The 144179-nt window shown below is 41.7% G+C and overlaps 4 protein-coding genes across 6 annotated transcripts in view; 1 reads left to right on the top strand and 3 right to left on the bottom strand.

Annotated features, from left to right (window-relative positions):
• Nucleotides 1-41110: 41110 nt before the first annotated feature.
• Nucleotides 41111-60273, bottom strand: asb1 (ankyrin repeat and SOCS box containing 1). 2 transcript variants are annotated; one of them, XM_084084447.1, is made up of 6 exons: nucleotides 60026-60273; nucleotides 53138-53276; nucleotides 51967-52269; nucleotides 50379-50764; nucleotides 48146-48280; nucleotides 41111-41239 (listed from the first exon to the last, which is right to left on the bottom strand). In XM_084084447.1, exons 1-5 carry the CDS (start codon nucleotides 60123-60125, stop codon nucleotides 48150-48152), a joined length of 1059 nt encoding a protein of 352 aa, XP_083940573.1. In that variant the 5' UTR covers nucleotides 60126-60273; the 3' UTR covers nucleotides 41111-41239; nucleotides 48146-48149. The 2 variants fall into 2 exon arrangements, with proteins under 2 accessions (XP_083940573.1, XP_083940572.1); XM_084084446.1 differs by lacking the exon at nucleotides 41111-41239 and having other exon boundaries at nucleotides 46404-48280.
• A 7952-nt stretch (nucleotides 60274-68225) lies between these two features.
• On the bottom strand, nucleotides 68226-102605 carry traf3ip1 (TNF receptor-associated factor 3 interacting protein 1). Its single transcript, XM_084085071.1, has 15 exons — nucleotides 102329-102605; nucleotides 98591-98659; nucleotides 92087-92248; nucleotides 90573-90701; nucleotides 88190-88657; nucleotides 87563-87637; nucleotides 85707-85782; nucleotides 85512-85532; nucleotides 84821-84908; nucleotides 83411-83497; nucleotides 82446-82581; nucleotides 82313-82349; nucleotides 82136-82212; nucleotides 69594-69811; nucleotides 68226-68912 (listed from the first exon to the last, which is right to left on the bottom strand). Exons 1-15 carry the CDS (start codon nucleotides 102449-102451, stop codon nucleotides 68747-68749), a joined length of 1932 nt encoding a protein of 643 aa, XP_083941197.1. The 5' UTR covers nucleotides 102452-102605; the 3' UTR covers nucleotides 68226-68746.
• Nucleotides 102606-105367: 2762 nt separating this feature from the next.
• On the top strand, nucleotides 105368-115221 carry agr1 (anterior gradient 1). Its single transcript, XM_084085072.1, has 8 exons — nucleotides 105368-105437; nucleotides 105999-106097; nucleotides 106264-106327; nucleotides 107115-107167; nucleotides 110888-110964; nucleotides 111487-111550; nucleotides 112962-113045; nucleotides 115068-115221. Exons 2-8 carry the CDS (start codon nucleotides 106010-106012, stop codon nucleotides 115115-115117), a joined length of 480 nt encoding a protein of 159 aa, XP_083941198.1. The 5' UTR covers nucleotides 105368-105437; nucleotides 105999-106009; the 3' UTR covers nucleotides 115118-115221.
• Nucleotides 115222-130339: 15118 nt separating this feature from the next.
• Nucleotides 130340-144179, bottom strand: part of adarb1b (adenosine deaminase RNA specific B1b) — a 218940-nt gene continuing 205100 nt past the window's right edge. For both annotated transcript variants that reach the window (XM_084085070.1, XM_084085069.1), the window contains exons 11-13: nucleotides 140823-141004; nucleotides 136016-136194; nucleotides 130340-134090 (exon numbers count right to left, since the gene is read on the bottom strand). In XM_084085070.1, the coding sequence (XP_083941196.1) occupies nucleotides 133914-134090; nucleotides 136016-136194; nucleotides 140823-141004 (538 nt within the window). In that variant the 3' untranslated portion in view covers nucleotides 130340-133913. The remainder of the gene's footprint in view (nucleotides 134091-136015; nucleotides 136195-140822; nucleotides 141005-144179) is intronic.

Here is a 144179-nt window from a genome sequence, read left to right on the forward strand (position 1 = left end):
ATGTACAAATAAGTAAACCCCAGAGTAAAAACAGACCTGACATGATGAAAGATGGCACTTAGTCATAGAGATGTTTGCATCAAAGACGCCAGGAACCCAGAGGTTTGCGTCAGGGAATTATACCAGTCACTGTGGTGGAGGATTTTCTGCTCTCTTGTGGTCAGTTTCTGGGGTGTATTTTGGTCGACGCTGCCAGTCCACCCTTCTATTGGCCTTTGGCTTCTTGCCAGAGAAGATGCATCTTGGCTCGCGCTGTGTGTGTGTGTGTGTGTGTGTGTGTGTGTGTGTGTGTGTGTGTGTGTGTGTGTGTGTGTGTGTGTGTGTGTGTGTGTGTGTGTGTGTGTGTGTGTGTGTGTGTGTGTGTGTGTGTGTGTGTGTGTGTGTGTGTGTGTGTGTGTGTGTGTGTGTGTACACACAAGACGCCTGCACATCACCATTGAACGTATGGTTTCCTGTGTGTGCACTATATCATTATATGGTTGTAATTACCCGTATGAGTAAGAGTGTGCTTGTGTGTGCGTGTGTCCAACCGTGTGCACTGCGCATGCAAGCTTGCATGTGTATGAATGAGTGTGTTTCAATAACAGTGTGTGGCGAAGCATTCGTGAATTTGGACTTTTTATGTGTTAGTGCGCGTGTCTTCATGCAGTGGCGCGCGCGTGTGTGTGTGTGTGTGTGTGTGTGTGTGTGTGTGTGTGTGTGTGTGTGTGTGTGTGTGTGTGTGTGTGTGTGTGTGTGTGTGTGTTGGTGTGTGTGTGTGTGTGTGTGTGTGTGTGTGTGTGTGTGTGTGTGTGTATCAGTGATGGAAGTAGCAGGCAGCTCAAACAGATTTGTATCAATACTGCAATGTAGAAATATACTGAAAGTACCAAAAGTAAAAGGTACTCATTATGCAAAAGTTTTCAAATGTATAGAATGATAGAAACTCTTTTGAAATTAGCTGATCTACGAGCTCACAACATGAGCTTATAGATCGCGTGTGTGTGTGTGTGTGTGTGTGTGTGTGTGTGTGTGTGTGTGTGTGTGTGTGTGTGTGTGTGTGTGTGTGTGTGTGTGTGTGTGTGTGTGTGTGTGTGTGTGTGTGTGTGTGTGTGTGTGTGTGTGTGTGTGTGTGTGTGTGTGTGTAGGAGTCAAAGTATTGAACATTTGAAATACTCCAGTAAAGTAAAAAAAAAATCATGCTCGTGCCTATTGGTGGTCTAAGTCCACATACCAAATGTGGACTTGGTGGCATGCTGCAAACTGGAGTTATAGCGCCGTGCTCATCCCGTGCTGAAACGGACGACGGACAGAACATACGCTGGGGGTCCCTGGACCCCTCTTTGATAGCCAGTGGCACGTGTGGCCAATGAGAGGAGAGTTGGCGTAGGCAATCTCCAAGTCCGTGTGTGTGTGTGTGTGTGTGTGTGTGTGTGCGTGTGCGTGTGCGTGTGTGTGTTTGTATGTGTTTCTTCTTTGCCGTCAGGCTCATACGGACGGACATACGGACAAAGTCAAGTGTAGAGCGGTTGGCACCGCTAAAAACAACAACAACAAAAAAAACCCTCAAAATTATACTTCAGTACAGCACTTGAGTAAATGTACTTAGTTACTTTCCACCAAGGGTGTTTATGCACTGGTGTGCGTGTTTGTGTGCAGAGTGGGTGCCCTGGATGTTTATTTGTCTCTGTGTGTTTATCGCGTGTATTTCACTATGTGCTTGTAATTACCTGTGTGGGTCCGAACAGGAACAGAGGAGATAACAAATCAAGGAAAACCTTTGTAAAAGGAAGACCTTACTGAAAACAGAGAAGCACATTTAGACAGGACAGGACAAATATTTCAGAATGAGAGAGATAGAGCATTGGTTCTCAAAGTGGGGTCCAGGGACCCCCAGGGGTCCTTGGGGGGGATACCAGGGGGTCCCCAGCAAAATCCGTTAATAAAGCGTCATTTTAACCCCTTTATCCATATTTTATACCCGTCTTTGGCTATTCAAAAATATTGCTATTTTTGAAAAATATTGAAAATGTGTGCAAATCTTTAAATCTTTTTTTAAAATTTTTTAACACAAATCTTTGCTTCTGGGGGTCCCTGGCACAACATAGTTTCAGGTGGGGGTCCGCGGCCACATACATATCAATTTGAGGGTCCTTGGCACGAAAACGTTTGAGAGCCACTGAGATAGAGGACAGAACGAGAGATGTTATATATACACCATGAAAGCAAATTTAATTACATATGGTTCTTAACCACTGAAGCCCTATATATGTTGTTGATGAAGTGTGAAAATAGCTGAGCTTTTTTTTTATGTTGACATTTAAAAAACAGTATTTTGTCTTTAATATACTCAAAATAGAGAGGTCAGGTGGAAAGTGGTTAACTTCCAACATATTCCAATTAAAGGGTACATTTGCGAATGTTTAACATGAATCCTATCATTCTATTGTGAGGAGTATAGGCTACATGAGAGCTCACGCTGAAACATCACTGTCAGCCTTCGGAAAACTCATCAAAATGTGTAGTTTTACGTAGGCTGTCGGCCCTTTGACTGGAATCTTGGTGTAAATCAAGAAGGATTTGATTACATTTATTTGTATGTTTTTATATAACGGTACATCTTCAGCTCTCTTTTCTTCATAATACTGTACATCTTGGTAGAATACCCACTTTAATATTTAAGAGTTTGACGTTGGTTGTGTTTCATGTGTGTCATCGGGCCATTTCCTTCTCATAGTGTATCATAGTGGATCAAAACAAGGGAAACATGGATGGGAAACAAATGTCAGTGGGGAAAATATTTAACGGTTTGTGGCATAACTCCTTTCAAACCCACCTGCTGTGCTGTCGGGCTTTCATGAGCCTGTGCTTTAATGCGATGCCATGGCAACCATTACAACCACTGTTTGTCTCCACGTCCGGGCCAAAAGAGAATGATCTAGCTGGAATTTATTATAGGTACTCTACCTGACCAACTCTGAGGATAAATCGTTGTGATATGTGACCATGGGTTAGTAGAGGAATGGATGTGATCTTTGTTGAATTCAATTCAACCTTATTATGTTTGTATTACGCATGTGCACCATGGCCCCCTCACATAGTTAGTACACCCAGGTGATAGTAATGTATATCTTAGCATTTCAGAATGTAAGCTAGATCAATGATTCTCAGCTTTGAGAATCAGCATACATCCAGAATTGACCCGCTGCAACTATAATGCAACTATTTACATTCTTTTATGTAAATAGCTGCCTCGTTTCTTTACAGCCATTATTTTACTGACTTTTTGGCTCATTTATATGTCCCATTTCACAAAGCATGTGACTGGGGATTAGTTCTCGAAGTACGTTGTCATTATTAACCACATGAACTCTAGCGTCCCCGTTCTGGACATGACACAGCAGGCAGAAATATGGTGAGAACGGCAGATCCACAAGCTCAGAGCTTGTAGAGAGAGAGATCCGGTGCAGGGAAAACGGGAGCGGAGCCAATAAAGAAAGATAGAGCCCTCGGGGATGCCGGTCGACTAAGTACATATGGATTTAAATGGTTACGTGGTTAAAGCAAATAAATGTTGACCACAGCATGTTGCAAACAGGTTGCAAAGCATGGAAAGCGTCCCAGAGAACAAGCCTTGAAGCTTTAGTTCTCAGCGGCGTGGTTGACAAAGTAGAACCATGCAGGAAGTCCTGTGATGCCACCTTATTAACACACCTAATACACCTGTAGCTCTCAGGGGAATGTAGACGCATACTCTAGCCAGTGGTGTAAAGTAACTAAGTACATTTACTCAAGTACTGTACTTAATACCATTTTGAGGTATTTTTTACTTTACTGGAGTATTTCAAAAAATGGTTTTAGTTTTACTTCTACTCCACTACATCTCAGAGGGAAATGTTATACTTTTACTCCACTACAATTATTTGAAAACGTCTACTAATTACTTTGTAGATTTGGATTATTATTTCAAAAGATACATTAACCACCATTAACCTATATGGATTTCGGCCATTTGAAAACAGCCGATCTACAAGCTCACAATGCGTCGCATTGGGAGCTTCAAAAGACATTCTGCACAATGAGTACTTTTGGTACTATAAGTACTTTTTTTTTTTTAGTAAAACATTTTAGTACTTTTCCCACCACTGACTCTAGCCTGCATACTGCACAGCAAAATCCTTGATGGATTGCTAATTCCCCTGGACAAGGGAAGGTAGCTGAGACGTAGCTTTAATGTCCTTGTTGTTATACATACTGCATATATGTTTGTTATTATCGCTGCTAATTCATCATATCCATGCACAAGATTGAGTCCACTGTGGCCATCAGAAAACATAGTGCCGTTTCCTACAAACATCACCAATCATAAAACCACTTCTGACTGTTATGTGTCAGCCGTCAATCACAGAAAATCATGTTCATATACTGTACCCTTGTTGTGATTGTCTGTCAATCTACAGTACATGTACAGATGCTGTTTGGCCTGAGGGGGGAGAGGGGAGTACGTGTGCATGAACTGACATGTGGGACACATTTGACAGAACACACACGCACGCACGCACACACACACAAGTTGCACTTGCACTTGCTATAACTCCCATTTTATCAAACACTAGCAGGAGAGAAACAGTGGACCACTCACATGTGAACCCACCCCCCCACACACACACACAGCCACAAACACTGTGAATAATTTGGCGTACACACACTCTCACGTACATGTGCGTAATCTCAAACATTTCCCCACAAAACTGTATCCATTTTTGTGTATGTGGGTGTGTGCGCACACACACACACACACACACACACACACACACACACACACACACACACACACACACACACACACACACACACACACACACACACACACACACACAAATGCAAATAATTCTTCTCTGCATACACATGAACATGCACACACACCACACACACTGCATGCACAGCCCCTATGATCAACTTGCTGGCGTGTGTGCGTGGCACTGCACGCATGTGGCACACTGGCACGCGCGCACACACACGCACACGCACACACCCTTTTATCCCAGAAATGTGGTGACCATTTACAGAAGGATGTGGATGTGTGCTGCGATAAATAAAAAGGCATCAGAAGTTGAAATGTTTATGTGGCGCGTTATAAAAGAGGGATTGGAGCAGGCCTGTTTCCTACCTCCCCGTTCCAACACAGACCAAACAAAATACACAGAGAATCAGCAGCAAACCAGGCCGCACTGCAGTGGGTCCACCGCACGCACACACACATGCTAATTTACATACATGAACAAACAAACACAAGAGCACCTGCACCGGGGACCGGATGGGATGTTGCACCGACCGAGGCTGTATGACTCAGTGTTGATTTTTGACAGCAATTTTTTATTTAGTTTTAGTCATAGTCCTTTGAATAACATTTCATTTAGTTTTAGTCATATTTTAGTCATCTGAAATGTTTTAGTTTTTGTCTAGTTTTAGTCGAATAAATATCATAAGATTTTAGTCGACTAAATCTACAGTTGATTTAGTCGACTAAAATATATTTAGGCGGTGCCTTGATGGCGTCTTAAAGGCTGATTTTACACTTGGTTGCATGCTGAAAATAGCCTGCATCTACAATCTACTTGTACTGTAGATCGGCTATTTTCAGAGCGCACCCGAGCGCACCCGAGCGCATTTTCAGAGCACACCCGAGCGCAACAAGTCTTTTAGTTCTACTGGATCTCTTCTCCACTAGTCCTTCACTAACATTTTTGTCTTTTATTTTATTTTAGTCTTAGTTTTTATTTGTTGACGAAATTGTCAATATGTTTTCATCAGTGAAAAAAGGTAGTCGACAAAAAGCTTCCATCATAGTTTTAGTCGACGAAATCAACACTGGTATGACATGAGTAATTTACTCTCTAATTCTGAATAACGACATTAAAGTAAAACTTTTGTCAAAGATTATATTCAGAAACTTTAGAGCTATCGTCACCAGCATTTTTCGTCATTTTTCGTCACCAGCATTTTTTCGTCACCAGCATTTTTCGTCATTTTTCGTCACCAGCATTTTTTTCGTCACCAGCATTTTTCGTCACCAGCATTTTTTCGTCACCAGCATTTTTGGTCATTTTTCGTCACCAGCATTTTTTCGTCACCAGCATTTTTGGTCATTTTTCGTCACCAGCATTTTTTCGTCACCAGCATTTTTCGTCATTTTTCGTCACCAGCATTTTTCGTCATTTTTCGTCACCAGCATTTTTTCGTCACCAGCATTTTTCGTAATTTTTCGTCACCAGCATTTTTTCGTCACCAGCATTTTTGGTCATTTTTTGTCACCAGCATTTTTTCGTCACCAGCATTTTTCGTCACCAGCATTTTTTCGTCACCAGCATTTTTCGTCATTTTTCATCACCAGCATTTTTCGTCATTTTTCGTCACCAGCATTTTTTCGTCACCAGCATTTTTCGTCATTTTTCGTCACCAGCATTTTTTCGTCACCAGCATTTTTCGTCATTTTTCGTCACCAGCATTTTTTCGTCACCAGCATTTTTCGTCATTTTTCGTCACCAGCATTTTTTCGTCACCAGCATTTTTTGTCATTTTTCGTCACCAGCATTTTTTCGTCACCAGCATTTTTCGTCATTTTTTGTCACCAGCATTTTTGGTCATTTTTCGTCACCAGCATTTTTCGTAATTTTTCGTCACCAGCATCTTTTCGTCACCAGCATTTTTCGTCATTTTTCGTCACCAACATTTTTTCGTCACCAGCATTTTTCGTCATTTTTCGTCACCAGCATTTTTTCGTCACCAGCATTTTTCGTCATTTTTCGTTACCAGCATTTTTTCGTCACCAGCATTTTTTGGTCATTTTTCGTCACCAGCATTTTTTTCGTCACCAGCATTTTTCGTCATTTTTTGTCACCAGCATTTTTTCGTCACCAGCATCTTTTCGTCACCAGCATTTTTCGTCATTTTTCGTCACCAGCATCTTTTCGTCACCAGCATTTTTCGTCATTTTTCGTCACCAACATTTTTCCGTCACCAGCATTTTTCGTCATTTTTCGTCACCAGCATTTTTTCGTCACCATTATTTTTCGTCATTTTTCGTCACCAGTATTTTTCGTCACCAGCATTTTTCGTCATTTTTCGTCATTTTTCGTCACCAGCATTTTTTCGTCACCAGCATTTTTCGTCATTTTTCGTCACCAGCATTTTTCGTCATTTTTCGTCACCAGCATTTTTTCGTCACCAGCATTTTTTGTCATTTTTCGTCACCAGCATTTTTTCGTCACCAGCATTTTTCGTCATTTTTCGTCACCAGCATTTTTTCGTCACCAGCATTTTTCGTCATTTTTCGTCACCAGCATTTTTTCGTCACCAGCATTTTTCGTCATTTTTCGTCACCAGCATTTTTTCGTCACCAGCATTTTTTGTCATTTTTCGTCACCAGCATTTTTCGTCATTTTTCGTCACCAGCATTTTTTCGTCACCAGCATTTTTCGTCATTTTTCGTCACCAGCATTTTTCGTCATTTTTCGTCACCAGCATTTTTCGTCATTTTTCGTCACCAGCATTTTTTCGTCACCAGCATTTTTTGTCATTTTTCGTCACCAGCATTTTTTGTCATTTTTCGTCACCAGCATTTTTTCGTCACCAGCATTTTTCGTCATTTTTCGTCACCAGCATTTTTTCGTCACCAGCATTTTTCGTCATTTTTCGTCACCAGCATTTTTCGTCATTTTTCGTCACCAGCATTTTTTCGTCACCAGCATTTTTTGTCATTTTTCGTCACCAGCATTTTTTCGTCACCAGCATTTTTCGTCATTTTTCGTCACCAGCATTTTTCGTCATTTTTCGTCACCAGCATTTTTTCGTCACCAGCATTTTTCGTCATTTTTCGTCACCAGCATTTTTTCGTCACCAGCATTTTTTGTCATTTTTCGTCACCAGCATTTTTTCGTCACCAGCATTTTTCGTCATTTTTCGTCACCAGCATTTTTTCGTCACCAGCATTTTTTGTCATTTTTCGTCACCAGCATTTTTCGTCATTTTTCGTCACCAGCATTTTTTCGTCACCAGCATTTTTCGTCATTTTTTGTCACCAGCATTTTTTCGTCACCAGCATTTTTGGTCATTTTTCGTCACCAGCATTTTTCGTAATTTTTCGTCACCAGCATTTTTTCGTCACCAGCATTTTTCGTCATTTTTCGCCACCAGCATTTTTTCGTCACCAGCATTTTTCGTCATTTTTCGTCACCAGCATTTTTTTCGTCACCAGCATTTTTCGTCATTTTTCGTCACCAGCATTTTTCGTCATTTTTCGTCACCAGCATTTTTTTGTCACCAGCATTTTTTGTCATTTTTCGTCACCAGCATTTTTCGTCATTTTTCGTCACCAGCATTTTTTGTCATTTTTCGTCACCAGCATTTTTCGTCATTTTTCGTCACCAGCATTTTTTCGTCACCAGCATTTTTTGTCATTTTTCGTCACCAGCATTTTTCGTCATTTTTCGTCACCAGCATTTTTTCGTCACCAGCATTTTTTGTCATTTTTCGTCACCAGCATTTTTCGTCATTTTTCGTCACCAGCATTTTTTTGTCATTTTTCGTCACCAGCATTTTTTCGTCATTTTTCGTCACCAGCATTCACCAGCATTTTTCGTCATTTTTCGTCACCAGCATTTTTTCGTCACCAGCATTTTTCGTCATTATTCGTCACCAGCATTTTTCGTCATTTTTCGTCACCAGCATTTTTTCGTCACCAGCATTTTTCGTCATTATTCGTCACCAGCATTTTTTGTCGTTTTTCGTCATTTTTCGCCACCAGAATTTTTCGTCATTTTTCGTCACCAGCATTTTTTCGTCACCAGCATTTTTTGTCATTTTTCGTCACCAGCATTTTTCGTCACCAGCATTTTTTCGTCACCAGCATTTTTCGTCATTTTTTGTCACCAGCATTTTTTCGTCACCAGCATTTTTTGTCATTTTTCGTCACCAGCATTTTTCGTAATTTTTCGTCACCAGCATCTTTTCGTCACCAGCATTTTTCGTCATTTTTCGTCACCAACATTTTTTCGTCACCAGCATTTTTCGTCATTTTTCGTCACCAGCATTTTTTCGTCACCAGCATTTTTCGTCATTTTTCGTCACCAGCATTTTTTCGTCACCAGCATTTTTGGTCATTTTTCGTCACCAGCATTTTTTTCGTCACCAGCATTTTTCGAAATTTTTCGTCACCAGCATTTTTCGTCATTTTTCGTCACCAGCATTTTTTCGTCACCAGCATTTTTTGTCATTTTTCGTCACCAGCATTTTTCGTCATTTTTCGTCACCAGCATTTTTTCGTCACCAGCATTTTTCGTCATTTTTTGTCACCAGCATTTTTTCGTCACCAGCATTTTTTGTCATTTTTCGTCACCAGCATTTTTCGTAATTTTTCGTCACCAGCATCTTTTCGTCACCAGCATTTTTCGTCATTTTTCGTCACCAACATTTTTTCGTCACCAGCATTTTTCGTCATTTTACGTCACCAGCATTTTTTCGTCACCAGCATTTTTTGTCATTTTTCGTCACCAGCATTTTTTCGTCACCAGCATTTTTCGTCATTTTTCGTCACCAGCATTTTTCGTCATTTTTCGTCACCAGCATTTTTTCGTCACCAGCATTTTTCGTCATTTTTCGTCACCAGCATTTTTTCGTCACCAGCATTTTTTGTCATTTTTCGTCACCAGCATTTTTTCGTCACCAGCATTTTTCGTCATTTTTCGTCACCAGCATTTTTCCGTCACCAGCATTTTTTGTCATTTTTCGTCACCAGCATTTTTTCGTCACCAGCATTTTTCGTCACCAGCATTTTTCGTCATTTTTCGTCACCAACATTTTTTCGTCACCAGCATTTTTCGTCATTTTTCGTCACCAGCATTTTTTCGTCACCAGCATTTTTCGTCATTTTTCGTCACCAGCATTTTTTCGTCACCAGCATTTTTGGTCATTTTTCGTCACCAGCATTTTTTTCGTCACCAGCATTTTTCGACATTTTTCGTCACCAGCATTTTTCGTCATTTTTCGTCACCAGCATTTTTTCGTCACCAGCATTTTTTCGTCACCAGCATTTTTTGTCATTTTTCGTCACCAGCATTTTTCGTCATTTTTCGTCACCAGCATTTTTTCGTCACCAGCATTTTTCGTCATTTTTCGTCACCAGCATTTTTCGTCATTTTTCGTCACCAGCATTTTTTCGTCACCAGCATTTTTTGTCATTTTTCGTCACCAGCATTTTTCGTCATTTTTCGTCACCAGCATTTTTTCGTCACCAGCATTTTTCGTCATTTTTCGTCACCAGCATTTTTCGTCATTTTTCGTCACCAGCATTTTTTCGTCACCAGCATTTTTCGTCATTTTTCGTCACCAGCATTTTTTGTCATTTTTCGTCACCAGCATTTTTTCGCCACCAGCATTTTTTTCGTCACCAGCATTTTTCGACATTTTTCGTCACCAGCATTTTTTGTCATTTTTCGTCACCAGCATTTTTTCGTCACCAGCATTTTTTTCGTCACCAGCATTTTTCGACATTTTTCGTCACCAGCATTTTTCGTCATTTTTCGTCACCAGCATTTTTTCGTCACCAGCATTTTTTGTCATTTTTCGTCACCAGCATTTTTCGTCATTTTTCGTCACCAGCATTTTTTCGTCACCAGCATTTTTCGTCATTTTTCGTCACCAGCATTTTTCGTCATTTTTCGTCACCAGCATTTTTTCGTCACCAGCATTTTTTGTCATTTTTCGTCACCAGCATTTTTTCGTCACCAGCATTTTTCGTCATTTTTCGTCACCAGCATTTTTCGTCATTTTTCGTCACCAGCATTTTTTCGTCACCAGCATTTTTTGTTATTTTTCGTCACCAGCATTTTTTCGTCACCAGCATTTTTTGTCATTTTTCGTCACCAGCATTTTTCGTCATTTTTCGTCACCAGCATTTTTTGGTCATTTTTCGTCACCAGCATTTTTTCGTCATTTTTCGTCACCAGCATTTTTTGGTCACCAGCATTTTTTTCGTCACCAGCATTTTTCGTCATTTTTCGTCACCAGCATTTTTTCGTCACCAGCATTTTTCGTCATTATTCGTCACCAGCATTTTTCGTCATTTTTCGTCACCAGCATTTTTTCGTCACCAGCATTTTTCGTCATTATTCGTCACCAGCATTTTTTGTCGTTTTTCGTCATTTTTCGCCACCAGAATTTTTCGTCATTTTTCGTCACCAGCATTTTTCGTCACCAGCATTTTTTCGTCACCAGCATTTTTCGTCATTTTTTGTCACCAGCATTTTTTCGTCACCAGCATTTTTCGTCATTTTTCGTCACCAGCATTTTTCGTAATTTTTCGTCACCAGCATCTTTTCGTCACCAGCATTTTTCGTCATTTTTCGTCACCAACATTTTTTCGTCACCAGCATTTTTCGTCATTTTTCGTCACCAGCATTTTTTCGTCACCAGCATTTTTCGTCATTTTTCGTCACCAGCATTTTTTCGTCACCAGCATTTTTGGTCATTTTTCGTCACCATCATTTTTTTCGTCACCAGCATTTTTCGACATTTTTCGTCACCAGCATTTTTCGTCATTTTTCGTCACCAGCATTTTTTCGTCACCAGCATTTTTTGTCATTTTTCGTCACCAGCATTTTTCGTCATTTTTCGTCACCAGCATTTTTTCGTCACCAGCATTTTTCGTCATTTTTCGTCACCAGCATTTTTCGTCATTTTTCGTCACCAGCATTTTTTCGTCACCAGCATTTTTTGTCATTTTTCGTCACCAGCATTTTTTCGTCACCAGCATTTTTCGTCATTTTTCGTCACCAGCATTTTTCGTCATTTTTCGTCACCAGCATTTTTTCGTCACCAGCATTTTTTGTCACCAGCATTTTTTCGTCACCAGCATTTTTTGTCATTTTTCGTCACCAGCATTTTTTCGTCACCAGCATTTTTCGTCATTTTTCGTCACCAGAATTTTTCGTCATTTTTCGTCACCAGCATTTTTTCGTCACCAGCATTTTTTGTCATTTTTCGTCACCAGCATTTTTCGTCATTTTTCGTCACCAGCATTTTTTCGTCACCAGCATTTTTCGTCATTTTTTGTCACCAGCATTTTTTCGTCACCAGCATTTTTGGTCATTTTTCGTCACCAGCATTTTTCGTAATTTTTCGTCACCAGCATCTTTTCGTCACCAGCATTTTTCGTCATTTTTCGTCACCAACATTTTTTCGTCACCAGCATTTTTCGTCATTTTTCGTCACCAGCATTTTTTCGTCACCAGCATTTTTCGTCATTTTTCGTCACCAGCATTTTTTCGTCACCAGCATTTTTGGTCATTTTTCGTCACCAGCATTTTTTTCGTCACCAGCATTTTTCGACATTTTTCGTCACCAGCATTTTTCGTCATTTTTCGTCACCAGCATTTTTTCGTCACCAGCATTTTTTGTCATTTTTCGTCACCAGCATTTTTCGTCATTTTTCGTCACCAGCATTTTTCGTCATTTTTCGTCACCAGCATTTTTTCGTCACCAGCATTTTTCGTCATTTTTCGTCACCAGCATTTTTCAGCATTTTTCGTCATTTTTCGTCACCAGCATTTTTCGTCATTTTTCGTCACCAGCATTTTTTCGTCACCAGCATTTTTTGTCATTTTTTGTCACCAGCATTTTTTCGTCACCAGCATTTTTCGTCATTTTTCGTCACCAGCATTTTTCGTCACCAGCATTTTTTCGTCACCAGCATTTTTCGTCATTTTTCGTCACCAGCATTTTTTTGTCATTTTTCGTCACCAGCATTTTTTCGTCATTTTTCGTCACCAGCATTTTTTGGTCACCAGCATTTTTCGTCATTTTTCGTCACCAGCATTTTTTCGTCACCAGCATTTTTCGTCATTATTCGTCACCAGCATTTTTCGTCATTTTTCGTCACCAGCATTTTTCGTCATTTTTCGTCACCAGCATTTTTTGTCATTTTTCGTCACCAGCATTTTTTCGTCACCAGCATTTTTGGTCATTTTTCGTCACCAGCATTTTTTTCGTCACCAGCATTTTTCGACATTTTTCGTCACCAGCATTTTTCGTCATTTTTCGTCACCAGCATTTTTTCGTCACCAGCATTTTTCGTCATTTTTCGTCACCAGCATTTTTCGTCATTTTTCGTCACCAGCATTTTTTCGTCACCAGCATTTTTTGTCATTTTTCGTCACCAGCATTTTTTCGTCACCAGCATTTTTCGTCATTTTTCGTCACCAGCATTTTTCGTCATTTTTCGTCACCAGCATTTTTTCGTCACCAGCATTTTTTGTCATTTTTCGTCACCAGCATTTTTTCGTCACCAGCATTTTTTGTCATTTTTCGTCACCAGCATTTTTTCGTCACCAGCATTTTTCGTCATTTTTCGTCACCAGAATTTTTCGTCATTTTTCGTCACCAGCATTTTTTCGTCACCAGCATTTTTTGTCATTTTTCGTCACCAGCATTTTTCGTCATTTTTCGTCACCAGCATTTTTTCGTCACCAGCATTTTTCGTCATTTTTTGTCACCAGCATTTTTTCGTCACCAGCATTTTTGGTCATTTTTCGTCACCAGCATTTTTCGTAATTTTTCGTCACCAGCATCTTTTCGTCACCAGCATTTTTCGTCATTTTTCGTCACCAACATTTTTTCGTCACCAGCATTTTTCGTCATTTTTCGTCACCAGCATTTTTTCGTCACCAGCATTTTTCGTCATTTTTCGTCACCAGCATTTTTTCGTCACCGGCATTTTTGGTCATTTTTCGTCACCAGCATTTTTTTCGTCACCAGCATTTTTCGACATTTTTCGTCACCAGCATTTTTCGTCATTTTTCGTCACCAGCATTTTTTCGTCACCAGCATTTTTTGTCATTTTTCGTCACCAGCATTTTTCGTCATTTTTCGTCACCAGCATTTTTTCGTCACCAGCATTTTTCGTCATTTTTCGTCACCAGCATTTTTCGTCATTTTTCGTCACCAGCATTTTTTCGTCACCAGCATTTTTTGTCATTTTTTGTCACCAGCATTTTTTCGTCACCAGCATTTTTCGTCATTTTTCGTCACCAGCATTTTTCGTCACCAGCATTTTTTCGTCACCAGCATTTTTTGTTATTTTTCGTCACCAGCATTTTTTCGTCACCAGCATTTTTTGTCATTTTTCGTCACCAGCATTTTTCGTCATTTTTCGTCACCAGCATTTTTTTGTCATTTTTCGTCACCAGCATTTTTTCGTCATTTTTCGTCACCAGCATTTTTTGGTCACCAGCATTTTTCGTCATTTTTCGTCACCAGCATTTTTTCGTCACCAGCATTTTTCGTCATTATTCGTCACCAGCATTTTTCGTCATTTTTCGTCACCAGCATTTTTTCGTCACCAGCATTTTTCGTCATTATTCGTCACCAGCATGTTTTGTCATTTTTCGTCATTTTTCGTCACCAGAATTTTTCGTCATTTTTCGTCACCAGCATTTTTTCGTCACCAGCATTTTTTGTCATTTTTCGTCACCAGCATTTTTCGTCATTTTTCGTCACCAGCATTTTTTCGTCACCAGCATTTTTCGTCATTTTTTGTCACCAGCATTTTTTCGTCACCAGCATTTTTGGTCATTTTTCGTCACCAGCATTTTTGGTCATTTTTCGTCACCAGCATTTTTCGTAATTTTTCGTCACCAGCATCTTTTCGTCACCAGCATTTTTCGTCATTTTTCGTCACCAACATTTTTTCGTCACCAGCATTTTTCGTCATTTTTCGTCACCAGCATTTTTTCGTCACCAGCATTTTTCGTCATTTTTCGTCACCAGCATTTTTTCGTCACCAGCATTTTTGGTCATTTTTCGTCACCAGCATTTTTTTCGTCACCAGCATTTTTCGACATTTTTCGTCACCAGCATTTTTCGTCATTTTTCGTCACCAGCATTTTTTGTCATTTTTCGTCACCAGCATTTTTCGTCATTTTTCGTCACCAGCATTTTTTCGTCACCAGCATTTTTCGTCATTTTTCGTCACCAGCATTTTTCGTCATTTTTCGTCACCAGCATTTTTTCGTCACCAGCATTTTTTGTCATTTTTCGTCACCAGCATTTTTTCGTCACCAGCATTTTTCGTCATTTTTCGTCACCAGCATTTTTCGTCATTTTTCGTCACCAGCATGTTTTCGTCACCAGCATTTTTGGTCATTTTTCGTCACCAGCATTTTTTTCGTCACCAGCATTTTTCGACATTTTTCGTCACCAGCATTTTTCGTCATTTTTCGTCACCAGCATTTTTCGTTATTTTTCGTCACCAGCATTTTTTCGTCACCAGCATTTTTCGTCATTTTTCGTCACCAGCATTTTTCGTCATTTTTCGTCACCAGCATTTTTCGTCATTTTTCGTCACCAGCATTTTTTCGTCACCAGCATTTTTCGTCATTTTTCGTCACCAGCATTTTTTGTCATTTTTCGTCACCAGCATTTTTTCGTCACCAGCATTTTTCGTCATTTTTCGTCACCAGCATTTTTTGTCATTTTTCGTCACCAGCATTTTTTCGTCACCAGCATTTTTCGTCATTATTCGTCACCAGCATTTTTTGTCATTTTTCGTCACCAGCATTTTTCGTCATTTTTCGTCACCAGCATTTTTTCCAGAAATGTTCAAGGACATCCTCCCAATCCTCGTACCTTTCCACCAGCTGATGTCCTACATATATGCCATCTACAAGCGATTCAAGGGCTCTGGAATGGCAGACACTCTGGTTACAGCAGAGGTAGTAGTGGAGGGGTTGGTAGACCAAGCATTACAGACGTGCGGCAGTGCATCCTGCTCTGGAGAGAAATTCTTATCCAAAATCTACTGTACAAGATTCTTGAGCACAAAGAACAAGGACTAACTACCTGACATGACAAAGGTCTACAGACCAACAAAAACTCAGTGCAAACACAGGGCTTAAATAGACAGCGATTAACGGGACACAGGTGAACTCAACAGACAATCAACACTGGGATAGGCTGGGGGGCTAAGAGGACACAGGTGGAAACACTGACACAATCACAAGACTGGTTAGACAAGGCAGGTAAAAGTAAGTAGGCAGACAGGAAACACTGGGAGCAATACTACAAACTACGGGTGACAAATGAGTTGACCTTTAAATTCACCTTAAGCAACTAACCTTTCTAGCTTTGCATACAGAATACTCTTTTATGTCAGGCTATAGTGCTAATTTAATTTTGGTTCATCATGAAAATGTGATGGGATGAACATATTCTCAGTAGGCTACTGAGACCCTATTTAATGGGAAACCGCAAATCAGTAACTGTTGTTTACACACAAACATTGACTTTATTGACCTCAGAGATTACTTCTGTGTACTTATACGGTATATTATTCAACTCATCATGAGCAGAGCTTTCATTAGAGCCTAATAAGAAGGCTCTGTGACGATTTTTAAAAAAAAAGCCTTTTGGAGCTCATAATTGGCAGCCATCTTGTATTTGAAGGTCAACAATAGGTCAAATCATTATGTAAACACCAAATATGTATTCCTTGACCAAAATAAGGTCTGGAACCATGTATTGTGCATCATTGTAGGTCAAACCATTAAAAAGTTCATTTTCACGGCAGCCATTTTGGATTTTGGTCTCTCACAAAGTTTCCCCGCCCCTTTTAAAAATACACCCCGGCCAAATTTGTTTAATAACCCTCCTAGATGACAAATCCATTGAGAAACGGACCTTTGCTCTCCGCGGTCACGGAAGTGCCAAAAATGACCCTACTAGTAGGCTACATATGCTGTAAAATCCTGATTGTTGTCTCAGAGTATAGAACTTACACTTTTTGAGATACAAATTGATAATTTAACTGGATCTTACTTACAATTTGATTGAAAAGTCGGGTGAGCTTGAGTTGGCTCCCAAGCCAAGTAAGTTAGTTGGCGTTAAGGTCACTGTGTTCCCCCTTTTTTTTTGTAGTCGCCTACAGAATGTGGCCTGTGGTACCGTATAGTGAGTGCAGGTGGAGATTTGGTCAATCAGGATTGGTGAGCCACTCTGATGATGCCGACCAATCATGATCTGGGCCTGCTTTTAAAAGCAGGAAGTTTGCAAGTAGGAAACAGATTTTGTAATGGGTGAGTAGAGTGTGCTCCGGTGTCACCAATGTTTTTAATGCTTATCGTAATTCTGAAGTGAAATAAGGCTACCTGATTTGAGTGTCACTGCGTAATGATGGCGCACATATATGTGCACTGCACACAGGAGTGAGGCAGGTTTTTGCATTAAGGTGCACTTCACTCTGCTCACCCGGGTAAGAATGTTTATTTTATTACGTGCACGTAATGTAGTAATTATTGAATTATTTTATTGTTGTTACCCACAGTATTAATGTATTGGTCCTTTGAACTGCTCACCTTGAATGTCATGTCGGGGCATTAATTAGGATGGGTGAAATGCATTTAACCCATCCTAAATAACAGGAGCAGTGGGTACTACGAGGACAGCATCTCGGGGAGGATTTAGGGGTAAGTGTCTTGAGACATTGCTGAGGCATAATACTGCAGCATAATAGCCTAATAGGCTATTATGCTGCAGTGGTCACAGCACTAGCAGCAGCAGCATACAGGTAAAAGTGCCTTTTATTTTCCACATAAACGCCACTAAAACACTTTTTTTTTTGTAGGTCAGTTTATAACATGGTAAAGCAAAAGATTTAATGCTCAAATAACCTGGTGAGTTGGTGAATACAGTGGATTCGTTTTTAATTTGACCTGGGATTTTATAATTGTGTAGCCTACTGGGCTGTGTATATATATATATATGAGCTTGGGCTTAAAGCTAACAACAGTCCATGTTAGACAAATGTAATGATTCATAAATATACTCACTGATCACTATCATGCTCCTTAGAATGTTTAGCTTAGTTTAAGGGTCTGATTTGTTGAAAATAGCTGATCAACAAGCTTGTAGATCAGTTATTTTCAAATAGCTGGTGTTGATGCTATCTAAAAAATAAAGTCTGGGGACCCTGGGGGTTTCCGGACCCCAGTCTGAGAATCACTGTGCTATTGTATAGTGTGATTACAGGTCCATCACTAAACACAGAAGGAGAGCTGTGTTGGTAAAGCCAGGTTATTCATATATTTTCATACATTTTCATGCAAGTATGGACATATGGTGTCAACATGGCAAAAAAAGCACTGGTAGTCGGTACCCCTGGTTTCTGCTGGGAACAGGGTTCGATTCCCTGCAGCGCTGTGCTTACTGTTTCACCTTTGTCCTGTTGTCATGTTTACATTACATGTTAACACTCAATTAATTTATTCATAATACCTGAATGCACTTTTTATTATAATAGATCAAGCAGATAGCCCTGTGATTACCTGTGATTACATATTTAGTATATACTCCTATGTCATGGTGTATTAGTCGGCACAGTGGATTAATATTTCGATCGATCTGGGATGTTAAAGTTGTGCAAAACTGTGGTCAATGAATTGCCTCTTCAGCCAGATTAAACAGTAGTCACTTATAACTGTTGAGACTCCTAGGGCTTAAAGACGTGTTGACATGGATAGCTTAGTGTCTATTAACATCTCTGTGTTATAATGAATGGAGTATGAGAATTATGTTATACAGCCTCCACACCTAGTGATTTTTTCGGATTTAACTTTCGTTTCGGTAAAATAAATTTTACCGAAACGAAAATTACCAATCGACTCTAAATTGCCTGAAACGTACTCCTAACAGTTTTTTGGGGGGAGTATTTTGGCCTCCACACTTAGTGATTTTTTCGGATTTAACTTTCGTTTCGGTAGTGACAAACTTTCGTTTCGGTATCACTACCGAAACGAAAGTTTGTCACTACCGAAACGAAAGTTAAATTATGGTGAAAAAATAAATTTACTAAGTCCAGAGCTCGATGTTAGGGACCAAAAAAAGTCACTACAAAGTACTACCAATCAACTCTAAATTGCCTGAAACGTACTCCTAACAGGTTTTTGGGGGGACGATTTTGGCCTCCACACTTAATGATTTTTTCGGATTTAACTTTCGTTTCGGTAGTGACACAATGGTGAAAAAATAAATGTACTAAGTCCAGAGCTCGATGAATGTTAGGGACCAAAAAAAGTCACTACAAAGTACTACCAATCAACTCTAAATTGCCTGAAACGTACTCCTAACAGGTTTTTGGGGGGACGATTTTAGCCTCCACACTTAGTGATTTTTTCGGTTTTAACTTTTGTTTCGGTAAAATAAATTTTACCGAAACGAAAATTACCAATCAACTCTAAATTGCCTGAAACGTACTCCTAACAGGTTTTTGGGGGGACGATTTTGGCCTCCAGACTTAGTGATTTTTTCTGATTTAACTTTCGTTTCGGTAAAATAAATTTTACCGAAACGAAAATTACCAATCGACTCTAAATTGCCTGAAACGTACTCCTAACAGGTTTTTTGGGGGACGATTTTGGCCTCCACACTTAGTGATTTTTTCGGATTTAACTTTCGTTTCGGTGGTGACCAACTTTTGTTTCGGTAGTTTGATTACAAATTGTAAGTTGTGTAAAAAAAAGTCTGACTATACTAAGTTGTTATTTGTTTGTTTAAGTCAGGCTATACTCTACTCAGAGTCATAAGTTTACAAAATGTACTAAAGTACAGTGAACGTCTGTGCGGTTTGTCTTCATCACTGAAAATAACGTACATGTAAACAGATATAAAACTGCTGTCATGTGCAGTTGGGGTGAAGAAACACAACCATTTCACTCCTAATAGTACCTATTTGATTTGACATCCTGACTTGCTGCTCTGGCTGAGGCTTGAACCTGTTACCTGCGGCTCACTAGTCAGTGACTCTATCCATTCACCTACAGCTGTTTCCTTAGAATCTGTGGTTCTAACCCCTCAAATTGACATGTATTTGGGCAGTGGACCCCAATGTGAAAAGATGTAGTGTCAGGGCCCCCCATGAAAAAGATTTATATTTATGCTGTAACACATTTTTTTAAAGTTATTTGTCTTGTTTGTTGTTCAAGTCAAAGCACCAGGAAGGCTGTACTTGTCAGCCATCTGTTAGCTCAATGGGTTGAGACGCAGTATTCAGGATCCAGAGGCCATGAGTTCAAATCCCATTGATGTCTTTCCTATGAGTCTTTCCTTTGCAGACTGGCTTCCAGAAGATCAACTGAAAACCACCAGGAAGGCTGTATTTGTCATCCAACTGTTAGCTCAATGGGTTGAGACGCAGTATACATGATCCAGAGGCCATGAGTTCAAATCCCACTGGTGTCTTTACTGTGATGCTTTCCTTTGCAGACTAACTTCTAGAAAAACAAGTTAAAACCACCAGGAGACCTGTAACTCTCAGCCAACAGCATAGCTCAACTGGTAGAGCATCTGTCCAATAACATGACTTGACATGACTTGACTGGGTTGGATTCCTACTCGAGTCAAGTGTCCCCGGTAACTTGGGGCAACGGATAAATTGACTGATATCCTTAGTGATGCTTCCCTTTGCAGACTAACTTCTAGAACAACAACTTAATTCTAAAAAAACCCAAAACAAGTTATAACCACCAGGAAACCTGTAACTCTCAGCCAACAGCATAGCTCAACTGGTAGAGCGTCTGTCCAATAACATGACTTGACTTGACTTGACTGGGTTCGATTCCCAGTCGAGTCAAGTGTCCCCGGTAACTTGGGGCAACGGATAAATTGACAGATATCCTTAGTGATGCTTCCCTTTGCAGACTAACTTCTAGAAAAACAACTTAATTCTAAAAAAAACAAAAACAAGTTATAACCACCAGGAAACCTGTAACTCTCAGCCAACAGCATAGCTCAACTGGTAGAGCGTCTGTCCAATAACATGACTTGACTTGACTTGACTGGGTTCGATTCCCAGTCGAGTCAAGTGTCCCCGGTAACTTGGGGCAACGGATAAATTGACTGATATCCTTAGTGATGCTTCCCTTTGCAGACTAACTTCTAGAAAAACAACTTAATTCTAAAAAAAACAAAAACAAGTTATAACCACCAGGAAACCTGTAACTCTCAGCCAACAGCATAGCTCAACTGGTAGAGCGTCTGTCCAATAACATGACTTGACTTGACTTGACTGGGTTCGATTCCCAGTCGAGTCAAGTGTCCCCGGTAACTTGGGGCAACGGATAAATTGACTGATATCCTTAGTGATGCTTCCCTTTGCAGACTAACTTCTAGAAAAACAACTTAATTCTAAAAAAAACAAAAACAAGTTATAACCACCAGGAAACCTGTAACTCTCAGCCAACAGCATAGCTCAACTGGTAGAGCGTCTGTCCAATAACATGACTTGACTTGACTTGACTGGGTTGGATTCCCAGTCGAGTCAAGTGTCCCCGGTAACTTGGGGCAACGGATAAATTGACTGATATCCTTAGTGATGCTTCCCTTTGCAGACTAACTTCTAGAAAAACAACTTAATTCTAAAAAGTTACCGGGGACACTTGACTCGACTGGGAATCGAACCCAGTCAAGTCAAGTCAAGTCATGTTATTGGACAGACGCTCTACCAGTTGAGCTATGCTGTTGGCTGAGAGTTACAGGTTTCCTGGTGGTTATAACTTGTTTTGGGTTTTTTTAGAATTAAGTTGTTGTTCTAGAAGTTAGTCTGCAAAGGGAAGCATCACTAAGGATATCAGTCAATTTATCCGTTGCCCCAAGTTACCGGGGACACTTGACTCGACTGGGAATCGAACCCAGTCAAGTCAAGTCAAGTCATGTTATTGGACAGACGCTCTACCAGTTGAGCTATGCTGTTGGCTGAGAGTTACAGGTTTCCTGGTGGTTATAACTTGTTTTTGTTTTTTTTAGAATTAAGTTGTTTTTCTAGAAGTTAGTCTGCAAAGGGAAGCATCACTAAGGATATCAGTCAATTTATCCGTTGCCCCAAGTTACCGGGGACACTTGACTCGAGTAGGAATCCAACCCAGTCAAGTCATGTCAAGTCATGTTATTGGACAGATGCTCTACCAGTTGAGCTATGCTGTTGGCTGAGAGTTACAGGTCTCCTGGTGGTTTTAACTTGTTTTTCTAGAAGTTAGTCTTCAAAGGAAAGCATCACAGTAAAGACACCAGTGGGATTTGAACTCATGGCCTCTGGATCATGTATACTGCGTCTCAACCCATTGAGCTAACAGTTGGATGACAAACACAGCCTTCCTGGTGGTTTTCAGTTGATCTTCTGGAAGCCAGTCTGCAAAGGAAAGACTCATAGGAAAGACATCAATGGGATTTGAACTCATGGCCTCTGGATCCTGAATACTGCGTCTCAACCCATTGAGCTAACAGATGGCTGACAAGTACAGCCTTCCTGGTGCTTTGACTTGAACAACAAACAAGACAAATAACTTTAAAAAAATGTGTTACAGCATAAATATAAATCTTTTTCATGGGGGGCCCTGACACTACATCTTTTCACATTGGGGTCCACTGCCCAAATACATGTCAATTTGGGGGGTTAGAACCACAGATTCTAAGGAAACAGCTGTAGGTGAATGGATAGAGTCACTGACTAGTGAGCCGCAGGTAACAGGTTCAAGCCTCAGCCAGAGCAGCAAGTCAGGATGTCAAATCAAATAGGTACTATTAGGAGTGAAATGGTTGTGTTTCTTCACCCCAACTGCACATGACAGCAGTTTTATATCTGTTTACATGTACGTTATTTTCAGTGATGAAGACAAACCGCACAGACGTTCACTGTACTTTAGTACATTTTGTAAACTTATGACTCTGAGTAGAGTATAGCCTGACTTAAACAAACAAATAACAACTTAGTATAGTCAGACTTTTTTTTACACAACTTACAATTTGTAATCAAACTACCGAAACAAAAGTTGGTCACCACCGAAACGAAAGTTAAATCCGAAAAAATCACTAAGTGTGGAGGCCAAAATCGTCCCCCAAAAAACCTGTTAGGAGTACGTTTCAGGCAATTTAGAGTCGATTGGTAATTTTCGTTTCGGTAAAATTTATTTTACCGAAACGAAAGTTAAATCAGAAAAAATCACTAAGTCTGGAGGCCAAAATCGTCCCCCCAAAAACCTGTTAGGAGTACGTTTCAGGCAATTTAGAGTTGATTGGTAATTTTCGTTTCGGTAAAATTTATTTTACCGAAACAAAAGTTAAAACCGAAAAAATCACTAAGTGTGGAGGCTAAAATCGTCCCCCCAAAAACCTGTTAGGAGTACGTTTCAGGCAATTTAGAGTTGATTGGTAGTACTTTGTAGTGACTTTTTTTGGTCCCTAACATTCATCGAGCTCTGGACTTAGTACATTTATTTTTTCACCATTGTGTCACTACCGAAACGAAAGTTAAATCCGAAAAAATCATTAAGTGTGGAGGCCAAAATCGTCCCCCCAAAAACCTGTTAGGAGTACGTTTCAGGCAATTTAGAGTTGATTGGTAGTACTTTGTAGTGACTTTTTTTGGTCCCTAACATCGAGCTCTGGACTTAGTAAATTTATTTTTTCACCATTGTGTCACTACCGAAACGAAAGTTTGTCACTACCGAAACGAAAGTTAAATCCGAAAAAATCACTAAGTGTGGAGGCCAAAATACTCCCCCCAAAAAACTGTTAGGAGTACGTTTCAGGCAATTTAGAGTCGATTGGTAATTTTCGTTTCGGTAAAATTTATTTTACCGAAACGAAAGTTAAATCCGAAAAAATCACTAGGTGTGGAGGCTGTATAACATAATTCTCATACTCCATTCATTATAACACAGAGATGTTAATAGACACTAAGCTATCCATGTCAACACGTCTTTAAGCCCTAGGAGTCTCAACAGTTATAAGTGACTACTGTTTAATCTGGCTGAAGAGGCAATTCATTGACCACAGTTTTGCACAACTTTAACATCCCAGATCGATCGAAATATGAATCCACTGTGCCGACTAATACACCATGACATAGGAGTATATACTAAATATGTAATCACAGGTAATCACAGGGCTATCTGCTTGATATATTATAATAAAAAGTGCATTCAGGTATTATGAATAAATTAATTGAGTGTTAACATGTAATGTAAACATGCACAACAGGACAAAGGTGAAACAGTAAGCACAGCGCTGCAGGGAATCGAACCCTGTTCCCAGCAGAAACCAGGGGTACCGACTACCAGTGCTTTTTTTGCCATGTTGACACCATATGTCCATACTTGCATGAAAATGTATGAAAAGATATGAATAACCTGGCTTTACCAACACAGCTCTCCTTCTGTGTTTAGTGATGGACCTGTAATCACACTATACAATAGCACAGTGATTCTCAGACTGGGGTCCGGAAACCCCCAGGGTCCCCAGACTTTATTTTTTAGATAGCATCAACATCAGCTATATAGCCACAATAAACCCTATACACAAGCTATTTGAAAATAACTGATCTACAAGCTTGTTGATCAGCTATTTTCAACAAATCAGACCCTTAAACTAAGCTAAACATTCTAAGGAGCATGATAGTGATCAGTGAGTATATTTATGAATCATTACATTTGTCTAACATGGACTGTTGTTAGCTTTAAGCCCAGGCTCATATATATACAGCCCAGTAGGCTACACAATTATAAAATCCCAGGTCAAACTAAAAACTAATCCACTGTATTCACCAACTCACCAGGTTATTTGAGCATTAAATCTTTTGCTTTACCATGTTATAAACTGACCTACAAAAAAAAAGTGTTTTAGTGGCGTTTATGTGGAAAATAAAAGGCACTTTTACCTGTATGCTGCTGCTAGTGCTGTGACCACTGCAGCATAATAGCCTATTAGGCTATTATGCTGCAGTATTATGCCTCAGCAATGTCTCAAGACACGTACCCCTAAATCCTCCCCGAGATGCTGTCCTCGTAGCAACCGCTGCTCCTGTTAATTAGGATGGGTTGAATGCATTTCACTGTGTATGCAAATGTAAAGCGACAAAGGCGTGTGGACTATATTATAATTATATAGAGATATTATAATATCTAATATCTATCTCTATCATAACACAATACGATTTTCAGGCCAAGGACCACTTAGCTGACAGAAAGATAAAGCAGGGACCCCATGTACTATATTGTATAGAACAAAGATTTGAATTAGCTGTGTATTCAATGCCAACATTTTAAGTTAGGGTTACCTTTTTTTTTAAACGCCAAATTGTTAGGAAACATTTTTCGAAATTTTACAAATGAAAACGGGGACGTGAAATAAATCGATATTACAGATATCTTCTCTTCAATGCATAATATTGAGTTTTCAATGAATATTCACATTTAGATATTCCGTTTGATTTTCTTTTTTTATTCAATGTCACAGTGAATTTCAACAATCTCCATGTCACCATCTGTAGGTAATGTAAACACCTCCTGCATTTTAACTGACAGTTGTTCAATGTCAATACTGAGGAAAGGGTTTGATACAAAACCAACTACTTGACCCATGTTTATCTCCACAATTCTACTGTCAAATTCTGATGTCAGTCTGGTCATTTGGACACTGAATTGTTCACAGTTTTGTCTGTGAGGATTTGTGATACCCTTTCAAGAAGAGCATAAATTAGGCTTAATAATGCCTCAGTCTTGGTTAAGTTAAGATCGTTGACTTTTGCTGTCAGATCCGTAAGAACATCAAAGTCCAATAACCAAGCATAGTTTGGGGATGGTCCATTTCAGGCTGAACCGGCCGGTCGAGACATAGTCTCGGCTGCGCCTTCGGCCTGGCGGAGACAAAGATACTTACATGTACATGCGTACTGTATACATTCATACAAAAAACTCATTACATACTGTGATGTACATGTAACCACCTGGCCAAAGTAGGCGTTACTAAAATACATAAAAACTCTACTGACTACGCCAGTTGGAATTGCACCAACAACCATTTAAGGCTTTAACTTTAAAAAAGAGGTTCGTTTTTCAGAGCTTTAAAACTGGGTTTGGGAGGCTTAGTGAAGACACCAGATCGACAAAATATAACATTTATTTCACATTAAACATATATACACACAAATTAGGCCACTGCCAATATGAAACTGGTCCTTTAACACTATCACATCATACGGTGCATCATTAAGAGCAGGTAGAACACACCACACCAACTCATCAGGTTAATAGTTTCACTGCAAAATAAACACACAATTAGTAGGCTATACTGCACTCAACAATGCCCCGACATGACATTCAAGGTGAGCAGTTCAAAGGACCAATACATTAATACAGTGGGTAACAACAATAAAATAATTCAATACATACTACATTACGTGCACGTAATAAAATAAACATTCTTACCCGGGTGAGCAGAGTGAAGTGCACCTTAATGCAGAAACCTGCCTCCTGTGTGCAGTGCACATACAGTATATGTGCGCCATCATTACACAGTGACACTCAAATCAGGTAGCCTTATTTCACTTCAGAATTACGATAAGCATTAAAAACATTGGTGACACCGGAGCACACTCTACTCACCCATTACAAAATCTGTTTCCTACTTGCAAACTTCCTGCTTTTAAAAGCAGGCCCAGATCATGATTGGTCGGCATCATCAGAGTGGCTCACCAATCCTGATTCACCAAATCTCCACCTGCACTCAATGACACGATAAACCACAATCAAGAGTCAAAGACATACACTAGAACTCCACCCGGTTACATACATATACTGCACTTATATACTGTACATAGATTATTTTTTTGTCTACATAGATCTACATAGATCAATTATTTTTGATGTTTTAATAGAATTGTTGAAAAAGGGGGAACACAGTGACCTTAACGCCAACTAACTTACTTGGCTTGGGAGCCAACTCAAGCTCACCCGACTGTTCAATCAAATTGTAAGTAAGATCCTGTTAAATTATCCATTTGAATCTCAAAAAGTGTAAGTTCTATACTCTGAGACACTCTAACACTCAGGATTTTACAGCATATGTAGCGTAGCTCTAAAGTTTCTGAATATAATCTTTGACAAAAGTTTTACTTTAAACCGGAGATGGTGTGTCTTTCCTATTTCAGTTACGCAAGTCTTGTTTTTCTTTGTAGATCTGCTACTTTTGCCATTTTAGAATTTTTATGCTGAAAAGTAACAGTTTTGGCCATAATGAGGTTTCTGCCCGACAGACAATATATTTATATTTATATTGCACATGCAAAATCGCTGCTATACGAAAACGTATATTATTATTATAATTATTCATACTGTATCAGTCACTGTATTCCAGTGGGGCAAGGCTAGGCTACTGTAAGTCTTAAACAAAATGTATAAAACATAACCCTAACCCTCAACAGTGGTATAAAATCAATATGGTAACGTCTTATGCAAATGAGGCATGCGGTCGAATGTAAACAAAGAGCTAGTGCAGTCTGGATCTGTCATGACCGTCATGGATGAACTTCAACCTGGTGTTTGCACTTTCTCCATTTTTGACCCGTTCATCTACATAAAGTCAGGGGCTGCCGGACTTGTATTTATAACATTTCTCATGCTTTTAAGTGTCCGTTTCCCTTCCCCAAACATTTCTGAGCCTGTGACACACAAACAAATATTTTTGAGCCTGTAAATTAACACCATTCCAGAAAATCACACCACAATTACATCTAAAGTCTATACCGTAAAATGAAAACAGTGGTTATACAATTGCTTACTCATATCCGCTACAGCATGCCTTGCACAAGCAAGATGGATGTACAGTGAAGTAAATCAATATGGTCTACCATCCTATGTGAACTTGATGCTGCCCTGATACTGAACATTATACTGACTTGATACTGACCACGATACTGAACATTATACTGACATGATACTGACCATGATACTGAAAGCCCTGTCTCCTTCTGCTTTCACTCTCTCTCTCACACACACTCCTGTCTCACTCCTGCCATGAGATTTTAGATATGTCGTTTTCCCTGACTCCATTCTGCTATGACGCACTAATGTTTGGAACAGACTCATTGTTTGGGGTGGAGTCCAGTCTGGACAACAACCAAACTACAATAGGCCCACAGGAGGAAGTGCTGTCCATTTCACGGCTTTTTATATACATTTGGTTGGTCTCTTGACAGATTGTTGATCATTTATCTTGCATCGTGCCATTGGCTGAGAGTCGCGCGAAAATAGCCAATCTACAAGCTCTATCTCTCTCTTCAACAATCAACAATTTGAGCTATTTTTTTTATATTTTGGAAAATGTTGGAAAGTTCTTGGGGGGTACAAATGTGCCTATTATGTCCAAAATAGGGATACCAGGTTGACCCCATCAAGAGTTTGGACAAAGGCCATGAGGCCACTACTGTATACTCCACTGGGTACACCATTTTACAAGTCATGGGGGGTCAAAATGTATCCGAAAGGATTTTACAGTGTACTGAGTGTAGTGTATGTGTTCTCTTGAACTGCCACCTGTCTACCTGCTGCAGACGTTTAGCAAGCCAGGGTATTCACCCCGCAGAGCAGGCGTGCCAGTGGGTGAGAAAATGAGAGAGGAGGTGTATTGTGGTGTATATGGAGATGGTTGATTACAGAGATGGACTGTGTGTTAATGGCCACTCTGCTTCCCTAAGGGCTGGTACACACTGCAAGAACTTAAAGTGGTCGGGGGGTCATCTGATCGTTAAGCATAACACACTGCAGGAGTTTATTTCTTGAAATCGGCTGTCATAAAATCGTTGTGGTCTTCACAACACGATTGATCCCCGACAAGGGCTGACACACTGTAGGATAGTTCACTAGGATGCTATCTCCAGAGTCAGACCCAATACATACATTTGTGTTTATTCCAATTCATTTTAATCGACGTATCCCGTGATATGCCTCTCTCCCTCTCCCTCTCCCCCCGGGCCCTCTCTCTCTCCCCCCTCTCTCGCTCTCTCTCTCGCTCGCTCGTCAAGTGCGCAGAAGCGGTCAGTGCCATGTCTGCTTATTATAAGCGACTTTGGGATTGTTTTTCTGTAAAGTTGCTTGAAAGTGTAGTTGTTTTTTGGCCTTGTTTCCTAATGTTGTTTGAACCAGTTGTTCTCAAACATTTTCATGGCAAGGACCCCCAAATTAATAATAGTAATTAATTGTCAACAGAGGCGCAGAACCTCCCCCTTCTGAAAACTTGTTGTGCCATAGACCCCCATTCAAGATCTGTGTGGATTTTGTTAATATTCCACCCCCCTCCCCCCAAAAAAATGTCTTCTTTAAAAATAGCCTATCTACAACGTGAGCTTGTAGATCGTCTATTTTCAAGTATCCAATGTATTTGTATATAGGCTTAAAGTGCTCATAGTCGCTTTTGTTGGGCTTGTTTTCACAAACCTGGTTGCTTATTTCTCTCGCAAAATCGGGCAACACAGACAACGACACACACACACACACACACACACACACACACACACACACACAGAGAGAGCGCTCTCTCTCTCTCTCTCTGTACAACTCCTCTAAAATAAACAGCCCACCAGGCTCGCTCACTTTCTCATTTTGTTTTATAATGTTAACTTATTAGAGGACTGGACGGTAATATTGCGGTAGGGACTGTTTGTTGTGGTCAGGTCCAGCGACGCTTCCCTATAGCCACGGTGGCTGTAATGTGCTCTCATTGGCTGTAGCGTGCATCTCCTCCCAAGGTGCTCGCAGCCCCCTTCATAGCGTATGATATTGTCTGTTGTCCTGTCCCAGACAGAGATGAATATCTAACAATTTAGATATCTGAAAACGGTCGGAAAGCCGTCGCAGAGCGGAGAATCGCGGCCACATCGGGTCGCAGAGCCTTTCACACACACAGAGCATTATCTCGCCGATCAAAGGCCGATCTGCGTCAGGTCGGGAGGTTTTGTCGGCGAGCGCCAAAAAATGTCGGCGACAGCAATATCGGACCTAATGTCTTGCAGTGTGTACCTGCCCTAACTGCAGCAGAGGGGACAGACCAGACTCAGAGATAACATAGGCCAGAGGAAGGAGCAGTGCCGTTAAACCCAGTCAAACCGGGAACGCATCTGTCTAACCACTTAAACCATTATTTAACACTTTGGCTATTCAAAAATAGCAGATAACACTGAACATTTTTGGAAATCTTTGAATATATATATTTTTTTAAAGAGAACATTTTTAACTCAAGTCTTTGCCTCTGGGGGTCACTGGAACTAAATATTTTGAGATGGGGGTCCGCGGCCACAAACACATCATTTTGGAGGTCCTTGACATGAAAAAGTTTGAGAGCCACTGATATCATAGCAAAATAACTGTTATGTGATAAACATATGCCATTATAAAGTACCACACGTTGCGCTGTTTCAGCTGGAAGTGAGATTTCCCATTCTAGTGAATGAGGCAGCCTAGAGGGCGGAGCCAAAAAAGTACACCGTCCGTATGTCACTGATCACATGACCCAACGATCAATTCTCCAGTTCTAGGCAACACAGAAGGGGGACGACGACGACTTTGTTCTTATTTCCACACAACAGCTCTAAAGTGTAATAATGACATAGTTCAATGTTGAAAATGAGTGGTATTCCCTTTAAAGGAGGAGTTCACCCAAAAAATGACTTATTTTCTATCAATTGCAAACCCCATGAAGCCTTGAATTCATGGATTTATTTTTGTTTTTGTGGCATTCCTAAGCCAATCATTTGATGACTGGGTGTGTATCCGGTAGGAGACACAAATAATCTACTTTGTGTCTCCTACCGGATACATTAGCCGGTAGGAGACGGGAATCAAATTATTGGCTTAGGAATGCCACAAAAACAAAAATAAATCCATGGATTCAAGGCTTCATGGGGTGTGCAATTGATAGAAAATAAGTCATTTTTTGGGTGAACTACTCCTTTAAGTCGAAGAAGAGACCCGGAAGGTCTCTCTTCTCTGGGGCTTTGCCATCTCCTAGTTGAGCAGGGAGTAAATATTTGGGACAATTCACTCAATCAGTGAATTGGCCCAAAGTGAATTGTCAATGAATTTTGGGGATTAGATTTTTTTTAGATTTTTGCTATTTAAAGACTGCATTATTATACTGAGGAAAAACATAAATGAGGACAGGACTGATTCGGGCGGTATAGTGGCTCAGGAGGTAGAGTGGCCGCTTGAGAATCAGAAGGTTCCTGGTTTGTTACCCGGCTACCCATGGGCTAGTATCGAAGTGTCTGAAGCCCTAACTGCTCCCGACACCTAGGCTGGTGCCTGGCATGGCTTACTCCAGTGGTTCTCAAACTTTTTCATGTCAAGGACCCCCAATTGACACGTATTAGCCCGCGGACCCCCATTTGAAAATATATGCCAGGGACCCCCATAAGAGAAGATTTTTACGGCTCTAGCAGTGATTCTCAACCATTTTAATTTCAAGGACCCCCCAGTTTGACATGCATTAGGCTACGGACCCCCATTTAGTGCCATTTCTATCTCTGGGACCCCAATTTATATTGTAAAATCAATGTTAATTTAACTCTGAGTGTACAAATGGAACCAAATGGACCCGTTAGGGTCCATTTGGTTCCATTTGTACACTCAGAGTTACAGACCCATAGGGGTCCATTTGGTTCCTATAGCTATCCATCATTTAGCTGGGGACCCCCTGGAACTCCCTCAAGGACCCCTGGGGGTCCCCGGACCCCACTTTGAGAACCATCTGTGAGTGTGGGAAGGTAATGCGCTTTGGATAAAGATACAAATGCAAAGTTAGCTGCACCATTTTACAAGTAACTACTGCACTTGTAAATGGTGCAATGCACTGCCTTTTTACATCATGCTTTCTCAATGGCCGAGACCCATTTTGGGTCATGGACAAATTGTTATGGGTCATGTGACTCGTGAGTAAACTGTGAGTTAAAGCTGCAGTTTGTAACTTTCCTCATTTTGGGTCTCCTGTGCAAGTGCTGACATGTTTTACCTTTGAGCTAATAGAGCATGCCTGCTTGCTCAGGGGATGAATTGAATCTTGACCTTAAAAGGTCAACATTTAAATCAAACCAGAAACCAGTTCGTGTCAAAGGTCATGTCTCACCTAGACACAGGATCTAAATGTCTCGATAGAAGAGCAGGGAGACAAAATACAACCACCCCACTTGTATAAGTAATATTGTATTAACATACTCTACCATTAAGAATCCATTAAGACCTGGAAGGCATCGGTGTCACTTTAGATTTCTTTGGCTATTTTTTTTAAATCTTGAAAAAAAAATGTTTCGATTTCTTTTTTTTTTTCAAAAAACTTAGGATTTAGAAAACATTTTAAAGAATTGCCTCAGGTCTTAATTGGTTAAAAAAAAGTTGCTTACAGTAGTACCGCTTTAACCTTAATTTTTATATATGGTATAATATCCACTCTAGTACAGTCGAGTTATAAGTTCACACAGCGAGAGTGACTCTGGGATGCCAAAATGTTTTAACATTTTCGAAGATGTCGTGGATCTAAAGTGATGAAACATCTGTGATGGGAGGTGCCCACTTGATAACCCCAATGACTTAACCACTTCCAAACCCCTGCTTCTTCCTTAAACATCCACGCCAAGGTTTTTTTCTGCTGCGTGGGCGAGCGCTCCGGTTCGACAACACAAGGGACCGGTTACATCAGATCCTGTCTATTGGTAAATATTCTAAGCCAGTGTGAAAAGCGGCGTGCTTCTCCCATGTCAAATATCAGCCGTCTCCTCTCATTTCAGTCTCAGCGGAGTGTCACAGTGCGAGAGATGAGATCTGAAAACATAAATCAAGCGCACCCCCCGTCCCCCCCCCCACCCCTCAGCTCTCCTCGCTCCAGAACTTCAGAGAAGCATTGGAAAACCACAACAGCCGCACTCCTCAATGGAATTCACCGAGGACAGGATGTTGGCTCCACAGTCACGCAATGCTGCTGCACAAGTCCCAGCCTCCTGGATCCACACAGTGCTCTCTGCCTTTCCATTATGCTTTATATCAGCGTTTCCCCAAACATAGGGCCTGGACTCATTTTTGTATGGGTCGTGGGTAAACCTACAAAAATAAACGAATAAATAATAAATAAACCGTGAGTTAACATTTCCTACTGAAATAAATAACATAAATACAATTATTAAAATAATTATTAATAATTGAAAAATGAGGATTTCCAGAAAATAGCTTTTTTAAATAGAGCTGGAAATAGAAGTGGTTAATTCGTAATGTATTCAATATGTATAAATGTAAGTTTGGGTCCTGGGCGCTGCTTTATATCACATCTCCTCTGAATACTCCTGAATGTGGATGTTTGCATGTTGTTAGCGTCCGGGACAAGGGGCAAGGCTTGGATATTTACGATGAGGCCAACACGGAAGCTTATGAATGGCCAGAGTGGCGCTGTTTTACCCTGCGCCGACCTGAAGTGTCAGAAAGAATTTATTTTAGCGCAAGTGAATGGGTTTTTGACAAACTTTAGACTAGATTTTCTTACCGTAATAAAAATTGTCATAAATTCTATATGCTTCCAGTCGCTAGTTTAAAGTCTCCTTTCAATCATCATGATATGCGTTTTGCTAAATTATGGTCCCATTAATTCTAAAATTGACGATAAAGTAGGCTATGCTCCAGGAGGGGCGGGATGATTTGATTGACAAGCTACCCAACCAATAGCATTTTTGGGGGTGTTTTCCGGTTCGCTGGTCACGTGTCTGGTCTCAACCAATAGCGTTTGAGTTCCGGACGTGGCCAACTGTATATATTAACGATGGAGGAATGCATGTTCCTGAACTATCGGCTTCATTTTCGTTCTGTAGAAAGCAGGGGAGTGGCTTTGTCCATTCTTTTTTACAGTCTATGGTCCGGGATGAGCTTTGAGATCTACTGCAACTATAAAGTCTGATTTATACTTCGTTGCCCGCTAGTCCCCTGATGTTGCGGTGCCAAAAATAGTTTTAAAATCTGCTATTTTCAGCTTGGGGACACCAAGTATAAATCAGATTCGAGCAATTAGAGGGTGATATGCTGATTCATCTTTCCCTGCGGTGTGTATAGCCCAGGCTGAGTGGATCATCACGGTCACGGACATCCACCACCCCAGCCACAATCTTGTCATGGCAGACCCCTGAACAGTGTTTGTGCCAAGTTTGAGGCGGATAGGCTCTATCTATGCACAACACAAGCAGCCATATTGGAAAGAAATGGGGCCTCTTCTTACTTCCTTCACTCACAGGTGTTACCAATGATACTAATGAAGGCTCTGTCCCATTCTGGTCAAACAGAGTCAGGGTGCTGATATTGTGTATTGTTGGCTCACTGGAAACACTCTGCTACACCAGTGGCTCTCAAAGTGTGGTCCAGGTACTCTCTCATGGTTCCTTGAGGGGGTTCCAAATGGCCCCTTACGGGTGTGAGTGTACAAATGGAACCAAATGGACCCTTGCGGGTCCATTTGGTTCCATTTGTACACTCTCAGAGTTATAGGCGTCCTTGAAATTAAAAAGTTGGGGAACCGTTTTGCTACACTAAATGGAACTGAGCCTTCATTAGTATCATTGGTAACACCTGTGAGGGAAGTAAGGAAGGGGCCCCAATTTCTTTCCAATATGGCTTGCTGTGCATATAGAGCCTATTGGAGCTCTATGGAGCTCGACAACGTGTGGCCCCTGGAGGCCCCTGACACAGTAAGCTGGGTTACTGATGCGACTATATTCTCAGGGAAGAGCCCTGAGCAGTGTTTGTGCCACGCTTGGTGCTGATTGGAGCGACAGTTCCTGTAATGTACATGCAGACAAACCAACGCGTACAACGGGTATTGCATAACTAGGTGCATGTACATACAGTACATGCAAACCTAACTAGCCTTGCATAGGTTGTCTCAAAGAAAAGTCATACTATATATATGTCAGTGGTTCTCAACCAGTGGTCCGGGGACCACCAGTGGTCCTGCATGGGGTTCCAGGTGGTCCCCAGCAAGATGATGGAGTTGGTAACCAAATGGACCCTTCTAGATCTTTAACTCTTAACTCTCAAGAGTTAAATTATTGTTAAACATCTGCATTACTTAATTTACAAGAAGTCTACGCAATTAGAGAATGTAGAAGAATTGTTATTTTGATCAACGTTTGCCTGTTGTCTCTCCCTATGGTACCAACATCAATATCTCATCCAATGGTGGTCTGTGGCTCAAATGGCGAATAAATAATGGACCTTGATATGAAAAGGGTTGAAAACCACTGCTCTATGTGGTCAAAAAGTTGTATATCATTAAAAAAAAAACATTCTATGCGGTCTTCAACAAGAATAGTTATACTGTACTATTATCGTCGAGAACACTCTCCCGTCCCTTGCAGTACATATAAGAGAGCAGGTGCTTGAGCAGGGGGAAAAAAGAATTATGATATGATGAAGGACATAGATCATCCTACTGCTGCACTGCTTGTGATCATGCAAAATGGGACGCACTGGAGATGGCTCACAAGCCCAGTTCTCAAGGCTTAGAAAGTGTGTTTCCCTGCGGCTGTCCTAAATGAGGACTTGGGTCAAAAAACAAAAACATACAACCTAAAAATAACATAAATAACATTTTGCGCAGCTGCTCAAAATGCTACTTGCAGATGTACATAGACAAGTGGAACAGGCAAGTACCTCTTCTTCCTTATGTATACAGTATATATCTGTGCCTTCTGCTTCTTTTCAAATTTGACACTGCTGCTAGATAGAACGCTAAACTATTCTCGGTACCTGCATGGGAGATACTGGTGACAAGTAAATACCTAGAGGAGCACTTCAGCCATTTTCAACCTCCTCTTCATTCGATTGGTCCTTATTACTCATATTATAAAATGGCAAAATGTCTGTCTACTCTTCAGCTCTCTGTTTTTAATGAAAGGGTACAGAGTAAAAATGGAAAGTGAATCTGAACCAAACAAGCTTTACATTGCATATCTGTCTGACTGTCTCTGACATACTGTAAATCCTGTGCCACAGAGCGACAGCAGGTCACAACTAAAGAAACACACTCATGTTCTACATGCAATTACAAATAATTTTGTTGACCCAAGTTTTGGCCATATCCTTCTTCAGCGTCTCACTGACAGAATGCATACAAACTAAAAGGAAATAATTGTGAGGAAAACCATTCAAAAAAGAATATAGGCCTAAGCGCTGAAGGTTTGGTGATTGGGTTGTACTATATGAATATAGCCCCAAAAGAGGGTGTGGGGAATATCATGTAAAACAAAAAAGTAGGAGTAATTATTGTTCTTGAGAATGAAGAGATAGCAGATATGATATGCAACAGACATAAAGCTTTTATAAAAGTACGCTTTTGTTTAGTCTCCTAGATCTTTACCCACTGATAAGCCTGGTGACTATTGTCTACATTCAATGTAGGGGCTAAACCTGGGAGGGAATAATTCAGAGACGTAAAAAAAATAAGCATTACCCAACTCCATCAGAGACAGAGTGAAGAATCCTTGGCGAAGGGAATAAGAAGTGGAGCCAAATATCGCCATTGCCAGAACTCGTCTCCTAAATATCTCTTTCAGTGCTGTTCACTCGTCTCTGCTAGGGGATCTGGGAAGCTGCTTATCAAGGGAGGAAATGACTGATTTGATGTGGCATTCCACTACGGCCTTGGAGCTGATCCTGTAAGGATATAAGGACACGCAACACACACACACACACACACACACACACACAATGCATACATAAACCAGAGTATTGAATCTGCAACTGCTTCCATTCCAACCACAGACAGAAGTATAGATCGATCATGAGCACCGCACTTCTGTGTTCACAGTCACTTACTTTGATGGCTGACCAGATACCCTAACCAAATGCTACACATTTTGTTTTCTTTTCCAGATACTTTGTCTTCTTCATTTTACACAGAAGTACAGCGTTGTTATGAATGGATGTCTGTTCTATACATTTATTTCTAGGATTCCAACAATAACAAATATCCCAATAGCAGTGGTGTAACGCAACTAAGTACATTTACTCCAGTACTGTACTTAAGTACAATTTCGAGGTATTTTTCACTTTACTGGAGTATTTACAATTTGCAGTACTTTCACTTCTATTCCACTACATTAGAGGCAAATATTATACTTTTACTCCGCTACAATTATTTGAAAACTACTAGTTACTTCGTAGATTTTGATTATTATTACAAAACATACATTAACCACTTCAGCCCTATATACATTTCGGCCATTTGAAAATAGCCAATCTACAAGCTCACAGTCACAATGTGTCGCGATGCGACGCATTGTGAGCTTGTAGATCTGCTATTTTCAAAAGATTTTTAAACATTTTATACATTTGACAACTTGTGAAATGGGACATTCTACTTAATGAGTACTTTCTACTTTGGTACTTTAAGTACATTTTGATACCAATACTTTTGTACTTTTACTCAAGTCAATTCAGATTTTCCGGCTTTTACTTCTCTACACACAGAGATCAACTTTACTTTAAGGATTTAATCAGAGGGGACAGCTTATAAGGGAAGATTAATGCCTAAAAAAAGATGACCACAGCCCCTCTCCTCACTGATGTCCTATACCATTGGTTCTCAAAGTGGGGTACAGGGACCCCCAGGGGTACTTGAGGCGGTTCCAGGGGGTCCCCAGCTAAATGATGGATAGGAACCAAATGGACCCTTATAGTTCTGTAACTCTGAGAGTGTACAAATGGAACCAAATGGACCCTAACGGGTCCATTTGGTTCCATTTGTACACTCTCAGAGTTAAATTAACATTGATTTTATAATATAAATGCGGGTCCAAGAGGTATAAATGCCATTAAATGGGGGTCCGTAGCCTAATACAGGTCAAACTGGGGGTCCTTGACATTAAAATGGTTGAGAATCACTGCTAGAAAGCCGTATAAACCTTCTCTTATTGGGGTCCCTGGGTTATCTTTTCAAATGGGGGTCCGCGGGCTAATAAGTGTCAATTTGGGGGTCCTTGACATGAAAAGGTTTGAGACCACTGTCCTATACTACAGCTATGACTAGGCCTGGTCTCGGGTTGGGGTGACAGCACCCCCTTTTCCATCCATGCCTGCAGGTTCCTGTGGGATTCCCAAGGCCTGAGGAAAAGCACAGTTTTACAGCGTTCCGTTCCCACAGTGGTGGCCACCGACCCAATGACTGTCTTCCTCTCTTCTCCCCTCCTGCTTTCCTTTTCCCGGGGTCTCTGCCTGCCCCTGTTGTTGTCGGACAGCGGTTTGGGAAGCTGCCTGATGGTTCCTGGTTCGTTTTGGGAGGAGGTGTGTGTGTGTGTGTATGTGTGTGTGTGGGGGCATATTCCAACCTCCCCCCCCCACCCACACACACCCACCCACCCCTTCCCCTCCACTCCACTCCCACCACGACAGCTCCAGTGCTTTGTTCCCCATCCAAGATCCCTGCAACTCCCTCTGAACCACGGGATCTTCTCAGCTGCGGAAAATCCTTCCCATGAGCGCCCCGGCTCTGCGGAAGTAATTAAGCATGGGTAGTTTGGTGTAATGGACATTGTCATGCTGCCATTAACAACCCCCCCTCCCCCCCCCACCCCACTCCCCTCTACACACACACACACACACACACACACAAGCCCCGTCTTTCCACCACAGATATGGGGCATTGTGTGGTATTGACAAACTCACATGGATGCTGTGTTCATTCCCTCGCAGACGTCTGTTTTGTCTCAGCAGTTGAACTAAACTCAACACAGATATATATATCTATCTATAACTATCTATCTATCTATCTATCTATCTATCTATCTATCTATATATATATATATATATATATATAATACACACACAGTACGGTTATAACCTTTCGTTTTGCCAGTTTTGGTATTAGTAAGGTGATGATATAGAATATTAAAGTGAGGCTACAAACGTCACTGCATAACTAGCTGGGTTTTGAACCAACCAGGGTCACATTACATTGACTGTTCACCAGTCTTACAAACCACCTCTTAGGTCGCAAAGTAATTATGTATGATCCAGTGTGGTATTTTTAATCCCATATAACCTTGTTGAAATTATATTACAACATTACAGCAGCTCAAAACCTTTCCATATACATTCTGCTTAGTGTCTAAAAGCTTATATGATATTATATAATTCAGGACCAGTGCTTTAGGGACCAGTAAGAGTGCAGACACATTAACTATACATCCCGCAAACTAAAGGGAACTAATTAAGTAGGGGAGCCAAGTAAGAGACTGTGACATTAATTACAGAAGCACGAACATCCGTCCAGCCAGCCACATTTGACGGCACCACATCCTTTTGGAAAACTGTCAAATTAAGACTCATTAAGCCCCTAAGAGTTTCTAATTAAAACAGACGTAGTTTTATAGGTAAACAGGTTTCTGTCAATATTTCCGACTATATACGACTTAATGAAGTCAATAAAGCTCAAGGACGTTGGAGCAGTGATTGAGTTGTTTATGGGGCCAGACAAGCCTTAATGGAGGGAAAAATGCTTCCGCACGTGCAGTCGGAATCCACATGTGCTACAGTGTTACAGAGTGTAACACTTGTAACAAAATGAAAAATGATCAATATTTTGGGTAATCACTCCCCCACACCCAAGCTTGTCCGATTAAATCGCCCAGACACAACAACAAACGGAAAAGGCTGCTTTTTTTAAAAGTGTTTCTGGACGATTTCAACTCCAATTTCACATCAGCTGTGTCAGTGGATGCGAGTGAGTATGAGCGGTCTTATGTGTAAAGAGTTATACTGACGATAAAAGGAATGCAAGCTTGATAAAGCTAGAGTCGCATTCAGTCCAAATAATACTGGAACAACGCCAGTACACCATTGTGTCTGTGCAAGTGTGTGTGTGCGAGTGCGAGTGCGAGTGCATGTGTTTGTGTGTGGTAAACACACTAGAGGAAACTAAAAGTTCCGGAACGCCCGAGGAATGAGATCATTCAAATAAAAGCACGTGGTAATTACCAAATGGTAATACGTGCCAGTGCAAGTGCAAGAATAAAAGGCAGCCTGATAAAGAGGCAGACACAAAGTGATTGTGGTGGAACTGCCTATATAACAACTTGCAGGTGAGTTGTGCTCTAAACAAACCTGAATGGTTATCTTTCAGCAGTTCCTTCCCAGATACAGCTACGTGCAATGCATACAGAGATGCGCGCACACCCACAAATACACTACACATGCACTCACACGCACACCCTTCGTACCACGTACGCCAAATCCACGGAAATAACTATAATCCACGTTTCCTAGTTAGCTGAATGTTGTGGTCACAGCATGAAGAGCAGGGCCTCCTAAAGAGCTGCAAAATAATTACTGTAACATCCTTTGCATGTCGGCCCCAAATGGAAGCGGAACACTGTGGTGATATTAGCAGAGCCTGCTGGGTTTTTGATTGCAGTTTGTGGCACAAATAAACTCAGGAATGAACAACAGCGGACGACATTCAATATTTTCCAGACTCTTAAATAATTATCTGAGGAAATAAACAAAATGTTCAGCAATTTCTGTTTCTTTTCTACCACAGAGGCATGACTAAGAAAAAATGTTTTATGGTAAAAAAAAAAAAAAAAGGAAATCTAATTACTTGATTCAGGGAGGATTATTTTCAGCTCATTTCCAAATGCTAGATTTTCATTAAAATAAAGGGTCATTTAATGTGGTCATGGAGTTCCTTGTTCAATGTTATTACTAAACTATAGATGGTCTCCTTTCTAAGTGATGACATTCTGAAGTAACATTTTCATTAAGTATTATAATGTGTCTTCATTTGGGGCCATCAACACTTTCCACAGCAAATATATTGTTTTGGAAGAAAATGCAACAAAGAGTGCTGTGTTTTTGATCAGTGGAACTTCCAATACAAAGCTGTCTTACTATAAAGTGTGTGTGTGTGTGTGTGTGTGTGTGTGTGTGTGTGTGTGTGTGTGTGTGTGTGTGTGTGTGTGTGTGTGTGTGTGTGTGTGTGTGTGTGTGTGTGTGTGTGTGTGTGTGTGTGTGTGTGTGTGTGTGTGTGTGTGTGTGTGTGTGTGTGTGTGTGTGTGTTGATGGGGAGGCTCTACCCTACATAAAGTAGGGGATATAAACTGGACTTGAAAGAGAAACCCCTCGCAGTGGAAACTACCCACAGGAAGATAGTGGTTTACCAACTGTCCAATCGCTGTTTCGCTTTGCGCTGGCGCAGAGGAGCGCATTTTGACTGCGTGTCTGTGTTTGTGCGTGTGTGTTCTGTTAATGAAAGACTTGCCTTAATGAGATCTGAAGGGATGAGGCTATTGAGGGCAGATGCTGAGATCTCCAGCTGAGTTCTCTGCACCAGACTGGGGAGGGGGGGGGGGGGGGTAGACAGACTGGAGAGAGCGAGAGAGTGAGAGAGCGAGAGCAAGAGCGAGAGAGAGAGAGAGAGAGAGAGAGCAACAGACAATATTATTGCAATGCATGAAAGGAAGACAGTGCCATCTAGAGACCTCACAGTGACAGCATTTTTGCAAACACCCATACTGTACACAGGTTCAGTTGAATCAGGGACATCAACAAAGCAATTGCTACCGCCTACAATAGGCTCTATTCACAGAAGCCATATTATGAAGACATTCACAGGTGTTACCAATGATACTAATGAAGGCTCTGTTCCATTCTGGTCAAACAGAGTCAGGGTGCTGATATTGTGCATGTTGGCCCACTGGAAACACTCTGTTACACCAGTGGGTCTACAGTTGGGGTCCAGGGACCCTCATGGGCTTCCAAATGGCCCATTACAGGTGTGTAACTCTGAGAGTGTACAAATGGAACCAAATGGACCCGTAAGGGTCCATTTGGTTCCATTTGTACACTCTCAGAGTTATGGGGGTCGTGGAAATCACTGTGCTACACTAAATGGAACAGAGCCTTCATTAGTATTATTGTTAACACCTGTGAAGGAAGTGATAATATCCACCTCAGTTTTTTTTTGCAGATTTACCTGATATGAGATCGGTGACATGTGACATTTGTTATAGACACCAGTGTTCTTGTCTGCAACATTCACATCCATGAACCACTTTCAACATATTTTTGGTTCTCCTTTATTTTCAAAAATAAAGGAGAAATAGCTGATCTACATGCTCACAATACATACCATTGAGGCGCGTTGTATCATGCCATTTGTATTACTTTTGAAATACGGTCACCCTCTATTTTCTTTATTTTTCTTTCTGAAATTCCACCTAAGTTGCATCCACCCACATGCACGCACACACATTTTGGCACCTCTTGAGAGCGTATGCAATATGCAACATGTTTGTGAAAAAAATCCTCCACTTCCCATGGCTCTTTGAGAAAGACAAGTTCCCCCTTCTTGTCGTTGCCAGAACCATTTGGACACCAGAACCACATTTCTTTCTGGAGTGCTGCTGATCCCTGCTGGTTCCACTGGCAAAGTCCAGTGGTTCCCAGGCCCCTGGTTTTTCCACGGGGTGTTTTGGGGCCAGAGCCTTTCACACCAAGACGCGGTTTCCTCAACTGTCACTACACCCAGGCCCATTCAGCAGTTCCACAATGATAACTCAATCCTCTATCATTCAACTCCATTAATTTCCTACAGGGGCGATCTCTCCGAACAGAGAGCATCAGACACCTCAACCATGGCATCTCTCACCGCACAACCTCGGAATAGCGCAAATAACTCATTGAGACCTGAAGCCGATTCTACATGTCTCCTAAATCCCAACAGTTTCCTTAAAAAAACGTATGTTTCTATATCAGTGGTGCTCAATCTTTTTCATGTCAAGGACCCCCAAAATGATATGTATTTGGCCACGGACCCCCATCAAAATATTTTGTTCCAGGGACCCCCCAGAAGCAAAGATTTGAGTTAAAAATGTTTGCTTTAAAAATATACATATTCAAAGATTTGCACACATTTTCACGAATTTTCAAAAATAGCAGATCTACAAGCTCGTAGCGCGGCACTCGGTGCCGCGCTATGAGCTTGTAGATCTGCTATTTTTGAATAGCCCAAAGTGTAAAATAATGCTTTTTAGCTCAAATCTAAAAATGACACAGTTCCAGGTCTTAATGGGATAAGAGAGAACCGCAGAAAGAAAGAGAAACAGAGGGAGCGATGTAGGAAAGAGTGAGAGACGCGTTCCAAATTCTAACAACAAATCGTGAGAAAACCCCATTTCATATCCACCCCATAGCAGATCATAGGAGCTGTGCTCTCTATCAGTGAGCTTAGCTGGCTGTGTCATCATCCATGATGTGAGCCTCTGGAGGCCCCGTGGAGAGGCTGTAGAGCCTGGAGCCCTCTGCTCCCCTTTGCATCCCTGCTGTTCATCACGATGACTGCAGAAAAACAACATAAATAAGTTGATTTTGAGTATCGAAAATGGACGCCTCCGTTTCAGCATATGCGGCAGGATACCGTAGCCGTCCCTTCGTCATACACGGATCACAATACATTTGCTTATTTAAAAAGTACAGCGATTTGTGCAGTTTTGATTGGTTTGGAGCAAAAGCACATCATGACTCCATCATTTTTATGGAGTCATTTATGTGTTCAGTGAGTTTTATGGATCCATGAAAACCTTGTAAATCTTTGCGTATGTTTAAAACGATACGCGGGTGAAAGAATCTCTCCTTGATCCCTGAAAAACTGCTTTTTTTTTTGGACATACATGGTTTGTGTCTTGCGAGGGGGGACATCCTGCCATTTTGGCACCAGGCCAGAGGGAGACAGGGGAATATACACTTTATCCACAAAGGGTCGGAATATATTTTGAGGTAGACCTATTTGTACTTTACTTCCAATTTCCAATACTTTTACTTCTACTCCACTACATCTCGGATCCAAATATTGCACTTTTACTGCACCACAATTATTTGAAAACTTTTGTTACTAGTTACTTTGCAGATTTTTATTATTATTACAAAACGTGAATTAACCCCTTCAGCCCTATTTAAACTTTGGCTATTTGAAAATAGCCGATCTACAAACTCACAATGCGTCGCATTGTGAGCTTGTAGATCAGCTATTTTCAAAAGATTTTTATATTTGAAAACTTGGGGGTTAATGGGATCTTCTGCATGATCAGTACTTTCTACTTTTGGGACTTTTAAGTCGATTTTGATACGAATACTTTTGTACTTCCACTCAAGTACATTTTGAATTCCGGACTTTCACTTGTAACAAAGTATTTCTACAGTACGTTGCACTATTGATACTTTTACTTACGTAAAACATTTGAGTACTTTTTCCCGCCACTGAACAGGTGACAACTCAGAACCAAAATATATATGAGTGAGTAGAATTACCCTCCAGAACTGATCAGCTACGTAAAGTCTACCGACGCTCGTCCAGATCAAAGGACTGCTGCACCAGCTGTGCGCCGTGTCACCCTGATATTTACGCTGAGGTGATTGTTGTTTTTCTAGATTTAACCAAAGCACACAGCTCCACACAGGCTTTGTCCATGACAGAGGCAAGGACAGTTTGGACGATAAAACAGATCTTGGAAGAGGTTGTGAGGAAAAAGAGAACGAATAATTCTTTCATGTTTACTCAAGGGAGATGGCTAACAGACACAGGAAGCATGAACAATAATCTCATTTTGGGAGAGGACATCTCAACACTTACGTTGTCCACTGGTGGCCAGTGTCCCCATGCATTCATACATTCAACCTGCAACTAAACTGCTCAAAAAAAGTTCGGAAACTTAACTTCGGTCAATTATATCTCCCATTTAATAATACCAATTGGTATTGTGTTTTATATCATTTTTATCGTTGATTAGTCACCTTTACAACGAGGTACAGCTTGTAAGGAACGTGCATTCGTGGAATGAGCAACACAGCTAAACGTGTGGGTAGCGCCTCCAAAAAATGTGCCAAAATCACCCAATATGCTTCTGTTGGTAATCACTCTTGTTTTGAGCAACCTGTCAGCACACACCTGCTGAGTGTGTGCCAGTAGTCACAGGTGTGTGACTGCCTCACAGGTGAGTGACTGGCACCTGAACATGGGTTCTGCAACTTTGTTGAGTTTGTACTCCAAGCAGCAACACTGCCCCCATGGAAAGATGCCACGTTTGTCCCTTCAGGATAAGGCCCGTGCACTAGGGCAAGTGAAGCTGGTGTTCCGTTATGCAGAGTGACAGCATTATTTGGTGTTAGCCCTGGTACCATTTCCAAACTTAGGACCAAGTTCTGTGAGACAGGTAAAGTCAACAAGGAAGACAACAACCCAGACCCCTTGCTTCACTGAGGAACCATAGATTTACAGGCAAGATTTGCACAACGGTACCAAAGACAGATGTCAAAGTTGCAGGGTCCATGCTCAGGTGCCAGTCACACACCTGTGACTGGCACACACCTGCCTGCAAATGGTACCAGGGCTGACATCAAATAATGCGTAATCTGCGTAACGGAACACCAGCTTCACTTGCCCTATTGCACGGGCCTTATCCTGAAGGGACAAACGTGGCAGTCCATGGGGGCAGTGTTGCTGCTTGGAGCATACATAAACTCAACAAAGTTGCAGAACCCATGTTCAGGTGCCAGTCACTCACCTGTGAGGCAGTCACACACCTGTGACTACTGGCACACACCTCTCAGCAGGTGTTTGCTGAGAGGTTGCTCAAAACAAGAGTGATTACCAACAGAAGCATATTGGGTGATTTTGGCACATTTTTTGGAGGCGCTACCCACACGTTTAGCTGTGTTGCTCATTCTACGAATGCACGATCCTTACAAGCTGTACCTCGTTGTAAAGGTGACTAATCAACGATAAAAATGATATAAAACACAATACCAATTGGTATTATTAAATGGGAGATATAATTGACCGAAGTTAAGTTTCCGAACTTTTTTTGAGCAGTTTATTTAGTATTTCAGACACTTGCCTTTAACCGCTTAAACACAAAAACAATCTCTATGCTTAAAATAGCCGATCCACAAGGTCTCAAATACTGGGGGTCCTTGCATACCCCCAGTATGCAAGGACCTTTAATCCCAAGTAGTTTTCTGTTCAGTTTCAGTATATAAGTGTTTGGTGTTGTTAATTCCCCAAGTTTGTAAATCCGTTCTTCGTCATTTTGTACATTTTTGTTGCCCTTGACTCCTTCACCCCGGTTCATTTTTATTGCTTCTCTCCACATGCCCTAGACCAGTGGTTACCAAATGGCGTGCTGTGGGATTTTGTGACAACCACACATTATTGTAATATAACAATAGAATAAGCTTGAATTAACAATTAGTAGGCCTACTCACTATTAGTACTTTGTGTGCACTCATTTCCTAATACAGAGGTTAATTCTATACCCCCCCAAAAAAATGTAAAAACTAAAACTAGCCTCCCTATTTTGTACACGTCATAATGGGTGACATTTTGAAATTGGGGTTCAGAAACAGCATATCTGCAACCTCACGGTGCACCGTGACGCGTTGTGAGCTTGTACTGTAGATCGGCAATTTTCGCCATGAATACAGGTGTGCCTTGAGATTTTGACTTGACCATTTGTGCGCCTTGGGCACAAGCTCTATGCTACTTTGTGGACGTAACAGTACGATCCGAGTCTACTACAATGTCCTTCATCTGTAAATGTACACTATGCAGTTGTACATAGAAAAACGCCCAAGATATAGTAGTGTTTGCAATAGTATTTGCACATTTATGCTCAGTCATATGATCGCGTTTATGATCAGAGATCAGACATACAAAGCCATGTGTGTGGACACTTCAGTACAATACAGTTAAGTATATACAAGGAAATACCAGGAATATTTGCAAAAATAGCAAAACGGCAGCAACCAAAAACAGATTTGGTAAAACAGGCTCACAGCGAAGCCAACCATCTGGGTCAGAGGAATTTCATTTCTCATAGATATCATTCAAATCACGATCGTAAGTAAATTACTTCATTTTCCATACCAGATTGTCATTGTCTCCCAGTATTTAAGTTTATGTTGGTATCGGACTGATATATCTTTGTGGCAGTTTTGTTATACAAAAGGGATTATCCATCAATGAAATCAGCCATTCAATCTCTGACATTTGAAATCCTCAACCACGATGGGTCTTCAATCACAGTCAGACAGTCTGTTTGACATAAGCAGTGTTTGAAATGAATGAAATTAACTTTTAAGGCATTTTAAGGGTGCTAGCATGCTATCCAACCATCTAAACAACCTACATTGTGAGCTAAGTTAATGATTGAGAACAAATGCCTGGGTACTTTGACCCTTGTATCTCTTTTAGCTTTTAATAAGGATGACATAGAAACATAAGCCTCTACTACTGTTGCAGTCAGTGTAGAGCAAGGACAAGTTATCTAGTTGAAGTGCATCACTGAGCCACAGCATAAAATGCTTTCTCTGCTTCAGATTATAGAACTATAAATTAGAGCCAGATTGATATATACAACTTTTTCGATGATCGGTGGTCAGCCAATTTGCAGCCGATGTGTCCTGATTTTTAACCACTTTCACCCTGGGCGTTCCTATTTTGGTCAAGTCATTCATAAATGACTTGACCAAAAAAATAAAACAATCTAAAACAGCAGATCTACAAGCTCACAACATGACGAGCTTGTAGATGGTCTATTTTTCAATTATAATTATTTTTGGAAAACTCAGTTTTTCAAACTGATTACACATTTTTCACTTTTTTTTAATCAGACAAAACATTGGTCTCGGTGGGCTAGGACCCTTCAAGAATTTAGATCGTACTCAATAATCCGGCATAGTTTGGACTCCACTGTAAATACATTTTAGTCAGTGCTTCTCACTGCAGTACGCAGCTAAAAAAAAGTGCTAATGAATTAAATTAAAATAGCTCATTTGGGGAGGAGAAGATCAAAGTGTCATCTATTAAGATAACCAGGTCACATGATTACATGTTATTCTAATGCTTTTTTCTGATGAGATGATTAGAAGGTGAGTGATTAGCATTTTCAGGCTGTAGTCACAAAGCTTTACCCATCAGGAATGGTTAGAAGCTTGACACAAAGGTTTCTGGTTGTGGATCACAGAGTAAGAGCGCATACCACATAAATAAGGCTACAGTCTTGACCCAGGTTTGAATCTGACCCGAGGCACTTTTTAATGCATGTCATCTGCCGCCCTTCCTTCCTGTCCCTCTGTTTACTGTCCTAACTGAATAAAAGCATAGAATGCCCAAAATAAATCTTTAAAAAAAAGAAAGGTTTATGGTTTGAGTCAGACCAGGCAGAATTCTGTTGGCTGACGTCAGACTCTTAAGGAGGAGCAGAGGGACACACCCTGTCAGTTCTGATGGAGCAGGAACCTCTTGATGGGGTCAGGGAGCGGTAGTGACGTCATGTGGTTCAGGCGGCTCTTGCCCATCGCTCTGCGTATCCTGATCCGACACAGGTGGGTCAGTCTATGAGGACATCCTGGGGAAGACAAAAAGGGATTGATTTTTAACTTTGGAACTCTCTATGGAAAAAAAAAAAAAAAAAACTGTCTATGGCAGTGGTTCTCAAACTTTTTCATGTCAAGGACCCCTAAATTGACACTTATTAGCCCGCGGACCCCCATTTGAAAAGATATGCCAGGGACCCCCATAAGAGAAGATTTATACGGCTCTAGCAGTGATTCTCAACCATTTTAATTTCAAGGACCCCCAGTTTGACATGCATTAGTCTATGGACCCCCATTTAATGGCATTTCTATCACTGGGACCCCAATTTATATTGTAAAATCAATGATAATGTAACTCTGAGAGTGTACAAATGGAACCAAATGGACCCGTTAGGGTCCATTTGGTTCCATTTGTACACTCTCAGAGTTACAGACCCATATGGGTCCATTTGGTGCCTAATCTATCATTTAGCTGGGGACCCCCTGGAACTCCCTCAAGGACCCCTAGGGGTCCCCGGACCCCACTTTGACAACCAATGGTCTATGGAAATGTGAACATGAAGCTACCGTCGTGTCTGACTGCCTTGAACGAGGCAGTCGATTAGAGCCAGATCGATATGTTGTCGGCCATTATTTGACTTTTTTGGACGACATCGGTATCAGCAATTATGCAGCCTGTGTCCCAATTAGCCCATTAAGAACGCATACTGTGTCATTTTAGATTTTTAGCTATAACCATTATTTCATACTCCGGGCTATTCAAAAATAGCAGATATACGAGCTCGTAAGTTCCACGCTACGGGCTTGTAGATCTGCTGTTTTTGAAAAATAATTTTGTGCAAATCTTTGAATACATGTATTTGTTTTTAACAACATTTTTAACTCAAATCTTTGCTTCTGGAAGTCCCTGGAACCAAATATTTGACAAATGTTTGCTTTAAAAAATATATATATTGAAAAAGTTTTACGATTTTTCATTGCGCGGCAAAAATAGCCAAAGAAATCTAAAATGGCACAGATACTTTCCCGGTCGAAATGGGTTAAAGGACCATTTCAACCGTATCTTCATAATTGATCCTCACTGATGCTCAAATAAGATGGCACTATTTATGTCTACATTCGCTCTGTGTCTCAGAAGAGGTCTGTGGATAGTTTAGAAACCTGCCTAGCAGAGAAATCATCTGTAGGCAGTTTTGGACAAAAACAAGATTTCAAACTTTCCTTATTTTTATTTCTATGCAAGAACAATGGCTTCTATTTGAGAAGGCTAACTTTCAAGGAAGAGAAAGGCTGTAGTTTCTGTTAGCTTGGAATCCGCATCGATTATGTTATTGGTAGGCAGGTTTCTCTCTATAGCCCACTAATGAGACGCAGAGTGAGTAGACAGAAATGTTGCCATCTTATATTTAGCATTAGTGAAAACTAATGTGCTCTTTTAACCACTTTCAACATGGTATACCTATTTTGAGCACGCCAGATGAAAATGTACAAGCTCACAATTTGTTGTGTTCTTGTAAATCAGTTCTTTTTAAAATGTTTTGAATAGGGCTTAATGTTTTTCATATTATTTATAACATGCATAAGCCAGCAATTTCCAGCATTTAAAATGATTCGTTGCCCCGTGTTTTAACCTAAGGGTTAAGAAATTATCTTGTCCCCACCAGCAAGACTACTGCATCTACAGCAGGGGTCTTCAACGTTTTCAGACCAAGGACCCCCTAGCTGAGAGAGAGATGAAGCAGGGACCCCCTACTCTATATTGTATAAAATTGTGTTTCAGATTTATTTATTTTTTACTTAGTCTGCTATTTTTTCCCTCTACACCTATAGCCTCTTTGCCAAAAATAGCCGATCTACAAGCTCTCAACGCCTCGCAGCGCGAGGCGTTGAGAGCTTGTAGATCTGCTATTTTCGGCTAATGTTCCCCTCAGAAAAGGAATTCTAGGGTTCAAGTGGTTAATGCAAAAAAAACTAAATCCTATCACACAAAGATTTGGCGGACCCCCTATAGTAGCTCTGAGGACCCCCTAGGGGGTCCCCGGACCCCCTGTTGAAGACCTCAGATCTAAAGTATACACACTAGCATCTCAAAGCCCCTCCAACAACAACAACAACAACAAGTGAACTCACTCCTAGCCTCCACGAAGACCCCCAGCGCCTCCGGATCCACCTTCCCCCGGTTGGCTTCGGTCGCCAGGCCCGTCTCGGCCCAGGGCACCAGGGCCGGGTCGGCCCCGTGGTCCAGCAGCAGCTGGACGAAGGCGGCCTCGCAGCCGTGGCGGAGGACGGCGTCCAGCAGACAGGCGGCCAGGCCTCGGGTCAGCGCCTCGTGGCAGACGGGGCCCGTGTAGTTGTAGTCCGGCTGGGCGCCGGCCTGGAGCAGCAGCCTGAAGCAGTGGAGGTGGTGGTAGGCGGCGCTGATGTACAGCGGGCACACCACCAGCGTGTTGAGGGTGCGGGCACTGAAGAGCGGCCGGGGACCCAGCTGGTGGTCCACGTCGACGTCCGCGCGGAACCTGGAGGGCGTCACCTTGTGTTAACCTATTCTACAATCTTCTAAAATCAGCAGTTATCGCACTTTCAAGGTTTTTTCAAAAAATGTTCAAAAATAGCAGATGTACAAGCTCGCAGCGCGGCACGAAGTGTCTTCTTTTTTATCATACAAGCATGGTCCATAAAGATGTCAATTCAGTTCAATTCAATAAAGCAATGACAACCAACAGAGTGATGGGAGGCAGAGGGACTGACATGCGACTGGGATTTGAACCCATGACAACCGCATGTCCCATAGACCAGCGGTTCTCAAACTTTTTCGTGTCAAGGAGCCCCAAAATGACATGTATATGGCCACGGATCCCCATCTCAAAATATTTTGTTCCAGGGACCCCCCAGAAGCAAAGATTTGAGTTACAAATGTTCGCTTTAAAAAGAAAAAAAAATATATATATTCAAAGATGTTCACGTTTTTTCACGATTTTTCTAAAATAGCAGATCTACAAGCTCATAGTGCACTCTGCGCTATGAGCTTGTATAACTGCTATTTTTTAACACATCGGGTGCCAAACACGGTCTGAACCGTGTGTTTACATAGTGGCGGTTCCGCTGCTTCGGTGCCGAACACGGTCTGAACCGTGAGTTTAGTCTTTTTGTTTTTTTCGTTTTTCTCCGCGCGGGCGGGGCTAGAGCAGCTCTGGGAGCACCCATTGTAATCCTGCGAAGGAAGTGCCAGATCGCTCACCGGAAACAATTTTTTTTCCCCATCCGCTTCCTGTCCATTTCCTACTTTGAAACGCCTATATCTCCGAATCTGTTTCCTGTGGGGAAAACCGGTCATGCGCGATGCACGATCCCCCCCCCCCCGTTGTAACTCGGCAGGGAAATGTTATGGTTCCAGCCTGTAGCCAGGCTCACGGCACAACATGAATCGATGCTTTTTTTTGCGTGGATTTGCTTGTAACGCACGCGGAAGCCTTAAACAGCAAAGCGCAGTCAATGGGGAGAATGCTGGCACCCACGGTAAGTTGTTATGAAAAAATGCTGGCACCCAATGTGTTAATAACCAAACTATAAATATGGTTAAAGTGGTTCAAATGATTGTGTGACACTATATTAACTAATTTTGCTGGGGACCGCCTTGGTACCCCTCTCCAAGGAGTACCAGGACCCCACTTTGAGAACCCCGGACCCCACTTTGAGAACCAATGCCGGTCCTCCTCACCTGATGAGTTCCTGCAAGATGTCCAGTCTCCCCACCCGCACGGCGTGGTAGAGCGGGGTGCTGCGGTGGTGCCGGCTGCCGTTGGGGTCCGCCCCGGCCTCCAGGAGGATGCGGACGCAGTCCAGGTGGCCGTTGACGACGGCCACGTAGAGCGCCGTCTGGCCCTTCACGTCCACCAGGTCCACCTTGGCGCCCTGGGCGATCAGGAAGGCCACGCAGGGGGCGTGGCCGGCCGTGGCGGCGATGCGCAGGGGAGTGCAGGGCAAGCAGCCGCAGCACCACACCGACTTCTCATTGATACGCCTGACGACACAAATAAAAAGGGACGATTGGCGTTGTTTAGTAGGACATAAAACAGCAGGTTCTCGGTTGATAAGAATCCAACAAAGACTCATTTTAGCTTAGCACGGGGGTCTTCAACAGGGGGTCCGGGACCCCTAGGGGGTCCTCAGAGCTACTATAGGGGGTCTGCCAAATCTTTGTGTGATAGGATTTAGTTTTTTTTACATTAACCACTTGAACCCTAGAATTCCTTTTCTGAGGGGAACATTAGCCGAAAATAGCAGATCTACGAGCTCTGAACGCCTCGCGCTGCGAGGCGTTCAGAGCTTGTAGATCGGCTATTTTTGGCAAAGAGGCTATAGGTGTAGAGGGAAAAAAGAGCAGACTATGTCAAAAAAAATGTTTTGATCTGAAACCCAATTTTATACAATATAGAGGGGATCCCTGCTTCATCTCTCTCTCTCAGCTAGGGGGTCCTTGGCCTGAAAACGTTGAAGACCCCTGGCTTAGCATATTCTTCAGTCACTAGCACTCATTTCTTACCCATCATTTAGCCATGTTACTTATTCTATGTGAGCAATATTCTGGCAAACACACATCAAACTTAAAGGTTATGAGTATCATTAAAATACCATCTATCTCCCTCCATCTATCTACTTATTTTGTTCCAATTATAAGGTCATTTGGGAGCACTAGAGCAGTGGTTCTCAAAAGTTTAAATTTTAAGGATCCCTATACCTCTGAGAGTGTATAAATGGAACCAAATAGACCCGTAATGGTTGATTTGGAAACCACCCCACAAGGAACCCTGAGGGTCCCTTTGAAAACCACTGCATAAAGAGGCATAAAGACACATGCTCATCTGACATATTATGTTTGTCTCCCTCACTGTCTGAAGCAGTCTTCCTGTAGAAGGTTCCTCAGGGTGTCCAGGTCTCCTACGTAGGCCGCGTTGTGGAGGCGCATGTCTTGTTGCTCTGAGGGCTTGTCGCTGAATTGTTCCAGGAGCCATTCCTTCAGGTTACGGCCTGGTGTGGACAGGAGCGGTTAAGAGACATTAATGGGCCCCGGTTCACTAAGCTGTTTACACTCATATTTTGAGTGTAAAGAGTATGTTTCTATATCAGTGGTGCTCGAACTTTTTCATGTCAAGGACCACCAGAATTATATGTATTTGGCGCAGACCCCCATCTCAAAATATTTTGTTCCGGGACCCCCAGAAGCAAAGAATAGAGTTAAAAATGTTCGCTTTAAAACAATATATATTCAAAGATTTGCACACATTTTCAAGATATTACAAAAATAGCAGATATACAAGCTCATAGCGCGGCACTCGGTGCCGCGCTATGAGCTTGTATATCTGCTATTTTTTAATAGCCAAAGTGTAAAATAATGCTTTTTTAGCTCAAATCAAAAAGTGACACAGATGCGTCCCAGGTCTTAATGGGTTAAATGGGGGCGTGGAGCAATGCAAAGGATCTTTCATATGAACGCGCCTCTGACCTTCAGGCAAAAATGAGGAACAACTGTGATGCGCACATATCAGGGATTTACACACCCCTTTGTGAATTGCACGTCGTTTTTTGATTAGAAAAAATACACCCTCCTTTAGTCACTTTATTTACACGTTATTTAGACCAGTGGTTCTCAAACTTTTTCATGTCAAGGACCCCCAAATTACCATGTATTAGCCCGCGGACCCCCATTTGAAAAGATATGCCAGGGACCCCCATGAGAGAAGATTTTTACGGCTCTAGCAGTTATTCTGAAACATTTTAATTTCAAGGACCCCCCCAGTTTGACATGCATTAGGCTATGGACCCCCATTTAATGGCATTTCTATCTCTGGGACCCTAATTTATATTATAAAATCATTGTTAATGTAACTCTGAGAGTGTACAAATGGAACCAAATGGACCCGTTAGGGTCCATTTGGTTCCATTTGTACACTCTCAGAGTTACAAAGCCATAAGGGTCCATTTGGTTACTAACTATCAGTCATTTAGCTGGGGACCCCCTGGAACTCCCTCAAGGACCCCTGGGGGTCCCCGGACCCCCCTTTGAGAACCAATGATTTACACTGACATTCACTAATTTAGAGCTTAGTGAATCGGGCCCATTGGCTGTAATAATATCCCAAAACATGTTATTTAATCAGATGCCGTTGTGAATGGCCTACAGAAGTTCAAACACTAGGTTCTCGGGGTGGCGCAGTGGTAAAGTCCCTGCCCACCACCACCACGGAGGTTGTGGGTTCGAATCCACTGTGGTATAGCCTACCTCCAGCTTTGTCGAGCGTCTATCTATGAGAACACACCTGGGGCCGGGGCTGGGGCGGCACCTGTCAGCAGGGAGTGTTGGGCGGGAAGAGTAGGAAGGAAGAAGGCCCTGCGTCCTCCCCAGGGGGGGCTCCTCACTGGCATACCCGTGGGAAGTAGGGGTGCTGGGGGGGCTGCAGCACCCCCTGAAAATAATGTATGAAAAAAAATATATATAATAAATAAATAAAATTATTAAAAACATTTTTGTTTGTTGTTGGTCGTTATTTGGGGGGGATTTAGTGCAATATGTGTTCTGGAACCGAAGCAACCGAATTAAAGTAACAAAAAAGGTTTAAAAAAACGGAAAATAACCGCAAGTAACCGAAAATTTTCGCGAGTCACGCACGCGCGTGCATGTGCGCGCACACAGCACCCGTACCATAAAACAACTTCCCGCCACTCCCGCAGCTGTGCTCACTGGCAGGTGAGTCAGTAAGATACAACAGCAGTGAAAACACAGAAATGTGTGGGGAGGAATTAATTGGAATAACAACTAACTTCGGGAGAAAAAAAACGGTGTTAAAACTAATTGGCTACTCTAAATTGACCAAAAAAAAGAATGACAAAAAAAGGTCAAACGCTGTATGAGATCATACAATTGTTAGCATAGTTAAAAAAAACATCCCAGCCCCTCCCCCAGGTTTTCACCTGAATAACATTGAACTCTTATGGCCTATAGCCCCTTAAACATACTTATGTTTTATCCCCCCTTTAATATCCTAAGATTAAATGTTTACAAGCTTTAGCCAGTTTCATATGGCATGATTTCAGCCAATGCACACAGCCTAGGGGCAGAAAACAGAACCAGCACCCCGCCCCGCCCCATGCAGCCATGCCATGCCTCTGCTGCTGTTATTGCAGCTTCATGCCGACTGCCAGCGGTGTAAAGTAATTAAGTACATTTACTCAAGTACTGTACTTAAGTACAATTTTGAGTTTTTTTTTTTACTTTGCTGGAGTATTTCCAATTTGGAGTATTTTTTACTTCTACTTCACTACATCTCGGAGGCAAATATTGTACTTTTACTCCACTATAATTATTTGAACTAGATTTTGATTATTATTACAAAACATACATTAACCACTTCAGCTCTATATACATTTCGGCCATTTGAAAATAGCAGATCTACAAGCTCACAATGCATGCAATTTTCAAAAGATTTGTAGGCTAAACATTTCATACATTTGCAAACTTGTGAAATGGGACATTCTGCATAATGAGTACTTTTACTTTTGCTACTTAAAGTACATTTTGATACCAATATTCAAGTACTTTTACTCAAGTAAAAGGTTTAATCCCTGACTTTTATAACAGAGTATTTCTACATTGCGGCTTTTACTTGTGAGTACTTTTTCCACCACTGCCTGTTACACCGTTTGCACTTGTAGTGGAGCGGCTAAATGCTTTTTTCTGGCAGAATCTTTCAGTTGATGATAAAAGCGTGAAAATTGGCATGAGCAGTCTCCATGGGTCACTTGACAAGAATATTGTCTGAGCCATTTGTAATTTCAAGATGGCGGCCATTTTTCAAGATGGCCGATACCTTAGTGGGCAGTTAAGTGATATGATGGTTTATTTGGTGATACAAGCATGAAAATTGGCATGAGCAGTCTCTGTGGGTCACTTGACAATAAGCCACCCACAGCTACTTGAAATTTCAAGATGGTGGCCATTTTTCAAGATGGCCGACACTTTAGTGGAGCATTTAAGTTATATAATGGTTCATTTGGTGATACAAGTATGAAAATTGGCATGAGCAGTCTCTGTGGGTCATTTGACAATAAGTCACCCACAGCTACTTGAAATTTCAAAATGGCGGCCATTTTTCAAGATGGCCACCACCTTAGTGGAGCAGTAAGCTTCAGAAATCATTTAGTTGGTGATACAAGCATGAAAATTGCCATGAGCCGTCTCAAAAGGTCATTTGACAAGAAACCGCCCACAGCCACTTGAAATTTCAAGATGTCTGCCGTGCGCCATGTGGATCCTTAAATGATACCTTTTCTCATAGAAATGTATTGGGTTCCTCAAAAAGCTCTGTCAAGAGAGGTTGTTTGACTGTGTTTTGTCTGACTCCTCGCCCACAAGCTGTCCAGTTTGGTAAAACCTGTCAGGAGTTGCCTCCCACCGGCATAGCTCTCAGTGTTCACTGAGGTAGGCTTGCACAAGCTCCCTTACCACGACAAGGTAACAGTCACAAGGGAGGATAATATATATCTTTTTTTTTTTAAACTAACAGCCATTACATGTGTCAAATAGATACTAAGGGGTGGGGAAACAAAAAATAAGATGAATAAATTAACACAGTTGTGGTGCTGATAAGCACAGTTGTGGTGCTGAACGGACAGTGCTCCAAAATTATGAGCAATGGCTAACACTGAATGGCAATAGCCACGGAACCATGACAAACTATACTAAGGAACTAAACTGAAAATGTGCTTCACTGTTAGATATGGCAGTGGAAGGTAGTGGAAGCAATGTTACAAAGTAACAACTGAAAATTACACAGTAATAGACTAGATACAAAGTAAAACATGATGCGCCGATGTGGCGAGGGGAAGCCGAGCCATAGGCCTACCCTTGAAAACACAGAGGACAACGGGGAATAACTCTGGCAAAATAAACATGCAAATATAGGTTCTAGCAGGGGCAATTACATAGGCATGTGAAACTGGGTCCATATCTGAAGCACTTACACCTTCCAGTACATGCCTTGGTGCACCCACAATTGGTCAACTCCCAACAACTCTCCGCAATAGGTGGAAGTGGAGTCCAGAAGACTTTCCACTTCTCGTCCTGTTCCACCCATCCCCAGTCAGATGGGCTCGGCATTTGTGGAGGTCGCTTCAATGCCTGTCCCCACACGTATCCAGCCTCATAAGAAGCACGTTTGGCATGCTCTTTGAGTGCTGCTTGAGTTGGCAGGATCAAGTCATATCGTCTTTGCTTTCTGGCAAAGAGATCAAGCCTGGCCTCGTTCACAGTTGTGACATCACTGGACCGGTCATACATTAGATCTTCTTAGTCTCTTGACATGGATATCTTTGGTATCTTCAGTGTATTCAGCAGATGTAGATGCTCTCTTTTGGGCCCTTTCCAGCTCTGTGTTGTTGAACAGCTTGAATGATATGTTGCTCTGTTTCTTGTCAATGTGCTTTCTATGCCATCACCTTCATCTAGTCGGGTTGGACTAAGTAAGATAGGCAGAGCATTGATCTTATGAAATAATGGAACATTTCTTGCAATGGTATCATGACCAGTACGATCGTGCTCTCTGTTGAATAAACTTGGCTGAATGAGTTTTTCCTTGGTGACCTGCTGACAAATGAAACATCTGTCCCAGTTAGTTTTCACAACTGTTATGATGGCTTCTGCCATGTCTGCAGCATAGGCAGAGGCAGAGGGTTTATCCTTTTACCACCTTTTACCAAGCACTTTGATGTATGGGATACAACTAAGTTTGTGCCTTAACCCAACACTTAGTCCGATCGTTCATCCAATGCCATTTAAATCCGATGTGATCTGTACACCATCCGGTTAATTAAAACCCCATTAACCTTGGCTAGGCTCTCCCGCGCTGGCACAACCTGTCAATTCAGGTGCGGCTATCTAACTGTTTTGGGGTAAATTACAACATTTGGGATACTAACTTTCAATTAGCTGACATTGAACCCCACTCTGAGGTTTAACAGCAGTGATATATCACCAGTGTGCCCTGGTAGAGCAGATATTCACTCTTATCTAATCTATCTATGATCAACAAATCAACACAACTGTTTTAGCATAATAATAATAATAATAATCGTCCTTAATGAAAAAAAACCCCGTACATTTCTATGAGAAAATGTCTTTTGAGGATCCAGGGGGTGACCATCTTGAAAATAGAAATTTCAAGTGGCTGGGAGTGTTTTCTTGTCAAGCAACCCTTAGAGACTGCTCATGCCAAATGTAATGCTTGTATCACCAAATAAACCATTATATAACTTAATTGCTCCCCTAAAGTGTTGGCCATCTTGAAAAATGGCCGCCATCTTGAAATTTGAAGTAGCTGTGGGTGGCCTATTGTCAAGTGACCCAGAGAGACTGCTCATGCCAATGTTCATGCTTGTATCACCAAATAAACCATTATATAACTTAATTGCTCCACTAAAGTGTTTGCCATCTTGAAAAATGGCCGCCATCTTGAAATTTCAAATAGCTGTGGGTGGCCTATTGTCAAGTGACCCACAGAGACTGCTCATACCAATTTTCATGCTTGTATCACCAAATAAACCATCATATCACTTAACTGCCCACTAAGGTGTCGGCCATCTTGAAAAATGGCCGCCATCTTGAAATTACAAATGGCTCAGACAATATTCTTGTCAAGTGACCCATGGAGACTGCTCACGCCAATTTTCACGCTTTTATCATAAATTGAAAGATCGTAGCACTTAGCTGCTCCGCTATTGGATTCGTAAGAAAGCAATAAAGCAGTGGTTCTCAACCAGTGGTCCGGGGACCACCAGTGGTCCTTGAGGGGGGTACCAGGGGGTCCCCAGCAAAATTACTTAACATAGCATCACAATCATTTCAACCATTTAGCTTTGGCTATTCGAAAAATCTTGTGAATGTGTGCAAATCTTTGAGTATATGTATTATTTTTTTAAGCACATTTTTAATTCAAATCTTTGCTTCTGGGGGTCTTCCCTGGCACAAAACATTTTCAGATGGGGGTCCGCGGCAAAATATGTATCAATGTAGGGGTCCTTGGCATGAAAAAGGTTGAAACCCACTGCAATAAGGCATGACTCCTTCTCATTCATTCATTCATTCATTCATTCTAGCTGTAGAATACAACTCTCGTAGACGTATTTATGATTCTGACGTTTTCAATCTACGAGAGTTGTAGGGTTCACCCCCCATGGACACAGGGACTTTCAGCACTATACCCCGTAGACACTCCAAACATGTACACATTGAAAATAAAGGTGCTTACCCCCACGCCCCAAATGTTAACTCTCTCTACGGGGTAGTAGTTTAATGTAATAATCCATATATTTCAATAAAGAAGTGTTTTAATGCCGTCTGTGGCCGAACGCCATTTTTTCACCCTCGTTTACTTCCTGTTTACATTGAGTGTAATTCCGGGTTTCACCAGATGGGGCGCGTCACTACCGCCATTGGGAACATCCGACATAATCGGCCACAGACAGCATTAAAACACTTCTTTATTGAAAGATACGGATTATTACATTAAACTACTACCCCGTAGCGAGAGTTAACATTTGGGGCGTGGGGGTAAGCACCTTTATTCTCAATTTGTACATGTTTGGAGTGTCTACGGGGTATAGTGCTGAAAGTCCTTGTGTCCATGGGGGTGAACCCTACAACTCTCGTAGATTGAAAACGTCAGAATCATAAATACGTCTACGAGAGTTTTCTACAGCTACATTCATGCATTAGTGATCATTACCTGCAGCTGTAGCAGTGGGCAGATCAGACACAGTGATCAGAGGAGGTAATAAACTGCTGCTGGGCGGCTCGTCAACATCACTGTCTGACCCGTCGGCCATCGATCAGCGTCTCTAGTTTAGCTATTCTGTGATCAATACCTTTGAATTGGAACTATAGAAACCCTAGAGAGTCGTGATGATGATCAGCGTGTGAAATAGCAACAGAACAGATCAGATCAACCGGCAGGGACAATGTAAACTAACAGGAAGGTTTCAGTGTGAGTGTGGTGCTGTACTTCCTGCCTGGATGCTCCTATTTTGGAAAGATTTAAAGGGGAACGACGCCTCCTTCCCTTTAAACGTTTTCCCAAACGTGGATTTGGGTTTGGGAAGAAAAAAAAAGAAAAACACATCACACCCTTTTTCTAATTTGTGCCAGTGGTGTAACTAAGACATTTACTTTACTAGCCCTGATGACTGTCATGGTATGAAATGGGACATTCTGCATAATGAGTATACTTTCTACTTTTTGGTACTAATACTTTTGTACTTTAATTTTGAATTCCGCACTTTCACTTGTAACAGAGTATTTCTACATTGCAGTATTGATACTTTTACTTACGTAGTTAATGTGAGTACTTTTTCCACCACTGCCAAAAGTTAAGAGACATTGTTGGACTAAATATATAATTGATATTAACACGGCTATGCTGGCATGCCATGGGTTAAACCAGGGGTCTTCAACGTTTTCAGGCCAAGGACCCCCTAGCTGAGAGAGGGATGAAGCAGGGACCCCCACTATAATGTACAAAATTGTGTTTAGATTAAACTTTTTTTGTATTACTTGGTCTGCTCTTTTTTCCCTCTACACCTAAACCTCTTTGCCAGAAATAGCCAATCTACAAGCTCACAACGCCTCGAAGCGTGAGGCGTTGTGAGCTTGTAGATCTGCTATTTTTGGCTAAAGTTCTCCTCAAAAAAGGGATACTAGGGTTCAAGTGGTTAATGTAAAAAAAAAAATCATATCACAAATATTTGGCGGACCCCCTGTAGTAACTCTGAGGACCCCCTAGGGGTCCCGGACCTCCTATTGAAGACCCCTGGGTTAAACAGTAGACTGGAGAGACAATATGAGCAGGCTAAATGACGCGTTATTATGAATCCCACGCCGCGTCCTGGATTTAGACCCGCCTTACGTGTCTGATTGGCTCCCCGGCAGGCATAGTTTTACTGAGGTTAGGGTTAGGGTTAGGGTTAGGTTTAGGCATAGTCTTACTGAGGTTAGGGTTAGGGTTAGGGTTAGGTTTAGGCATGTGACACCTGTAGCCTGTAGGAGAATTGCTTGGGCCATGGCAACATGACAGTGGGGCCCCCATGGATAATACAGAAACCACCGCATTTTTGTCAGTTCAAGGCCCCTAAAGAATCTTATATAACAGTGGTTTTCAACCTTTTTCATGCCAAGGACCCCTAAATTGATATACATTTGGCCGCGGACCCCCATCTGAAAATGTTTTGTGCCAGGACCCCCCCAGAAGCAAAGATTTGAATTAAAAATGTGCTTTAAAAATATATATATACTCAAAGATTTGAACACAATTTCAAGATTAAAAAAAAATAGCAGATCTGCAAGCTCATAGCGCGGCACCTGCTATTTTTGAATAGCCAAAGCTAAGTGGTTAAAATGATTGTGACGCTATGTTAACTCATTTTGCTGGGGACCCCCTGTTACCTCCCCAAGGACCACTGGTGGTCCCTGGACCACTGGTTGAGAACCACTTTTATATAAAAAAATATTCATATTTGGTGCCAATGCCTGTAGCATTGCTTTCCAGAGTCCTTACATGTAGTAAATTTAGTCAGGTGAGCACAACCGAGTGGGACAATAAAGTCAATAACCATATCCCCTTTCTGGTAGAATGAAATCCCCTAATACAAGTTCATGGATCTGAATTGTTGAATTGAATTTGTACTGCTGCTGTCTGATAACTCGAGGAGATATGCTGCTTTGAATGTAGGCCTACTAACCTGTAACACAGTGGTTCTCAAACGTTTTCATACCAAGGACCCCCAAAATGATATGTATTTGGCCCCCATCTCAAATATGTTGTTCCAGGGACCCCCAGAAGCAAAGATTTGAGTTAGAAATGTTTGCTTAAAGATATATATATTGCACAAATCTTCCACGATTTTTCAAAAATAGCAGATATACAAGCAAGCTCATAGCGCGAGCTTGTATATCTGCTATTTTTGAATAGCCAAAGTATAAACGGTTAACATTATTGTGACGCTATATTAACACATTTAGCTGGGGACCCCCTGGAACTCTCTCAGGGGTACTTCTCAATCATTTAATGTAATAATCCATATCTTTCCCCCACCTTGAGAACCAATGCTGTAACATATCAAAGGCTTATAATAATTATAATAAATGAAACCGCTTGGTCAAAGCAGGCTGTAACTCAAAGGAATAGTCATTTCAAAAACATTGTTTTTGCACCAAAGTTGTTCTACTGGTCAAAGAATTGTTCACCGGTCTCGAGAGGGCTCTAAGCTATAATAAAACACAACATACATTTTAATATGTTTAAGTACTTTTTGACTTCTCGACTCCTATAAATCCATCATAAAAATAGGAGTGCCTGCTCAGGGACCTGACTGAGTTCAGGGACAGTTTGATGTATACCTTGTGGCAGTGCACTGGATACGAGCATCACTGTAACTGCACTAACATGTTAATGCAAATGCACCATCTTTTTACAGGTTATCTAACACATTGGTTCTCAAAGTGGGGTCCGGGGACCCCCAGGGGTACGTGAGGGGATACCAGGGGGTCCCCAGCTAAATGATTTATAGGAACCAAATGGACCCTCATGGGTCTGTAACTCTGAGAGTGTACAAATGGAACCAAATGGACCCTAACGCTAACGGGTCCATTTGGTTCCATTTGTACACTCTCAGAGTTAAATTAACATTAAGTTTACAACATGAATTGGGGTCCCAGAGATAGAAATGCCATTAAATGGGGGTCCGTAGCCTAATGCATGTCAAACTGGGGGGTCCTTAAATTATAATGATTGAGAATCACTGCTATCTTCTCTTATGGGGGTCCCTGGCTTATCTTTTCAAATGGGGGTCCCTGGCTTATCTTTTCAAATGGGGGTCCGCGGGCTAATAAGTGTCAATTTGGGGGTCCTTGACATGAAAAAGTTTGAGAACCACTGATCTAACATGATAATGTGAATGCACCATCTTTTTTTTTACACGCCATCTAACCAGGGCCGGATTAACCCTTTGTGGTGCCCTGGGCTACGACCAGGCTTGGTGCCCCCCCCCCCCCCGCCACAACTAGTCTCGCGTAGCCAGACAACTATTTCACAAACTCCGAAAAATTGTGGGTGGCAACAGTCTGGCCATGCGACTTTTGTAAGAAGGTGGGCCATCCGTGAGATGAGCGGTTCTTGCCGACGCATTTATGCATCAATGTAGAGCAGAGGTCTTCAACAGGGGGTCCTCAGAGTTACTACAGGGGGTCCGCCAAATCTTTGTGTGATATGTTTTTTTTTTTTACATTAACCACTTGAACCCTAGCATCCCTTTTCTGAGGAGAACTTTCGCCAAAAATAGCCGATCTACAAGCTCGGCTATTTTTGGCTAAGAGGTATACAGTAGGTGTAGAGGGAAAAAAGAACAGTAAACGTAAACGTTTAAAAAGTTGAATCTAAAACACAATTGTATACAATATAGAGGGGGTCCCTGCTTCAGCTCTCTCTCAGCTAGGGGGTCCTTGGGCTGAAAACGTTGAATACCCCTGATGTAGAGCTATTTCAGCTGCCTCCGGACAGTGTTTTCACGTTACTTGCAATACTCGGGTCTTTCTTCCTTTTTTGGCCAGGCGTTTGGTGCTCCCCCGAGCTTGGTGCCCAGGGCTGTATCTAACATGTTAATGCAGTGGTTCACCCCCCAAAAAATTACATATTTTCTATCAATTACACACCCCATGAAGCCTCGAATTCGTGGAGATTTCTTTGTTTTTGTCGCATTCCTGAGCCAATCATTTGATGACCGTCTCCATTGACTCCGCCGGTCATCATATTATTGGTTTATTAAAAAAACTCCATGAATTCAAGGCTTCATGGGGTGTGTAATTGATAGAAAATATGTTTTTTTTGGGGGTGAACTACTCCTTTAACGCACCATATTTTTACATTCTAACGTGTTAATGTGTGAATGCACCATCTTTTTACAATACAAAACATGTTAATGTGAATGCACCATCTTTTTTTAACAGTCTATCTGTGGCGGGTGGGAGACTGTGGTCGCTGGGAGTCTCTCACGTGGAGCCATGGAGCTGTGGCTTTCACTGCTGCCTGACGACAGTTGAACCGTGGATGTAGCGGCTCTGGCGGCGGTCTAAAAATAAACAGACAGGTCAGCAGTTCCATGTGTCACCCTGGCCCTGGACAGACAGGGCTAAAGAGACCCTCCAGCTCTGTAAACACACTAATACCCCCATATCCATGGTGGAAAAAAAGGAATACATCTGGATAGATACTTCAGTAAAGTATCTACGCCAGTCAAAGGCAATACTCCTTTCTAAAAGGCAATGCTTGATACAATGAATGTCAACCGAGTGACCATAAAAATGTCTTAAGTTCACAATAGCGTAAAAGACTACATTATTGTGACTAGTTTATATTTAAGGTTTTCGCTGTAAATAGTATTATTTCAGTCCTTAAATTATAAAGTGCAATAAAAGAACATGTAAAATGATTAACTGGCAATGGACGTAGTAGTAGTACGTACTTCAGAGCTGCAAGCTATGATTTTGTGAGGTTACAGCCACTCTCAGCGGTCCAAACCATAGCCCTGTGCTTCCAAACAAAGTGGTGTGGTTTGTGTTAAAATTAAGGATTGGCCGGCCCTTTCAACCTGGCCTACTATACGGATTAGTGGGCGACTGCAGGGCCAGAGCAATGAAAAGGGTGATGTGTATCTTAGGAGCCCACTCCAGTTGTCAAATCAAATCGTTCATTAGCGGCACCAACTATTGTTAAGCTCAAAGTCTAAAAGTTTGGAGGCAGCCTTCTCCTAAACCATGTCACTTCTTTCTAGTTTTTTGACAATGTAGTTTTGTTTGCAGAACCCTGCAGTGAAAAAGTAAACGCAGACTGGATAATGGGAGCTGTAACTGGATTGTACTGTGGTCTCTTAATCCAACTGTTGAGGCTAAGGCCAGCGTCTTTACTTAAAGCAGGTGTCCAAGCTCTCTGTGAGGGGGGCCTTTGGCTAAATTGATTTGTATTACAAATGCTCTGTCCAAATCTTTCTTAATGGCCATTTAAGGGCTTCCTAATGCTTTTTGTGTGTCGCAGCTGTTTCATGGCTTGCCGGAGAAAAATCAGTGCCGATGTTCTAACTAAGGGCCTTTAATGAAAATTTGAAGGTTTTGAATATGTCATGTCAGGCTCTGCTTGAAAGAAAATGGGTCTCCTTGCAAGTGTGACTCGGGTGTTCCAAATGTCACAAGGACTTTGGTTGAACTTGTCAAAAACTGAAACTATGGTAATTTTGCATATAATTACCAATCATTAAGTTGCCTTAAAAACACAAAAAATGACATGGAGACAAATGCTTATTGAAATGTAACCATTTAATTCACTCCACTACAAAAATTATATAATTATCTTAACTATGATACAGACTCCAGATATACATAATATACAGTTTAAAGCGCAACTGTGGAAATGGTACAAATTAGTTTACAGTGTAAATGGTCCTTTCATACAAAATATATGGAATATTTTATTTTAAGTATATTTCAGAAATGGGCCCCCACTGTCCAGGATTTACAGTTGGAAAGTATTTAAACCGTACATGTTTTTTTATTTCCAAATACATCTATGTTCACATTTACATTCCATGGGCTATAACTATAATACTGATATGAAAATGAAGTGAAATATACAATACATCTGTGACCACAAAATAGATATTCACTGTAGTAAATAGTGTGATGAAATGTTATGCCTGATTTATACTTGGTTGTGCTCTGCGTGGTGCATCAAATAGCCAATATACAAGTTCACTTGTAGATATGCTATTTTCAGTGCTTGACACTGGTGCACATTTAAGCATAATGCTTTACCGTTGCAAAAAAAGTCGTGACAGGCCACTGCACATTAGAATTCTATGCTCTACTTTGTTTTACACAAAGTACAGGAAGAAATACGTAGATACATTATTGACATTTTCTGGCAAATCGGGACACTGATTTGGTTCATTCATGGTTCCCTTTTCATCTGCAATTATCATGTTGGACAGCGACCAAATATGGCTTCAGTCTTATGTTTATATATATCATTTGTTTGTATGGAATTTTATGAACAAACGGTAGCTGCATACTACACAATACCCAAACCGAAAAAACGTCTTGACAGACAAATTGCATTTCATACTGTCATAGAACAGAACCCGCCCACCACGGCTTGTGCCGTTGGTGGCGAGTGCACTGGCTCGAGCCAAGCAGTGTGTACACATTTCGTCTGTTCTGGTGTGTGTAGTATGCATTGGGCTTAATATAGAAGAAGCCATCGTCCCACTTCTTAATACCTGCAGTACTGAAGCCTGTTTTATACTCACAGCTCACAACGCAACACGTTATTTTCCGTGCACATGCACAACACAGCGAGCAACCAAGTACAGTATAAATGTTGCCTTGCTCCAAAAGAGCAACCAACAAACCCTGGGTTTAGGATGTAGGGGCCTCCACAGTAATGTGAAAAATACATCCACCACAAATAGTTTTTTTTGTGTGCTCCTAATCTTTTTTTTTGTTTTGGTCATTCTGGAAAAAGATTTCCTTAAAAGAAAGAAAGAAAGCATAGCTATTCTAGCTACAGTACCTCCTTTAACCATTTTGAACCTGGCGTCCCAATTTTGGGCATGTCATTCATTATAGGTGGACATTTTTGGAAATTTCCATCTATAATTGACATGCCCAAAATAGGGATGCCAGGGTTACTGACTGTGGTTAAGTGGTTAATGTTGTTTCTCAAAGTGCAGTGGTGCTTCACAAGTGGAACAATGGAAGAGATGCCACTAGACAAACAGGTACTGTACACATTGAGTATATTGCTTTTTTACAAGCTACAAAGAGGTTCCGGTAAACAAAGAAACCAGTGGCTGTCAAAACTGCCAAAGCGCGATTAGTCAGAGTTGTCCTCGGTTGATGTTACAGTGGAATATAAATGAGTTAATAAGTCAGTGCTATCAAATAAGTTGATTTGAACACGTTTCCAGTTTTCAACCAGATGAATGTGCCACTGAAAAGCACTGTAGACTGAGTCCCAGATTACCATGAGAGATGCGCCGATCACATTTAAAACCAGGCAACTTAAAGAACGCATGAATACTACAAGTCCAATGAAACTATAAAGGTTCTGCACATAGCAGTGGGTAAGGGCTAAATACTGTCTGAGTTTATGTTTGTAATTGGTTAATGAAAATTAAAATATATGACATTGGACTGAGAATTGCTTAGTATTTCCATGGACATGTCTGCTCACCTTGAAATGTCCCTTGGTCTTCTCAAGCAGTTACAAACGACACACCTTTTTTTGAGCAAGTGAAGCATTCACTGGCTCGTTAATTTGTGGCAGCTGCAGTGGGCAGAGAGACCGTCGGGGAATTGGAAGGTTGCCGGTTCCAACCCTCATCCCACCCAGTTATACAGTACATGTCAAAAGCGTTCCTAAGCAAGACACCTAGCTGACTCCCAACACCTCTCCCACATGCGCTCAACCATGACCATCTGAGCAGCCATCAGCTCGGGTGGTGAAGCTGAAACTAAATCCGGCCATCCGTAGCTTAGTGGGTAGAGAGGCCGCCTAGTAATCAGAAGGTCACCGGTTCGCTTCTCGGCACGCCCGTGTCGAAGTGTCCCTGAGCAAGACACTTAAACCCATTGAGACCTGGAACGCATCTGTGTCACTTTAGATTTCTTTGGCTATTCAAAAATAGCCGATCTACAAGCTCATAGCGCGGCACCGAGTGCCGCGCTATGAGCTTGTAGATCTGCTATTTTTGAAAAAAAATGAAAAAAAATGTTGTAGATTTTTTTTCAAAAAACTGTTAGGATTTAGATTTTTTTTCAAAGAATCGCCTCAGGTCTTAATGGGTTAACCCCGAACAGCCCCCCCCCCGCCCCCCCTCCGAGCGCTCATGACCATCTGAGCAGCCATCATCATCACCTGGGTGAAGCTGAAATTTCCCCCGCGGGATAAAGGTCTTCGCTTCCACAAAGGCACAAGGAAATAGTTAAGTAACGGGGCAGGGGTGAGTGGGGGGTGTATTGTGTGCGTGGCAGGTCAACGTTTCATTGTGCTCCATCCACAGTGGCTTGCAAATTCACTCGCCACTTTTTTTTACTGTTTGGCCAGGCATCTGTTTTTTAGATGAGAACAGGACCTTCGTAACCGTGATTGGTTACCCCGCCAGAGTGGCTGATAGAGGAGACAACCAGCCCACAGCTACGAGCGACCAGATTTGGCAAGAGGTTCGTGCCACGTTCCTAGAAATGGTAGTGTATGGATATTGGGGGGGGACACTGCTTGAAACCCCTTGAAAGAGCAGCTTTTAATTGTTTACCATTTACTCAATGCAAGAACTGATTTGTCTCGGGAAAAAAAAACGTCAGTGCTTAAAAAATAAAAGTTTATTTCATAGACTTTTGTTTCCCCTCATGTCCTGGAGGAAAAGTTGATGCTAGTCACCATCTTTTGGATCTTCTCTTCGTTCTTCAGGATGTTGGCCTTGACGGCGCAGATCTTGTCCTGCTGGTCCTTGATCAGCTGCTCCAGCTCGACCAGCTCGGTTTTAAGGGGCTCCACCGCACCGTCTGTCGCTCTGTGGCACACACAGTCAACACACACAAAACGTAGAATCACAAAGCATTCGGTCATCTGACAATTGTCTGTGTGTGTGCAGGGTTGCCAGATCTGCTTATTATAATTTTCCCGCAAGATTCTATTTGAAAATAGCCGATCTACAAGCTCACAACGCGTCGCATCGCGACGCGTTGTGTGCTTGTAGATCTGCTATTTTCAAATAGCAGTGAGCTTGTAGATCTGCTATTTTCAAATAGCTGATGTGTGTTAAAGTGCATAGTCGCTTCTTTTGGGCTGGTTTTCCTAGACCTGGTTGCTTGTTTCTCTCACCGAAACTGGCAACACTGTGTATGTGTGTGTGTGTGTGTGTGTCTATGAATGTAAAGTGCTTTATAAATAAAATGCATCACGCCTAAACTGTGATCATGCGAAATGTGCCGTGTGTGTGTGTGTGTGTGTGTGTGTGTGTGTGTGTGTGTGTGTGCGCGCAATATGTTTTATTATGTAATCATTTATATCTGCAAAGTAACTAAAGTTTTCAAATAATTGTAGTGGAGTAAAAGTACAATATTTGCCTCCGAGATGTAGTGGAGTAGAAGTAAAAGTATAGACAATTGGACACAAATACTCCAGTAAAGTAAAAGTACCTCAAAATTCTCCTTTAAGTGTGTGTGTGTGTGTGTGTGTGTTCTCTCCGTACCTCTGCTCCTGCAGGAGGGCCTGGGCGTGCCGCTTGTTCTCCTGGCGCCAGGTGTGCAGCTCGGCCTGCATGGAGTCCATGTCCTCCTGGATGTAGTCCATGATCTTGCCCAGGGGCAGGGCGCTCCGGCACACCGTCTGGATGGACGAGCGCAGGCGCTCGATCTCCCGCGACACCAGGTCGCGCTCCTTCTTCCTCGCCGCCTCGGACACCACGCTCTGGATGTGGATCGGGGGGGACGGGGTGAAAAAAATAGCGAAAATGTGCCGATCTACGAGCTCACAGAGCTTGTATATCTTATAGACAGTGGTGGAAAAAGTACTCAAATTCTTTACTTAAGTAAAAGTACCAATACTGCAATATAAAAATACTCTGTTACAAGTAAAAGTCCAGAATTAAAAATGTACTTGAGTAAAAGTACAAAAGTATTGGCATCAAAATGTACTTAAAGTACCAAAAGTAAAAGTACTAAATATTTGAAAATAGCCGATCTACAAGCTCACAACGCGTCGCGATGCGACGCGTTGTGAGCTTGTAGATCGGCTATTTTCAAATAGCCTAGGTGTAAAATAGGTTTAAAGTGGTTAATGTATGTTTCATTATGTCATAATGTATATCTGAAAAATAACTAGTAACTAAAGTTTACAAGTAAATGTAGTGGAGTAAAAGTACAATATTTGCCTCTGAGATGTAGTGGAGTAGAAGTAAAAGTATTGGAAATTGGAAATACTCAAGTAAAGTACAAATACCTCAAAATTGTACTTAAGTACAGTACTTAAGTAAATGTACTCAGTTACTTTCCACCACTGCTTATAGAGCAGTGGTTTTCAACCTTTTTCATGCCAAGGACCCCTAAAATTGATATACATTTGGCTGCGGACCACCATTTGAAAATGTTTCGTGCCAGGGACCCCCCCAGAAGCAAAGACATCAGTTAATTTTCGCTTTAAAAAAATATAAATGATCAAAGATATGCACGGTTTTTCAAGGTTTTTCAAAAATAGCAGATATACAAGCTCATGGCGCGGCACTCGGTGCCGCGCCATGAGCTTGTATATCTGCTATTTTTGAATAGCCCAAAGCTAAGTGGTTAAAATGATTGTGACGCTATGTTAACTCATTTCGCTGGGGACCCCCTGGTACTCCCGCAAGGACCACTGGTGGTCCCCGGACCACTGGTTGAAAACCACTGTCTTGTAGAGCTTGTAGATCTGCTATTTTTGGAACATTCGTGACGGTTTTCATTTTCATAATAACATGCCCAAAAGTAGGAAGGTTAGCATAGGAGGATAAGGGATTGGGATCAATAGGATTTACTTGATATGCTATGATTAGTAAATAGAAATAGTCTATAGAATAGAACTATACTGGGTTTTGTTTAATAAACACTATATTTATCCATATTTTTCTAAACATAATTATCCAAAGTTAATTATCAATAACAGGAGATAAAGGCATCTCTGCTTATTATTTACATTTTTTAGTCTCATCGTTCTAGTGTTCTAGAGAGAATCACATAAAATGCATCGTTTTACATTGTCTAGCAGCGATTTTCCGGCACAAAGAGCAAGCTCTTGGCACACAGAATGCACTGGAAAGTGTTCATTCAGATTTTCACATGTCCTCCTCACAATATAACGAATGGCAACGTTACATACTACCCTTCAGGAAGCTCCCGGTTTTGTTTTCATTTTGTACTGTTGGGCATTTTGAAATAGAGAGAGATTTTAATATTGTGTAAATGAGATAAACTCTTCACACATCTTGGTGATTTGACCTGTGGTTAAAAACATTTAAAGCATGTCTTAGGTCTACCTGGCAAAAGTGAAATAAAGTCACAAGTGTTAGTTAAGTTAAAAGTAACTTGGAAGATAAACTGTTTGGTTTTAACACTATGAGCTGCAATAAACCAGTTACAAGAATGCACACACAGATGCAAACATGTCACACACGCACACGCACACACACACACACACACACACACACACACACACACACACGTCTCCCTCAACCAAAACATAATAAACCCTCTTCAGGAATTCTACACTTGCTAGCAAAGTATCAAATGCCCATGGCCAGAGCAGGACTGCATTTAGTGGTTTAGGATTTCAAGGCTAAAAATGTTAAGCAGGAATTCTACCAACCTACTTGTATATATAAAGATCAAAAGCGTGGCTGAATTGTGTTGGTTAATGTAGGGGGGGGGACTGGCTGACTGGGCTGGTGAAGGCCTCCAGTGTATGATGGTGGGGTTGAGGGGGTTCTGCTATGTCCCGGTTACCCTCAGCCCCCTTGATGGGGGGGGGGGGGAGAGGTATTAGAGAAGGGCCTCCCCTTGGCACGACCAGACCCAGTGATGTTTGCTCAGCTGGGCTCTGCAAGGCCTCTTCAGTGTGTGCGTGTGTGTGTGTGCGTGTGTGTGTGAGCGCGTCTGTGTGTGAGAGAGTCTGAGTCAGTGAAATGACAGAGCGCTAGGTCTGACTAGCCTAACGCCACACACACACATGCATGCATGCACTCTCTCTCTCTCTCTCTCTCACCCACCCCCCCCCCCCCCCACACACACACACGTAAAGGCATAGCACTACCAACCAGAGGCATAAGCACACGCAGATATAGTGGACACACGGCACCCACCCACACACTCCTGGTCTTAAAAGCCTTGTTTATTTAAGTAACAGGCTGTGGCAGCGAGGTTATTTTACTACAGTATTGAGTAACAACTACTACACTTATGCCCCCTTTCAAGTTCAACGCTCGGCCCAATTTATGTCATTCGCGGGCTCCACAGATGGAAGCACCTGCCTTTGTGCGGCAACAGAAAAATCACCGTTTGCGACAGTGTGTAAACTAACTGACAACTTCCCCTTCAAAAACACGCCGACCCGTCACACAGTCCACCGGGGTAGGAGGCCAAATATCACGTTTTGGCAAAGAGCCGGGTTCCACATTTGTTAGGAGCCCCCTGTCTTATCAAGCCATCTGAGACTGAAGCCGATTCTACATGTCTCCTAAATCTCAACAGTTTTCTGAAAAACGTATGTTTCTATATCAGTGGTGTTCAATCTTTTTCATGTCATGGACCCCCAAAATTATATGTATTTGGCCGCGGACCCCAATCAAAATATTTTGTTCCAGGGACCCCCAAGAAGCAAAGATTTGAGTTAAAAATGTTCGCTTTAAAAATATACATATTCAAAGATTTGCACACATTTTCACGATTTTTCAAAAATAGCAGATCTACAAGCTCGTAGCGCGGCACTCGGTGCCGCGCTACGAGCTTGTAGATTTGCTATTTTTGAATAGCCCAAAGTGTAAAATAATGCTTTTTAGCTCAAATATAAAAATGACACAGTTCCAGGTTTTAAAGGGTTAAAAACAAACCAAACGGCTCGGTAATTACAACGTTGAAAAGCGTCTTAACAAGACAGGACCCGTGCTGGAGAGAAAAAACACATGAAAACCTCAAATGTTTGCCGCTCATTCCCTTCAGGAAGCAAAGCGAAAGAAAATGTAGAAATTGACAAGTTGCCTTCTTTTTTTTTTACCCTTTTTTTTGCGGTGGCCCGGGGGTGTGAGGGTCGAAACGCCCAGGCCCAAGGGTCCCTCCGTCAAGGTGGGTGGCTTTTCCACCGGGGCCCCGCAGAACACAGCAGCTAGACAAACACTCTTATGGCTCATTCGCCTTGCACGGCCGCGGTCCGCCCGCCCGCCCGCCCGCCCGCCTGGTCCAGGCGAGACCCGCGGCTTCACTCTATTTCCCGCCCCCTCTTGCCTCTGTCTCGGAATATATATATATATATATATATTAACCCATTAAGACCTGGAACTGTGTCATTTTTAGACTTGAGCTAAAAAGCATTATTTTACACTTTGGGCTATTCAAAAATAGCAGATCTACAAGCTCGTAGCGCGGCACCGAGTGCCGCGCTACGAGCTTGTAGATCTGCTATTTTTGAAAAATCGTGAAAATGTGTGCAAAACTTTGAATATAAATACTTTTAAAGCGAACATTTCTAACTCAAACCTTTGCTTCTGGGGGGGGTCCCTGGAACAACATATTTTGATGGGGGTCCGCGGCCAAATGCATATCATTTTGGGGGTCCTTGACATGAAAAAAGATTGAGCACCACTGATTTAGAAACATGCGTTTTTTCAGAATGCTGTTGAGATTTAGGAGACGTGTAGAATCGGCTTCAGGTCTCAATGGGTTAAAAAAGAACTGCAGTGAAAACAGGACCCCTGGTTTGTGTGGACTCTGTCCGGGCTGGACATAAATCACTGCTTTATAGAGGCCTCTGTTGGGGCGTAACAACACCAGTGAGCTCCTAGTTTTTCCTCTCTTTCTCACCCCGAATCCCAGAACAATATTTGTTTAGAATGTGGTGGCCCAGTAGGAGAAGCAGGAAGGAGGAGGAGGAGGAGGAGGAGGGTGGCTAGGTTTTGCCATTATCTCAGACAGTGATGGAAGTCCAAAGCAGAAGGGTCTAAAAAAGGGGAGCCACTGCTATACCGAGAGCAGGTGGTCCGTCGTTTAGCTTTCTTATTGTCTCCGCCAGGCCGAAAGGCATGGCGAGAGAGTATGTTTTACCCTCCGTCCGTCCGTGTTTGTGTGTGTGTGTGTGTGTGTGTCCGTGTGTGTGTCCGTGTGTGTGTGTGTGTGTGTGTGTGTGTGTGTGTGTGTGTGTGTGTGTGTGTGTGTGTGTGTGTGTGTGTGTGTGTGTTTCCGTGTGTCCTGTCCGTGTGTTAGCAGCTTATCTCCGGCACCGTTGGCCCGGTCGCTGCGAAACTGTGCACACACACTCCCTGGATGCCAATTCAGAACCTCTGCCTCAAAATGTTCACATGGGTCTGTTATAGCGCCACCTGGAGGCCGTTTTGAACTCCGTTTTGAACAAAATGCCTCAAACCATGAACGCAGCTTGCGATTTCCGTGAAATTTCACTAACACATTCCCACTAGGCCAAGGAAGAAATGCCACCCGTTTTCACATTGGCCTGTTATAGCGCCACCAGCAGGTCTAACTTAGCAAAACACATTTTGGAACAAAATGCCTCAAATCATGAATGCAGTGTCCGATTGCCGTGAACGACCTAGGAATAAATGGCACCCTTTTCACATTGGCCTATTATAGCGCCACCAGTAGGCCACAATAACGCACCTGACCTGGCGGAGACCTGTGCTCCGAGGAGCACTTTTTCTAGCCGTCTGTCAAGAGACGTCCATATTCCTAAGTCCTCTATTAGTTTAGGACAAACCTGCTTGATAACCACTTTCAACCTGGCGGCCCTATTATGGGCATGTCATTATAGGTAAAATATCTCAAAATTAAAATGTATCCAAATCTCCCAAATTCACGTTGTGAGCTTGAAGATAGGACATCTTTTCTCTTGCTCATACAACAAGGTATGCGGGGCTTAAGTGGTTATTAAAAGCACTTTGAATACTTTGTTAACTTTTTAATGCTCCTGAAAAATCAGTCCCCAGGGCTACTCTATTGTCTCAGGTCTACCACTATGGGCAGACCTCACAAACTCGGCATGCAACCCTTCAAGCCACACGGCAATGTGGAATCCATCTTGTCCTTACATGGCTAATTAGTTTAATTAGGAATTGCATGGCAAAAAAAAAAAAGCAGTAATAGGGAGTTGCAGAGAAGGGGCGGGTAGGAGCATTCTTCAAAGTAGCCTCTGACAAGAAAAATGACTAGCACGCATGGATCCCCGTCGGAGGCCTAGAAACCTCTTGGGTATCATTAATTAACCCGTTAAGACCTGGAACTGTGTCATTTTTAGATTTGAACTAAAAAGCATTATTTTACACTTTGGGCTATTCAAAAATAGCAGATATACAAGCTCGTAGCGCGGCACCGAGTGCCGCGCTACGAGCTTGTAGATCTGCTATTTTTGAAAAATCGTGAAAATTTTGCAAATCTTCTGAATGTATATATTTTTAAAGCGAACATTTTTAACTCAAATCTTTGCTTCTGGGGGGTCCCTGGAACAACATATTTTGATGGGGGTCTGCGGCCAAATGCATGTCATTTTGGGGGTCCTTGACATGAAAAAGATTGAGCACCACTGATATAGAAACGTACGTTTTTGAGAAAACTGTTGAGATTCAGGAGACATGTAGAATCGGCTTCAGGTCTCAATGGGTTAAAGACACGTTAATTTAGCCATGAATGGACGAGTTCAGCACGAGGGAAGAGCTTCCCTCGTGATGTAACAACCAACTTCATTCATCAGCTTGACGTTGGTCAGGACAAGAGGACTAATGACAAAGGTAAAAACCTGTCATGACTGAGCCATGTTGAGCACCTATCACTATAGGTATACACCGTTGCACTTTCAAGAGAAGCTCTAGTCTTGCGTGGGCCAGACGATCAGTGATTTCCACCTACCAATATATGTCTGGTGACATCTAAATTCCATGTAGGGGCTAGAATAGAAAGAGTGCTATTCTAGCCTCCACGTTGACCACGAACTATATGCCCACTTCTTTGAAAACCAATCATGACACTGTCCCGTTAAAGGAGGAGTTCACCCATAAAACTACTTATTTTCTATCAATTGCACACCCTATGAAGCCTTGAATCCATGGATTATTTTTTGGTTTTGTCGCATTCCTAAGCTAATAATTTGATTCCCGTCTCCTACCGGCTAATGTATCCGGTAGGAGACACAAAGTAGATTATTTGTGTCTCCTACCGGAAATACACACGGTCATCAAATTATTGTCTTAGGAATGCCACAAAAACAAAAATAAATCCATGAAATCAAGGCTTCATGGGGTGTGTAATTGATAGAAAATAAGTCATTTTTTGGGTGAACTCCTCCTTTAAAAAGGAATACCCTTACGTCTTTGCATTGGTTCTGCAATGCAGTTATTTAACTTATTTATTTAAATGTCTGAAATATTTCCATCCAGTTTTAGTCCCTACACTGAATTTAGATCACTAGAGTGGTAGGCGGAGATCAGCGATCATCTGGCTACGCAAGACTAGGCTAATATCTATATTTGCATTTTTATTAAACCTTTAATTTAGCCAAGTAAACATCACAGATATGGAATCTCCTTTGCGAGAGGGACCTGGGACTATAGTTTGTCGTCGTGCTTCTCAACAAAGATGACACATTTTCAATCGCTTAATTGTTCAGGAACTTTAGTGATCAACACATTTAACCCTTTAAGACCTGGAACGCATCTGTGTCACTTCTTGATTTGAGCTAAAAAGCATTATTTTACACTTTGGCTATTCAAAAATAGCAGATATACAAGCTCGTAGCGCGGCACCGAGTGCCGCGCTACGAGCTTGTAGATCTGCTTTTTTTTTTTTTTAATCGTGAAGATGTGCAAATCTTTGAATATATATATTTTCAAAGCGAACCTTTTTAACTCCAATCTTTGCTTCTGGGGGGTCCCTGGAACAAAATATTTTGAGATGGGGGTCGGCGGCCAAATACATATCATTTTGGGGGTCCTTGGCATGAAAAGGTTTGAGCACCACTGATATAGAAACGTATGTTTTTCAGAAAACTGTTGGGATTTAGAAGACATTTGTAGAATCGGCGTCAGGTCTTAATGGGTTAAAAAGAGAGACTCTATACCGTAGTTGATTAATGGACGCATTACATCATCGAAGACCACAGACACTCGAAGTGGAAACAAGTTGAAACCTCTGGGACTGCGCGCCTCGTTCCTGGCTACCGGTGTCCATTTAGAGACACTGATGGACATCCAGCTCAATTTCTCTTTTTACTGCGTGTTCCCAGAGAAAGTCTCAGAGGTGGGCCAACGGAGCAACAACACATTACAGGATGAGAATCGGGTCCTTGGAAGTTGTTCATGGCCCTTCCTCCTTCCATTTTTCATAGAAAGCCCATCCAAAAGTCCAGTCAGATCATAAAAATAGCTGGGAGTCAGTGAGGTGAGGAGGGAAGACGAGGGCCGCGAGGCCCGAGGAGGTCACAGGATGTTGTTATAAGGTCACTGTACCCCCCTAGGGGTCAGAGCTGAGATCACCACCTTGGGCCCCCCGAGCTGAACCAGAGGGGGGGAAATCTCCAATGGGGGGGGGGGGGGGACAACTAAAGGCTTCCATTGTACAGGACCCCGACAAATGGGAACTCATATTATCCCATTAAGACCTGGCACGCATCTGTGTCACTTTAGATTTCTTTGACTATTCAAAAATAGCAGATCTACAAGCTCGTAGCGCGGCACCGAGTGCCGCGCTACGAGCTTGTAGATCTGCTATTTTTGAAAAATCGTGAAAAAACATTTTTTATATTTTTTTCAAAAAACTGCTAGGATTTAGAAAACATTTTAAGAATCGGACTCGGGCCTTAATGGGTTAATGAAACACAGCGGGGTGGTACGTTATTCAAAAAGTATCTCAAGAGAGGCTCCGGGGACTCCGGGACTTTAAGATGATCGCCTCTGAATGCTCCCCCTCGCAAATTCGTGCCTCGTAATCATAAATCCAGAAACGCGTTGCCAGGGCCGAGGTCTGGCCTGAAATCAGATCATGCCAATTTCAGTTATTTCTCTGCAGAAACCTCACCCCCCCCAATACCTCCGATATGTCAACATGGCCTCTGCGAAAGCAATACGGCTAATGGAATGCTGCAGGGTCATTTCCCCTTACGTTTCCACAAAAAAAGGAAAAAGATGAAGAAAAAAAAAAAAGAAATGTCTGGATGTTTATGAAGACACGGGGGCCTGCAGGGAGGAGTATTTATTTTCCTGACGATTCTGCAGAGAGTATTCTGGCCTTTCTCCTCCGTGACTCTCACTCAACAGCCATCCATTTGTGTGCCACGGGGTTTATTTATACGTTACGAACCTTCATCAAGCCTAATTTGATGGGGGGTAAAGAAAAGGGGGGGGGGGGGGGGGGGGAAAGGGGTGCGCAAAAAAAAGTCTTATGAAAACGCAGCTGCTTGCAAAAGGGGGCAGGATTCTGTCTAAATAAAAAAAGAAACCCTCCGAGAAGTATCTTGGAATAATATACAAATGCGCCGAGGGGTCACGAGGAAGGTCGTCCCCATAAATATACAGCAAATTCTTCAGTCGCACACACTGTGGTTGGGGATATGGCAAAATACAATTGCTTCGACTGTTCGAGAGCTCCCTTTTATTTACGTCGGCTCGGCGATGCGGTGGGCGGGCGTTGGCATTAACCCATTGATACCTGGAACGCATCCGTGTCACTTTAGATGTCTTTGGCTATTCAAAAATAGCAGATATACAAGCTCGTAGCGCGGCACCGAGTGCCGCGCTACGAGCTTGTAGATCTGCTATTTTTGAAAAATCGTGAAAATATTTTTTTTATATTTTTCCGAAAAATTGTTAGGATTTTTTATTTTTTTAGACGCTGCCTCAGGTCTTAATGGGTTAACAATAGCGAAACGGATTCGGAGGGGAGGCGTAGAAGACGAAGTGCAGAACTTATTACGACGGGTGCATAAGCCGCAGACTGGATTTCCTTAACCCAGGAAGACCGGGAAAGCATCCGTGTCATTTTTAAGATTTATTTGGCTATTCAAAAATGCCAGATATACAAGCTCATAGCGCGACACAGAGTGCCACGCTATGAGCTTGTAGATCTGCATTTTTTTTTTATTGTGAAAATGTGTACAAATCTTTGAATATATATTTTTCAAAGCGAACATTTGTAAAATATTTTGTACCAGGGAACCCCAGAAACAAATGTTCGCTTTCAAAAATATATATTGAAAGATTTGCACATATGTTCACGATTTTTCAAAAATAGCAGATCTACTAGCTCATAGCACGGCGCTTTTTGAATAGCTAGACCCTCCAGAAAAGCGGACAAAAATCCTTGATTATGCAGGCTAAAACTCTTGATTATGCAGGCTAAAACTCTTGATTATGCAGGCTAAAACTCTTGATTATGCAGGCTAAAATCCTTGATTTTGCGATGAAATATGCGTTTTTTGCAATTTTATGCAGTGAAATTGTGGGAAGTTGCGAAATATGCGGAAAGTTGTGAAATATGCAGTAATATGCGAAAAGTTGCGAAAAACTCGAAATATGTGAAAAGTTGTGAAATATGCGGAAATATGTGATGCGAAGCGCGTATTATGCGATGCACATATTATGCGATGCGATGCGGCCTTTTTGAAAAAACTTTACCCCCGCATAATTATGCGCCATTTTGCTGATTATGCGGTAAATTCTGCGATCGCGTAATCGCATTTTTCTGGAGGGTCTAAATAGCCAAATAAATCTAAAAAATGACACGGATGCGTTCCCGGTCTTAATGGGTTAAAATGGCATGAAACGGTAAAGTGAAAGCTTTTTCGTGTCGAACTGCATGTGCAGTCATAAATCAAAAGGGATCAAAACTAACTGAAAGATGGTGTATTTTGATAAAACGTCAGCGATATAAAAAAAAAAAAGAAAAGAAAAAGAAAACCAACGCTCGCTGAAATTTCAAACCTGTCACGCCACATGGGGATGGGGAAGCTCAATATTTACATTTTTTAACCCTCCATGTTCCGCCGTGATTACAAGAAAAGAAAGACGACTCCATTACGGTGACCCCCCTCCACCCTTTCATGTCAGGAAGGAAGTCATTATAGTCCTTTATACAGCTGACGAGGCAAGGCCAGTAATGGAGGGGGGGGGGGGGGGGGGGGGGGGTTCTGAATAGTTCCTATGAGTAGATCTACCTCCCTATTCAGACTGTAGGGTACCTCACAAAGCAGACCACATACAGGATATACCCTGAAATGAGGGGCTTGGAATCCCTGAAAACTGATGAGGCTGTATTAACCCATTAAAACCGGGAACTCATCTGTGTCATTTTTTAGATTTCTTTGGGCTATTCAAAAATAGCAGATATACAAGCTCACTGACACATGGATGCGTTCCCGGTCTTAAAGGGTTAAGTCAATTAGGATCAATCCTACACGCTGTGGTCCGGTTGCACCAAGGAATCCCTGCACTATTTTAGATAGTGCAGCTCGTTTATAAAGGGGAAAAATATCTCTTAACCGAGGGATCAATCGGAGGTAGAAATTATGAGTTGCACAGGCATAAGAAGAAGCTAGATTAAACACTAAACCAAATTGAACAATGAAAATAGCAGATCTACAAGCTCACAACACGCCCCGCGTGATGCGTTTTTTTGGTGTTCCAAAAGGTTCATCTATTTCCACCGGATGTTTGTCTATTCTCGACTACTATGACCATCCCAGAACAGGGACGCTAGGGGTTCAAGTGGTTAACGTGCGGCTAGACGATGACTCGGGTCCAACACATAAAACTGTGGAGTCCAAGCAAGTCTTCTGTCCAGTTCATCGCTGAAGATGAGACAACCTCACTGGAGTGAGTGATGAGGGACTGGGGGGGGGTTGAGGTCGGGGGGGGGGGGGGGGGGGGGGGAAGAAGGAGGCAGTAGACCAGAGGCCTTTTTTCTGCATGAACGGCAGTCCAAAACAGTGCATCCATCAGAGTCAGGGTGGTCAGCTGGGCAGGGAGGCACAGAGCGTACGCTTCGGCGGAGAGGACCACCCAAAACGGGCGGCGTACGTACCGCCACCCCGCACCGCTGGAGCACAGACCAGACTTCAAGCTTCACACTGATTCACTCTCCAAATATTGACGATGAGGGAGCTCTCTCGCTCTCTCTCTCCAGCTGATAAACACACCGGCAGAGAGAGCAACGGCACCAATGCGTCACCTCGGGCACGCAGAGGGCACGTTCGGAGTCATGAAAAATCGATCAAGGATGACAAGCGTTTAGAGTTGGGAGGCCAAGACGAGATGAGATTCAAAGGAGCTTGACGGGAACACAAGGCCATCGTTGCGCGCGTATTGTTTTTCATGGAAGGACGTTCAGTGACACAAAGTGAAGCAGGGGTTTGAAAAAAATCCCATTGTCAGGAAAATTGGTTGTGCATGGTCGGGTTTTCCTACAATTACCTAATTCTGTCACAGGGCCACACGTCGTGGCAAAGGGAGTGTGAACTGGCCCAAACAATTGCTCTTGAAAACTAGTTCTCCAGACAGCGCAGATCCAAGATAATGGGCGCGGAATTTTCTGAGAACGCTATAATCGAGACTCATTTAGGCATGTCTAAGAAGTGGTGTAACTCTATCTAGCCCTGAGGAAAAAAAAACATGCTTACTTATGCTCCCAGACATCTTGATTTGTGTGTCAATTGTGGTGTGATGTGTGTGAAGGCCATGCTTGTTTGGTTGTTATTCCTTCTGCTTCAATGAAGAGGAACATTTTTCACAGGTTTCATGGCGTGGCAATTACACCACTGCACTTCCAATATCTCTCTTTTGATAATAGCCCCGTGTTGCTTGGGGCTTTGCAAATCTGATCAAAACTCCAGCCCCCGAGGAGCAGACTTTCCCAGAAAAGTTGGCTCATAACACTGATGTTGAGGCTTGAAGGAGTCACAGGAGAGGAATGAACGAGATTGGGGGTTCTTATCAAGTCTGCTACTGCCCTCTTGTGGTGATGGATAAGAACTGCACACCGTGGTTGTTGTTGCACCTACCTGCTCTTTAGGCTTTGGGGAGGACGGCGACGATTCGTAGTCTTTCTTGGTTTCTAGGATCTTTTTCACAAGCCCACCTATGAAGAAAGTTACAGAGAGAGAGATCCTTATCATAACGCCAGCAACTGTTGTGTGTGCGGTTGTTTTTTGGTTGAATGAAAAGATGGAGATAAATACCATGTTTTTCTTCACCATCTAGTTCATCTGTAGGTGCCTGCAATAGACGGGAAACAGGAGATTACAATCCTATGTCGACTTTCTGTGGTATTTAACCAAGCAACCTACTGCTAGAGGGCCTCCTTGTACTTACCACCTCCATATCTGGGAGGTCTGGGGGCGGAGCGGCGGCCTCCTCCACTATAAACTGCTCGTCTTCATCCTCCTCATCGTCAGACAGCTTTCTCCCCTCCATGATGACTGCTGCTGGGGGCTTGGCACTAGCTAGCCTGGGGGGGAGCGATAAGAGAGGACGTGATTCATAGCTTGATAACTCAAAGTCTGACAACATGGAAATTTGAAAAGATTTTACATGGAATCGAATAAAAAAAAAACCAGGAGGCGGTTTCCTAGGGCCGGAGTGAGCTTGTTTAGCAGAACAAGGTTAAGAGAACTCCAGTAGGATTCCCCCAGTGGACTGAAACACTACCAATCTTCCCCGAAAACCCAGTGTGTGCCTTGGATGTGGCTTGAGCAGTATTTACAATAATAATAATAGAAACTTTATTCATCCCCTTGGGGATATTAACCCATCATTTTTTGATTCGAGCTAAAAAACATTATTTTACACTTTGGCTACTCAAAAATAGCAGATATACAAGCTCATAGCGCGGCACCGAGTGCCGCGCTATGAGCTTGTAGATCTGCTATTTTTGAGTGGTGCCAACCACTCCTACATTTGACTTTGTCTGTGTGTCCGTATGTCCGTCCGTATGTTTGCGCACGGCTGATTGGTCAAGCTTCACGTGACACGTGACAATATGTAGTCACGTGTCACGTGACAACATATTGTCGCTGATTGCAACACAAGGATGCAACCAGTTACACTTTCAAAGGCACCACTCTCTTCACACTGGGTGTGATTTTTTTTTTTATCTTAAAAATGTGTGCAAATCTTTGAATATATATATACCGTATATTCTTTTAAAGCAAACATTAACTCAAATATTTGCTTCTGGGGGTCCCTGGAACAAAATATTTTGAGATGGGGTAGCCCCTTGGCAGCATGAATGACAGTTGTCTGTGACGTCAGTGTGTATGTGGTTGTGATGAAGTCACCTCTCGGCTGGAATCGCTTCGTTACAGCTCTCCTGTCTCTTGACCCGGGGAGCGGCGGGCCGAGCGCTGCTGGGCCGTGGTGTCCGCCTGCATCAGAGACACATTCACATTTCAGTGAAGCACAGAACACAAATCTTTGTTGCGTGCGCGTGTGTGTGCTTTAGCAATCGATAAGAGCTTTTGTGTGGGTGAGTACTTGCTTGGTGAATTTGAGACCAGCTAAAACCCACTAGTATATTACCTGGAGACCTCTTTAGTGGAAGTCGTGGGGCATCTAAACAGGAGGGTAAATAATAGATTCTTGACTTGGCATGCGTGCCGGTAGCTATGAGGATTTAATGAGGCACACAATGGCCGCTCTGCCCGGCGAACTGTCAAAATAACTCGGCGTAATACCTGTAAAATGGCGTGCGGCCACAGACTCTGACATTCTACAGCCTCCAGCACATGAGATGGCCATGCTTAATATGGTAAATAAAATCTTTGTATCTGCTGAACCCGGGGCATTAATATACCATGAATATAAGTGGATATGCCAAACTATTCACAACAATTCCTTATTTTACATAATGCGCATTCAAGACTCACACATTTGCGATAGCACCCGCATGCCTGATGTAACTGATACAATTGACATTAAATGGAGATTTCGAGATTTATACTACACACACACTAAAATCCACACACAGAATTTCACTAGTATTAGTCCCCCATAAGAGAAGAGTTTTAACTCTGAGAGTGTACAAATGGAACCAAATGGACCCGTTAGGGTCCATTTGGTTCCATTTGTACACTCTCTGAGTTACAGACCCATTAGGGATTTGGTTCCTAACTATCTATTATTTAGCTGGGGACCCCCTGGAACTCCCTCAAGGACCCCTGGGGGTCCCCGGACCCCACTTTGAGAACCAATGCTTTACTTGACTCGTGAAACACTGATCACCTAATTCAGCGTTCATGTAAACAGTTAAGTTGGAATCTCTAGTCAAAAGGATATAAATCAGATTATTGTCCATGAATGCTACGCCAACTCAAAGAGTGTACACATGTAACCAAAAGGGTCCATTTGTTTCTATTTGAAGGTAATGGATAATGTCGGTAAATTCAAGTGAAATACAGACATTGCTCATCCCGTGCGATACATGTATGTGCCATACAAAACAGACGTTGGGGGGTCATTTCTAAATTATTGTAACACCCTCAGAAGTTTACTCTGAGTGTGTACAAAACCATGTGTGTCACAAATGGATATAAAGTAACACTAAGGATTTTACTGTGTGTGCTGCATAATGTGACTGGTAACTTTAGTGACGGTAATATGATTTAGGTATAACTGATTCAAATTTGAGTTTATTTGAATATGCAGCATATACAGCAGCTCGTGAAAGTGTGCATGCAAATTGTTCGGACCTGTTTGCCATGTTGGACGGCACTGTAGACTCTGTGAGGTCTCCGTTTTCCAGGGGGACAGGTCTCTCAGCCAACGGAGCCTCTCCGTCTAGGACAGGACAACAGTGACGGGCGGTCAACCCAATGAAGCTCTGAGGCAATCATGTGAGTCAATCAAACACTAAACTGCGATGTACAGTAAATGCATGGTTAAACCTTTAAGACAGGGAACGCATCTGTGTGTCATTTTAGGATTTCTTTGACACTGAGTGCCACGCTATGAGCTTGTAGATCTGCTATTCTTTTTAAAATATTTTGCAAATCTTTGAATATATATATATTTTTTAAAGCGAAAATTTTTCAAACTCTGGGGGTCCCTAGAACAAAATATTTTTAGATGGGGTTCCGCGACCAAATACATATATTTTGTATCCCCAGAAGCAAAGATTTGAGTTAAAAATGTTATATTAAAATAGATTTGCACACATTTTCAAGATTTAAAATAAAAATAGCAGATCTACAAGCTCATAGCGCTACACTCGGTGCCGTGCTATGAGCTTGTAGATCTGCTATCTTTGAATAGCCAAAGAAATCAAAAAATGACACAGATTCTTTCCCGATCTAGATGGGTTAAAAAGCATTCAAATCTTAGTTTGTGAATACTATGCATGTAGAGTACATATCTGAAAGAGAGAGAAAGTAAAATAATTACCTCCTTCGCTGTCTGATTCATCTGTAGGGGAGAGAACATAAATAGAAAAAGGGCGCATTAGTTTATTCTCTGACAAAAAAAAAATCCTCTACAACATGAATCACAACCGTGATACAAATTTGAGCAAAAAAAAAAAAATCAAGCGATAGGTGCCCCTGGCGATACTGATTAATAATGGGCAGAAGGGGCCGTTACCTTGACCGCCGACCTTTGGCTTGCGCCTCTGCCCTTTGGCAGACGAAGGCCGAGGTATTCTGGCGGGACTGGCAGACTGGCATAGGAGGAGACAGGGCAAAGGAACAAAAACACATAGTTTAATGACCACACACCTACACTGTATACAACATGCAAAACAATCTCATCATCCTGCTTTAACCCTGTAAGACCGGGAACGCGTCTGTGTCATTTTAGATTTCTTTTGGCTATTCAAAAATAGCAGATATACAAGCTCATAGCGCAGCACAGAGTGCCGCGCTATGAGCTTGTATATCTGCTATTTTTTTTTTAATTGTGATTTTGTTTTGCAAATCTTTGAATATATATATATATATATATATATTTTAAAGCCAACATTTCTAACTCAAATCTGTGCTTCTGGGGGGTCCCTGGAACAAAACATTTTGAGATGGGGGTCCGCGGCCAAATACATCATTTTGGGGGTCGTTGACATGAAAAGGTTTGAGAACCACTGATATTATACCGACAGAAGTTTTAAAAAAAAACGGTTTAGAGATTTAGACATTTTTAGAATCGGCCAAATTGCTAAAACGTTGATCTTTAAAAAAATGCAGATCTACAAGCTCATGGAGCGGCACGCTATGAGTATATCTACAAAAAACAAAAAAAATCGTGAATAGCCAAAGAAATCTCAAAATGACACAGATGCGTTCCCGGTCTTAATGGGTTAATTTCGTGTTCAGTCACTTCTTTAGCTAGAGAGGTGGGGGGGGGGGGGGGGGGGTCAAATCCCAAGAAGCACACCCATCTACAGTATATGAAACAGAGCTTATGACAGACATCCCTCTGAAGGAACAGTGTTTGTGTGAAATCTAATGCGACGTACACACTCCTCCATGCACACTATATAACAGCATAGCAGCAGGATTCAGGGTTCTCTAGTATTTCTTAGAATATGAATCCGATGTTACCTGGCTCTCTATTGCCTCTGCTGGCTATACAGAGAAAGGACAAAGAACTAGGTCAAATACAAAATAGCTATCATTAATAACTAATACTGCAACGGGAGAGACTAAATGGCAGCATACAAGCCAGGGCAGCTTTTATACCAGTCTACAAGGCTGTCTAGACCTAAATCAAGCAACCCACCACTGAGGTACTAACTAACAATGCTCAGAGCAGACAACTACAGTACTCCTTACCGTATATATATCAAAATAGAAGTAGTTTTTTTTTATCCCATTAAGACCTGAGGCGATTCTTAAAAATGTTTTCTAAATCCTAACAGTTTTTTGAAAAAAATAAAATAAAACAAATTCAGGATTTTTCAAAAATAGCAGATCTACAAGCTCATAGCGCGGCACTCGGTGCCGCGCTATGAGCTTGTATATCTGCTATTTTTGAATAGCCAATGAAATCTAAAGTGACACAGGTCATAATGGGTTATTTAGCTCGCTTCAGCAACAGGTAAACCTTAAATCATACTTACTTCAAGAGAATCCCCAAAATATAAACAAATCCCCAAATATAAAACTATTCCATCTAATTTATATGAGCAAAAATGAAAAGCATACACTAGCAGGCTAGGCGGGCAGGTATTATAGCCTAGGCCTACATAACGGACCTGTACCTCTGATGTTTCATCTTCAGCCTAAAAACATGCATAAGTACGGAAAAGAGAAAATGAACAACATGTCCTGCTTTGTGTTCAATGTAAAGTTAATCCTACAATGACATTAGCACAGGACCTTGTGTTTTATTTTCATGTTGCAAAAAAACAAAACACATTTGGAATGACAGGAATGAAAATTCTGAGTGAAGAGCTTGCCAAAGTGCTGAAGTGTAATGTTTACGCTATAAGGGACAAAACATACCACTGGCACAGGTTTGGCTGATTTACTGGGCTCTGTTGAGTTGGGCTTTTGCCGCGTTTCCTCCGATATTCCGGCCTGCGCGCGCGCGCGCACGCACGCACACACACACACACACACACACACACACACACACACACAAAGTGCAAGCTGTTGTTAGGGCTGTCACGATTACACATTTAAGTCGACGATTAATTGTCACTCAAATGATTGCGATTAACGGTTTAATTGTGCTTCTGTCGTTGAAAATGCTTGGAACATTATGAATAAAAATTACATTTCTGTTTGGCTTTTAGCTTTCGTAAACAAAAGTTGCACAGGGCAGATATGACAAATAACACATTTTTAATTACTTAACACTTAAAAATAAACATTAATAGTGGAAATAGCAGATCTATAAGCTCAAAGCTCAAAGCTCAAGCTCTATAAGCTTATAGATCGGCTATTTCCACTATTTTTGAAAATGTGACATTTTTTAACATGGAATTGATTATGACGATTATGCAAAAATAATTGCGATTATATAAAATGATTGTGATTATACGATTATGTAATAATTGTGACAGGCCTAGCTGTTGTGTTGTGTTGCTGACACTTGGAGGTGTGTAGACGACGTTACGGATAACGTACCTTCGAGTCGCCTTTCTCCAGGCCCTTAGTTCTGTCCTTCTCCCTCTCTTTGTCCCTGTCCCTCCGTTTGTCTCCTCCATCTCGCTCCCTTTTGTCCCCGTCTCGTTCCCGTTCTCTGTCTCTGTGGGAGTCCTTGTCTCTGGTCTTCTCGCGCTCTTTCTCCCTCTCCCTGTCCTTCTCCCTGTCCCTGTCCTTCTCCCTGTCCCTGTCCTTCTCCCTGTCCTTGTCCTTCTCCCTGTCCCTGTCTTTGGTCCGTCCTTTGTCTTTGTCTTTGTCCCGGTCTCGGCTCTTGTCCTTGTCCCTGTCCTTGGTGCGGTCCCGTTCCGAGCGGTGGTGCTTGTCGGAGCGCTCGGCGTCGCGGTGGTGATCCTTCTCTCCTCCTTCCTTCCGCCGGCTCTCCTGTTCCTTACGCTGGTCCGGGTCCTTCTGGTCCTGGCTGCCGCTACGCTCTGTGATCTCCTTCCTCTCCTGGGAACGTACGTAAGAAATGCAAAGATTCAAGTTTGCCAAAAGTCATACGGAGCTCGTATTTTGTTTCACAATTGATTGGCTGGTAAAAAAATTGAAAATGTCGAGTCATTCCTGGAATTTACTAGCTTCTAAAGGCAGGAGGGTGGGCAACTTTGATGATGGAGAGGGCCACTATATTTCCACACTCACTCCAGAGGGCCACATTGCATATACTGTCGGGCAGACAGTATTTTATCTTTTTTCTCCATTCTATGTCACACAAAAATAGCAAAAATAGCCGATCTACAAGCTCAAAACAGGTCGCAGTGCGGCGCGTTTTGAGCTTGTAGATCTGCTATTTTTGCTATTTTTATATCTAATTTAAAATGCATTTAGTTATGTTATTTAGACTTATGTTAACTTGATGAGCTTAAATACAAATACATTGGACATAAAAAAGACAATATAATTTTAATACTAGTCATTAAGCTACTATTATATAGACTGAAGTAATTAAAGTGGGTCATGTTTGCATGTTTGGAATTGTAACAGCTGAAATCAATAATATATCAGTATCCCCATATTAACCTGCGGGCCGCATTAAGTGAAGGTGGGGGCCGCATGTGGCCCCCGGGCCGCCAGTTGCCCATGTATGTTCTAAGGCCTTCTTATTAAAAGTTTGGTTGGTGACTGATCAACATAAGGCGATGCTTTACTATGCCTTATTTTTTTGTTATTACTTACAGGCATATATGCTGGTGAATACAGATCATTCTTGAAGGGGAATGCCACTCATTTTCAACATTAAACAATGCCATTACGACTAAACCTTATAGCTGTTGTGCCAATTATTTCCTCCCAACACACACATTTCGGTGTTGTCACTGCTGTTGCATCCTACTGGCTCACCTGCCAGTGAGGAGCCCCCACCCAGAGCCATAAAGAGAGTTCTGACACTAGCGTCGACTCCCATTGTAAGAATGGAATGCGGAAGTGCTCTGTCTATCCCAATGAGATAGTTCCAATGTTTGGAACTATAGCCCACTTTGCAGCGAGATCAAAGCGTGTCGTTACTCTTTTTTCTACACTCTGCCTCCACCGTGAAGACTTTGTAGAGCCTCCGTCCTACTCCTCCCGCCCAACACTCCCTGCCGACAGGTGCCGCACCCCCCCCCCCCCCCCCCCCAGCCCGCAGGATTACATGCCGTAACAACTGACCGGCTTCCCTCCCCGGCTTCCCTCCCCTCCCAGTTACATGGGCAACTGGCGGCCCGGGGGCCAAATGGGGCCCCCACCTTCACTTAATGCGGCCCGCAGGTTAATAACAGAATACTGATATATCATTGATTTCAGCTGTTACAATTCCAAACATGCAAACATGACCCGCTTTAATTACTTCATTCTATATTAGTAGCTTAATGGCTAGTATTAAAATGTGATTGTCTTTTTCACGTCCTGTGTATTTGTATTCAAGTTCATAAAGTTAACATAAGTATAACTAATACATTTGTAATTAAATAAAAATGTCACTTTTCAGGATTCCAATAAAAAAATAGCACCAAAAGAAATCTGGATTCCAATTCAAAAATAGCAAAAATAGCCGATCTACAAGCTCAAAACGTTTTGAGCTTGTAGATCGGCTATTTTTGCTACTTTTGTATGACAGACTGGCAAAAAAAGTTAAAATACGGAGAGACAGTATATGCAATGTGGCCCTCTGGAGCGAGTGTGGAAATATAGTAGCCCTCTCCCTCATCAAAGTTGCCCAACCCTGGTATAGACACTCGACAAAGCCCGATGCACCACGGTGGTTTAGAAACAACCCCAGACTCCATGGTGGTGGTGAGCAGCTACATTACCACAGCGCCACCCGAGCGCCTGACATTAAAAAAAAAAGGTTTGAGAACCACTGGTGTAATAACATTGGTCTCACCTCTCGGTCCCGCTGAGGCTCCCGTCCCTCCCTGTTCTCCTTGTCTTGGGAGCGTGACGTGCTGGCCTTCGTCTTGGGGTCCGGCTTTTCCCCTGCGAGCACGCGCTTCACCGCCTCCTCACTGGACAGCTGGAGAGCAAAACACAGGGCATTTATTTGATTTGATACTACACAGAGGAGAGTCGTTGCTCAGATTGAGAGTACAGCGTGAAATCCTCCAAAGAATCAGTGGTAGTAGAACGTAACCAAGTACATTTACTCAAGTATTATACTTAAGTATATTGAGGTACTTTTACTTTGCTTGAGCATTTAATCTTTTTCATATTTCCTTGAGTGGAAGTATGAAAGAATTGATCTCAGAGGCAAATTGTACTTTATTCTTCACTAATATTTTATGACAACTTTAAATTATTATAAAACATACATTCATTGATTAATTATTAATAGTATTACTGTGAAATGGGCCATTCTACATAATGAGAATTTTTTACCTTCCACTACGGAAAAGAATAACGAAGATTTCTCTTTCTAATATGAAGCCATTCGTTTGCTAAATTCAGAGTGTAATGTGTCACACTTGCCTGGCCTCTTTAAAGCAAACTCTCCCAGGACACTAACGACCCGTTGTTTACACCTGCAGGTCTCCAAGGTTCCATTAAAAAAACATTTCGGTGTGAAAGCTGTCTCCAGAGAGCTGGACCACTTTCCCCAAGAGTCTGATGTGCAAAATAACCTACTGAATGTGCATTCACGTGGAGCCATATCATTTAACCCATTAAGACCTGGAACGCATCTGTGTCATTTTTTTATTTGAGCTAAAAAAAGCATTGTTTTACACTTTGGCTATTCAAAAATAGCAGATATACAAGCTCGTAGCGCGGCACCGAGTGCCGCGCTACGAGCTTGTAGATCTGCTATTTTTGAAAAATCGTGAAAATGTGTGCAAATCTCTGAATATCTATATTGTTTAAAGCCAACATTTTTAACTCAAATCTTTGCTTCTGGGGGGTCCCTGGAACAGTCCCTGGAAAGATAGGGGTCGGCAGCCAAATACATATCATGTTGGGGGTCCTTGACATGAAAAAGCTTGAGCATCTCTGATATAGAAACGTACGTTTTTTTCAGAACACTGTTGGGATTTAGAAGAAATTAATTTGTAGTCGGCTTTTGTAATCGGCTTCAGGTCTTAATGGGTTAAGCTTCAACATAAATGGTACAAAAAGTGGGTCAGAGAATAAATTATTGACTGTTGTGTGTTGGGTACAGTCGTCACGGAGTACAGTTGAAGGAAATACAGTTTACCAAATTGAGGTTATCACTCACTCCCCCCTGGAGACGTTTATGTGTGAACGCCTCCAGCAGTGTTCTTACCCAGACCGAAATAAAAGTGGCGAAGGCTCTCGTTTGGCTTACAGAACAAAACGGGTGTACATTTTTAGCACAGTGTCCTCAGTGGGAGTGAACCCCCCTAACCCCTGGCAGTGCGGCATTTCTTCCAAGGTGTACAGACAGACCTTGCTGAGACAGCACTTTGCGATGGCCTGCAGCAGCTCGTTGGTCCTCTCGGGTTCGTGTCCGGCCACGATTCGCGCAGGCTTGGCCGCCAGGAGCTCGCCGCTCACCAGCATCACCACGTCTATGGCCTTCTGCAGGAAGGCGATCTTGGAGTCCTTGTCCTACAGAGGGATGTGGTATCAAGAGAAAAGGGATTCATTGTTTTTTTTTCTAGCACAGCATGGGGGACTCTTTTCATCTATAGTTTTGAATAATAAACACTCTGAATATCATTGCGTGGTTACGTTTTTGTCAAAGTTACATTATCGTTGCTCTTTGATGTATTTTAAAGCAGAGAGAAAGAGGAGAAAGGGAGTGGGGAGTGGGAGGAAGGGAAAGAGGGAGCCTATTTCACCCACGCAATAACCTGGCCAATGCTAGGTACTGAAACCTCAACAGCGCACATCGATGCATCAGAGTATGCAAGCTGATAACACGATAACTACGTGTTCTGCTTACACTTCGTAGATCTCACAAATGTTTGATGTTTAGCCAACATTGACACAGTTATTCAGGTCATTTCGGTAATGACTTTGAAGTGAAGAAAATGTCAACACAAAGGCAAAAAATAAAGCCATTAAAAGAAAAACGGTGTGACATTATGGCTGAAGCTGTGACTAGACAATGGCATTTGTTTTTAAATGCACCTTGTATTCCCTTCCTCGAACCAGTGCTCCTTATTTAATTTAGCAAAGCAGTGTGAATAGATTTTCACGTAATGCTACTACAGACTTCTACTCTATGAACACCTTTATAGCAAAGTCAGTTAGTACGTTTATTTTGCGCATCCTGGGAATTTATTTTTTGCTGTGTCAGACACTTAGCCTCTTGTTGAGGACACATTTGGTTACATTTGTACACTCTTCGGGTTAAATAAACAGGATTTTACCATGTGAAGACGTCTTTTAGGAGGTGATGGCAAAAAATGTGCCTGGCATACTTGTACCCGGCACAAACCCTGTGACCCGGTTAAACGGTGCCTCTACCCTATCAACATGTTCTATCTAAAGGAGCCTGCCAGCTGTGTAACATGAGGGCTTGTTGCCGGTGGCACCTGGCCCTTGCGGAGAACAGCCGATATCAGACTGGCCTTTGTAATGTCTGCCCCCTTTTTCTCTCTCTATGGCATCTCTATTCAATAGCTATGGGCTGGCAGACGGTGCCGAGAGACCTTTACTTCAATACAGCTGACATAAAAGGCTTTAGAGAATGCGTGGTGGTAGGTAAAGCTGCAAACAAACCACAGGCCTTTCAGCCGCTGAATGAGGACTGCAATGTAACGTGTCGTCTGCGGCTACACGCATGCATTGTGGAGTTTTCGTTTTTTATAACCTCGACAGGTAGGGTAAATGACAGGTTTGTTTAGACGGCGTAGTAGAGATGTCAGTTCCACAACCCGGGGTGGAATAGAACTAGGGTTACAGTAGTTATGGCTGATGCACTATTTAGACCCTCCAGAAAAACACGGGCAAAAATCCTTGATTATGCGGGCTAAAACTCTTGATTATGCGGGCTAAAACTCTTGATTATGCGGGCTAAAACTCTTGATTATGCAGGCTAAAACTCTTGATTATGCAGGCTAAAATCCTTGATTTTGCGATGAAATATGTGTTTTTTTTTTGCAATTTTATGCGGTGAAATTGCGGGAAGTTGAGAAATATGCGGAAAGTTGTGAAATATGCGGAAATATGCGATGCGAAGCGCATATTATGCGATGCACATATTATGCGATGCAGCCTTTTTGAAAAAACTTTACCCCCCGCATAATTATGCGCCATTTTGATGATTATGCGGTAAATTCTGCGATCGCATAATCGCATTTTTCTGGAGGGTCTAACTATTATCCAAGTTTTGTTCATGAGGTTAAACTGTAAACGAACTTCTTATTCTATTCATTATACGTGAGAGTCGGCCATTTACTTTATAAACGTTTAATCGTGTGAGGGACTCGCTTGCGCTGACCTACAACTTGTCATGCGGTGCATCGCGCTGCTTTGTCAGCTTGTGGATCTGTCCCTTTAGAAGAGTAGTGACGTATTGTCAGTTTACGGTTGCCTTTTATGGTCTTAAATGGGGCGTGGAGCAATGCAAATGATTCTCCACGTGACCGTCAGACAAAGATGAAGAAGACTGGCGATACACACATATCAGTGATTTACACGCCAGTTGGTACGCACGTCCGTTTGTGCCTATGGAAAATATGCACCCCTTTAGTCACTTTTAGGCATGTCCAAATTTGAATCATGTCCAAATATGTATAATTTTTCTTTTCTTAAAAAAAATTAAAACTTAAAGGGTCTACACCATGAATTTTAATTTTTCTTCATTTTTGTGTGTTTTTGGTCTCCCCCACCTCTCTTCTGTTCCAACAAATACCCGACTTCGAGCATGCAGGCTTTCATAGGCTATCTGTGGTTTTTATGTAAATTGGTCTGAAAACAGTCCGTCAGATTTGTTCCCCCACCCTACGTCACGTCTGGGAACAATTCCTCCCGTTTTTCAGTTCTAACAAAAAAAAAAAATCAAAAAAAAAAATCAAAAAAGATGTTTTTCATTTTTATTTTTATTTTAATTTTTTCTTATTTTTATTTTTTTTACTTTTTCCACACAGAACCAGGACATAACATGCATACAAACTGGCAATAGCGCCCCGTGCCAAACAGGACAATGTGGTATTGCAGGTGAAAGTGCTTTATAAGCCAGAGAGAAGTTAGTTGGAATGAGTATATCTGAGGCTTGATTTAGGCTCAAACCTTTTGAAAAACGTTTGAGGGACATAAACAATATGATATCAAATATTATTATTATTTTTTAAATTCATGGTGTAGCTCCTTTAAATCTTGCCCCCCCCAGCCTAATGGCGCCCTAGGCAATTGCCTACTCTGCCTATTGGCTGGGCCGGCTCTGGTTTAATGGGCAATTGAGGGGGCTGGCAGCTTCTCTCTCTCTGACCTCCATAATAAGTACGACAGGCGTGATGGAGGTGCAAAAGGGCCGGTGACCTGCTTCCCACCTTTGTCTCTACCGTGTCACCAGCAGGATCAAGTGTGAAAACCTGGCAAGTGTCAGTGTGCAACCTCATTTCATCCTCTCTCAACCTTCCCTCTCATCGTTAAGACAGCTGCATGCGTCCACCTCCAGTTCAGCATGGTCCTAGTCAGGGGTGGGCTGCTGGTGGAGCCTATAGTGGCTTTTTTCCCTCTACACCTATACCTCTTTGCCAAAAATAGCCGATCTACAAGCCCACAACGCCTCGCAGCGCGAGGCGTTGTGGGCTTGTAGATCTGCTATTTTTGGCTAAAGTTCTCCTCAGAAAAGGGATGCTAGGTTTCGAGTGGTTATGGTAAAAAGAAAAATCATATCACATAAAGATTTGGCGGACCCCCTGTAGTAACTCTGAGGACCCCCTAGGGGTCCCGGACCCCCTGTTCAAGCCCCTGCTGTAAACTGAAAATGCCCTTTTTCAAAAAGGGCACTTCTGGTCAAGAGGGCAAAGGGCAGGTGCTCCAGCACCACCTAGAGTCTATCTGTGCACGTCCCTGCATTCGCAGTTTTTTTTTCGCACCTCGCTAACAAAAACCTGCCGATCGATGCGGTGTCACAGCTTGAATGAACAGGGATGACCGCCCTGGTTGGATGCATATCAATGGTCCGCTGTGTGACCTGCCAAGTAGCCTACAGTAGGTGTCAGATGTTCTGTCTGACTCTGAAGCAGTCAAAAGAGTTGGATAACAGTGGCTGATGGATTGATGAACTCATTAAATGACAGAGGTGAGGTCTGCAACACTAAAGTTTCCCCATTATGCAAGTGAATAGAATAATATATCGCTATACAGTATATTGTAAGTTAATAAATAGGCCTACATATTGAAGAGGTTATTTCAAATCGGCGATCGTTCACGTGCGCGTGTATGCGACGCAGCGCTCCGCTAGCTAAAAATCCACAGCACACCCCTGGTTCTGTTTTTACATGGTGAGAACGATGGAAATAATTCTGCAGCTTTAACATTGATGCTTTTAAATCATGATTTGCCTTTAAACTTGATAAATAGGCAAAATTGTTTCATACAAAATAAACGTTTCAACAGCTTCAAAATACTCCTTTCTTCTTGCAAAGCTTATATTTCTTTATAGGCGTGGAGTTCCATGGTTCATTTGTTTTATTTATTTATTCATACGGTGTTCATATTTCAAACTGTAATGTGTGACGAATGCCATCATGTTATTCCAAACACTGACACTGATCTGAAGTCAGCCACGGTCGGCTTCACATCAGACTGGCTGCTCTGTGCCCCCAACTGCTTTGAGGTCAGCTCCTTACACTGCAACACCTGAGTTCTGACACCTTGACGGGCTCACTCAGTTATACCCTGCCAGATCCTCTGGCTTACAGAGTCTACATGTCACACAGGTGGTGTGTGTAGTGTTACAATCAACACTCTCACGAGTGGCCGCACACACACGCGCACACACACACACACACACACACTCACCACTGTGTCACAGACAGGTGCTCTAGTACACAAGCTGTTTGTGACAGCGAGTAGATACAATAACACGTGTGGGCAGTGGTGGAAAGTAACTAAGTACATTTACTTAAGTACTGTACTTATGTACAATTTTGAGGTATTTGTACTTTACTTGAGTATTTCCAATTTCCAATACTTTTACTTCTACTCCACTACATCTCAGAGGCAAATGTTGTACTTTTACTCCACTACAATTACTTGAAAACTTTAGTTACTAGTTACTTTTCAGATATAAATTATGATACGAAACATACATTACGAAACATACATTAACCACTTCAGCCCTATTTTATACATAGGCTATTTGAAAATAGCCTATCTACAAGCTCCGTGAGCTTGTAGATCGGCTATTTTCAAATATTTTGTACTTTTACTTTTGGTACTTTAAGTACATTTTGATACCAATACTTCTGTACTTTTACTCAAGTAAATTTAGAATTCCGGACTTTTACTTGTAACAGAGTACTTCTACAGTGCAGTATTGATACTTCTACTTAAGTAAAACATTTGAGTACTTTTTCCACCACTGCGTGTGGGGCATTCACACAAATGTATGCGCACAGATGCACACACATATACAATGTGAGACGGCAACATGGGAATACTATCTTCTACAGTGTAAAGATGATGAGATGTGATGATGAGGGGAGATACTCAGGCATCAGTCACCTGTTTATCAGCTCTATTTTAAAATCGTTCCCTCGGTTGATGATAACTTCACAAGACGGCTTGACAACAACACAATAAATGAAAATGACATTGAGGACATAAAATAATATGCGGTCATTGCTGAGAGAAAATGGTTTGGAAGAGGTTAATCTGGTGTCAACAGATTCACTCTCGGACACGCGTTGCTTTCAGCACAAATGGAATTCACTGGCTCCGGCTTTTGGAAAATAGGTCTATAGAGGGCTATTAACTAGGGCTGAACTATTTGAGAAAAATATGCAATTGCATAGCAATTTAGAGTCGATTTGTGATTTAATTTTTATGTATTTTTTATTTATTTTAAGTCCAGTTACCACAACGTTAGCCTAGAAAAGTGCACCACTCTGAGGACAGATCTCCACCAGGCCGGGTTTGCTAACCCAGAGCCCGCACATTTTGCAAGTCAATCATAGGCAATCAGAATGGAATACATCAGAATGGACTACAAGTCATGAAAACTTTACAATAATACCGACAATTTTCCAAAGCATACAGTTGTTGTTTTTTTGTTGTAATTACCAGACACTCCCTTCACTTGTGCAATTCATTTTCATATTAACACTACAATTTCAGGTCGGACTTTTAGGTGAATGATGGACAAGTATTTGAATATTATGAATCCGTTGAACTAATTTTTGCCCCAAATAAAATGTCAATGTGCATGACCATCTAAATGCTGATGCAATCTTTGCAATTAATAGCAGCATTTGGAAGTTGCAATAGTTCATATTACGATTATTTTTCGGTTAACTGTTCAACCCTACTATTAACCTATCTCCTTCCCTCTCTCACACAATATGACAAAGGAAAGCCATTGTGGAAGCACAACTACCCAATATGTACATATTTCTGTACGTTTTATTATTCAGGGAGAGATTGCTGCTGAGTGTGCATCTTCTTTTTCCAGCAAAACCCTGCTTCAAATGCATACAGGAACACAGTTCACGCCTGGGAGCACCACAACACTCTTCTACTATTGGCCGCAGAGCAGCTTCACAGGGGCAGTTTTGAGTCAAGTACCTAGCTTAATAAAGCCTTGCAATGTCATTTGTTGAAGGGGACAGTGTTACTCATCCCCACTGTAAATGTAGGTATTTGAAGCTGCTTCTTTAAAATGATATTGTCCACCTTAACCTGAATGTCAAAGTGAAAAGTGTGATTGGACACAGAGGAAGACAAAGCTGTGCCTAAACAGTTTAATCCAAGGCCTTGTTGAACCAAGCTTACCTTAACGTTATCTGACTTCATCTCATTTTCGCCAAAAAGGCCTTTCATGAAACCAGTGGTCCTGATCACCTATAAGTAGGGAGCAACACAGAAAACATTTTTTTTTTAATTGGGAAAAGAAGGTTGCACTGCTGAATGCATAAAAACAGAGGAATAATGACATTTACAAGAGAATATCCTACGAAATATACTATTATATAGCAAGAGGGTCACTTTCAAAAGAGAGAGAGATTGTTATTGACAATGATCAAACTTTTTATTTTTTACACTGAGCTCAATCATAGCAGTAAGGCACTTGTACGTATTGACATGTGTCCTGTTTTGCTAGGATTTAAACCATGTGGGATGATTAAAATGTTCTTTTAAGTTTTTTATACATTTCATTTACATTAGATTATATTACATTTGTCTTTGTATTTGAGGATATTCATGGCTACTAATTTCACGTTTTAGTGAAAATATCGGCTTGTTGGATCACTGTTGAAAAAAGTGCAGCACTTGGCTTGTTCAGAAATGTCTGAAATACCATGATCACAGATCAAATCCATGACTTAATAACTTTACCCCATTCAATTCCTGCAGTCAAGACACACGTGGCTAATCAGAAAAATTGAGTCACACCTGGCCTTTATCAAATATACATGAGCCACGAAAGATGAGACAACAGGCGGAGGGCATGAGATAACACCTCAGAGTGTTTTGAAAAAGGAAAACAGATTTCACTGAACTTGACCCCTAAATGAATTGGATTGCTTTTGTGCTTGCGCGCGTGTGTGTGTGTGTGTGTGTGTGTGTGTGTGTGTGTGTGTGTGTGTGTGTGTGTGTGTGTGTGTGTGTGTGTGTGTGTGTGTGTGTGTGTGTGTGTGTGTGTGTGTGTGTGTGTGTGCGCGCGTGGCACGTATGTGTGACGCGCGTGCATGCACGCACACACAGCTAGTATAAGTACACATGCAGTTGTAGAAGAAATCTAAGCATACTCAGCGTCTAAGTTACGGTTCTACTGAAAGTTGCAATTTTAAAACCACATACATCATATGATATCATACCAAAGCCAATGGCATTCATTCATTCTAAAAAGTAGGACTAAACCTCTTGCTGTTTTAGGATAAAAATGTCATTGCATTAGTGTTACTCATGAAAATGTAATTGTTATGGTGGCACATCACTGCTGAACGACTCCAGATAGAAATGAGTGGAGGTGCTACTAGTCCTTGTGTTAAGGCGAGTCCGAATACAGTCACTTTAGGCTGTCAAGATCATGAAATTGTACTTGATGATTAATGGTCATACAAATAATTGCTATACACGATTGAATTGTGTTTTTCCACTGAACATTGGAACATAAGAATTACATTTCTGTTCTTTTAGGCTGTGTAAACAAAAATGATACGGGGCAGATATGACAAATAACTTAAATATACTAAGAGATGACTGACAATGACCTATGGACAAAATAGGCCAGGTGTAATACTTGTATACTCAAAATTTGGAAATATATTCTTTTAAAATCACTTACATCGATTAGTTCGATTAACTGCTGCAACCCTAATTTTGAATATTTTTTTCTGTCCTCAACATCTCCTCTGACACCGATCTGAACTTAAGCATCCAGTTGTGGTAACCCCAGCCAGCCGGTACTCCAGAGAGATTAGAAGAAACAAACAAGTACATCATGCTAACACCTGTTGACCCCAGGTCTGTACCTGACCTCACATGAGGTTGCCGAGGACAACTGAAGAGCAGTTGTGTTACTGTTGATGGCAACTATCAGGGGATGAACAAATAATAATCGTGTGATTTATAATTAAGCATCCGATAACCTCGTACTGTCACTTCGCAAAGGGCCTTCTACTATTTGTATAATCGTGTATGTGGTTGTGGACAGCCTGGCTTTTTCTTGCATGTGGCTTTTTTTTTTTACAAAACAAACACAACGCAATTTAGAATCTATGAAACATTAGCTGGAGGTCCGATGGCCTTTATTATTATCAAGCAGTCCAGCAGCAGTGCATGCCATGCAACATAAGCTCCTTTGGATCAGAGCTTTTAGATGAGGCTGACCAGGTCAGATAGCTGATTATCTAACCTGAACTGTACTCCACTGATGATGAAACACACTCATTAATATGTTCCATATAGGAGGATCATCAAGAGACGAAGCACCCCGAGAGGGTCCAATGGTTTGTTGATAGTTATTATGCAGGCTATGGTCCCTATGGCAACGAAACGATGCTTCTGGTATGGTGGTGGTAAACGTTATAGATTAACATTGTTGCTATGCTGTATAGTCACAGGGCTATAACTTATAGCTCTGTGACTTCAGGTTGCCACTTACTTGTGGTGTAGATGACATTAAAAATGTCTTGCGATTAAAGCAAAAAAATATATACACACTGCACTGGCTTCTTTGGGGAAGTGAACTTGCTTATTATCAGTGGTGGGAAAAGTACTCCGATTTACTATCAATACTGCCAATGTAGAAATACTTTGTTACAAGCAAAAGTCCAGAATTCAACATTTACTTGAGTAATAGTACAAAAGTATTGGTAAAATGTTTTACTTAAAGCACCAAAAGTAGAAAGTAGTCATTATGCAGAATGTCCCATTTCACAAGTTTTCAAATGTAACAATCTTTTGAAAATAGTCCCAACGTTTAACTAGGGCTGAAGTGGGTAATGTATGATTTGTAACAATAATCTAAAACTACCAAATAACTAGTAACTGAAATTGTCAAATAATTGTAATGGCGTAAAAGCACAATATTTGCCTCTGAGATGAAATGTAATGGAGTAGTAGAGATAAAAGAACTGCAAATTGGAAATACATCCAGTAAAGTAAAAAAAAAAAAACCTTAACACATTGTACAGTACTTGAGTAGATGTACTTAAGTTACTCTGCACCACTGTTAGCATGTTAGCTGGCTAGCTCTCTGAGCTGCTACGTGGGGGAGTCCCCTGCCTAAAAAAAAGATGTTGTTGTCAGATGTTGTTGTCAGATCTACAAGCTGACAAAATGACGCATTGGCAGCTTGTATATCTGTTATTTTCCTAGTCAAAGCGTGCGTAGTGTTAACTCGCTGTTTTAGCTGTAGAATACAACCCTCTTAGACGTATTTATGATTCTGACGTTTTCAATCTACGAGAGTTGTAGGGTTCACCCCCCATGGACACAGGGACTTTCAGCACTATACCCCGTAGACACTCCAAACATGTACAAATTGAAAATAAAGGTGCTTACCCCCACGCCCCAAATGTTAACTCTCGCTACGGGGTAGTAGTTTAATGTAATAATCCATATCTTTCAATAAAGAAGTGTTTTAATGCCGTCTGTGGCTGAACGCCATTTTTTCACCCTCGTTTGTTTCCTGTTTACATTGAGTGTAATTCCGGATTTCACCTGATGCGCCCCGTCACTACCGCCCATTGGGAACATCCGACAGAATCGGCCACAGACGGCATTAAAACACTTCTGTATTGAAATATATGGATTATTACATTAAACTACTACCCCGTAGCGAGAGTTAACATTTGGGGCGTGGGGGTAAGCACCTTTATTTTCAATTTGTACAGGTTTGGAGTGTCTACGGGGTATAGTGCATAAAGTCCCTGTGTCCATGGGGGGTGAACCCTACAACTCTCGTAGATTGAGCAGAATTTACACTGAGCTCAACAGCTATGTTACAAGGTTATTCTACAGCGATTCTACAGCTATGCTAACTCGCTGTTTTTTGTGACTCACCTCGCTGAGGATGTCGTGCAGGTACCTGAACGGAGGCTTGCCGAGAAGCTTCTCGGTCAGAGGAGGCTTCTTTATCACCTTCCCCAGAGACTCCTGGGTCTTCTTCACCACCGCCGCGTTCATAGCAGCGGTCTATAGGGTCGCTTTCCTTGGATAACGGTGTTTTTTTTATGCCAATATAATGAAAAACAAGCTGTAAAAAGCGCGAGTGTTTAAAACGTTAAGGGAAAGAAGAAGCTCTCTCTCTCTCTAGTCTCTGCTGCTTGATGTTGCTATGTCAATACTCTGGCTATCCCACAGTGCATCAGTGATGAGCGGTGCGCATGCGCCAAGGGCTTATGGTTGCTATGCACCGCTAGTGTGTTTTTAGACCAGGGGGTCTTCAACGTTTTCAGGCCAAGGACCCCTGCCTTGGCTGAGAGCGAGATAAAGCAGGGACCCCCATTATATCTTGTATAGAATATGCTTTTTTTCATGGATTTCATAGGCATCTTTCATAGACTTGTTTCACAGCACTGTCATGTTGGATTCATGTTAATGTGTATGTCCAGACATGTAACCATGCACTTAAACAATACTTAGTAAACCTGACCTTTCACTCTGTACTTAGCCTGCTCTTTTCCCCCTATACTAAACCACTTTGCCAAAAATAGCAGATCTACAAGCGCACAACGCCTCGCAGCGCGAGGCGTTGTGTGCTTGTAGATCTGCTATTTTTGGCTAAAGTTCTCCTCAGAATTAGGGACGCTTGGTTGAAGTGGTTAATGTAAAAATCACACAAAGATTTGGCGGACCACCTGTAGTAACTATGAGGACCCCCTAGGGGTCCCGGACCCCCTGTTGAAGACCTCTGTTTTAGACGCAATTTTAAAAAAAAGTAAAGTTTGTTGTTATTTTGTATTGTTATGTTGTTATGTTGTTATTTGTTAAAGTTTGTGGTGGGAAAAGATTAGTTATTTACTTAAGTAAAAGTAGCAATACCACAATATAAAAATATTCTGTTACAAGTAAAAGGCCTGTGTGCTGTGTTCAAAGTATGACTTGAGTAAAAGTACAAAAATATTGACATCAAAATATATTTAAAACCAAAAGTATAAGTACTGAAATGTTTGAAAAAAAGCAGATCTACAAGCTCACAACTCGTTGCGATTCGATGCCTTGTGAGCCTGTTGATCAGCTATTTTCAAATAGCCTTAGGTATAAAATAGGGCTTAAGTGATTAATGTATGTTTTATAATGTAATAATTCAAGTAACTAGTAACTAAAGTTTCCAAATAATTGTATTGCAGTAAAAAGTACAATATTTGCCTCTGAGATGTAGTGGAGTAGAAGTAAAAGTATTGAAAATTGGAAATACTCACGTAAAGTACCTCAAATTGTACTACTTAAATGTACATAGTTACTTTACACCATTGGTAGTTGCTAATGCCAACTACTAACAAACTTTTCTATTTCCGAAATAATAATAATAATTATTATTATTATATCATAAATGCTATTCACTACAGGAATTTCTATGACGTATATGACTTATATTGATTGATTGATTGATTGATTGATTGATAGATACGCTTAAAATAAAATGGAAGCAGTGAATCCCCAAAATCACTTTTTTTTTTTTTACCCCAAAATCACCTTTTTCTATTGATTAGTCACCCCATGGAGACTTGAATTCGATAGGGGAAAAAATGGGGTGAACTATCCCTTTAAGCCTCTGAACCGAAATGGAGAGAGCAGATTGCACTTTGACCCTCAGTTTTTCTCTTCTTCTTCTTCTTCTTCTTCTTCTTCTTCTTCTTCTTCTTCTTCTTCTTCTTCTTCTTCTTCTTCTTCTTCTTCTTCTTCTTCTTCTTCTTCTTCTTTGATAACTTAGAAAAACAAGGATAGTATGCTTTCAACAAGGAATACCGTAAAGAGAAGTAACACAGAGTCAGTCTAAATAATAATCAGGTTTACTTGAGCTTATTTGCACAGGAGAGACAAGGTGGTATACAGCATTAAAATATTCTCTACTGGTAATACAACATGTTCCCCAATATAACAGACAGTTTATCTTTCATTAAACCCACCCCACAATATATTATATTGTGGGGTGGGTTTAATGAAAGATAACAACATGAACAGGGGCGAAGGCTCATCTTGGTGGCAAGGTTGTCTGTGCTGAGGCATTACGGATAAACTGTAGCCACAACTTTCACGGGTAAGAAAGAGTAGGCCAGGGAGCAAGGACATCTTATATCGCCAGTTACAGAGTTGTCCCTTCTGAGCTAAATGCATCATACTTTATGCAATTATCCAAAATGATACGATACAATGATCATAATCTAATACACTATTGATTATAAAATATATATCATTCTTCTTCTTAGATTTACTACTACTACTAACACTACTACAACTACTAACACTATCCTGCCGTATTGCCTATGTTCTCAGCCTCAGAATGCTCGTTACATTCAAAATAAGTTCTGCCTAAGTCAAATAAGTTAGCCTCATAGCATAATTGGAGGATATTTTTGGAATGTAACAAGCATTCTGATGACGTAGGCAATAAGGCACAATGAAGCAGCAGTGTTATAGAGAGTATAGTTATATCAATTTGGCCAAAAAGATGACTTAGGCAATTAAGCTAGGAGGCTAACATACTACTACTACTACTTAAAATGCCTTATTGTGCCTTTAAATTCCTTTGTAAGCACTTGAAATCACTTTTGTGTATTCCATATAAATACACATTCCTTGCCTTGAAAGAACCAGTAAAGTGGGTTTGCATCAGCCATCTGATTCCTCTTTCATCGTGTGTGTGTGTGTGTGTGTGTGTGTGTGTGTGTGTGTGTGTGTGTGTGTGTGTGTGTGTGTGTGTGTGTGTGTGTGTGTGTGTGTGTGTGTGTGTGTGTGTGTGTGTGTGTGTGTGTGTGTGTGTGTGTGTGTGTGTGTGTGTGTGTGTGTGTGTGCGTGTGTGTGTGTGTGTGAGAAGAACTCTTTCATTTATTACGTACAATGCTATACCAGTTTGGTGAGTTCGACTGTTTATAAAAAGCTCTGGCCAAGCCAAAACAGAATGTATTTGGAAGGTGCAGACACTTGTTCTTTCCTGAAGTTAAACAAGGTAAGACATCTACAACACATTTAATAAAAAATAAAAATATACTTACTTACGTTTATAACTCGTTGTTTTCTGGTGCCTAATAGAAAAAGATTGTTGTCAATGAATATGTCATGTAAGTTTGGAGGCTTTTAATACTTTCAAACAATTTTGATTCGAGTCAACCATCACATTTTCAAATGATACTACTCAGAGATTTCATTGTAATAATGATAATGCAGTAACATAAGTGATACATGTAATTATCTATATTTGTAGAATAACCTTGCAATATTTGACTGAATATATAATATACATTTGAATATGAAGTTTAATCTTATAAAAAGGAAATAAATAAAACAGCTGAAGCTACAAGAATCACTGACTTTTATTTTAATTTTAATTCAAACATAATTGTTGGGACTAACAATGTAGCAGACGCTCTTACCCAGATCGGCTAGTTGGGCTTTATAATGTGCACCACATATAAATTGCCATACCAGTTGGACAAATAGCACGATTAGTGAAAGCAATAAGATAAATCAATAATATCTTACTGTAATAACATGTCATTCTCTTTTGAAGGACTGGAAACTATGCTTCGCTGGACTGTGCTGGCGTTGTTGTTGGTGATCTGTGCTGGTGACCCTGTTGGTGCAGCAAAGAAATCAGAACTGGCTAGAGGTGGGATATCTGTCTAAATGTGCTATGATTCTATGACAAAGGCCTTGCCATTTATTTGCACTTTTTGATTAAAGTGACTCTTACAGTAACAACATAAAGGGGATTGTCTGTAAAGCACGAGTGATCCTTGTTTCATAAGTTTATTCACCATTGCACATGCTCATAGGATGGGGAGATAGCATCACCTGGCAGCAGAATTATGAGGAGGGCCTGACGAAGCTTGAAAAATCGTAAGTTTCTTTACATGTTTTTATTATCATTTTATTTATTTATTTAAAAAGTGACTGCTATGAGGAAGTACAACTGCTATGAGGAAGTATACGCACACTAAGTGCTTAGTGTACAACATCCTTGTCATGGACTCATCCTCAAGGCTAAAGCTTAATGGATTAAATGTAATGGGAGTATAGTAATCTGATTGCAGTTTAGTTCAGTGGTTACCAGACGGCCGTTAGAGAGGCTGTCTGGTAAGCAGAAGGTCACAAGTTCACCTCCCGACCCTGGTCTATGTGTCGAAGTGTCCCTAAAAGCAAGACACTTAACCCGTAACTGTATCCCCCACCCCCTCAGCATGACCATCTGAGCAGCCATCAGCGGGGTAAAGCTGAAACTGAATTCCCCCCACGTGATTACTAAAGGGAGACCTGTGTTAATCACGTGGAAACTCTGTTTCAACTTCAAGTAAGAAAGAAGAAAAAAGGTTTTATGTTACCATAATTGTATTCCATGTATAATGGATGGCTGAAATCACACAAATGCAAATAATATAATTGCTGTGAATGAATAGGCCAGTGTCGACTCAGGTACTCTGCCAGGAAATAAATCGATTACTGTCTGATAAGGTAACAAATTGACTTGCATCAATCAATCGCCTGGCAGAAGACACAGAGAATAGTTTGACAGTTTCTCCAGTGATCAAGTTAGGCGAGGCTGCCTTCACACAATCACACCCACCACTGTGCCTATTCTTTTGTGGAATGTGTTCAGTTCTTTCTCTCTCTGGTTATGTTCCCACAGTAAGAAGCCTATGATGATCATCCATCACCTGCAAGACTGCCCGCACAGTCAAGGTATACCAGTAATCCAGGCTTTTTTATTTGTAACCACATGAACCCATAGTGTCCTTATTCTGGAGCTTGTAGATTGGCTATTTTCGGTGAAGACATTTTGTGTTGAGGGAAAAAAAAGTATAGAGCCCTGGGGGACCCGGGTCCGTGGTCAACTTAGTATAGTGGCTGAAGAAAATAGACAAGACTGCGTTTACATGGACAGGTTTATTCCACTTCAATTCGGAATGAATGCTCATTCAGAATAGAATTGCTCATGTAAACGCATCGGTATGGCCATACCGGTCTGATCCGAATGAAATTTCATTCGGGTTTGAAGGGCTGGTATATACCGATAGAATCGGGCTACATTGCCCATGTAAACGCACTGGTATCAGACTGGTATACATTTGTTCTTTTGCGCATGTGTCATTGGCTAGCGCGGTGCTTCTGGGTGGGGGGGGGAGAGGCGCAAGCCATGTGGAGTCTGGCGCTCCAAGCCCAAGTCGCAGACGCGCGTAGTTCTCCGCCGACCGGCTCCTCCTCCGGGTCAGCAGCAAATATAACAGGAACTGATTTTGCTGCATTAAACTCATCAATAGCAGACCAATGGCCGTAGCCAGGATGCGGTGTGCTTCCATTATCAAACCTTCTCTCTACCTTCTCTCTCTTAACTTGTTTTATTGTCTCTCTTCTCTTCTTCCTCATTTACCTATATAGCTGGCAGCTTTGATTGAGTGTGAGCTGTGGCTTGTTATTATTTCTCTCTGGCAGCCGTGACTTAGGCCTTGGCTACACGTACATGGATCTTTTACTAAACGGATATTTTAGTCCTCCGTTTTTAAAAAGAATCCCTGGCCACATGACAAAGATAAACACAAATCCCTGTCCACACGTAGACGCAGAAACGCATCGATCAGCTGCATGTTTAAATTTTATATCAGATTTTATATTTACATTGATTTTATAATTATATATATGAGGGGCCAAATACAAATACATTTGTAATCACATGTTAAGGCCCAATACTGCAATAGCTGCATTATTTTAATAGCATACGTGAACAGCATACGTGAACATAAACGAAAACAACATTATTAGGGCTCAACTGCAGCGCAAACAGTAGCCATGGTTCACATGACGCTGTCGAGTCTCTGGTTTATAGTGGTGTTCGTTTTTTTTTTACATTGCCAACTCTCACATGTACATAAACGTTCAGATTTCAAATATAAAGTGCTTACCCCTGAGCCATGGATGTTACAAGGCAATCCGGACCGTGATAAGTACCCGTATCTCCCGTATTGTTCAATAAAAAGCATTTTAATCCCATCGCCAGCCATTTTCTTTTTCTGTTCTTTTATTTTGGTAATGTATCAGAGTGCAATACACCTTCCAACCATTGGTGTCGCATGGTTGAAAGCATCGGAGAAAATTTGGAGAAAATGGCCGACGATCGGATTAAAATGCTTTTTATTGAACAATACGGGAGATACGGGTACTTATCGCGGTCCGGATCGCCTTGTAACGTCCGTGGCTCAGGGGTAAGCACTTTATATTTGAAATCTGAACGTTTATGTACATGTGAGAGTTGGCAATGTAAAAACATCGAACACCACTATAAAGCAGGGACTCTCGGCACCGGGGCGATTGTGTTTTAGGACGACAGACCCCACATTCAATCTGTGTGCACGCCGTGTGTTCTACTTGGCGCAGAGAAAGAGGGTTTTCGTCACACAGTGAATGAGCTACTTTTCCCACCACTGTCTTATTATTAAGTATGACATTATTTAGCCATAAATGAGCGTGCCTTGTTTCATAGACTGTAAGTGTTGCTCTCTCTCTCTCTTCATTTATTATTATAATGACCATGAGCGGTCCGGTTTATGTATTATTGTACTATGTATTATTATAATGACCATGTGCGAATGCGCGATGACGTCATCGTTTCTCAAAACCTCCGGATTACATGTCCACACAGATCCACTGAAACGCATGTTTTGGAAAACCTTCACTTATTTATCCGTTTACAAAAATATCCGTTTTAGCGGCCAAAAACACCGTTTGCGTGTGGCTGAAAGGCCCAAACGCACACAAAAATGTGCGTTTAGAAAAAGATCCATGTACGTGTAGCCAAAATTGTTATTATTCATTACCAAGGCTGCCAGAGGTAAATAATACATATGTTTACCTGTCAAACACCCCCGCCCCCTCCCCCCGTCCCCAACCTGGCCCGAAGCACTCTGCGCATGACCAGAGTTCTATTCCGAATGAATGCTTTGCTCATGTAAACGATTGAGGAACAGGAATACTTTTATTCAGGTGCCATGTAAACAGTTGGGTATACATTTCTATTCGGAATGAGTTCATTCTGAATGAATAAATATTGTGCATGTAAACGCACACTGTGTAGAGTGATCTGTAAAATCTGCTGTTCGTAATGTGCCTTCCCTCGTATGAGGTCTTGTTGTTCCTGTGTGTCACGCGTACGTGAAATAAGTTTCTCTTCAGCAATAATAACATGATAGATTCCTGTACAATCCTTGTACCTGGCCATTCATCTGAAACATTTACACACTCATTATCCTTTCTGAGAAAGATACTTATTTCTAACGTCAGTATTTCATTATGGTGGGAACATGCCACAGCTGTTGTGGTATGCTGCTGTACTGGTAATGATAATGATTGATAATGATAATAATTGATGGTGAAATATGTGGTTGGGCTAGGCCTACCGAGATCTTCAGGTCATACGCATTGTATTAGCTCGTGCTCACTTGATTTTGCTATTTTGTCTCATCTGTTTAAGAAAGTAGGTAGCAGATATATTGCACTTTCACCTTAGCGCTAGGTATACTCTTGGTTGCTTGTTTTTACGGGAAATGCACTTAAGACTTCTGGTGATTAGTAGTTTCGTTCCCTACCTATGTTGAATGCACATATTGTAAGTCGCTTTGGATAAAAGCGTCTGCTAAATGTAATGTAATGTAATGTAATACGCAGATAGCAAAGCTAACCATGTTATTAAGGCATTCGATGCGGGCAATAAATAACAGCAGAGAGGTGAGTGATGGCAGGTGTTATAATGCTTGATGGAAGATTTACATCAATAATCACTTACATTTTAAGTGATGTCAGGTGTTACAATGCTTGAAGGATCATTGCACACGGTGATACCAACAGCAGGATTTGTGAGCAACAACAACAGGTGCATTCCATAATACCTGTCGGGCAAGCCAAGCCAGTCATAGTTCAGTTCACTGCTTGGCAGATTTCCCATAAGTTAGTCTCGCTTCACTTTTACCATTGATTAAGCTTTCATTCCTGGAGATGCAGGGCATCATTCAGTTTTTGCTTGTGTCCTTTATTTATAAATAATACCATCGCCCGTGCTAATACAGTATGTCGCTACTTCACACTCTGAGTACAGTTTATGAAAAGGCTTTGTGTTCAGCACGGTTTGGAGTATTTGATAATGCACAACCTCAGTGGACCTTTCTGGTCTCTAGAGGGAGCACCAGACTATAGAATGTAGGTCCCACCTGCCTAGCCTGTTTCTGGGTTTGCACCTGCTCTCTACAACTATTGATGAGAGTTCTGAGAACAACTTTAGCACAACTATGATTTAGGAGTACAAGATGTGAAAATAACTGAACCTGTGTAATCATTTACACACACATTTTTCAATTATCATGGTGACTACGTTTTGGATCCTGTTATGAAACTAAAACAAAGCAATTTTCACAGCACTGAAGAAGGAGTTTGCTGCTGATAAGGGTATCCAGAAAATGGCCAGAGAAGACTTCATCATGCTCAACCTAGTGGTAAAAACACATATTTGAAATAAACCTTTAGCATAGACGTTACATGCGTACATAAGTACACTAGCCCATTAAGGTGATTAAAAGGATATACAGGTGATCTCCTTCAGTTTCAAATATTTTTTTACTTTATATATCGTTGCTGTCGGGCAGAAACCAGCTCCATTTTTCAAATATACAGTATATATATATTTTTTAAATAAATCAGTGCTATTGAACACCCTTTACGTGTGGGTTTTCAAACTAAACCTCCTAACTCCATTGGGTCCTCAAACTCCAACTTTGGAAACAATCTCCACATTAATAGTCAAAAACCTCCTAACTAATTTCCTGAAAAGTTAATATTTTGTACATAGCTGGTATCTGCCCAACAGCAGAGATATACAATATTGTATTGCATTATGTTAATGTATGTAACTATGTATGTATGTTTGTATGTGTTGGCCTCCTGTTGTATACAGTAAATTGGGTAACGGCTATTCTATTTATGAGTTATACTGATAACTGTCATTCTGTGTCTTACAGAATGAGACCCATGACAAGAATCTGTATCCTGACGGCACCTATGTTCCCAGAATCATCTTTGTTGGTAGGCATTTTTGTCCATTTTTCTTTTTTTATCAATCCAATCGATCTTTAGTCTTATTTGGGCCATTATTTGATGCAAAATCACTTTGGAGTCCTATGTCATTCGGATCAGAAATGGATAAAATACCAAAGGGGTACCAGATAAGTGGTCTCACTGCATCAGGTATGGAAAAGTAGGCTATTCTTAAAATGACTTTCAAATACATGTTTATAAATGTCTACGTAAGATCAAACAATCCATAAAGAAAAGGAATGTTTAAGGTTATCCAAGGTCTGCTTCAAGGAAAAGTTCTACTGCTTCCCTGAGAGTCATAAAAACAGTGTTTTCTTTCATTCTTACTTTCTTTCTTTTCTATTTCGGAAAACGATTCAAGTATAATAGATGAAATAGTCACAGTCCAGAAAAGAAGGCAGATAGTCTCATCAATACTTAAGCATCCTTAATGATAGTGCAGCAAATGGTATAGGGAAAGTGGAACTATAGTTTCGTATTCATTCTTCTTGAATTGTAAAGACTTAACTACTTTAACCCTGGCATCCTCTATGTCATTATTGTAAAAATACACAAAAATAGTCAAACATTAAAAAAAATGTTCGGCTACTTTCGCTCTTCATCATTCGTCGAAGTACAGTATGAAGTGGTTAACTAGACCAGACGTGAGTGACACCTGTCTGTCTATCTTCTCTTCTCTCTCATTCTGACTCTCTCACTCATGCCCAATCTCCATCTGCCTCACCCGGCACCTCTCTGACTCTCCATCTCTGGCTGCCAAACCGTCTCCCTTTATTTCAATCTCAATTTATGGGGAGTACTGTTATGTGCTCTTATTGAGTTGTCCAAAAAAAAAAGGTATTCCAGTCAGGTGCGTAAGCCAAACAAAAGACACAGAAGGCAAAATGATTGCTCGCACACAACATAACAAAGGGAATGTCCACAGATGTTTGACAGATGCGAAAATATTATTCTTTAATGATCCATAGTGCGTCTAAATTGTGCGTCTAAAAGTGCTACCAAAAAGGGTGTAGGCAAACAGTACAGTAGGATCTGATACATCTGGTTCCACCGTACACCCTTTTTGTTGGCACTTTTTAAATTCAGTCTCACTATGGATCATTAAAGAATAATATTTCACGTCTGCCAAACCTCTGTAGACATTCCTTTTGTTACTGTATGTTGGTGTACGAGCATTCCTATTGTCTTCTTGATAACTGTTAAACAAAAGCAATTAATGGCAAAAGCATTTTAAAGGTGTAATTTTGTAACGGTGCTTTATACCCCATAACAACAACAAAACACTTTGACACACGTCAGATTATGCATTAAAAATAATAATAATAATTTTGAAAATGTTCTCTTTCTTCCCATGGTTGTCTTCTGTTCTCTCCCTCTGTCCTAACCCAACCTGCTTCAGATCCATCCCTGACCGTACGGGCAGACATCACAGGAAAGTACAGCAATCACCTCTACACCTATGAGCCCGGTGACATTGATCTCTGTGAGTGGAGCAAGTTCGACAACTTTTTTTGTGTCTGAAAAAGTGCACACGTATAGCCTACAGATAAATTATGCACTCACTCAAACACCTAATACCGTATACCCTTCCCTGTCAGACCTAACTGCTTGTACTGTAAAAGTTACAGTGTGACTTATGAATAAGTTACACTGTAACTTATTCATTTGGCCTCATTCTCTACGCTCACAACTTTTGTAGAGTTGTAGAGACAACTTTTTGGGGGTCTGTGGGGAGGGAAGGTCTCATATGCACAGTAAGGGGTAATTCAGACGGCTGCGATTTTTCTCTGCAATGTTCTGCTTAATTTATGCTCCGTCGTATAGTGTCACGCCGATCTCCGCACTGCACACTTTGCATCCGTGACGTGCTGTGAGGTTGTAGATCGGTTGGTTTCACGAAGTATGACAAAGTATAAATTGGGCTTGTCGGCTCACACAGTTTTCAAATGCTTCTGCCTAAAATTTGCAAAAATAATTAAGCGGATGCTCCGCTTCCCAAATAACTTCCGTTTCACCTGTGCAGTCGTGTAAATAACTTACGTACTGGAACAAAATGAATCAAAGCCATTCTAGCTGGCAGCAGAAATAGAAATTCAAAAATATATTTTAAAGATATTTTAAAATGTATCTTCTCGAACACAAACGACAAAAACGTGACAGCTGATCCTGATCCTCAACTTTCATGGGACGGAATTATGTTGTGGAAGTCAAGTGTTGGCTTGAGAGACTATTATCTCATTGCAAATCTTTGATCTCTGTACTAGGCTTAACAAGGGAGGTTTAGAGGGAAAGGGTCTCAGGAGGAGAGGAGAGTGGGCGGCCCGTGGAGATTCAGAGAAAAAAACACTGAACAGTGGGCGTTAAGCTTGGGTGCAGCTGAGGTGACTCGTTATGTAGAAAGTGTTATAGAATGACAAAAGGATCTGTTGTTTTCCACAAACACCTTCACACAGTATGCTGTGATTAACATAGGCTGCATTGGAAAGTAACCCAAATACTCATGGAAGAGTAGAAAATGAAACATCCATTCCCAGAATGTATGTACCGTAGGAACATCATCATAGCTGTGTCTATTGAAGTTCTTAGCAAAACGTGGGAGTTACTGTGGCCATGTAATGGTGTAGAAACCCTCTAATTATGGATAGCAGAAATCTAAGCCATTCTAAGAATTTGGTTTCAAAAGCTTCTTTTCTGGGGGGGGGGGGGGGGGGCTTGTGTGATCAATATTTCAAGAAGTACCTTTGGGTTCTTTCCATGATTAAAGAGAACCCCCCTTTGATCCAAACAGAATTCAATTCATGGTATGTTTAAAAGAAGTAAATTTGCGCTCCTATGTACATTTGAAATAATAATAAATATAATCATCACACTAATAATGATAAATACACATATTGGATTGACTATGTACACTATAGGCCTACTAAATTATAATACATGTATATTTGCTTAACCTCAGTATTCATCAGTTCACTCCATCCCAAAACCGACTAATGATCCTGATATTATAAACAGGGGCGTTACATCCGACATCTGGGGGACAAAGCTGTGTTTGCCAAAACCTCTACCACTGCCCAAACACAAAGTTCATGTTTGCTTTTCTCATTCAAATTGAAATGATAATCAAAATGGCAAGATCTTGCAAGAGGTTTTGAATCAATAAGACAACCAAGTCGTTCATTTATAATGACTCTGGTATTTGGGGTGGGGATGGAGTTGAACAGAAGAATCGGTGACATTTAGCATCAGGAAGACAATTTCTCAAAATGACAATGCTATTTGAGTCCCTTGGATTTACTGTCAAATACAATTCATCGAGTTCAGTGACAGGAAAAAAACAACCTCTGTCGCCTATGATATGAGCTATTGCAACTTATTTATTTATTTACAGTTTATATTGTATTCAAGAACCTTTTTTTGTTTGTTTTTGTCCAAAAGTATAGGGAGGAAACATAAGTACGTTGTTCCATATAAGTACATTCTAACACATGACTTATTATTTTAACAGTGTTCGAGAACATGAGGGAAGCCAAGAAACTCCTGCACACTGAACTCTAACCTGGCTGTACTTTGACCTGTCTCCTCTGAAGATCAGCCCTGAAATGAATACAAAGTATCCACCATGAATGTGGAAATAGTCAAATAAAATGCACTCAAAACAAGTCTATACATTCCTTCTCATACACTGTAAAACCATACATTCATTCATACATACGTTCATTTAACTCAGTAGTGTGTAGACTCTCCCAGTTAAAGTAATAAGGATTTGAAAACAAGTGTATATCGAATGTTTGCTTTTAAACTTACCACTTTACATATAATGCTTAACATGAACCATGAAGAAATAAATACAAATATACTTTTAAAGAGTCTGAATGAAGCATTCAGACTTAATCGACAACAGTGTGGATGTTTGCTCAGAAAACAAAACGAATCAAAAGATCTAGTGCGTTGCTGCAGAGTTATGGGGTTTTATATTCCCCTTTGAGGTTCTGCACAGCTCTCTGTGTGAAGGGCTTTCATTGAACTGGGTATGCACGATGGAAACAGTGAAAAATTGTCACTGCTACTGAAGTGAGTACCTCATCAGTTTTGCAGTTGCAGTCAATCAAAACACTGTCAGGAGTGTGTCGTAGAAACTGAATGTGCCGGCTCTGCTGTCTACCATGTTCTGAAGGGAACGGGAGACCTTTGTTAATCCCACACAGGGGGGGGAATCAGTTTCAGCGTCTCGTTCAGGGACACGCCGACGTGGTTGGGCTGGGGAACCAGACACCCTCTCTCATAGGCTCTATTCACAGCAGCCATATTATGAAGACATTCACAGGTGTTACCAATGATACTAATGAAGGCTCTGTTCCATTCTGGTCAAACAGAGTCAGGGTGCTGATATTGTGCATGTTGGCCCACTGGAAACACTCTGTTACCCTAAGTTGGGGTCCAGGCAGGGACCCTCATGGGCTTCCAAATGGCCCCTGGCGGGTGTGTTACGGGTCCATTTCCATTTGTACACTCTCAGAGTTATGGGGGTCGTGGAAACCACTGTGCTACACTAAATGGAACAGAGCCTTCATTAGTATCATTGGTAACACCTGTGAAGGAAGTGATACTATCGCTGCTGTGCATAGAGCCTATTACCAGACGGCCTTTCTATCAACTCAGCTACGGCAACCCTTATCCATATGCAATAATTTATATTAAAAGGGAAGTATGTGACTATATTTTGTTTTGTTTAAAAAAAAAAGTTGTTCTAGAGTTCTATATTCCAGTAATAATCTTGCCAGATCTTGTAGTAAAACAGAAAATAAAATTTAAATTCAGGATACCAATTTTATTCAGTCAGGAGAGCTTCAGATTTATATTGTTCCAGTTCCAATCTTTTTTTGTTTCACAATTTCCAATTTCACTTTTGTATCTGGATCTTGTATCCTGTATGAGTTCTCTCTCCTGACTGGATACAATTGGCATCCCAATCTGAAAATATATATATTCTTTTATATATATTTACTAAAGTGCTATGGGGAGATCCTTGTTACTGAACAAACACTCTAAAGTAATGATTACTATTAGAATATAGAGATACAGTTTTTAATTTTCTTTTCTTATTCTTTTTTTTTTTACTTACAAAATTCTACATGAAATATAAATGGAGTTCTTTAGGGAATTAATACTTTGTGAAACACTGGCATGTACCAGCTGCTAGGTGGCAGTATACAAATACCGTAATGGTTTAATGGTATAAACAATAATCACTACACTTCTGTGGTCACACTGCCCTATAAACTATTAGTACTGGATGGCAAACATTGCCATTGGATTGTGTTCTAGATTACACTAGACCTGAGAAGAGCAAATCAAACACAAGTGATATCTAACACATCGTTTTGATTAAATATGTCATCCCAATCTTAAGTGCAAGCTTGATTGCTGCTACAGTACAAAAAACATCTTATATTATTTATGCTTATCTGCTATTGTATCCTTATCAACTTCAAGTATAGAATATGATGACGTTCTTGAAATGGTGTTGTGTTATGTTGAGTTCCTAGACAGTTGCACAAAGAAATTAAGTTAGAAGAAGTTAATTTAACTTAAAAATGTCCATATCTCTCAGAGTTAAACTAACTTCACAGAGGATATTACTGTGCATAAACATACTTGCTTGGTCTCTTTCCCAATTTGTCTCTCCTCGTCAAGGTCCTCCCTGATATTTAAGATTGTACCTCTATAACAACAAAACACAAATTTCACAATTGAGGCCACGGTAGAATGAAATGCTGGCCTTGCCATAGATCCACTTTGTGGATTCATCTTTTGATAGAAAATATGCTTTTTTGATGGTTCAAGAAGAGTGGAGCTGGATAACTTCCCACATTGCGTTTCACCCACACACACACACACACACACACACACACACACACACACACACACACACACACACTCACACACTCACACACTCACACACTCACACACACACACACACACACACACACACACACACACACAGTAGGGGTTGGCAGTGACAGGGACTACATATGGGGGAATTAGTAGCTTAAAGATTAAAAAAGAAGAAAATAAAAAAGCAGCTCATTAAAACATCTGCTGGCATGATTAAGTAATTAATGAGCTGTTTCTTGTAGACATTGTAATACTACAGTGACCACTTCTGTGAGGAAAAGTGTACTATAGTAAACAAACAAACAAAAACATGTCAGGACAATAATACAAGTGTCCTCAAAATGTATTTTCTCCCCTTTTATGTAATTCACTGGGAGAAAACAATGCTGTCAATTAAAACTAATTTAACTGAGCGAAAAGGGGCCTTTCCAAACGAACCAAGTACACTTAACCCTTGGGGTGTTTTTCCTGATCAATGAAAAGATATTTAATAATTCACTCTTCCCCTTTTCACTGTTCTCAGACTACGAAGGCAGCTGATGTTATATTCTGCCTTTTTTTCCTGCCTTACATTCTTCAGTGTTTCCCAATCCGCCTCCTTTTCTGATGAAATAATACATTTTATGAACTCTATCCCTTGGGCTCATAATAGATGTGTTTTATGCTCAAACTTTCCTAGACAATAGCAGACAATTCCCCGTCTGTCTCATTGCAGTGTTGTTTTAGTGGTCTATGAAAGAGATTTTACTTACTGTATGATCCATTCCAGAGCTCACCGTCTTCAAAAAATGTCATATTGCCTCAGGAATATGAAGGATCTCTAGTTTCATTTATCACTATCGCTGTCAAAACTGAAGATTTATTTTGTGGAAAGAAGAAAGTACTTTAAATGTTGAAAATAACTTAAATGACCTCCCACATATAGGCTACATTATAATTTATTTTACTACTATAAATGGCAAGCACAATTGAAAACTAAAAAAGTGCGCTCCTTGGAGTGGTCTCCACCAGGCCGAGTTGCCTATCCAAGTTTTTGATTGTACGACTTACGGTTCAAGAGTTACAGAGTTACAAAACATGAAGTGGGCTGTATACCGTCATAGCATTCATGAATTGTGACATTTTGTGCAAAACCCCTCCCGCAAAGGCTCTATGCACAGCAGCCATATTGGGAATGAATTGGGCCCCGTCCTTACTTCCTTCACAGGTGTTGCCAATAATACTAATTAAGGCTCTGTTCCATTTAGTGTGGCATAGTGGTTGTCTTATTTTCAGGGACCCCCATAACTCTGAGAGTGTACAAATGGAACCAAATGGACCCGTCCATTTGGTTCCATTTGTACACTCTCAGAGTTACACACCCACCTAGTGGGCCAACATGCAGTCCACTGCACCTGAACTTCTTCCCTTCTTAACCCACCTTATTAACACCTCTCTGACATCTGGTTACTTTCCCTCTACTTTCAAGACTGCCAGAGTCACCCCCCTCCTCAAGAAACCGACACTTGACCCCTCTGAAGTCAAGAACTACAGGCCGGTTTCCCTTCTATCCTTCCTATCTAAAACTCTCGAACGTGCTGTGTTCAAACAACTGTCCTCGTATCTCCACCAGAACAACCTCCTGGACTCCAACCAGTCTGGGTTCAAAGTGGGTCACTCGACAGAGACTGCCCTCCTGGCAGTGGCGGAGTCACTCCATGCTGCTAGAGCGAACTCTCTCTCCTCTGTCCTGATACTCCTGGACCTGTCTGCAGCGTTCGACACAGTGAACCATCAGATCCTCCTCTCCACCCTCGAGGGGATGGGTGTCTCAGGCTCTGCACTCTCCCTGTTTGCATCCTACCTGACGGGTCGCTCCTACCAGGTGAAGCTGGGAGGGTCTGTGTCAGAACCACACAGGCTCACTACTGGGGTTCCCCAAGGCTCGGTTCTGGGTCCTCTTCTCTTCTCTCTCTACACTACATCTCTTGGTGCTGTCATCCGCTCCCATGGCTTTTCCTACCACTGCTATGCCGATGACACCCAGCTGATCCTCTCATTCCCCCCCTCTGACACACACGTGGAGGCACGCATTGCTGCTTGTCTGGCTGACATCTCGGAGTGGATGTCGACGAACCACCTGAAGCTCAACCTGGACAAGACCGAGCTGATGTTCATCCCGGGGAAGGGCTGTCCTCACCGAGACATGGCCATCACCATTGAGAACGCTGTGGTGACGTCAACTCGGACTGCGAAGAATCTGGGTGTGACCCTGGACGATCAACTGTCGTTCTCGGCTAACATCGCATCAGTGACACGGTCCTGCAGATTCCTCCTCTACAACATCAGGAGAATTCGGCCCTTCCTCACGGAGAAGGCAGCCCAGGTGCTCATCCAGGCTCTTGTCATCTCCCGCCTGGACTACTGCAACTCCCTCCTGGCTGGCGCTCCGGCATCTGCCATCAGACCCCTGGAGCTTGTTCAGAAAGCTGCGGCTCGTCTGGTGTTCAACCGCCCCAAGTTCTCTCACACAACTATCCTTCTCCGTTCCCTGCACTGGCTCCCCGTAGCGGCTCGCATTCAGTTTAAAACCCTGGTGCTAGCCTATAGGGCAGCACCAGGGTTTTACACGGTCACGACTTTTTTCTGTTCTGGCCCCACAGTGGTGGAATGAACTTCCCACTGATGTCAGGACAGCAGAGTCACTGCCCATCTTTCGCCGCAGGCTGAAAACCCACCTCTTCAGGAAACACTACCCTTCCTCTTTGCCTGGCCTACTTGTTGTTAACTAGTTGTACGAATGCTTGTTTTATTGTTGAATTGTTTATTGGATCTTGTTTAGTCAATACAATTATTTGTTTTTAGCTCCTGCTCATTTGACTACTTTGTCTCATCTGTTTAAGGAAATAGGTAGCTGATATATTGCACTTTTACCTTAGCGCTAGGTATGCTCTTGGTTGCTTGTTATTGCAGAAAATGCACTTATAACCTCTGGTGATTAGTAGCTTTCGTTCCCTACCTTTGTTGATTGCACTTATTGTAAGTCGCTTTGGATAAAAGCGTCTGCTAAATGACTGTAATGTAATGTAATGTACGATATCAGCACCCTGACCAGAATGGAACAGCGCCTTCATTAGTATCATTGGTAACACCCGTGAAGGAAGTAAGAAGAGGCCCAATTTCTTTCCAAAATGGCTGCTGTGCATAGAGTCTAATGGCATCTAAAAACAGCTGACAGATACATCTTGATCACGTGACCACAGAGATAAGGTGTACCAATTTGCATGAGTTTTGGGCAAAATCTAGTAGCAAAAAAGTAATCTAGTGGCAAAAAACGTGTTGTGTAGAAAACGCATAATGCCGTAAAAATCTTGTCAGGCATGTGTTAGTCTGGCCTATATGGGGAGTTGCGCCATGATCCAAGGAATCCAGGGAATGTCCTTTTTTTCTTTGACTGTACGACTGACTGAGTTATAGACCCCTTAACAGACGACGTCACACTGATAAGAACCAGTATGCGTGCAACCAGTATGCGCGCAATGAAACCCATTCTATCACCGTCACGTCTCGCTAGGACACGACACGCCTCATTAGCCAACACACAAGAGGGGGTTGGGGTGTGCTGAAACCAGCGCACCCCAAAACAACAGGTTGAGAATTGATTGCGTGAAACAATCACCTGTGCATCCAGTCTCAATGTTGGTAAACAAATAATTGGTCTATAGGCCAAAAACCATGAAGCACCCTATTATGGCACCACCATGAGGGACGGTTTGGAAATTCTTCAGAGGTTCTGCTTTGGCCTAATGGGAGTGTGCATGCAAAGTTGTACTGCACTACAATCTACTTCCTTGGTCCTCAGGCTCAGCAATACACCCCCCAAGTGTGAAGTAAATGGCATGAACAGTGATTTCATACATACGTACAGTACTGTACATACATCATTTCTTTGTGAAAGTTTTGTGAAATGTATGGGCTGTATGCTATGTATAAATTCACTGATACACTCATTCAGAGATCCAGTGCAGATAGGGTCAGCAGCTCAATATTTAATCTTTACTTATATTCTTATTTATCTTGGTTTGGTTCTTGACTCTTACAGTAGGCCACCTGTACGTCTCCTGTGATTTATTCTCAGTGCTGTTGTTGCTATGACACCTGAACTTCCCTTCTGGGATCAATAAAGGTGTATCTAATCACACATTTTATACCAAAGCTTGCATGTCACATTATTCACTTTTTTTTGCAGCATGGCACAGAAGAGGCCAGGCCAGCCATCAGTATGTATGTAGGCTATATATCCCCAAAAAGTAGACCATCTGTAATGGATCAGCTCAGCAACATTAGCATCTCATTAAAGTGGGCATGTATAGGCATGGTTAAAGATACAGTATAGGCTTATCACTGTATAGCCCAATTTAAAAGGATGAAGGGAACATGGTTGGTCTACATGTAAGTAGGCTAATGTCTCAACAAAACTAGACTATCAAAAACAATAAGTTGCAAAAACAAAAGAGTAGACTTTCTGTATGAGCCAACGGTAGTAGACCAATCACAGCAAACTATGCACATACTGTAACTATTTATCATTTTAACAATGATGATGAGGACGATGATGATGATGATAATAATAATAATCTCAAAGTGCTTCACATTAGCCTATATATACTATAGGCCTGTGTGTGTGTGTGTGTGTGTGTGTGTGTGTGTGTGTGTGTGTGTGTGTGTGTGTGTGTGTGTGTGTGTGTGTGTGTGTGTGTGTGTGTGTGTGTGTGTGTGTGTGTGTGTGTGTGTGTGTGTGTGTGTGTGTGTGTGTGTGTGTGTGTGTGTGTGTGTGCGGCGGTCCTCCCTTAAGTCAATTTTAAGCTAACCTGGAGGTCCTCAGATTGACTTTGGTGGTGGTGGTGGGTGGGGGGGGGGGCAGGTAGGACGGGGGCGCTTGATTATTAGTCCTCATTTTTGCCCTGCTTTGAGAATTTTGTCATTCAAATCAGCCCCTCGCTTGCAGTGAAACAGCCCCTTAATGAAGAGATGGCTGGGTAATAAGCCTCATATCTCTTCTGTGTGTGCATTCATACACACATGCACATAGAATGCAGAAATTATGTATGACCACAGTGGATGCGGGCACCCATCAGTGCATACTGTACACACACACAAACACACACACACACACACACACACACACACACACACACACACACACACACACACACACACACACACACACACACACACACACACACACACACACACACACACACACACACACACACACTTGGGCATTGTGACGTGCATGATGAGACAATCATTTTGTCCCCTGTGTAAATCAAAAAGGTCAAAATGCAAATGTCAGCCTTTCTGTTTTTCTGTGCTCGCTTCCTTTTTTAATTTTTCTGCCAGGTTCAAGGAGGCCTCACCATGCAGGCTCAATTTATACTGCTTTTTCGGAAATTAACAAGTACATTTACTCAATTTCATACTAAACATTTTATAGGCAAATATTGTCATATTTACTCCACTACTATTATTTGAGAGCTTTAGTTACTAGTTACATTGCAGGTTAAGATTATTAAAGGACGACGTCACCCATTTTCAACCGTTTTCTTTTTTTTTTTTGCAAACAAGATTTAATTTTTTTTATTTGGACTTTTATTAACGCGAGAACAATGGCTTTCATTATAGCATTATAACTTTCCAGGAATAGAAAGCCGACAGTTTCTATTAGCTTAGATCCCAATTGATGATGTCACTGGTTGGCGGGTTTCTGAAGTGGCCCTCCTATGAGACACAGGCAGATTAGTTTTTTTTTTTTTTTACCATTTTTATCATGAGCATTAGTGAGGACCAATTATATGAAGATAGGTTGAAAATAGGTGAAGTCATCCTTTAATACTAAACATACATTAACTGATAAATTATCGATGCATTATTATACATTACTTTACCCAGCCCCGCCTTTACCAGCTGCAACCTTAAAGTGATGAACAAATCAATTACTTATACATAGGCTACACGATCCAATAATATGCATTCTGCATGAGCACTTTTGCGGTTGCTATTGCGAGTATATTTTGATGCCATACTTTTGTACTTCTTCCACCACTGCCAAAAAGAACAGATCTTGTTGGAAAGTGACCCCATTGCACACTGATGGAGGGCCTGAGCTCACAGATATAAGACACATCTCTTTCTGCTCTTATTCTACCGTATCTATCACCCTTCTCTTACACACTGACACCTATAGGGCCTTATACCTCAAAGTCAATTACAATCTTCTGTCTGTCTGTGTGTCTTTTATGCACACCCACCCCTCAGGTTGTATTGGGCTGAAACTTGTTATGATGCGTTATGATCCATGGGAAGGTCATGGGCAACTTTTTGTTAACAACAACAACAACAAAAACTACACTGGAAGTCAATAGAAAGGCAAACATGGAGCCCAAATATGGAGATGACTGACGCTATGGTCTGTCTTCCAATTACTTGTGCTCATTTCACCTGAAATCAATGTGTATCAATATGCACAGAGCGCCCACAAGAAGGCTTGTAGAAATGACCAATTGGCTGTTGGCTGATTAGATTAGAAAGACCTCAGCATCAAAACAAGAGGCTTTCAATAAAAAATATGCTGTACATTATCATCTTTGAATTAAGATGCATTCAAATGTATTGCTAGAATAGGCAGGGACAAAGGTACGTGATGTATGTATCTGCACTCAAACTCCCTGTAGGCCAAGAAAGAACCTCCTCCACCCCAAATATTTGTAATCAGCCTCATGGTGGTATACAGCCTAACAGCCCACTTCACCAAGGTACAGAGGCAAACAAACCTCTAGGAAAGATTTGGTCTTTTAATTAGATTCATTGGATATACAGTAATACCAGTAATCCGTCCTTCAGAGAACAAGACTTACATTTATAACTAAACATGCAGGCGCTAAGTTTGAAGTTATACCAGCAGTTATAACAGTTTTACCATCCACAAAGAACAAAACTACTATATCCATTTCATTACTATTTTGTTTTACACTTGAATTATATCCATTTATTGCCATTTTGTTTACCACAGTTTTTTGTTTGTTTAGTTCATCTGTGCAGGTTTATAAATCAAGGTCACAACTTGCATATTAAGTAAGCTACTTACATTCACAAAAGACAAAACAAAACAAAACAATGATTTACACCCCACCAAAGCTCTCTATTAAGGTGTTTGTCATCACAGCAAAAGCAGCTTTTGCTTTTAGTTTAAAAAAATATATATTTTTTGTGACTGTTTGGCATTACATGACATATACATACAGTATATTTAAACTAAGCTTCCCTTCAGGTTCATTTGAGCTCATCATAAAGTAGAGTTCCATTTCTTTCTTTCATTGTGAAGTGGAATGGTGCAAGATTTTGCCCCTGAATGGATGCTGCTGACATTCTGTCTTCTCTTCCTTAAATACTGTTCCGTCTGAGGAATCTATTCACACTCGCTTCTTTGCCTTGGCCTCGGCGACGGGCAGGTGAGACGCCGCCACTCACACAATGAAGCGCACGCTCACGCGCACGCACGCCCATAGACACACGCAAGGTCAGGCGGGTACCCTAGCCAATGAATAACAGGAGGCCAGCGATGGCCAAGGCGGAGACTGGTCTTGCCATGTGATTCGCCACATACATCAACTCTGCTGAGCAGAAAATTGAAATGGAAATGTGGGGCCTTGAAAGAGTGCGGCTCCCATTTACCCCTGGAGCACATCTAATGATTTGTCATTTCTCTCAGGGGCACTAGCTTGTGCCCCCTCACACACACTCATATCACACTACACAGTAAAATCCTCAGTGTTAATTTAACGCAGAGAGAGTGTACAAAATGGATCCAAATGGACCTGCGAGGGTGGGTAGTAGCCTACCCATCCTTCCTCTACTTAGAATTCTTTTTTTTTTTCAAGACCATTGATCATTCTTCTGAAGAATGAGGGAAAGGAATTCTCATTTCACAAACCTTTGCCCCTTCATCAGCCATGTAATTAAAACGCAACAAAAATATCCATTCATGTCCCATATGTGGTGCGTCTTTAAAATGATAAAATAGAACATCTGTCTGTGTCTGTGTGTGTCCGTGTGTCCGTGTGTGTGCGTGTGCGTGTGCGTGTGTGTGTGTGTGTGAGAGTGAAATCATATACTCGAGTACATGATTCCCCCACCCCCACCCCCTCGGGACTGTCTACTCTCTTTCTGGCATTCATTGTGTTGTCCAGTGTAGTGTAGTGTAGTGTATTACACCCACTTGGTGCTAAAACAAGCCATAACACTATTTAGGCCAGGTCGGACTTTAAGAAGAAACAAGTTATACTGCAAATGTGAAATGAGGTTTAGACCATTTAATGATGTGCACGAGGGTCCTGATTTGAATAACACTCCAATATTAATGTGCATGTTAATACACTCTTAACCACCCTGTTCCTCAAAGGCTATAGACCCAAAACTGCCTAAATGACAGACCACATATAAGAATGTCTGTGTACAAACTTCCCCAATTTTCAAGGCAGCACTCAAGGGTGGGGGGTGGGGCATTATACTATGGTATGTTTTTTTTAAATTATTATTATTGTTTGACTGGTGTCGAGTGCTGAATTTTGTGGGTAACTTGCTGCATCTTACTGTATGTACAGTATAGACCTTTAGATGGGTTCAGCAGATGTACAGTATTTTGAATTATTGATGTCTGGAGCGTTTCACGTATGCTCGGGCTTGGACTTCGTTGGCCTGTCATAAGGGCTTCAAAGTACCTCCTGGTCAGCTTTCATCATGTCGATCGATTTATGAGCGTTGGGGCCTCATGGCTAAAGCAAGACTTGATGTATGATTTATTGATCGTCTGACAGCATAACTGTATCTCTTCAACCGAGAGACGGACAAAAACACATACAGGTGTGTACTACATCTGGAGCGAGGGACACCTAACGACAACACTAACCCCCCTACCCCTCACCTTGCAGGTCTGCATTTTAAAGCTCCATACTTTTGCCAGTGCTTAATTTCTTGAAAGGACTTTACATGTTTGGCCATACATAGTAGAACAAATAATAACAAATGACCATGTGTCTGGAACTAGACGTCTATGTAGTACTTTTTATCCAGTCTAAAACTTGTCAGCAATACCTATTGCAAACATGTTTAGACCCTAACAAGACAGGAGCCCTGACCATCACCAATCCATGTATCACTTTTCACACATATTTCCAACCATAACACAACCTATATTCTGACCATAAATCTAATGCTAATAAATTAAAGCTTCTTTTTTAAGTTTCCCCCAAATCCCCACATCTTTCTCCACAACTTGGGTCCCTTCAAGCTTATAATAAATGCACACATATAAACACACAAACACACAGCAAGATGATACCTCCAGTATGAGGTTGGAGATTAATCCTAGCAGCAAAATGCATGAGACACCTCTGTCTGACTAATCCAGCCTCACCTTGAGTCTGATTGACAATATCCAGGATTGCAGCTTCTGGGTGCAAATATTCTCCTCCCACCAAGCAAACCATGTAGCTCTGCCTAAGCGCTGCAATTTTGAGAAGACTGACAAACTGCTGAAGGTTGTACGTGTATATATTTGGTCTTCCCTTGTTTTGGTAAAAAAAAAGATGTATACTTTTAATTAGCTACTGTTCAGCTTACTTTATTTGTACTCTACCCACAGGCTGATTTGGTTTGCTCTAGTCTAGACAAGGCATCCGTCTTGACTCACATCTTGCAAAGAACACAGACAGCAGCAGACAACCATGATAAAGTGCTCAACTGCTCAAATAATCAGGACTTAAAAAGAAAATGAATATCCACTTGAATATGTAAGGTAAAATGAAGGTAAAAAAGGAAAGAAAAAATGTAAAGAAAAGAGCGGGTCTCCTCCAGGCCGGGTTGAATACCTAGGACCCGCAAACTTTAGAAGCCAGTTATGGCCAATTGAAACGGAATATGAAAAATCAGAACGCAAAATGGTGGAAAATTGCGCAATCAAGATTTTGATTGCACGACCTACGGTTCAGAAGACATTCAGCAAAAAGGTCCTGCCACCCAGGAATCGAACTGGGGACTTGCTGATCAGAGCTTTGAGCCCATGTGGTATGCGCCCTAACCACTCTGCTATTGTGTTAGTGTCACCACGACAGTAAATGCTAAAAATAATAAATAGCATGGTCCTCATAACGTCATCCAACCCTCTGCGTAGAGGGCCAAAAGATCAATGCTGGACGCATCAAAACATCAGGCGTGGCGCTGTGAAGAGAAGCGTTCAAGTGTGTCTTTACCGTACAAGTGCATGGCAGAAAAGCACTGGCAGCTCTCACCGGGACATGGCCCCTTATAAAACAAGACAATTAACTGGCCAATCTGTAGGTATGGATAACAGACTGAGAGCCCCTTTTTAGTTGGTCTACGTAACCGACTCAATAGCATCAGGGGACAGACAACAGCAGGACTTCCTTGAAAGTTCTCTTTATTTGGAATGGAATAGCCCATGAAATATCGTAACGATACATGTTGATTACATGACTTCAGAGATAATACGTGTAGTGATTTGTATGAGTTTTGGACCAAATCTGTAGGAGTAGCAAAACGTATTTTTTGGAAGAAAATATGAAAATGTGGTTAGGTGGAAAGATAGTGTGGGAAATTCAGTTTCAGCTACACCCAGCTGACGGCTGCTCAGAGGTGCTGTTAGGGGTTAAGTGTCTTGCTCTGGGACACTTCGACACGTATACTGAACCGGTGACCTTCTGATCAGAGGCATCGCTAGGTCTCTACTAGGTTGGGGGCTTAGCCCACCAGGCAACGGCCACATGCACGCGCACGCAGCGGGGTGGGGGAGGATTTCGGCGGATTCGGGTACTTTTCCCCCCTTTTTTTGTTACTTTATTTCGGTTTTAGGGTTAGGGGTAGGGTTATAGATAGATTTTTTTTATTGGTGGCTTTGGATAAAACATTGGTGGCTATAGCCACCGAAGCCCCCGCCTAACGACGCCACTGCTTCTGATCACCAGACTACTAAACTAAGGCCACCCCCTGCCCCTTCTATGAGTCGCCATGTTTGAAGTATTCCCACTGACGTAACCTACTCTCATGTAGCAGATGCGTCATGCCATCGGCCTCATAATTCACAGGGAAGCCAAAGTGTCTCCAAACGCCATATCTGCTGGTTAATAGTAACTCGCTGATTAGTCTACTTTTGTTCGGATACATGCAGACAGAAAAATACTGTTCTAGAGACAACAATGGAAACTAGTGGGGCAGGTAGAAATACGAAACAGATACAAGTGTGACATCTAGCATGGCCAACAAATGCATTCTCTGGCAGTCACAGAGAACTGAGTTTGCCTCCTTCACTTAAGCCTTTTGATCCAGATGAAATGGAGCTCCAAAACCATCGATGAACACTTCAATATCCTGCAGCCACACTTTTTGAGCCATGTGTCAGCGAAGGCCACAGCGCATCAGTCTCTGAAGTTGTTCTGAAAAAGACCCTTTTGTTTCCCTTTACAAATAATGCAACCTACTCAGCATGCAAAATTATGCCACCCAGCCCCTAAATATCATGACCTGTTGTGATACCGTTAGCTGTCATTATGGTCCTTCCTATGCTGATTTTGCCAAGACAAATTCCAATTCCTTCATCCTCTTTTTGTGAAGAAAGTCAATGTATTTGTTCTGGGGGTGGACAGTATTGTTTTATCTGTTCATTAACTTACTTGCTTGCATTAAATGCTTGCATTGACATCAGTTTGATTAAAGACCATTCAGTTTCCATTCAGTCATCAACGCAGGGACAAGGTGTGCTTGGCACAGCTGCCAAAAGTTGTTGCCTATTATGTCATTTTCTTATGTCATCTATACATTTAATGCAGGGTTGTCAAAGGGCTTCCACCCCAAGACTCAATAGTTAATAACTGAGCTTCTTCACTTTGACCACAAATGTCAGATACTGGGTTATAGTTAATATATGAAGTTTCATAGCCTTGTGTTGTGATTTGACGATGATAGTGAGTCATCGTGGACAGAGTGACATACAATACAGTACATGTACATGTAGGGATGGGTATCGTTAGGATTTTAATCGATTCTGCTTATCGATTTCGGTTCCATAAAAGCATAAAACAAAACAAAAAAGTCAAGTATTTAGATAACAAAACTATCTTCATTCTTTTAAGCGTTACAAGTGTAGTAAGTGATTTTCTTTTCTTAAAATATGTATTAAATAGCTCTAACATTCTGATAGTAATAATGAAAATGTCCTGTTTATTAAAGAGCTGGAGAGACAGGAGACCCCTGTTACTGAACATACTCTATAAAAATGATTACTATCAGAACATATATATATATTTTTTTTTTTACAAAATATCCCTTACCCTACCTTTAACTGAAGTAAACAGTATTTACTATTACTGTGCTTATTAGTAGTCATGAGATAGAGCCAAAGCTTAAACCTTTTGTCCTGAAACTACTAGTGTTTAAATTAACCAAACACAACTGTCCCCGCAAACTAATTTTACATCAATAATTGTCAACTTTACGTAATGTAATAAATCCATGTCAACACAATGGAAAGCAGTAGCAGTTAAAGCTTGTTGTACACAGATTTATAGGACAATACTGGACCCTTAAGTGATTAGGACTATCGATTCCGTTTTGATTCCTTCCTTCGTGTGGGTACCCAGCAATTTGGATTCGGATCCTAATTGGCACCTAATTTCGATACCCAACCCTACATATATTTTGCTTACACAAAGCAATCGTTCTCCTAATGACTAATTCATCAACATGCAATAGATTTGAAGACAGACTCATAGACATACAGTATACATCAACTTTGAACAAGATCAGAAATAACCCCACCACGTGCAAAAGTAAACTAAGATCTCTTTTATTATTTTTTGTTCATTTTTATATATCTCTATTTTTTTTTCTTATCTGCTCAATTTTTTTTTCTTTTTTTTTGTTGTAGTTCTACACAAGTCCTTTAAAAGTTTGTCATCATGCGAGGTGCAGCTTCAGTGAGGGTAGTACATGCAAAGGTGGCGACTCTGGTCAGATGTTGTAGTAGTAGTACACAGCAGACGACGGTGAGGAGGGGTGGGGGTCGGAGGTCGGAGACGACGAAGGTTCTGGAACTCCCTCGACCGCTCTACAGTCACCAAAGAAATAAATAAAACACCCGCCACCACAGAGACGCGACCGAAGGGGTGCCGCAGCGCTGGTGCCGGGGTGTCACCGGGTCACTTTGAGGGACTACGAGGGGGGTTTCAAGATAAGAGAGCAGGGGGGGGGAAAGGGGAAGCAGTTCAGTTCTTGCTATAATATTCGCCATCCATTCCATATTGGGGGACGGTTTTTATCATGACATCATCAGTTGACATCTTTAGTGCAGTCAAAAATAGGAGAAGGATCATACTCTAGACTAGAGAAGCAGGCAGTCATAAAAACAAAAGAAAAAACGAAAACTTCAGACAGCTTTGGAGAGAGTGTGAGAGAGAGAGAACGAGAAAGAGAGAGCATCAGGAGAGGGACAAAGATTGGGGGAAAGAGTGAGACGTTTGATCCCAGAGGGGCTCAATTAAAGGGCAGTTAAGAGTATTGCTTGTTTCTGGGGTCTAGGTGGTCTGTCTGTCTGTCTGTCTGGGAGTGCCTATTCCCTTTGTTTTACTGGGGATGAGTTTCTTTCAATACCAGGATTTCATTTCAGTTCTTTTTTGCACATGTATCTCACCTTTATTGTCTTACGAGGGACTAGCATTTCCTGCTTCTGGAGCTGTCGATGCCAGTCCCTAATTCTAACTCATATGACTGGGACGTTTTTTTTTTCTTTTTAAACAGGCACTGCATCCAGAGACAAGATTCCCAAGATTGAATTACGATGCATGTAACGAGAGAACTGGTGAAAACCCCATCCTAACATAAAAAAAGGCCATTTGGTAACTGTCTTGCCATCAGTGCATGCTTTCTTTTCTTTAAAGTTCGGGTGGCTTCAGAGATTATGCAACCAGTAACCGTGGCAGCGTCAGCGCCATAGCCTACCCATTCAGCCAATGAAATGTCAAACAACTTCACTGTCCCAGCAGTTTGATAAGGATAGGGTGGAGGTTTCAGAATGATGAGGAAAGGGTTACTTGTACACAGATCAGAATTAGCCATTTGTTAATCATTATACACACACAACTGCCATACTGTAGCAATAGTAATATCAGAGTTCACAATATATACACCTGGTCATTGACAGCAAGACGTAAGAAAAGAAGCCTGACAATTCCGATTCCACATTGACTGGAATACGCATAAACAACTGCTTTGTTTTTTTTGTTGTAGAAATCAAAAGTACATCGGTCAGTTAATATACAAAAAATGAACGATAATCAAACGTTTATGCCCAGAAATCTGTATTCCAAGACATTTTAAGAGGAGAAGAAAAAACGTTAATTACTTTGTAAAGAAAATAGTGGGACGGAAACGTACATGGATATCATCTTTGGTGAAGATTCCACAGATTATGCATACGGACTCCTCAGCACACACATATCTTACATTGTACGCATGCAAGCACATGCACACACTCACACGCACACCTCCTGCAGCTGGGAGTATAGGAATTCATTGCAGTTACTGTAGTTGACAACGTGTCGTTGGAAATTAAGTTTAAAAGGGGTTAACGTTTCTTTGTTTTTCTTTCGTTAGGAATCTCGCTTTGATTCGCCATCAGGGAATGCAGATAAAAGTGGCGAATTGTCACACTAGGGTCCAAAACATGCTGTATACTTTTGATTCAGGCTATTGAGTATTGAGTTTGTCAAAATTCTGAGTGCAGCTTGGAAGGTTGTTCACACAATGACTTTGTATTGTACGGTAGTGCTTCACTAGCTATCCGGACAGGTCATACCTACAGTAATTTACACCTCAATCCCCCCTTCATTCAGTGTCTACAGACTGGCACAATTACACATTTACACATACCATGCCGCCCAGTTTATGTATAGTTCAAGAGGCAGGTATTATGGATTCCTAAAGAAATGTTGACACGGTAAGATTAAATCAGTTTGTGTTGTCACCATTTTAACTGCAGTGTTATCCTCAATTATCAAACACCCAATCCTTGAGAAGAAAAAAAAAGAAAGAACCTCTCCCGGAGCCCCCTTACCAAACAAACAAACAAACAAACAAACAATCACATGAAATTCAGAAAATAGAGACCAAGATTCAAAGCTGCCTGTGGAGAAGGATGCTGGCATTCATTCATTCAAAAGTATTCGATCATGGACGCACCGCCTCCACCACATATATTCCGTTCTGCAGGCCTCCCAGTTCAGTTCCCATGCAAAGCCATGGCTTAGGTCAAGAAGAGGACAAAAATCAAAAATGGAAATCAACATGCGGCATCTCCCAAAAGTTGCCCAAGACCCAGGTACCTCACCCCCCATGGTCCCCATAAGCTCAAGTATGGAATGAGAATGACATAAAAAAGAAAAACTCCACGGATGAATATGAAAAAATTAAATCAAGAATAATATTATGCACAACCTATCATGTATTTTTTTATATATGTTTGTGTCTGAGTAAATAAAATAATTCCAGGGCCATACTGTTGTGGAACATGTTTGTCTTTAATAGAGGAGCAACTGAACATAATTATAGTCTCCTTTAACTAGGGAAGGACCAACAATACACATTAACCATCATAATGTAACTATTTGACGTAACCTTGTCAATACTACATTTACATCCTACGGAAATATTTATCCTTAAATTAGTCATTACAACCCATACTTAGCAAGTATGCTGCACAATCAGCGTTTTTCAGGTCCATACACATTGGTTTTTGATTAGAAAGGTCAGTGTGTGTGTGTGTGTGTGTTTTGATCTAAACCTATAGTTTCTCCCTACACCAACTAGACTCCTTTAACCAATAAAAACTACAGAAATACCTAATTTGGTGATTTCTCAGCATTGTAAGAACTCTGGGAAATAAAAACGACCCAAGAAGTGTAAAACCAAGGATTCCAGTTTAAAACAGGGAGCAAAGATTAAGAGCACCGTTGATTAAAAATGCTAAATTTAAAACAAAGACATTAAGCAAAACAAAAATAAAAAAAATAAAACAGCATGAGATAAAGGGATGATGAGGCTGAGGCTTTGTGAGGGGATACGAGTGAAGTGACAGGGATGGGACTCGGGGGCGGGGGGGGGGACTGGGGGGGGTTTGTGGGACTAACACACGGGGGGCGTGTTATTTTTCACACGCACACAAACACACGGGACGGAGGATCCGAGGTTGAAGTCTCAGCGGCTGGTTATTTAGGGAGCGCCTCTCATTCTTTCAGGCCTGGGGTCAGACGTTAAGGGGTTCGAGGGGGGGGGGGGGGAGGGAGAGAAGAAGGGATTGAAGTGAGGGGTACAGGGTCAAGGGGTGTCAACCCCCCTTATTGCCCCACTCTCAGGAGTTGAGGGTGAACTGGTCTTGCTCGATAGGCTTCTTGACCCAAGCCCCCAGGCCGGCCTTGTGGAAGGCTTTGATGAGCGCCAGCTTGGCGGAGTGGTACTCCACCGCCGCCTGCTTGGCTTCGTGGTAGGAGCTGGGCTTCGTCACCTTGATCCGCAACGTGGCCATCAACTGAGTATGAGGGGGGGGGGGGGGGGGGGGGGGGGGGGGGGGGGGGGAAGAAAAGAGGGGGGAGGTTGAGACAGCAGACGGTAAACAATGTGGTCAAAAATAATGATGCCATCATTTCAAAGATCGATGAATTGTGTGTGTGTGTGTGTGTGTGTGTATTGCTATACTTGCGAGGACCAAGTATAGTAGAATTTGAAGAAATATACATTGTGAGGACCGTTTTTCCGAGACTAATGGTTGTTTTATAGTTTAAAAAAAAGATTTTTAGAGATACATTGCAATTAGAAAAAACATTCAGGTTAGGATTAGACATTTAGAGGTTAGCTTTAGGGATTGGAATTAGCATTAAACATGATTTATACTTAGTTGCGCGCCAGTGTCATGCACCGAAAAATAGCTGATCTATAAGCTCACAACGCGTCGCAGCGCGACGCGTTGTGGGCTTGTAGATCTGCTGTTTTTCGGCTTTAGCTAAATTTACTCGGCTTTAGCAAAATGTTTTTTTTTTAAATAAAATGGCTGTCCTAAAATGTTGATGTCCTCACAAGTATAGTAAAACAAACCTGTGTGTGTGTGTGTGTGTGTGTGTGTGTGTGTGTGTGTGTGTGTGTGTGTGTGTGTGTGTGTGTGTGCGTGTGTGTGTGTGTGTTAGGAGTGGGGGCCAGGCTTCTCGATGGTCATTTCTGAGAACAAGATGAATACAGAAAATGTGGAGCTCATGAACACTTGACGGCTGCTCTGTCATATCTTTGTGTGTTTATGAATACAGATCTGTGCTCACTGAGGCCTTTGTTTCTGCTAAAAACACTATATGCTACACAGCGTTGCTGTTGTTGGGAGGGGCCGGCCTCTTCTTGTCAATGGTGGCAGATGAGAAATGGTTTTGGCCTCCAGGACATCCTGCTGGACGGACAGATCGAGACTCTGTTTCCCAAGTCATTACTAATGTATAAGACAAATGAAACTGAACACAGAAATCTATTAAATGTAATGCACCTATCTTTTCACCGCACTTTATCAAATTTGAATCCACTATCAAACCAGCTCGTCGAATCAAAATGCTTTTGAATCCCCAAAACTGTCTTGGGGTCGTGAGGGATACAAATACAATTGTAGTTGATTTGAAAGAAAGACTGATTGATTGACGTCTTCATTGACAAAAAAATCATATAAATTAACAGTTGGACATTTTTGTCAAAAATATTCTGTGACTAGTTGAAATGGTAAGGAAAAGCAAAAATCGCTGGCAGTGGGCGATTAATTTATGCATTTAATCTGACAGTGAAAGAGTTAATGGGTTAAACTCTGAGCTTGACAATTTTGGATATCTTACAAACTTAGAACCCAAACCAGCAATGTTCTCGATACAGTTTAGTAGTCAACCGATTAATCTGCACCGATAGCCCGATATTTGGCTTTTTATTTTAACATTTTCACCAAATTATCTTATCAATTACGACCCAATTATGTTTACCCTTTAATGACAGACAGACCTCTATCTGTAGTTTAGAACACCGATCACAGCTTTCTATGTCCATGAGCAAGTGCATTGGTATTTGAACCAACCAACTGGATTATATATTAGTTCTTTCCTTCCCATTTATTTATAGGCGTCTTCACCTTACTGTGGATCCTAATCTATCACACACATGTCCAATGGAAAATATACCTCTTACGGTTGAATTACTCTACTAGCACATGTGAGTATTCTCACTATATGATCCAAAAAGGAAGATTTATTCTGAATGGAACATCAATCAATGCAATTTGTTACTGTAGGTTGTGTCTGAGCCAGAAAGTAAATGTTGATATTGGACTATCTATGTGCATAACTATAGCATGTGTGCTAATAATAGGTGCAGACAGTATGAGAGTGTACTTTTGTGTGTGCATCCGCTCAGACGCGTTGTTTATTTCATCTATACCTTGGCATGAAGGCGCACCCAGCGGTTATAGAGGGCGTGCTTGCAGAGGCGAGAGGCGCGGCCCATGTCGTCTTTGCCCGTGGTGGCGTTGATGACCTCCAGGGCCTGGTCGCCCACTGCCCAGTTCACACTGAAGTTGGGGGCCTTGCCCGGCTGCCTGGCCTCCGCGTTACTGATACCTGTAAACAAAAGGAGACAGCACGCTGACTTTAGTGTTGACTGAATTCCTCACTGGATGCAATGGGTGCAGCAGGTGCAAGCTAATAAGCTAGCAGTGGTCATTGTTAATAAAAAGAAAGAGAAGCGTGCATTGAAAATGTTTTTTTTTTTTACGGTGCCTTTGATGAATTAATTTAGCGCCTTTATTACGAAATCCCTACTGTCTTATGCTCCCTTATTACTGACTCCATATTGTCTTTGTCTGCCTTATTACAGACTCCATACTGCCTTATGCTCCCTTATTACGAATTATTATTATTACTGAACAGTGTGACTTGAAGCAAATCGGACCCAGGTGTTGCAAATACTGCTAATTAAAGATCAAAATGCCAGGCTGCTGCTGACTCTCTCCCTCTCTTAAATTAATGTTATTAGTTGCGGATGTCAAAGCCTTCCTCATATATACAGACAAACATACAGTACATACATACAAACACACAAAGTCAGATGCAGAAGCGGCTAGCCAAATTCCAAATTGGCATCTCTAAACAGGGAGAGCAGCTAACACTTGACATAAAACAGGTTATTTTTCACATTACTCTCGCTTATGGGAGAGAGCCCCCTGGTGTGATCACAGAAGCATTTATTGTACACTTCCAGACAATTAATTGGCTGGACCAACCTCGCTCCGGCCCACGTGAGCAGCAGGGCCCCACCCCCTTGTAAGCTACAAAGGGACCTGCAGTAACTTCACAAGTTCTTCCCCCACTGAGAAAGCCTTTACGAGTTAAAACTGCGAAGGTTTCTCTCCCTGCTGCGAAAGCTGTGTTTTATCCCGGACCATACACAACACAGGATTGCGGCGAACACTACCGTGAAATTATGGCCACCGCGGATGTGTGGAGGAAGACCAGGAAGCCGAGCAGGCCACCGGTACTTCCCCAAAAGCAGTGCGAGTCGTGACATCTCGCTCGTAATACTCAAATAACCGTGGTTACGTTTGTAACCTACACTTCCCACTCGAATTAATTTCCGTTTTCCATGTAATTCGAATTACAAATGTAAGGTTTTCAGTGAGTTTTTGCGACGGACACAAACATTTACATGACTTTCATAAGATGTTTTGACACCAATTCAAATACACCATCATAAAACACATTTATTAGTGTTACGAGCCAACAAAGAAGAATCCATGCAGTTGTCCTTTTTGAGCGGATGCTACGAAACCATGATGGAAGGAACGAGCACACATGATCACCTGTGAGGGGTGACTAACGATGGAGCCTTTTCCATCTCACCACGGGGCACTGGCTTCCGCAGACCCAGGCATAAATGGAAGATATATGGACGCCATAAATCGCTCTGTCCTGCTTTGTGCGTATACTGTATGTGTATGTGTGAGCGCACACATGCATGTGACTTGGGTATGTGTGCGCGCGCATGTGCGTGTATATAAGTGCGTGTATGTGCTAGTGAGAAACTCTTTTGTTCCATTTGGCAGCGCTGGTGGCAGATGATGATTTAAAGGGCTAAAACCCCTGCGTGCGGCCCAGCCCTTCACAGCTTAAAAACCCTCTTAAGCGGAAAAGGTTAATAACATCCCTTACTATTATCTCCTTTACCTGCAGGTTACGGAGCATCCAGAGAGGAGGGGGAGGAACGGAACAGGGGAGTCGAAAGAGGAACAGAAGGGAGGTGATATGGTTGTTTGACTAGCCTTTTGCACTGTACAGGCTTGCGTTTGTTCTCTCACATTCTGGTTAGATATTTATTGCCTTAACGTTTCGGCTTTGCTTTCCTTATTATCGCCCTTGCTGTTCGTGTAGAGGAATATTACGGTATGATACTGTGCACAGTGTAAATTAAATGAATTTCATTTGATGAGAGAGGATGAGGAGGAGGAGAAGTGGGTGGGGTAAAGGGGAAGAAAAATGGCAGTGAGTAAAAGCGAGGAGGAAGAGAACAGTGGAGTATCCTGCGGTGACAGGATAGAATAGAGAAAGAGGTTACGGGGGAAATGGAGGAGTAATGCGTGATTAATACTTCGTTCTGCACCGGTGTCACGCACCAAAATAGCTGATCTACAAGCTCACAATGCACCACTGCGCAGCAGTGCGCTTTGCGAGCTTGTAGATCTATTTTCAGTGCGTAACTAGTGCATAATTGACCCATTAAGACCTGGAACGCATCTGTGTCATTTTTAGATTTGAGCTAAAAAGCATTATTTTACACTTTGGGCTATTCAAAAATAGAAGATCTACAAGCTCATAGCGCGGCACCGAGTGCCGCGCTATGAGCTTGTAGATCTGCTATTTTTGAAAAATGTGTGCAAATCTTTGAATGTATATATTTTTAAAGCAAACATTTTAAACTCAAGTATTTGCTTCTGGGGGGTCCCTGGAACAAAATATTTTGAGATGGGGGTCTGCGGCCAAATACATACAATTTTGGGGGTCCTTGACATGAAAAAGATTGAGCACCACTGATATAGAAACATACGTTTTTCAGAACACTGTTGGGATTTAGGAGACATGTAGAATCGGCGTCAGGTCTTAATGGGTTAAGAATAAATAACGATTAAGCGGTGGGGCAGTGCATTCAGCACTTTACTGAGACAAATAAGAGACAGAGGTGCAATACAAGGCCGCATCAGACAACACTCTGCACTTTAAAACATTAACATACTTATGAGTCATAAATCATACGAGCCATAAATCAAATGCAGGCGAAATTGGTATATCACACAATATTATTCCACAAATGTCTGAGCAAATTCATTCTGAGACCAGAAGAAAAATTATCTGCGATTAAGAGAGAAAAAAAATCGAATGTCAATGAATAAAGAACTGCCGGCATCCAAATCCATATGACCTTTTGAAAAGGCCACACAAGTCCTGCAAATTTGCACAAAGCGATAAAGTTGTCCAAACTGCTCAGGAAGTAAGTAAATGCCATCTCAATTCAAACAGGGGGAGAGGATAGCAATAACCGAGTCCCCCCCCCCTGCTGTGAATGAGATGGATCGCTGTGATTGCCTCTTCATCCTACCGGATATTTACCTGAGAACCCTGTGTTCGCTTGTCAAAAGGTACACAGAGCCAGCCACTTCCGAACGGGGAAATGTTAAGACAGATGCGATCGATTCGTTCTGTGTACTTGAGTAGTTAAAGAGGTACAGAGATTCCGCAGAAAACTGCCTCAGCAAGGCAGTGAACAACTGCTACCTGCTAGTAGTTACAAATCATTTTTGATGTTAATTTTCTGCTGGTAGTACAAAATGGCTAGGGGGGTTTATTGCATGATCATTCACACATACAGTAGGATATCGTTGCTGTCAGGCAGAAACCAGCTAACTCCATTTTTGAGCTTTTCAATTTTCTTTTCATAAATCAGTGCTATTGAACGCGAACAGCCTTCTACCAGGCTGTTGAAGGAAGAAGGGAAGCCTATTGGGCGCGCGCGCGGGCGGGGACTTCTTTGCTCTACAATAGAAGAGTTAGGACGTCAAATTCTAACCTCAGCACCGGCCTCAGTGGCGCACCTCGCTAATCATTGGACTACCGATCCACTACTTCTGGGAGTCTGGGTTCGACTCCCGCTTGGGACAATACTTTTTCAAACAACCGCGGACTATTTTTTTCGCCGATAAAGTATAATTTTGGACCATGACGGAGGCGCGCCGACTCAGAAGACATTGAGGCCGAGAAGTCGCGCCCGAGCGCCTTCAGGCGCGAGTGCCCGCGACGACCGGCCGATGGTCTGCTAGTCGACTAAGCGCCGTCCGAGTTATGTACCGATAGGCACAGAATCGTAAATGATGTTGTGGGGACTGCGTTTGCCCCAACTGCCACTCACTGCACTAACATAGCCCACCAGCCCCGCCCCCTTCTGCCTTCAACAGCCTGGTAGAAGGCTGTTCGCCTTTGGATAAACAAACTAGTTTAATAGGATTTGGCTGTGTTGAGGGATTTCAGTTTCCTCTTCACACTGAGGGAAACACCGAGGGGTAAAAATCGATAAAAAAGTGGACATGAATTAAGTCTAAACTTGTACATTAAGTATCGTCTCTGCACTTCCTGTTGGCATTTCAACGGACAACACAATAGATAGACAAATGAGAGTTCACTGGAGGGTTGTCATTCAACATGGCAAGCACAGACCTCGTTCCCTTCCGCCTTTGATAAAGCCTGGGAAACATGGTTATGTTTTAAGCTGACAGCTCACACATTGTCACTCTGCTAATCATTCAAGCCACTGCTGTTATCTCAGGTGGCTTCAAACCCCCTATTATTTGTACACGGATGCCGTGCAGGCTATTCTGAATTATGTCTGTGTTTTTGCTACCACAGTTTTTGTATTTATAGAATGGTATTGGGGAGAGTTTTATGGAGCTCCCCAGGGAATCTCTTGCATGCCGCTTGGATTAATAGGGGGAGCATCCAGCAGCCAAAGCCCTTTCCTACCAAACACAACTGTATAAACATCTATTGCAGTAAATGGCTCCTAAATCTTTTGACGCACCGCAACCGTGTCTCTGACTGAACCTTTAATAAGCAACACTTCGGTGGCTGAAACCGAATTTTTGCACCCGCTTCCTTTCGCCCCCCCCCCCCCCCCCCGACTCCAAATCAAAGTGCACAACACTGACCACTGAGTAGAGGTCTGTTGAGGGTGAACTGCTGCGGTAGGTCCTCGATGTCTGCGATGCGCTGGTACATGGCCCTGGAGAGGTGGTCGCCATGGTACAGGCTGCCCAGGATGATGCTGGAGAAGTAGATGGGCTCGGAGAAGTAGCTCATCAGAGAGCCCTGGATCCCGACCACGTTCCACCTGTAGCACATAAACACATGATGTTATGAGGCTTGATTATATATGTTACAGGGACGTTGGAAAACCAATTGAAATTGAAAAAGGAGCGCTCATTTTCACCCCCCTAGCTTCCCCCTTTGTCAGTGGCGTGCACAGACATTTTGAGGGGCAGGTGCTCAAGCAAATTATACTTTTTTTTGTTTACTTGGTCTGCTCTTTTTTCCCTCTACACCTATACCTCTTTGCCAAAAATAGCCGATGGGCTTGTAGATCTGCTATTTTTGGCTAAAGTTCTCCTCAAAAAAGGGATGCTAGGTTTTGAGTGGTTATGGTAAAAAGAAAAATCATATCACATAAAGATTTGGCGGACCCCCTGTAGTAACTCTGAGGACCCCCTAGGGGTCCCGGACCCCCTGTTGAAGACCCCTGCTGTAAACTGAAAAGAGAAAAAAAAACTTTTTTCCCCCCCTTTTTTTCAAAAAGGCACTTCTGGTCAAGAGGGCAAAGGGCAGGTGCTCTAGCACCACCTAGAGTCTATCTGTGCACGTCCCTGCCCTTTGTTATCAATTCACTTTGATTGCGACTGGTGACGTTAATCTGTCTATCTAATCAACACACCTGTTACTAGGCAATTCTGTAGAACCAACACTAGAGGGCAATGCAAGCCACACTAGAGCCCCCCCCCCCACACGCACGCACGCACAGTAATTAGAGAGTGTCGTGGATAGTAACCCATGAAAAGATCTATTCTCTCCTATCGGTTTACAACTCGGATGGCGCTGAGTCACGGCGCGCCTCCGTCATGGACAATAACTATTATCACCGTCTCGCGAGTTAAAGATACAGCGTTACTCTGCTCAGTTTGGCTAACCGCTTCATTATCCAACCTGTCATATAATATTTCTATCATATTATCCATTTTATTTTCAGCGCTCCTCAGCGTTCGCCTCGCATCAAAGCCCCGCCTCGCACCGAAGCCCCGCCTCGCGCCTAAAACGAGCATACCTTTCCAATTTCCGAATGACAATCTCCCTGCGACATATATACTTTGTTGCATGCAGTATCTCAAACCCCCCAAAAAGCAGATCTACAAATATGCGCTTGGAGCGGAAAGCACTCACGCTTTCAGTTCAATGTTGATCATTATTATAGATCTATACCATAGATTAAACACATTTATTTATGATGGAACCCATGACGAGAAGGAAAAATGTAGTTTATTTCGATCATTCTCTGTGTTACTAAATCCAATGGATGCATTTCGGCCACCATCAAATCAAGTCAAAGTCAAAATCACTATTTTTCCCTGGTCAGTGTTATAGCAACAAATAGATAAGGAAATGTGCCACATTTTTGTGACACATACACACGTACATGTGTGTATTTCACCAAAGCAGTTGGAGAAGGGATGGAAAATGAATAGTTATTCTATAAATGAATAGTTAGTTTCTCCAAAACGTATCCTAAAACACAACAGTATACTGAGACAATCCATTCCAGAGGTACAGTGCCTGGTTCAAGGACACTTTAACAGGCAAATTGTCTGTTAATATGTTATACCGCTGCCCCCACACCAGTCTCACACCCCCCACCTGTCAATATTTTTGAGACGAACAGTTGAAGTGTAACTGCCATTAGCCCATTAAGACCTGGAACGCATCTGTGTCGTTTTTAGATTTGAGCTAAAAAAGCATTATTTTACACTTTTGGCTATTCAAAAATAGCAGATCTAGATCTGCTATTTTATAATATAATGTATGAATATATATATTTTCAAAGCGAACATGTTTAACTCAAATCTTTGCTTATGGGGGTCCCTGGAACAAAATATTTTGAGATGGGGGTCCGTGTTCAAATACATATAATTTTGGGGGTCCTTGACATGAAAAAGATTGAGCACCACTGATATAGAAACATATGTTTTTTTTCAGAATACTGTTGGGATTTAGGAGACATTTGTAGAATCGGCTTCAGGTCTTGATGGGTTAGTGAGGTAGGATATGCAAACATGTAGACACATATTGCCACGCACACGAATGTGTGCGTAGCAGCCCCCCTCCCCACACACACACACACACACACACACACACACACACACACACACACACACACACTCAATCCCGCAGTTGTGTACACTCTGAGGTATCCAATTTCATTTCCCTTCCCCAAACTTGGGGTGTATTTCTCTGCCGTGTGTCATTAGCCATCTCTCCTTAGTCATTTTCCCATTGACATGCTCTGTGGAGCATCAACCGCCTGCCTCACATACAGAGGTTCACCAATGACATAGTGGAACAGGGGGGGGGGGGGGGGGGGTAGAGTAGTGGAGGAGAGGGAGAGAGAGTACAAGAGTGGGTTAAGAGTTGGGAGAGAGAGGGAGCGACACAGGAAGATGGGAGGGAGACGGAGACGGAGACGGAGATGAAGTGAGAGAATTGGGAGAGAAAGAGAGATGCAGAGTTAACCCGTTCAATCCGGGGAACGCGTCCGTGTCATATTTAGATTTGAGCTATTATAACCATTATTTTATACTTTGGGCTATTCAAAAATAGCAGATATACAAGCTCATAGCGCGGCACCGAGTGCCGCGCTATGAACTTGTAGATCTGCTATTTTTTGAAAAATCGTGAAAATTTGTGCAAATCTTTGAATATAAATTGTTTTTAAAGCAAGTTTGAGCACCACTGATATAGCAACACTTTTCAGAAACCTGTTAGGACATTTAGAGGACATTCATTTTGTGAATGCGTTCCCCCGGATTGAATGGCTTAAAGCACCATTACCAAGTGACATAAATAAGACAGTGATAAACAAAAGGACGACGAGGGTCACGTGCATCGCTTCCCATACGTCCGTCCCCGTCTCCAGGCGGACTGAGTGAGTTGTGTGTGAAATTAACAACACGGTCCTGAAGATGTTGGTGAATACGAGGGGCACGGCACCTCGGGCAACATCAGCGGAAGCATTTTCTGATGACATGGTTTCCATATGCAATGCAATGTCTGTGTATATGCATGAGAGCGAAAAATTACAATATGAATTTCCTGATATCATACTGTACCCTTGGGCAGAGAATTATGAATCTATCATACATAGAACTAATATGCATGTAGATGTCTTCATGGGTCGACCTGAACCCAAAAAACCAGAGGCCCTACCATAGACCCGAGCGAATCCGGGCCCACAATCCTGACTT

Source organism: Gymnoscopelus microlampas, assembly GCF_963454915.1.
Source record: "Gymnoscopelus microlampas genome assembly, chromosome: 17".
Taxonomy (NCBI): Eukaryota; Metazoa; Chordata; class Actinopteri; order Myctophiformes; family Myctophidae; genus Gymnoscopelus; species Gymnoscopelus microlampas.

Bases quoted from the DNA above. Each gene is read 5' to 3' on its own strand.
- asb1 (XM_084084447.1), bottom strand. From the start codon at position 60,125: ATGGCCGACGGGTCAGACAGTGATGTTGACGAGCCGCCCAGCAGCAGT. The intron at 52,270-53,137 runs GTGAGGGAGACA...TTGTGTCGTCAG, and splicing joins CAGGAAGACTGCTTCAGACA to GCGTATCAATGAGAAGTCGG. The intron at 50,765-51,966 runs GTGAGGAGGACC...GACGCCCTCCAG, and splicing joins ATCTTGCAGGAACTCATCAG to GTTCCGCGCGGACGTCGACG.
- traf3ip1 (XM_084085071.1), bottom strand. From the start codon at position 102,451: ATGAACGCGGCGGTGGTGAAGAAGACCCAGGAGTCTCTGGGGAAGGTG. The intron at 87,638-88,189 runs GTACGTTATCCG...GCGCGCGCGCAG, and splicing joins TGGAGAAAGGCGACTCGAAG to GCCGGAATATCGGAGGAAAC. The intron at 84,909-85,511 runs GTAATTATTTTA...GTCCTGTCCTAG, and splicing joins TGAATCAGACAGCGAAGGAG to ACGGAGAGGCTCCGTTGGCT.
- agr1 (XM_084085072.1), top strand. From the start codon at position 106,010: ATGCTTCGCTGGACTGTGCTGGCGTTGTTGTTGGTGATCTGTGCTGGT. The intron at 106,098-106,263 runs GTGGGATATCTG...ACATGCTCATAG, and splicing joins GAAATCAGAACTGGCTAGAG to GATGGGGAGATAGCATCACC. The intron at 106,328-107,114 runs GTAAGTTTCTTT...ATGTTCCCACAG, and splicing joins CTGACGAAGCTTGAAAAATC to TAAGAAGCCTATGATGATCA.